General features: G+C 46.7%; 7 protein-coding genes and 1 long non-coding RNA gene across 13 annotated transcripts in view; 2 read left to right on the plus strand and 6 right to left on the minus strand.

Moving 5' to 3' along the window:
- Positions 1-12,270: 12,270 nt before the first annotated feature.
- On the minus strand, positions 12,271-26,775 carry LOC127237346 (olfactory receptor 10AC1-like). The gene is made up of 2 exons (XM_051205578.1): positions 26,667-26,775; positions 12,271-13,256 (listed from the first exon to the last, which is right to left on the minus strand). The coding sequence occupies exons 1-2, from the start codon at positions 26,773-26,775 to the stop codon at positions 12,271-12,273; spliced, it is 1,095 nt and encodes a 364-aa protein (XP_051061535.1).
- A 3,544-nt stretch (positions 26,776-30,319) lies between these two features.
- LOC127237142 (uncharacterized) lies at positions 30,320-31,300 on the minus strand. Its single transcript, XR_007835823.1, has 3 exons — positions 31,187-31,300; positions 30,983-31,102; positions 30,320-30,631 (listed from the first exon to the last, which is right to left on the minus strand). It is a non-coding gene; the product is annotated as an uncharacterized LOC127237142 (long non-coding RNA).
- Positions 31,301-36,189: 4,889 nt separating this feature from the next.
- On the minus strand, positions 36,190-50,151 carry Rbak (RB associated KRAB zinc finger). The gene is made up of 5 exons (XM_051205194.1): positions 49,991-50,151; positions 48,602-48,660; positions 40,467-40,593; positions 40,034-40,129; positions 36,190-38,882 (listed from the first exon to the last, which is right to left on the minus strand). The coding sequence occupies exons 2-5, from the start codon at positions 48,614-48,616 to the stop codon at positions 36,985-36,987; spliced, it is 2,136 nt and encodes a 711-aa protein (XP_051061151.1). The 5' UTR covers positions 48,617-48,660; positions 49,991-50,151; the 3' UTR covers positions 36,190-36,984.
- A 7,575-nt stretch (positions 50,152-57,726) lies between these two features.
- LOC127237347 (speedy protein E4A) lies at positions 57,727-62,717 on the plus strand. Its single transcript, XM_051205580.1, has 6 exons — positions 57,727-57,853; positions 58,297-58,515; positions 59,136-59,194; positions 59,719-59,804; positions 62,257-62,425; positions 62,615-62,717. The coding sequence occupies exons 1-6, from the start codon at positions 57,727-57,729 to the stop codon at positions 62,672-62,674; spliced, it is 720 nt and encodes a 239-aa protein (XP_051061537.1). The 3' UTR covers positions 62,675-62,717.
- An 8,734-nt stretch (positions 62,718-71,451) lies between these two features.
- On the minus strand, positions 71,452-77,201 carry LOC127237146 (speedy protein E4A). Its single transcript, XM_051205221.1, has 7 exons — positions 76,911-77,201; positions 76,247-76,465; positions 74,810-74,868; positions 74,201-74,286; positions 72,248-72,416; positions 71,989-72,091; positions 71,452-71,607 (listed from the first exon to the last, which is right to left on the minus strand). Exons 1-6 carry the CDS (start codon positions 77,110-77,112, stop codon positions 72,032-72,034), a joined length of 795 nt encoding a protein of 264 aa, XP_051061178.1. The 5' UTR covers positions 77,113-77,201; the 3' UTR covers positions 71,452-71,607; positions 71,989-72,031.
- A 10,002-nt stretch (positions 77,202-87,203) lies between these two features.
- On the plus strand, positions 87,204-101,871 carry Znf12 (zinc finger protein 12). Its single transcript, XM_051205154.1, has 4 exons — positions 87,204-87,480; positions 91,635-91,761; positions 92,009-92,104; positions 98,206-101,871. The coding sequence occupies exons 1-4, from the start codon at positions 87,466-87,468 to the stop codon at positions 100,053-100,055; spliced, it is 2,088 nt and encodes a 695-aa protein (XP_051061111.1). The 5' UTR covers positions 87,204-87,465; the 3' UTR covers positions 100,056-101,871.
- A 4,282-nt stretch (positions 101,872-106,153) lies between these two features.
- Positions 106,154-123,284, minus strand: Znf316 (zinc finger protein 316). Its single transcript, XM_051205191.1, has 7 exons — positions 123,121-123,284; positions 118,345-118,518; positions 117,678-118,000; positions 117,430-117,521; positions 116,653-116,779; positions 116,101-116,214; positions 106,154-109,897 (listed from the first exon to the last, which is right to left on the minus strand). Exons 3-7 carry the CDS (start codon positions 117,970-117,972, stop codon positions 107,559-107,561), a joined length of 2,967 nt encoding a protein of 988 aa, XP_051061148.1. The 5' UTR covers positions 117,973-118,000; positions 118,345-118,518; positions 123,121-123,284; the 3' UTR covers positions 106,154-107,558.
- Positions 123,285-137,215: 13,931 nt separating this feature from the next.
- Positions 137,216-141,625, minus strand: part of Znf853 (zinc finger protein 853) — a 5,794-nt gene continuing 1,384 nt past the window's right edge. For 3 of the 6 annotated variants that reach the window (XR_007835829.1, XR_007835828.1, XR_007835827.1), the window contains 3 exons: positions 141,552-141,625; positions 140,553-140,674; positions 138,999-139,143 (listed from right to left, as the gene is read on the minus strand). The exon at positions 141,552-141,625 is cut by the window's right edge. Coding sequence is in view for 1 of the 6 variants with exons in the window: in XM_051205331.1 (XP_051061288.1) it covers positions 137,240-139,143; positions 141,552-141,625 (1,978 nt within the window). In the remaining 5 variants the exon portion in view is untranslated. Of the gene's footprint in view, positions 139,144-140,552; positions 140,675-141,551 lie in introns of all 6 variants that reach the window. The other 3 variants (XR_007835831.1, XR_007835830.1, XM_051205331.1) reach the window with 2 other exon arrangements.

Below are 141,625 nucleotides of genomic sequence, written 5' to 3' on the forward strand. Positions count from 1 at the left end.
CTAGGGGATGGGATCTTTCCCCAACAGCCCCAACTTTTCCATTGGTGACACTAATGATGGAGTAAAACATTACCGAGGATGTGACAGCCAGCCCTAACGTGATGGCACCATGCTTTTGCCTGCTCAGAAATGAACCACTCTTTCCCAGTCATTAGAGTGCTCAGACCTGAGTAATAATTTACACAGGTCTCCTGTGATTACTAAGGAAAGTTAATATGGAGCCAGGCATCTCTTAAGGGCCATTGACCTTTTGCTGGGAATGTCTGGGAGATCCCAGTGGCTTGCAGGTGAGATAATAACACGATAATGGGTGGTGAGGTGTTAACAGCTGTCTTCTGTAAAACTTGCTATTGCTATGGGAAAGGGACGACATACTTTTATTACTATATATCGGGAAAGTAAACAACCGAGGGAAGTAAAACAGCGAAGGCTTCAGTGTGTATCTTCCATAAAAAGGACATTCCATTGTATACCACCCCACTGTCACCCCAGTCACATTTCACTAATTTCCCTGATAACATATTTTCCAGAGTTACAGACTTTGAACTGCCTCGTTGGTGCTGGGAGTCAAACCTGAGATCTCTGCAAGAGAGCCAGTGCTCTTAACTACTGAGCTATCTCTCTGGCCCTTAGCTTTTTGAGTTTAATAAGTAAGTCATTTAATACAACACGTTCAAATTTAAATGGGACATTTTCTCAGAAAAAATGTAAACTATTAAGAACCAACAAACAACCTGAATAAGCTCTACATACACTCTGATAAAGATTTATAACATTCCTTAAAAAGTGTGGAACTAGGGCTGGCAAGATGGTTCAGTGGGTAAAGGTGCTTACAGCCAAGCCTGACTACATGAATTTGAGCCCCAGGTCCCACACAATAGAAGAGAATCAACTCCTGCAGTTGTCTCCTGACTGGCAGGGAACCTGCGAGCATCACATTTGGCTGGGAAATGATTCAAATGAGGTGAAGAATGGAACTCCAGTCATCACCACTTTGGCAGGCTCTGGATCAAAACTCCTGGAGTCTGACTTCTCGGTTTATTTCTCTTACAGTAAAACTTTGGAAAGAGATTTCCATGTGACAATAATCACAACAAAGCTGGGATGGGCTACATCTAACCTCCCTTGCAAAGCAGCAAAGCACCTGTGGCCTTTGCAGTAGGAATGAGTTCTATTGGCTGAGAAACAGTGCTTAGGGCTAGGGCCTAAGGAGGAAGGATTTGTATAAGCACAAGGATGGATTCTGCTGATGGAGGATGCAGAGTACCTGGGACCTCTTTTGTGAGAAAGGGTTCTCTTCACTGAGAGACAAAGGTCAGGATAAGGACCTAAACAATGCCTAGGATACTGGGGGATTCACAAAGCCTGGCTTATAGAATATCAGAAGCCCACCAGGTTGTTAAGCAACATTTACCCTGGTGAAAAGGTATCAATCATTTTCTTCCCTTGAAGGAAAAAAGCCTTCATGTTCAACAAATCTGTTTCTTTCAGTGCCTTCTTCAAGGTGCACCTTCTACGTCTGACCTCCACACACATGCTCACATGCACAAGTGTGCACATACACATTAAGAGGTAAATTATGAATGTGAAGTAACTTTATATAAATGTGCACCTGGTGTTTCATGAGTTTATTTTTGAGAATGGGGATGTTTGATATCTAATACTTCACATTTATTTTACATTCTTTTGTTTGTTTGTTTGTTTCTAATTGTATGAACAAGGAAGTTGGAAAACGTTGTTTCTTGTTATTTGTAGGGATTTTTTTTCTTTTCTTTTATAGTGTATTGAAGCCAGGGCATCACATATGCTCTGCAAGTTTTCTTCAACCAGGTCAAATTCTGAGGCATAGATGAATTAAAATTAATTAAATTAATTAGATTATTTATTTATATTGTGTGTGTATGAGAGAGAGAGAGAGAGAGAGAGAGAGAGAATATGCACATACCACAGTGTGAGTATGGAGGTCAGAGGGCACCTTCATGGACCCTGTTCTCTCCTTCCACTTTACATGGATTGTGGGGAATTGAACTCAGCCAGTCAGGTTTATGTGGCGAATGTTTTTACCCACTGAGCCATCTCCCAAGCCCCGAGCCAAAGATTTTTGTAACTATTTCTAATTTGTTTCATTTGGTTGAAATGAGATCTTACTGTATAGCCAGGGCTTCCCTAAAACTACTTGTAGACCAGGCTGGCCTTGAACTCACAGAGATCCTGTTTTATGCTGCTGGGATTAACACCATGCATTACTGTGCAAGTCAAGATGAGGACTTGAGGCTAATTTCCCAGCAGGGTGCAGTGTGTATCTGTACTCCAAATGCAGGGGAGGTCTAGAGGAGGGCCCCTGAAGCTCACTGACCCGCCAGTCCAGACAAAGTGATGAACTCCCGGTCCAGTGAAACCCATCTCAAAAACTAAGGTGCAAAGTGATTGAGGAAGAACCTCTGATCACACATATGCCCAAATACAAGTCTTTTTACCCTCATGGACACGTATGCACACATGGATATGTACCCCTATTGCGGTAAATAAGGATCAGGATAAACAAATAGGCTGAATAGATGTTTATTCAGGGAGAAATAACTTACAACCTAGACAGATGAACACCAGGAAATTCAACCCGATCCTCTCCTGTCCGAGTCACGCCAGAAAGAGAGCGCCTTCCTGGCCCCCTCCGACCTCCTTCCTCAGGTCACCTCCGCCCATAGCTCCACCCCCCAATGGGCGTGGTCAGTGCTACAGAAGGACTACCTCACTACATACCCCTTCCCATACCCACCCATACAAAAAGAATTGAAAGTCTATTAAAGGCAGTGCAACTCTGAAGACAAAGGATGATCCAAATGGGATACAGTTCAAGAGCTGCAGAAGTCACCAATGCCCTGTTGATGTGTATCTGTCACATCTGGCTTTTAGAAGGCAGGCTGAGGGGTGTGGAGAAAGTGGCTCAGTAGATAAAAGCACTTGCTTTGCAAACATGAGTTTGCAATCCCCAGCACACATATGGAAAGCTGTGCATGGCTGCACATGCCTAGAATTTCAGCAGTGGGTGATAGGTGGATTCTGACAGATCATTGCCCATACAGTCCTGCCAAAGTTAAAAAAAAAATTAGAGAGAGCTGGGGGTTGTTGCCACTTAGTGGTAGAGATTGCAGGGTAGCACAAATAATAAAAACCCAGAGATAGATATTAGGGTTCAAGCTGAAGATCAGAGAAGCAAAGCAACCAGGCCACTAGAGAGTTCCTACCTCTACCAAGCCTGAGGCAATCCTGTCCTCAACATGGCTGGAGACTAAGTGCCAAGTCTGAGACCCTGCTCCTATCTTATATTCCTCTCTAGTGCTGGAATTAAAGGAGTGAAACATCACTGCCGAGCTTCTGTGGCTAATTAGTGTGGCTGCTGGAATTAAAAGTGTGTACCACCACTGCCTGGCCTCTCTGGCTGCAGCTAGCTTTGCATTCTGATCTCCAGGTAAGCTTTATTAGATAATAAACAATGTATCTCCACATTGCAGGGCCCTAGGATCAACCTTCAGCTCTGCAACAAGTGAAACCAAACCTCCATTGTGTGTTTTAGATTTGAGGAAACAGCTCACCACAGGTACAATTCACTTGCTCTGTTTCTGGGGGCCAGGAAGACAATCTCTAACCACACTTCCTGCCCGTTGGTTTATCTTATCACTTTGTGGTCCTCGTGCAGCTGCTTGGGGGATTTCCCGTTACTTAATGAAAAGCCAGCACAGGTTTATCATTGGCTGTGCACACTGACAATGGGCGAGGATGTTTCTAGATGGAAAAACCCTCCTCTCCTGATTCCCTGACTCCCTGCCTTCCCCAACACGCCATGCTTAACCTTAAGAAAATCATTTTACTTATATAATTTGAAGCAGATGGATTAATTTACATGTGTGTTTGCATGTGGGCTTGTGCATGCACACATGTTTGTAGACCTGGTATATGCTAGATAAATGTTTACACCCCCCCTACTCCTCACTGGGATTCTAGGCAGGTACTCTACCACTGAGCCATACCTCAGCCCCTCACTGGGGGATTCTAGGCAGGTGCTCTAGCTAACTGAGCTATATTCATCCACTCAACATGGTCAGTGTTTTCTCCTTTTTCAGTATCTCATTTTGTTGTTGTTGTAAAACCTGAAGGAATGTAAGGAGTTTGCACCACAAGAACTACTACTTTAGAAGGGAGGATTGGGATAGTGTGGTGGTTTGAAAGAAAACTCCATAAGGAGTGGCACTAGTAGAAGGTGGGGCCTTGTTGGAGGAAGTGTGTCACTGTGGGGGTGGAGTTTGAGGTCTTCTTTTTCAGGCTAAGCTAAGTGTAACAGTTGCTTCTGCTGCCTGTGGATCAAGATGTAGAACTCTCAGCTCCTTCTCTAGAACCAAGTCTGCCTGAATGCCATTTGCCATGAAAATAATGGATTAACCCTTTGAAACTGTAAGCCAGCCCCAGTGAAATCTTTTCCTTTATAAGAGTGGCCATGGTCATGGTGTCTCTTCACAGCAATAGAAACCCTAACTAAGACAGGTAGATATGATCAATATATATTAGTATATATGTACAAATTGTAAGCATTATGGAATTACCTCACTCACTTTTTTCTTGTTTTATTTTTTGAGACAGGGTTCCTCTATCTGTAGCCCTAGCTGTCCTGAAACTCACTCTATAGACCAGGCTGGCCTGGAACTCAGAGATCCATCTGCTTCTGCCTCCCAAGTGCTGAGATTAAAGGTGTGTATTGCGGTAAATAAGGATCAGGATAAACAAATAGACCGAATAGATGTTTATTCAGGGAGAAATAACTTACAACCTAGACAGATGAACACCAGGAAATTCAACCCGATCCTCTCCTGTCCGAGCGCCTTCCTGGCCCCCTCCGACCTCCTTCCTCAGGTCACCTCCGCCCATCGCTCCACCCCCCAATGGGCGTGGTCAGTGCTACAGAAGGACTATCTCACTACAATTCCCCTTTTAGTCTAAAGAAAAGATTTAGGCTTAATACAAAACTATATACAAAACAGTGAATAACAAGTGTGCTCTAAGAAAAGGAAAATCGAGAACAAAATGACCTACATATCTAGTCCTAGGGTGAGGGCATAATGGAGTTTACAATAGAGTTGTCCTAAGCTGGAAAATGTAAGTCTAGTACCTAATATATCTAACTAGGAAGAGAGAATAATAGTTGTGATAGTTTAATCTTCAACCTCATCAAGACCTGAGAAGGAAATTAACAATACTAGAGTAGACAGGAAATGCGGATGGACAACTTCCAAAAGGTGCAGCAAAGACAGAAACAGCAAGACACCTGAACAGTCACCCTAGGTCTCACAGCCACGTTGGTACACCCAGATTTGGCTAAGGCCAAGAGAACTTGACAGACCACAACAACAGCAGGGAAATAGAATGGCTGTCTTACCCTGACTTGGCAAGGTCAAGCAGTCTTCTATATTTGTCTCCTGCAAGCACATAGGACTGCATGTCCAAATCAGTGGTCAAGGTGGGGGCAATTCTATGCCCAACAGGCCATTAGCTGAGGCGAGATTGAACTCCAGCAGGAGCAACAACAGTGTCCAACATATTTTCGGGAAAGTGCACGGTGCTGTCAGGAGCAACAGTGTCTCATGTCAATGGAGTACTAATATTAAAACATTTAAATGCCATGTTCTGCATGTCTATGAAGTGATTGAAGATTAAGCATCTATATCTGACTAATCTCATAGGTACAGGAAATGTGAGTGAAGATAATCTGTAATACTCGGGAACTTAGCTAAAAAGACTGATTAAAACTTTCCTGAGTAAAGCAGGAACAAATACTTAAACAATATAACTATTTACATATACCTACATGTAAATCCCTAAAATAGAGGTAGAGTATAAGTGTCAAGACAAGAGGTAGAACTATAAAGGGCAGCAAGATAAATATCCCAAATTGTATCAATATACAAAATGTCTTGAATACAGGAAAAGTATACATACATAGAATATGGTAAAAAATAATGTGCATAAAATATTATAAGTGGAAACATTTAACACAATATAACAAAATATAAACTTAATTTTACATAGCTTACCACATAGGAATACATAACAATGTAAGCTGTAAAATACTATCTCATTCATACTCAAATTCTCAAGAAAATAGGCTAATCTACCTATATCCCATCTAAACCATATCTTTACCAACCATTCCCTATTCCTGTCTAAAAGATAAACCCGAGTGTAAGCATCACCCAATCCCAAATAACTAAAACCAACCCAAAGACGATGACTATTATCCCAAAATTCCAAGGGTAGGGAAAGGGGGCATAGTCATATTAAGATTACTTCCTGTTGAAATGGGACGATGATTGCTCCAATGGATCCTGTAGGAAGAAAATTTTTAGCAACCAAATTTCTGAACAGAACTGGCTGTGACATATGTAGTTAGTCACTGTGTGGCAGAAAATTCTTGACTGTAGTTCTATTTGAAACTGGCCAGGGTGTAATAAAAAGGTGCACCATTACAGCTAGCTAGTCATGAGTTGTCTCGAGCAAAACAGTCTCAAACCGGTTTTAGGGTGATGTTTGTAGTTCCGATGCATCAGGTTGAATCAAGTGGAAATGATGATGTGGGGCCCCATCTTCTTTCCGGAAAGTTCAAAGACTGCTGTTAGGAATCGTTATTATTCCTTGTGGAAAAGTTACACATCAATATTAAAGTAAAATTTTCAAGTTTTAAGGTATGCATTAGGGAAAGACAACAATAAGCATTAAAAGTATGTGAGAAAATTAGGATTTCAGAGAGAAAATTGCATAAGATATGAGTCCCCAGATTTTGTTTTCTTCTGCCTTACACCAATTGGCTTTTTGATTTAAGGCAGAAACCATGAATCTAATCTTAACAACATGTTTGAATTTAGAGAAGGAAAGCCAAATCCAACTCCAAAGCCAGCATTGGTTTACAAAATTTGGGACTTCAGGAATACTAGATAGTAGAGAGAAATAGATTTTTATATAGAAATAGTTTACTACAATTAAATATTTTTTTTTTTTTAAGGTGGCTTCTGCCGCCTGGGGGCAAAACCCAGGTAAATCCCACTTCTGACACCAGATATTGCGGTAAATAAGGATCAGGATAAACAAATAGGCCGAATAGATGTTTATTCAGGGAGAAATAACTTACAACCTAGACAGATGAACACCAGGAAATTCAACCCGATCCTCTCCTGTCCGAGCGCCTTCCTGGCCCCCTCCGACCTCCTTCCTCAGGTCACCTCCGCCCATCGCTCCACCCCCCCAATGGGCGTGGTCAGTGCTACAGAAGGACTACTTCACTACAGGTGTGAGCTACTACCACCAGGCCCAAAATTCTCAAAAATTAACAAAAATACTACATTAAAAAAGAACTATTATTTTGCAGTCAGAACAGTTAGCTTTGAACAGCAAAACTCATCTTCCTTTTGAACATTTTTTGAAGTGACTCTGTGACATGATCCTGGAAAAATGAATTTTTTTGTGTTTGTTTTTTTTTTTTCATTTTGTTTTGTTTTTCCCTAGAAGTCTGGCGAGTTGATACCCAAATGTATAGGACAACAGAGACATGAAGACATACAGCTGAGACAGGTCATTCAAGAAGCAAAAATGAAGAAAAACCCTAATCAGCAAAGTGTGACAAAATAAAAAAATAATCTGTGCAACTGCAGACCTCCCTTCAGCCACACAGCAGCCCACTTGTGTGACCCACATGGCAAGGTTTACAACAGAGAATGAGGTTTATGCACAGTGCCTACCTGGCCCAGATGAAACTGGAGTGCCATGGACATGGGGACTTGTTTCTCTAGTCCAAGTTTGAGACCCTGCCTTATTGGCTGACACAGTGGGAATGTCCCCAGTGTAGGCTTTAAGCCAGGACACAACCCTGAATATACAACAGGGATCCAAAGGCAGGTAAACATGACCTATGCACCCTCAGCAACAACTCCAGGGCCACTACCATCCACAATGCCCAGGAGCACCCTGTCCCTTTGAGGTTAGACAGAACACATTCTAGTCAATATAATGAAGGAAGACTAATAACGTGACCTATAGCTCTATGACTATGAGCATGTGAGTGCCGGTACCCAAGAGGCCAGAAGAGGGTGTCAGATTCCCTAGAGCTGCAGTTACAGGCAGCCAGTTGCCCTTTGAGTTCAGGCAACCTAACTGGCAGGGGCAAATGGATCTTTGAAATGTAGGCCAGCCTGGTCTACATAGCAAGTTCTAGAACAGCCAAGACTCTCAAACAAACAAATCATACCCAGGCTGGTGGGGCAGGCCTTTCACCCCAGAGGTTCTTAGGAGTTAAGGCAGACAGATTGTAAATGCAAGGCCAATCTGGTAAACAGAGTGAATTTAAGGCTAGCCTAACCAACCTGATGAGACACTGTCAAAATAAAAAATACATTCCCCCCCCTCAAAATCCAAGAACTGAGGATGTAGCCCAGTGATAGGGCAGTTGCCTGGCACTCAGAAAACCCTTGGTTTGATTTCCAATACCTTTATCAATCATTCAATCAATTATCTATCTGTCAGATGTGGTATTGCATGCCTGTAATCCCAGGAGGTTGAGGAGGAATGCAAATTCAAGGCTAGCCTGGGCTCCAAAGAAAGGTCCTGTCTCAAAAAACAAACCATACAATAAAAGCAATCACTTTCCAGTCAGATGGAGGTGGCGCTCACCTTTAATCCCAGCACTTGAGAGGCAGAGGTAGGTGAATCTCTGTGAGTTCAAGGCCAACCTGGTCTACAGAGCTAGTTCCAGGATAGGCTCCAAAGCTACAGGGAAACCCTGTGTGGAAAAGAAAAAGCAACCATCTTTCAAGCCCATTTTACATTTGATGATTATTTTGCTTTATTTGTGTGTGTGCAGAGATGCTCACCTGTGCATGCATGTGTGGAGACCAGAGGTTGATGTAGGATATCTTCTTCAGTAGCTTGCCTCCTTAAAAAAAAAAAAAGAAAGAAAGAAAGAAAGAACGGAAAAAGAATTAGGGTGAAGCGATGTCTCAGTCCTTAAGAGCACTGGCTGCTCTTCCAGAGGACTCAGGTTCGATTCCTAGGACCCACCTGGCAACTCAAAACTGTCTGTAACTTCAGTTCCAGGAGATCTGCTGCCCTCTTCTGGACTCCACAGGCACTGCAGGCAAGTGCTACACAGACACGTACGCAGGCAAAACACCAACGACCATAAAATATAAATAAATAAATAAATAAATAAATAAATAAATAAATAAATAAATAAGAGTGCCTACTGCTCTTTCAGAGGGCTGAAGTTCAATTCCCAGCACTCAAACCAGGTGGTTCATGATGACCTATCACTCCAGCTCCAGGGACTCCAACACAGCACCCTGTTCCAGGTTCTGTGGGCACTTGCATGTACAAGCACATACCTACACAGGCAGCTAAATACTTTACTACATTTAAATTTTATTATTATCTGCATGCATGTGTGTCCATACCACTTGTTGTAATTTAAGAAAAGCAGTGCATGAGAAAAAGATGCCACAAAACAGTGTTCAAGCAGAGGGATTTTTTTTGTTTTGTTTTGTTTTGTTTTTAATTAGGGAAAGGGATCCTAAAAAGGGGGAAGACCTGGGACAGGAGCAGCCGGAAAGAGGGGCAGAGAGAAAGAGACAGAGATACAGAGACAGAAGGAGAGGAAGAGAGAGGGATGGAAGGTGGGCAGGGCCCTTTTAAAAGAGGGAACATAGTGAATATGCACGGGTGATGCTCTTAGTGGCTGCAGCTGAGGGTGTATCCTGTCAGAACCCCAAGGACAGATCCCTGAATACCAACACCACTACATGCATCTGGAAGTCAGAGGACAGCTTTGTAGAGTTCCAGCTTTACCTTTTACAGCTTTTACAGTTCTGGGGAATCAAACTCAGTTGTGTGGCAAGTGCCTTTCCTCCCTTAGCCATCGCACTAGCCTATAGCCTTAGTGTTTGAGACAGGCTCTCTCTCACTGAGCATGGAGCCTGCTGACCATTGAGTTCTTGGGAATGCTTGCATGGCGAGCATTTTACTGACTGAGCCATCTCCCCAACAGAGTTTGGATGACAGTGGTTATGACAGAAGGGAAGTGAGGCTTCCCTGAGAGGGAGATAATGGGGCTGACCTTGACTGATAGAAGGCTCTGCACAGACAGGATGGAGCAAAGAGTGTACGGGGGACCCAAGGCAGTGTGAGCAGCGGGTGGTGTGTGAAGAATAGCTCTAATCAAATCATCAGAATCAACTTAGCTTATTTGCCATGATGTCATACGTGAGTCTTCAGTGTGCCTAAATCTTGAAGAGCTTTTAAATTTTTATTTATTTATTTATTTATTTATTTATTTATTTATTTATTTATTGAGGGGTGGGTGCCAATGTAGAGATCAGAGAACAACTTTTAGAAACTGTCTCCACCATGGGGGATACAATCATTGAACTCGGGTCACCAGGCTTGACAGCAGTCACCTTCAGCTGCTGAGCCATCTCGCTGGCCCACACCAAGAAAAATAGTAGTTCTAGCACCCAGGCAACATTCCTGATATGTCCCTTACCAACCCAAGTGTCCCACCAGTCTCTGGACACCAGCCATTTTCAATGGATCATCCTTGTCTGTCATCTGCATGGGAATCCATGGCATGCACTCTTGCTTAACAGACTACATTTATGTTGCCATTTTTGTTTGTTTCTGACAATAACAGTTCATCCCTTTTCATTGCTGTGTGGTGGGCCACAAATACTACACCTGAATATTCCATAAATACGCCATAGGTTATTTATAGTCTACATTTGCAGATACTTAAACATATTTTATAGCTGGGCAGCAGTGCTGTATACCTTTAATCCCTGCACTCTGGAGGCAGAAGCAGGCAGGTCTCTGTGAGTTCAAGTCCAGCCTGGTCTACAGAGTGAGTTCCAGGTCAGACTCCAAAGCTACACAGAGAAACCATGTCTTGAAAAACCAAAAAAATTTACTATTATCATGCATATGTGAGCATGATGTGGGGTGGGGTGTGTATGCCCTGGTGGGTTTGTGGAGTTTAGACAACATTGTGGGATTAATTATCTTCATGCATCTTTACATGGGTATGGAGGATCGAACTCAGATTGTTAGGCTTGCTCAGTAAGCAGCTCTACCCACTGAGCCCTCTCACTGGCCCACAATTGGGGATATTTATTTCTACTTTTCATAGTGTAAAGGATACTCCTATAAGCTTCTTGTACATCTGTCTCAGAGCTACTGTTTATCTAGGGCTTGGAGTATCAGAACAGCAATTGTTTTTGCCCCTTGGGGGGCCTTTGGTCTAATGACATTTTTAAGATTTAAGATTTAATTTTACTAATTACTAATATCTTTCTTTCACTACTCCTTCATTCTCTTTTTTATTTCTGTATTTTCTCAAACATTTTTTTTCCAGACAGGGTCTTACCATATATCCCTGGCTGGAATTTTCTATGTGGACAAGGCTGGACTGGAACTCATAGATATCCACCTGCTTCTGCCTTCTGAATGCTGGGATTGATGGCATGGGCCTCAACACCTGGCCCTTTCTGTTTTGTTTTGTTTTGCTTTGGTTTGGTTTGGTTTTTTGAAACAGGGTATCTCTGCATTGCTTTGGAGCCTGTCCTGGAACTAGCTCTCTAGGCCAGGCTGGCCTCGAACTCACAGAGATCCACCTACCTGCACCTCCGGAGTGCTGAGATTAAAGGCGTGTGCCACCAACACTGGGCCCTTTCTGTATTTAAGACAGTGATTCATGTAGTCCATGGCCTCCAGCATTCCAGGTAACCATGAGGATGACCTTGAACCCCTGTTTCCATCTTCCAAGTGCTAGGATTACAGGTGTGAGCCACCATCCCCAAATTTGTTGGTTTATCTTCTGTTTTGTTTTTTGTTTTTTTTTTTTTTTTTTTTTTTTCTCAGACAGGGTCTTCCTGTGTTAAGTGCATCCTGGCCTTGGGTTTTTAATCCTCCTGCTTCTGCCTGTTGAGGGCTAGAATGACAGGTATGAGCTCTACACCTGGTTTCTGATAACAGATTTTTGTTGTCACATGGACAGCACATGCCACCAGCATCCAGTGAGTAGAGGCCTGAGGTGCTGCTAAACATGCCCCCACTACAAAGAGCTATGCCATTCTGAAGGTGAGCAGAAGCATTGCTGGTCTGATGTCCAAGTTTACATCCGGCAAGTGATGGGGAGGCTGTGAACGATGGCTCTGGAGCGGCTCTGACAACACCTGGCATCCATAGTTAGACAAGATCAGCTTGCTGGACCACCCCCATAGTTCTCTGGCTGACTACCCGTTGGAGGGCACCCTGCATATCCCTATTGCGAAGTGTGTAGATGGCCGGGTACAGCAGGGGTGTGAGGTTTATGTAGATGAGGGATACCAGCTTGTCTTCCTCCAGGGAGCGGCTGCTCAGGGGTCTGGCATACATGGCTGTGGCACAGCCATAGTGGAGCACGGCCACTGTGAGATGGGATGCCACTGTGTTGAAGGCCTTGCGGCGGCCAGCACCATCCCCCACCCCCAGGATGACCACCAGTACCCTGGTATAGGACAACAAGATAAGGATTAGGGGCAGCACCAGCAGAAGCATGCAGGCTGCCAGTAACACGTGTTCCTGAAGGTCCCGGTTCCCACAGGCCAGAATCAACACAGCTGGGAGGTCACAGAAGACGTGATTGACAAGGCCACCATGGCAGAAAGGCAGCTGGAATATAGCAGTGGTGAGGCCTAAGGCTAGGACAGAGCCACCCAAACAGCAGGAAGCTAGAAGGGCCCAGCAGAGCCCAGTGGTCATGAGCTGAGGGTAGTAGAGAGGGCGGCAGATAGCCAGGTAGCGGTCCAAGGCCATGGCTGCCAGCAGCAGGCACTCAGAGCCACCTAGAGCCACGAATAGACCCATTTGGGCGGCACAGGTAGAGGGTGCTACTGCCTGACCACCGGGAGGCAGGAGGAATCCAGCTAGCATTCGTGGAGTGAGTACCAGTGTGTAGGCCACCTCTACTGCAGACAGTGAGCCCAAGAAGAAGTACATGGGTGTGTGCAAAGTGGGTTCTGCCAGGGCCAGGCCCAGAATGAGCAGGTTCCCAGCCAGGGTGGCCAAGTAGAGTGGCAAGAGGAGAGAGAACAGCAGCACGCGGAGGCCCTGAGGCCACCCCGAGAAACCTAGGATAACAAATTCCTGTGGTGCCGTCCAGTTGAGCTCAGACCAGTGGCTCAAGTTAGGGCCTGGTGAACGACAAACCAGAGAGAAGCATCACAGTGGACGTCTTCCTCCCAAGATCCATTTGCCTTTATCTTCTCCTGGACCCAAGAACTCTGTGTCAGCTCTCTATAGCCTGCCCTGTGATGGTTCGTTTTATTTTATTATTTTTTTATTACATGTATCTGCATATGAATATGCCTGTGGGGGTCAGAAGAGGACCCTGTATCCCCTGGAGATGGAATTACAAGCTATTGAGAGCCGCCCAGTGTTGATGCCAGCAAGAGAACTTGAGTCCTCCTGGTAACAACCAAGGATCTTTATGAGCAATAGCCCTGCATATATGGATTAAGCCATAGTGACTACTAACCCTGTCTCAGGACTGAGCCCTCCTCTTTGCTTCACCCTGTGTTCAAAGCCCCCCTCACCAAGCATTTCCACTCACACACCAAATTCCATCTGGCCCTGTTTTGATTTGACTCTTGGTTTTCAAGTCAAACCTTAATTTCTTGTGGACACGGAGCTGACCAGAATTGGAAATAGGTAGTTCTGGATCAATTCTCTCTCCAGCACCTTCAAGTAAAATGAGGGGCCACACCCTGCTGAAGGAACCTCATTGTCTCTCTCCTGGGCAGTCACAACTGTCTCTAATGGGCCCATTTACTCCCAGAAAGAATCTTTTAAATCACACTTTAAAGTCTACATATATGTGCTTGTGTGTGTACACATATGCATGCATATACATACATACATACATACATACATACATACATACATACGGGTGTGTGGAGGCTGCATGTCAACATCTGGTAGCTTCCTTAATCCCTCTTTATCTTATTTTTTGATACGGACCCCGCACTGAACCTGGGGTTTGGAAATTCCACTAAGCTGCCTGGCTAGTAAACCCCAGGGATCTTTCTGTCTGTCTCCTCCATCCTGGACATTATAGGCATGTGCCTTTATTTGAGGTTCTTTAATGTGGGTTCTGGGACTTGAACTCAGGTCCTCATGCTTGCAAACAAGCACTCTGTACACTGAGTTATTTCTCCAGTTTCACATTTTATTTTTATTTTATTTTGAGACAAGGTCTCTGTATGTGGCTCAGGCAGACTTCAGGTTCATGATCCTCCTGCCTCAACCTCCTACGTGCTAGGTGTGTGCCATCACACTTGGCTGTTTTTCTAATGATTTCACCACCAACTATAGTGAGTATTTTACAATCAAGAACAGAAGTCAGGGGTCTGGAGAGATGGCTCAGAGGTTAGGAACACTGGCTACTCTTCCAGAGGTCCTGAGTTCAATTCCCAGCACCCACATGGTGGCTCACAACCATCTGTAATGAGATCTGACGTCCTCTTCTGGCCTGCAGGGATACATGCAGGGGGAAAAATGTATGTATAATAAATAAATAAATCTTTAAAAAAATCCCTGACCCAGGAGATAATTAACAAACTAAAAAACAAACAAACAAATAAAGTCAGGTCTTTGCTACACGATCTCATCCTTGCTTTCAGGATGAATTTACTTTCCTCCGCTCATCTCTCTCATCATCTTTCATGATGCTGAGGCCAGCTTCACTGCTCTTTTTCAGTTCCCTCTCTGCACTGTGACCCCATTGGATGGTCTCTGTTCCCACATGTTCTCTGTCTTTCCAACTGCTTTTTTCTTTCTGGATTCCACTGGGACCTCATATTGTCTATCTGGAAATTTTAGATTGGATAGAACTCATCTGTTGGATTGGATAGAACTCATCTAAAATCCCCCAGTGAGGGGCTGGGGTGTGGCTCAGTGGTAGAGCACCTGCCTAGCAGGCATGAGGCCATGGATGCCATCCCCAGCACTGCCAAAACAAAACAAACACACACACAGACCCCTCTAGACTGTTTGCAAAAGTTCTATTCAACCTCCAAGGCCGCTGTACTTTTATGCCTGTCCCCAGGCAGGCTGGATGCCACACTCTGAAGCTACAGTTGCCCAGCAACACTACTAACCTCAGCCTTCTGGGATGGGCAGTCTGAAAGTCGAGGGATAAGTTTCTTAATCCTTAATCTTCACACATTTGTGTTGCACACCCACAGGCCCTTAGTTATCTCCCCAGCCTTCGTTTTCAGCCCTGGGACCTCAGAGAGTACCTGGCCTCACTCTTCCCTACAGCAATTGCTCCAGATTCTGCTGGATTCTCCCTAAATGTGTACTTGACACTTTCCATCACTGTGACCATCAGCTTTGTCTGGAATGTGCAACTAATCACTTTCCTATTCCATACCTGCCCAAACTATTAGAATCAATCCATCTCCACACTTGGCTACCAAAGGTCATGTCAACTATGCCATGCATTTTCTCTCCTTTCTCTTCTCATCCTCCATGCCTTCACATTTTCCTTCACCATCACCACCATTACCACCACCATCATCACTATCATCACCACCACCATCATTTTTTATGATGCTTCAGATGGAACCCTGGACCCTTCCTGAATGGCAGATAAATGTTCTACTATTGGATGACATCTTTACTCCTTGATGATTTTGAGACAATGTCTCCTGTAGAGTCCATGCTGGCTTCAGACTCTAAATCAGTCATTCTCAACCAGTGAGTTGTGACCCCTTTAGGGATGAACAACACTTTCACAGGGGTCACATGTCAGATACATTAAGAGTCATAATAGTAGCAAAATTACAGCTATGAAGCAGCAATGAGAATAATTTTATGGTTGGGGTCACCACAACATGAGGAACTGTATTAAAAGGTCACAGCATTGGGAAGGTTGAAAGCCACTGTTCTAAATCCTCCTGCTGCAGCCCCCGAATGTCGGGAGAATAGGTATATGCTACTGCATCCAGATATTTTGAATTTTTTTGAGGATCCTGAAGTATCTTTAGAAGCAAAGAAACCTTCTGCCACTGAGCCATATCTCTTGAAAACTAACTCAAGCTCTGAGGCTGGAGAGATGGGCCCAAGAGATAGGAAAGTATTGTCTTGTGAGCATGAGGGCCTGAGTTCACTCCCCAGGACCCATTTTATCTTATTTATTTTTTTAAAGCCAGGTGTGTGTGGAGGCACAGTCCTATGGCCCCAGAACTGAGGAGGTAGAGATAGAATTCTTAGTGCTCACTGGCCAGCTAATGTGGCCTAGTTGGTGAGATCATGGCAAGCAAAAAGCCCTGTCTCAAACAAAACAAACAAACAAACATAACAAAAGCCAAGGTGGACAGCACCCGAGGAACCACAGCTGAGGCGACATCTGGTGTCCACATGCAAGCACACTGGTCTACGTGGGTATACTCAAGCACACATGTTCAACATACACACACACAAAGCTAACTCAAGCTCAACTCTCCCAAGAAGCTCAGCTGGCTGGGTCCAGTCCTGCTTCTTAGAAGCACTCACCCCCTACCTTCAATGCCATGAGACCGAGAGAGTGGGCCGAGGTGAAGTCCAACCATCACTGGAGCTGTCCTCTGTAGTTACTCAATTGTCCCTCTCCTCACTGGAGGTTCACGGTGTCTCTTTGCCATCTGTTATTTTGGGGCACTATAAAAAGTTGAGTTTGTGTTTTTATTTTCAAAATAAACAGTCTTCTTCTCTCTCTCTTTTTTTTTTTTATTTATTTTTTCAGTCTTTTCAAGACAGGATTTCTCTGTGTGGCCTTGGCTGTCCTGGTACTCGCTCTGTAGACCAGGCTGGTGTTGAACTCAGAGATTCACCTGTCTCTGCCTCCCAAGTTCTGGGATTGAAGGAGTGTGCCACCACTGCCAGCCATAAACCATTTTTAAAAGATTTGTGAATGTGAGCACATATAACTGCCTCTGTGAGTGTGTCACACTGGCTGGAGGTCACCCCAGAGATCTCCCTCAACAACTCTCTTCTTTTGAAAAGTTTTACTTTAGTTTAGTTTAGTTTTAGTTACTTTAGTTTACTTTACTTTAGTTTTGTGTATTTGTGTCTCACTGTGGATATGTACACCTACATGTGGGTGCCCGAGGAGGCCAAAAGAGGCTGTTGGAATCCCCCAGAGCTGGAGTTACATGTGATTGTGTATCACCCAATGTGTGTGCTGGCAACTGAACCTGGCTCCTCTGGAAGCAGCCAGTGTTTTTAATGCCTAAGCCATCTCTCCAACTCCTCCACCTCATTTTTTCGAGACAGGGTCTATTACTGAACCTAGAGCTCACTGATTTGGCCAAGACTGGTTGGCCAGCAAGCCTGTGTCCACCTCCCTAGCACACGCTGCCACACCTGACTTTTACATAGATGCTGGGGATCTGAACTCGGGTCCTCATTCTTGCATAGTACACACTTTACCCACTGCGTCCTTTTCACATCCCCCATCTTACTCTTTTTTTTTTTTTTTTTGAGGGGTTTCATTGTGTTGCTCAGACTGTCCTGGAACTCACTCTGTAGTCCAGGCTGGCCTTGAATTTACATAAATCATCCTGTCTTTGCCTTCCAAGGGCTGGGACTAAAGATGTGCACCACCATGACTGGCTTCACCTTATTCTTTTTAAAGGTAGTTTAGTCTTCTCCAAAAATCCTAAAAATATTAAGACAAGGTGGCAAGTGCCTATAAATCTAGCACTGGGAAGGTTAAAGCAGGAGAATTATGAGTTCAAGACCAGCTTGGGCTCAATAATGAAGCCCTGTCTCAAAAGCATCAGTGACAGCCAGCTGGCTCAGGGGCTGAAGGTGCCTGCTGCCAAGCCTACCAGCCTGAGTTTGATCCCCAGGACCTACACGGAGGGAGGAGAGAACTGATTTCCCCAAGTTGTCCTCTGACCTATATCTGAACTAAAGGAACACATGGATTTTTTTCCTGAAGTTTTGTGATACTCTCTTAATCCAAAGACTTATGAGGCAAGTGCAAGCATATCTCTATGACTTCAAGACAAGAACTTACTCCACCTCTTCCTTGAGTGCTGATATGACAAGAATGTGCTACCACGCCTCGTTTCTGTGCATGCAAGACACACTACCAACTGAGCCAAGTCCTCAGCCCTCTGGTGTTACCCAAGTCACATTTCTCCCCTAGGTGTCGGGTTCTTCATCTGAGGGGTCTGACAGGGCTTCGCAGCTCACCTATGTTTCAGCTGAGATCGTACTTCCTGGCCATCAGAGATCACAGGGAAATTCTTGCCTTCTTAAATGGCAGCAGCATCCTCAGCCCCCGGCGAGGTGTCGGAGACTGTTTTAAGTGATGTGTGTGGTGCACCTGGTGGAAAAGTCCCTATGGTTAGGAAGTACTGATGAGTTAAAAAAAAAAAAAAAAAAAAAAAAAAAAAAAAACAGGGCTTGTAAGATAGCTCAGTGGGTAGAGGTACTTGCTACCAAGTCTGCCAACTTGAGTTCAATCCCTGGGACCTGCTTTTGGGAGGACAGAACTGACTCACAGAAGTTGTTCTTTGATGGCAACATGTACCTATTGCATTTGTGCATGAGAGAGCACGCATGCACGTGTGCGCACACACACACACACACAAATACATGCACACAAAACAAATGTAATAAAAATTAAAAGAAAGTTGGGCATTGGTGGCTCACACCTTTAATCCCAGAACTGGGGAGGAAGGCAGAGAGGCAGGTGGATCTCTGTGAGTTTGAGGTCAGCCTGGTCTACAGAGCGAGTTCCAGGACAGCCTCCAAAGCTACATTCACCTGTTGCCCCTCTCAGGCAAACTAGCCTGGTGTATGCAGTGGTGAGCAATTGAGACCCTACCTCAAAGTTTTCTGATCACCATTTGTGCACTATGGCAATGTGCTCTCTCTCTCTCTTCCTCTCTTTATCTTCCATTCCCATTCCTACAGTTCTGTGGTCCCTGGTCCTGGCATCACTTCCATCTTACTCTTCAGTGGTCATGTTTCCGCATTTCCTCGAACACTGATGGGAAAGAAAAAACAGAATGAGGACAGTGACCACTACCGCAACTGATGTCACTACCACTACAGATACCTCACAATGTACAAATAGTGTTCTAAGCAATGTCCATGCACAGTATCACTTCCTACATAGTCACAGCTTATGATCTGCAAAGTCAGTTATCTAAAGGGCATTATTCCTGATTCATAGATGAGGAAGCTGAGATCAGAGAGGGTGACTTACCAAAGGAGAGTCACCCAGCTTCTCCCTGCATTATTATCTTTTTCCAGATACTGGTATCAAAATCTGCTCTCATGGAGAGGGCTTGCTGCACTTCGTACCTCTCTAATATGTCTGTGTCTCTCCATCCATCTGAGGAGGGGATGAGAAGAGGATGAAAGAAAGCCAAAGACTCGAGGTGCACAGAGAGATGAAGAGATGGACATCTGGAGAGAGTCACAACCAAGGGTGGCATGTGAGGCAGCTGTGTGCCTGCACACAAAGCATGCCAGACAAATGAGGGACAGAGGCAGGTGCCATTGATGGAGCAGCCAAACTCAGGTGGCTCAGAGGGCTCTGGGCAGCAAGGGTGGGGTTGGGAGACAAAGAGAGAGATTTAGAGGAAAAGACCAGAGGAAAGACATGGGGGAGGAAGAGAGGGAGAGGTTGAGAGGCATAGATGATAGATAGATGGGCTGGGAGGAAAAAAGATGCGTGTGTGCGCGCGCGCATGTGCGTGCGTGTGTGTGTGTGTGTGTTAGAGAGAGAGAAACAGAGACAGAGACACACAGAGAAACAGGGGAGAGACTGGGAGACAGGAGAAAGATTGAAAAATAGGAGAGAATTTTGAGAGGAAAAGATGAGATGGAGGAGACAGATTGGAGAGGGAAAGATTAAAGAGATTAAGGAAAGATAAAGAAAAAGAGGAGAAATGGAAAGGAGAAGAGGGGAAGGGCTGGGAAGGAAGGATGAACTAGGGAGGTAGAGAGACATGGAGAAGGAAAATGAAAGAGGTTAGAGAGGGAAAGGTGTGAGAGAAGAGAGGAGAGGGAAGAGGGTGGGAAGGAGGGAGGGAGAAAGAGGGGGAGAGAGGGAGCGAGAATAGATTACCATGGAATTCATGAAACATGGTTTCCATTGGGAAATTCTACTGGAAGCTTTGTGTTTTAATCCCGGACAGTCACGCTCTGCAGAGAGCCATCTTCTATGGCTCCTCCCCTGCCATGCCCGGAGGAAAATGACCACAATATGGAATATTGATGTAATCAAGGCACCCAGGCCCAAAGATGCTGAATTGCAAGGTCTGTGACTCCTAGCCTTCTGCTTGGCCAGCCAACTGCCAACACACTGACTCTGGCAACAGTTAAAAGTTCCACCCAGGACCACGGATTCACATCAGGAAAATGACTTAGGTCCTGCCTAGAACTCTGAGTTCCCCCTATCACAAGACAGATCCACCACAGCTACTTTACAATATCTCCCTTCCCTGTATTCTGCTCCAGTCATCACTTGCAAGTTCCTCACCAGTGTGTATGTCCTGACCATCAGTGTCTTCCTGATCCTGCCCAGGTGCCCCTAACATCAGAATGTCATTTTTCCCACCTGGAAATGTACTCATCCTTCAAAGTCCACATCAAACACAGATATAACTGAAAATAATGCAAACAAAAGTGATGCAATACAGCATCAATCACGGAAGGCTTTTGTAGAAACAGAAGCTGGCCGGGCCCATCTTGGCCCCATCTTCTGACTCCCCCGATAGTCCAACTTCTTTCAAAGCCAGGAGGAGATCCCTGAAAGATATGCTTAATGGGTTTCCCAGGGCCCACTTAAGGGTCTAGCTTGAGCTAAAGCCCCAGAGTCTCGTTAGCACCTTCTCCCCCTCCCACTGTGCTGTCTCTCGGTGTGAGGGTCTCAGAAGGAAGGGGCTTGAGGGACAGGAGGGAGAGGAACGTGGGAAATCAGAACTTCAGTATCTTGGGAGAGCCTGAAACTTCTGGTCCAAGGAGACAGGAAGGCCGTCTCCCTGTAGTGATGACAACATTGGGAGTTGGGAGAGATGACCTCAGAGGAATGAGTAGCCCAGGGCACTTTAAGAGAAGATCCCTGGAGAAAGGAAGGAGAGTTCACTGCAGCTGTGTTCAAATTTTCATATAATTCACCAAAAGTTTGGACCCACAGGTGACCAAAAGTGTCATGGTTTAGAAGATGTTGAGTAAGAGTGAATGTCAATAACATGGCAGTTAGCTCACAGCAAATGGTTCCACATCTGTCCGCAGGCTACATACAATACTCCGGGAAAGCCTGAGTTCAAATGAGAAGCCACGGAGGGTTGGAGGGATGGAGTAGTCCATGCCTGCCATATACACACTAAGGATCTGAGTCCTGCTGCCCTAGAACCCATGTGTAAAGCTGGACTTGGCAGCATACTCATAATCTCAGTACTGGGGTGGCAGAGACAGGGGACCCCTGGGGGTTGCTGGCCAGCCTGCTTAGCCTGAACAGAGAGCCCCAGCTTCAGTGAGGGACACTGTGTGTGTGTGTGTGTGTGTGTGTGTGTTTAAGGTGGAGAATAACTGAAGGCACCTACCCCCAAAGCTGGCACAGCTCAGAGAAGAGTGAATTCCCCCAGCCACAAGTTCCCCCAGTTGCTTTTATCAAGTTGTCCAGTAGCCCTTTGCACTGCCACACACTCACACAGCAATCTTTGCCAAGGACCTTTGCAGTCTTCCCTGATGTGTGCGCTAGCTACAGGAGCTCCCCAGATTCCATGCCATCATTCCTTCTTGGGGCTGGAGCCACCCTACCCTGAACCCCTGGACTGCGCATCACCATGACTTCCAAGTACCAATCCAGTCTGCTGGTAAAAGCTGTCATTTACCAAAGCCAGTCCATATAACCTGGAACAACTGCTCTCTCTCTGCCCCCCTGAAACTGCCCCCCCCCCGTGTATGTGTGTGCGTGTGCGTGTATCCATGGGTGTGGAGGCAGAGATGGATGTTGAGTGTCTTCCTACATTGCTCTCTATCTTATTTTGAAACTGTTCCTCTAGTGGAAACTGGACCTCACTAATCTGGCCAGATTCACTGGGCACCGAGTCCCAGAGGTCCACCTGTCTCCACCTCCCCAGCAATGTGGTTACAGGTATGCACCATAGCACCTTGTTTATACGTGGGTGCTGGGGAACTGAACTCAAGTCCCCAGGCTTGTGAGGCAAATACTTTACCCAATGGACACTGGCAAATAAACAACAGATCTCCAGCAACTGGCCCTAAATGAGAAATTTCTGTATTACTGGAAAAGAAATTTGAAATAAGGAGCTGGATAGATGTTTAAGAGCACTGGCTACTCTTGCACAGGACTTTGGCTCGATTCCCAGCACCCATATGGCAGTTCACAATCTCTAACTCCAGTTTCAGGGGATCTGACGCCCTCTTGTGACCTACAAAACACTGCACACACATGGTGCACACACAGGCAAACAAAACACCCCCACACGTAAAATAATGAAATATTTTTAATGAAAATAATTGTCTTAAAGACACCCAAAAGAATGACTCAACATTGGGAAAGGAATGCATGAAGAAAGTGAGAATTTAATTTTTAAAATAATTTTTAAAAAGACCAGGTGTTTGTTTTAAAAAGCATTTATTTATTAATACATGTATATGTTTTTTGTTTTTGTTTTTAAAACATTTATTTATTATTACATGTACATGAGTGCTTTGTCTGCCTCTGTGTGTGTGTGTGTGTGTGTGTGTGTGTGTGTGTGCACCATGTGTGTGCACCGTGTGTGCAGTGTACATGGAGGAGAAGAGGGCATTGGATCCCCTGGAACTGGTATAACAGATGGTTGTGAGCCACCTTTTGGGTGCTGGAAATTGAACCACCCAAGAAGAGAAGCCAGTGCTTGTAGCTACTGGGCTATCACTCCAGCTCCCCTCCCCATTTTTGTTTTTGAGACAGCTAATAAGAAGCAGGGAGATAAAACTGCAGCAAAGAAAGTCCAGGACCACATGGGTCCTCCAGTATATTCTACTAAATAGTCTAAGAATGGACTGTCTGGGGATAGTGGAACACACCTTTAATCCCAGCACTCAGGAGGCAGAGGCAGGCAGATCTCTGTGACATCAAAGTCAAAGAGTTCCAGGTCAGAGAGGGCTACATAGTGAGATCCTGTCTCCCTACAAGAAGTATAGAATGTGTCTCCTTTTGCAGAGAACTCAAATTTGGTTCCCAGTACTCACATATGTCAACTCACAACCACTTGTAACTTCAGTTTTTTTTTTTTTTTGTTACAGTATAGTATAAGACAACTAAATGGGATTTATTGCAAGGATGGCTCAGCATATGTAAGTATATAAATATAAAACATGATATTAGCCAGGTGTTGGTGGAACACACCTTTAATCCCAGTATTCAGGAGGCAGAGGCAGATGGATCTCTGTGAGTTTGAGGCCAGCCTGTCCTACAGATCGAGTTCCAGGACAGGCTCCAAAGCAGTACAGAGAAACCCTGTCTCGAAAAAAACCAAATAAATAATAAAAAAATCCCCAAAACAAAACATGGTATTAACATATCTAACATGATCATTTCAAGAATTTCAGAAAAACACTTGTTAAAATTTGATTTCCATTTCTGATGTTCACAATACTCTCAATGAAGTAGGTGTAAATGGAACTCAAGGTTAGGAAGGTAGCTCTGTGGGCAAAATGGTTGTCATGCAATCATAAGTACCTGAGTTCAGATCTTCAGAGCCCATGTGAAGCCTGCAGATTCTACAATCCAGTCTAAGTCCCTTTAAACATGCTACTATTCCCATGGAATCACGATGCTTTCAATGTACTATGAGCAATCTTGGTCAATAACAGTGGTTGACAAAACATATCACAACATAATAAAGACTATGAAAAACCTATAGCCAAAGTTGTGTTAAGTGTAGGAAAAACCTAAAGGATTCCCACTAAAATCAGAAACAAGACAAGGGTATCCACTCTCCCTATTCTCATTCTATATGATACTTGAAATCCTTGCTGGAGTGGTAAGACAAGAAAAGAAAATAAAAAGAATCAAATAGGAAAGGGAGAAATTATAGTATGTCTGTTTACACATAACGTGGATTTATATGTAACTGGCCTTAATGACTCCATCAAAAAACTAGAATCAGTAAACACTTGGAACAAAATGGCAGAATACAAAATCTACATGCAAAAATCTGTGGTCTTCCTATGTACCAAATGGCAAATATCCTGAGGAAGAAATCAGAGAAACATTCCCATCCACAATAGCTTCAAGGAAAAAAAAAATTGAAGAACCTGAGTTGTGGTGGTGGTGGTGGTTAATCCCAGCACTCAGGAGGTGGAGGCAGGAGGATCTCTGTGAGCCTGAGTCTAGCCTGGTCTACAGGGAAAGTTCTAGGAAAGCCAGGGTAACACAAACAAACTGTGTCTCAAAAAAACTTGAAAACCAAAAACCAGCCAACCAACCAAAACAAAACAAAATTCTGAGGGAAAAATTATGAGAAGACTCTAGAAGACTGAAAGATCTTCCATGGCCCGTGGTTGGAAGAGTTAATATTGCCTGTAGTGCCCACGCTACAATCTGTTTCACGAATCGGGCGAAGGCCTAGAGATTGAAATAAAGACAAGACATCGGGTCATTCGTTCAATGGCAAAGTCGGAACACCAAATGCCGAATGCCGTTTATTGAGGGGCAAGAACGGGCTTAAATACCGACTTATAGCACAGTGGAAAATTACAGGAATTTTTTGGCTTAGCTCCTCCCTGTGTTGTCACGAGGTGTGTGTCACAAGATGTGTTGTCACGAGGTGTGTGTCACAAGATGTGTTGTCACGGGAAGAGTACCAACAAAAGCCTTGGGGCAAGGAGTTCCCGCCAACAGCTTCAGGCTAGCTCAAGGTGCCTTGGGGTCCTACAATTGCCCATCCTACCAAAAAAAGCAATCTATAGATTCAATGTAATCATAAACAAAATCCTCTTGGCACTCAGCATATAAATGAAAGTAACCAAATAGAATATATCAGCACAAAAGACCCATGAAAGCAATCATCAACAAAAAGAATATTGTGGAGGTACACCATACCCAATTTCAAGTTATACTATAGATCATAGCAATAAACACAGTATGGTACTACCACAAAAGAGATGTCAGTCAATGGAACAGAATAGAAGACCCAGGTATAACTTCACTCAACTAAAGCTACCTGATTTTTTTCAAAGATGTCAAAAATACACAATGGAGAAAATACAGCAAATGGTGTTGGGAAAACTGAATGGGTACATGTCAAAGGCACTAGATTCTTCTCTCTTATGCTGCACAAAACCCAACTCCAAATGGATCAAGGACCTCACATAAAACTGAGAACTCTGAAACTACTAATAGAAAAGTCAGGGCATATGGGACTGGATATAGGCATAGGGGAAGTAAGGCGACTATTGACAAATGGGTTCTGTACAACCAAGGAGATGCACTTATAGAATGATGAAGAATCTGTTAGTGACTGGCATGACTTTACTGCCTTCTGCTTAGAGCTTGGTTTTGTCTCCCCTCAATAAGCGTCAGGGCAATGCCTGTCGAGAGCAGCCTATGTGGGGCTGCAAACAGAGCCAGCAGAGTGGCCCCAAGTCTGTACCTGATTGGGGGAGTGTGGATGAGGGAAAGGCTAGCTATAGACAATAAAGAAAAGACAGAGAGACAGAATAAAGGTCAGGAGGGCAGATCAGTCAATATTGAAATGCTAGGAGTTTATTTTTCACCACTCTTACATACCTTCTCCAAAAAGGGCAACACAGTATCATATATGGAACAAACAGGCTTTTCTTCCTTACTTATTCTAAGGGTTCAGTAACCGCACCTTAGCTCCAACTTCTTGTTCCCTAGCCCTGAGAGCCAGGAGTAGCCACACCTCCTATTCAGGTCTGTTGTTATTTAGACGAAGACAGCCAAACATCCTTCTGTAGCCACACCTTTGACCTTTAGGTCTTATAATTTGCTGAGGACAGCTTTGAACTCTCTGTCCTTGTGCCAAGATAGAGTGCAGCCGTATTTATGGGCACCCATAAATGACTAGACAGAATTCCTTAAATATTTAAGGCCATGTGTTTTTCGGTCTTTTCCAAGATCCCTCAAAAGTTGATGACTCCGCCTTAGCCTTCACCTGTTATATTTTAGCATATCTGCTCCAGTGGCCGATGAGGAAAGGCAGCACCAGAGATAATGAAGTGTCACTCTGAGTAGCCACTAGAGGGCAGCACTCTATCCCAGTCCCCTGGAAACAGGAGAGTTTTGCTCCAGGTGTTTCCTTCAGGACCCTTTCTTTCACAGAAGCCTCAGGGAGTGAGAGAGCTGGAATGTTCTTTCTTTTTACAAGCTTAGGCTCTACAAGTCTGAGCCAAACATGATTGCTCAAGGCGTCGGGATTTCTCCTGGGGAAATCGGGGAAATCACTCTTTGTCTTTCCAATGACAGAGGGGGAAATGCAGTCTCATATGTTGGTAAAAGTGTGCCAATGGTGCTTTTGCCTCCAATGTGACAGAGGAACACATCCAGTGTTGACCCTCACCTTCCTCCTCATTTGAGTCCACCTCTGTTGAAGTAGAGGCTCTCTTGTTTTCTGCTGCAAACACCAGGCTAGCTAGACAGTAAACGACTGGGGAGTCTCCCGACCCCATCTCACATCCCCTCCCCTGCCAGCCATCAATGCTAAGATTACAGACGTACAATATGTGCTCTGGGAATTTGAACTCAGCTCCTCACATTACTGTGGCAAGCACTTAACCCACTGAGACATTTCCCAGCTCCTAGGTGGCAGAGTGGATAGTCTAGTTCCAGGGGTCGGAGTTCTGGCTCAGTGGTTGAGTGCTTGCTACTTGTCCTAAGTAGGACCTAAGTTCAGTTCCTAGCATCCACATCGGGTTGCTTACAACCACCTGTAATTCCAGCTCCAGGCAATCCGATGCCTGCTTCTGCTTCATCAGGCATATACCTGCACACAAGTGCTCACACTCACACACATATGACACATGAGTAAAAATTTATGTTTGAAAAGTAGTTCCCAGAGGCTCCTGTATCTGCATTCTGCACCGTGGAAGCTCTCACCAGAACCTGGCTGTGCTATACTCTGACCACCTCACACTCCCAGCCCCAGAGCTGTGAGCAAGAAATGTTTATGTGCTGCTGGATGGAAGCTGTGCACTTCACGACAGCATCTCATAGTGAAAGAGCCTCCTCGAGACGGTCCATCCAAACCTATGCACTATTGTTTTAAATGTTTTTCTCTTTTTACTCTTTTGTCTTTTTGAGGGGCCCACCACAAAGCTCCCAAATAACAATCACACAGAGAGGCTGATTCTTAGTTATGAATGTCCAGCCGTAGGTTGGCTTATTTCTAGCCAGCTTTTCTTATCTTAAATTATCCCATCTATTTTTTGCCTCTGGCCTTTTCCTGTTCTCTTCTGTAAATCTTACTCAGTGGATTGCTGTGTAGCTGGATAGCTGGGTTGGCCCACTGATGTCCTCTCCTCCTGGTTCTCTTTCTCCTCTCCTCTTCCTCGTTTCTCCTTCTATTTATATTTGCCTGCTGGCTCCACCTATCCTTGCTCCTGGCTTGCTATTGGCCTTTCAGCTCTTTTTTAGGGCCACCAGGTGTTTTAGACAGGAACGGTAACAGTTTCACAGAGTTAAACAAATATAGCATAAACAAAAGGCACACACCTGAAAATAATATTCCCCAACAATGCACTTAACCACAGTATCCCATAGCGACAGAGCCTCCTCTAGAGGACCCGCCCATACTTCCAGGGAGGAACAGGTCCCTCTTTGGGTCACTTCTGATCTGTGTTCTCTGGCATCTGTGCACTCCAGTCAATCTTCTGGCATATGGAGTAAAGTGCCCCAACCACTCCACTGGGCACCTAGCCCTATCTACCCCTCCAGGGGATCTGGGCTTCTCTCCAGGACAGCTCAGCCTAGGAGAAAGAGGAGAGGAAAGATACTTGTCTCCTCACATTGCAAAATTAAGGTGAGGGGGCTTTCCTACAGCTGTTATTTTAAATATTTAAATTTTATTTTAAAATGTATTGCTTTATTTTGTGTGCACATGTGTATGTTATTTATGTGTTTCTGTACATGTGCATGCATATGCATGACTGTGGAGGTCAGAGGACAACTTTCATGAGTTAGTTGTCTTTCTACCATGTATATTTCAGGGTTTGATCTCATGTTTGGCTGCAAGCCCCTTAACCTGCTCAGCCATTTCACCAGCCCTGAGGTTCTTATAAAGGCACTACTATCATTTCTGATGGTTCCACCCTCATGACCTAATCACATCTCAAAATTTCCACCTCTTGACTTTACTGTTTGGGAGTAGGTTTCAACACAGGAAACTATGGGGACAGCGTCCATCTCAAAAGCACTAGGATAATGGCCAGTGTGGAATGGGGTTTGCAGTATGTACTTAAACAATGGCCTCATCTCTGAAAATACCTGAATGATGGTTAGTTTTAACTGTCAACTTAGCATCCACCTAGAATCATACCCGAAGAGAAGAGTCTCAGGGTCTGGAGAGATGGCTCACAAGCTAAGAGTGCTTGTTGCTCTTGTAGAGGCTCTAGGTTCAGTTCCCAGTAATCATATGATGACTCACAACCATCCATAACCCCAGTCCCTGGGGATCCAGCACCTGCTTTTGGCCTCTGCAGGTACTATACACATGGTGCCCACACATATATGCAAGTAAAACACTCATACACGTAATCTTTACAGTCTCAATGAGGCATGTACATGGGGGGTTGTCTTATGTTAACTGAGGTGAGAAGACAGACCCACTGTAGGTGGCGCCATTCCCTATGCAGAGCTAAGGCTGTGACATGACTAGCTCGTGCCACAGTGGTTTTCCTTCTACGATGAACTGTAAGCTGGAACTATGAAATAAACCAAAACCTTTCTCCTCTGAGTTGCTTTTGTCAAGGTGCTTTATCATAGCAAGTGGAAATGACAATAAGAAATCTGCCTATAGCTTGTTTAGAGGTTGGCTCCTGGCATCTCTCTTTGTGTGTCCTCTTCTTGGAGACAGGTCCCAAAGATGAAGAACTCTGATGGAAACCTCTTATGTGGCTTTAAAGACTCCCCATTCCACCAAGTGCAGACTTCACTTGGGAAACTATTGGGGATGTCATATGTATGGACTTGTTTCCCCATAAATAGCCCATACCAAGGCTGTTGATGAACTTTACCCAGGATTTTCTATGGGTTTTTCCTGATACCATCACCACCTCATCCCCCTGTCTGTCTAAGACCTCTCAGCTCCAGACGGAATCTGGTCCCAGGAGCTCGCAGAGAGGTGACCTCAGGCCACAGACAGTGGTGGGTCCAGTACCCCTAAAACCACATGGCTTATTTGCTGCTGGAACAAGGAGCCCAATCTACAGCTTCGATGACATCAGTGACAGGATTTGTCCCATGGAGTGCAGTCCACTCTTCATACCCCCTATCAAATATCTCATAAGATCTGGGCTTGGTGGTACAAGTCTGTAATCTCAGCTATTTGGGAGGCTTGAGGCAGGAGGATGACACATTCATGGCAAGATCGAACAACTCAGTGAGACTGTCTCGAAATAAAACTTAGAGGGCTGGAGGTGTGGGTCAATGGTAGAGCACTTGCCTAGAATCCCCCAGTGAGGGGCAGGGGTGTGGCACCTGCCTAGCATCCAGGAGATCCTGGGTTCAAAGTTTTACACACATATATATATACACACATACACAAACACACACATTGTTTTGTTTTGTTTTAAAAAGAGGATTGTTAGAGACTCAGCTGTTACATCATTTTATGAGGCCACCTGTGAATTTGTCATGATGGTGCACAACTGCTATCTCAACACTCATGAGGCTGAGGCAGGAGGACAGCGCTGCAGGCCAACCTGCAACAAGATCCTGCCTCAAATCCCAAAATACAAGAAATCCCTACCTTAGCTAACTCAGCACCCTCTTCCTAGATCCTGGGAAAAGCCGAGCCTCCAACTGTGGGGAAGGGAGGGCTAATCACTAGCTGCAGTGGTCAGAGATAGCAGAATCAAAGACCAAATTCATAATTCATAGGTGGGCCTGATGACGTCACTGTTTGGGGGGGTGGAGGGAATGTCAGGTCCAAGGTTGGGAGGAACTGGTTGACCATGAGCTGGGGGGCTGGTCTCAAAAAGAAAGAGCACTACTAGCTTGAAGAAATAACTTTTATTTTTAAATGGTGCTGCAGATGAGTCTGGTGAGGTCCACATCTGCCCCTGCTAGGATACTGGTGTCCACCCCCAGCCCATTCAGCAGCTCAAGGGCCCGGAGGGGGACAAGTGGGTCTTGGGAGCAGGAGTGGGGAGCCCCCAATCCTGTGCCTGGTAGCTCTCATGAGGCCATAGGTCCTCGCCCCCAGCTTCTGGACCACACAGCAGTCACCTCATGAGCCAGGAGGACAGCGGGGGCCAGCAAACGGGTTGTCTTCCCTCCACAGGCCTCTGTCTCCTTCAGTTTGGATTTCTGATGAAGAGTGACAAGTTTAGCTTTGTGATGCTGTCAACGAATCGGGGCAGTTCCCCAGCTAGTGCTCCTGTGCTGTAGTCATGCCCAGGGTGGTACTAAAGTCCGTGGAGATTAACTGTCCTCATTGCATAGTGGGTTTCCTGGGAGTTCAAAGGGTGCAGCTGGGCATCCTGTACTAGACCATGCCTATCGAACTGGCTTCCTTTCTACCGCCCACTCAGTTCTCTGATCCTTGTCATTATTCTGTCCCTGTATCGGTCTCTGCCTATGCCTGCTTAGTTCCCTTTATGTAGGTCCCCACCCACATTCCTCTTTTCCCATACCTACCCATTACAGGGCGGTGAAAACCTTCGAGTACGCTTGGAAAGCTTTCCTGGAGGTCAGCAGCCGGGTGAGGAGCGCCATGGGCAGTAGGAAGCAGCAAAAGCAGCAACACCAGTGATGGCCACATGACGCCTGGACAGGACTCTGCGAAGGCATGGGCTATCGATCAGAGGCCCTCCCTTCCTGCCCAGCCATCCATTCCCTCCCTTCTCTGCACGTCAAGCCCACCCATCTCTGGTCCTGAAAGGCCCGCCTTCTCACTTCTGAGGTGTCCTGTGTCAGCCCTCAGCCTGGTCAACGGTCTCCAGCTCTCCAAGAACTGTCAGGTGCAGACAGTTGTGGCCCAGCGTGGCTCTGGAACTACTGGTCTCCTCGAGCCTGATCTAAGTGCTGGCCACACCCCTCACCCAGAGCCACGCCCCTTAAGCCTGAACTGAGCCGCCCACTCTGACCAGACCCTTCAGCCCAAACCATGCACACCCACTCAGAACTGCTCCCTTGTACAATGGCCATGCCCTTAAGACTTAGCCACACCCTCCCGCTGAGGAATACTTCATGGCAGAGCTGCTCAGCGTTTTGCTGAGCGCTATCCTGGATATGGGCTTAACTTCACTCGTTGGTCCTTTGCAGATCAGGCCCCACCAGCACCATTGCCAGAACTCTAGTGGCCCATGGTCCCTTGTTCCTTTCCATTCTCCATCTCTTTTGCATATATGAGTCCGTCCTTCGTTCGTCCATCCTGTATGTGTTCATGAAGTGGCCAGAGGACGGATTCAGATATAGTTCTCTATTAAACTCCACCTACTCTTTTGGAGCTCATGCTTTTCAGCTGAACTGGCAGCCAGCAAGCCCCAGCCATCCTCCTGTCTCCATCTAGTTCAATGCTGGGATCACAGACAGCTGTGGGACCACACTGGTTGGGTGAGAACTGTTTAAATACATTTGAATGTATTTTGCATACATCTTACGAGGGCAGGCATGTGTCGTGGCATGAGTGTGGAGGTCAGAAGACAGCTTGCAGGGGTTTGGTTCTCTTCTTCCACCATGTGAGAAGTCCCAGGATTGAGTTCAGGTTGTTAGGTTGGGCAACTGGAGCCTTTACTGGCTGAACCAGCTTGCAGACCTCCTGGACATTTCTTAAATGTGATTCTTCATCAAATCAAGTACATTTTATATTTAACCCAATGGAATATAAATCTTAAATTTTAGGAATACGAAGTTTTCAAAGTTTGTAAACATGAAAAGTGATTCACACAGACACAAAAACATACATGTCATATATGCACTGAATAAATGTAATAATAAATATGAGCTGGTATGGTGGCACACACTTTTAATCCCAGAACTTGGGGGGAAAAGGCATGAGTTTGAGGTCAGCCTGGTCTTCATAGTGGATTCCAGGACAGCCAGGGCTACATAGTGAGACAATTTCTCAAAAAAAAAAATTACTAAATACATACATATCTGTAAAAATGTGGGGTGAAAAAAGATAGATGTACTGGCTTTTTGATCTTTTCAAACATTTTTGCTCAAAATATACCATAGTGGTAAGCTTCAAAGGCATGATGCAAGAAATCATAGGAGATGCCACCAAAACTAAAGTGACTATGAAGGAGCGCTGTACAGAGTTATAAAAACCAGACACTCTGACACACAGCATATGCTACACATCGGAAAAGTTGGGTGAAATCCTCTATCAAAGGATTCATGCATGCACAGAAATACACAGTGCAGAACACACCGAGGTATTCAGCATCAGACAATGGCAGGAACCAGACACATAACCTCTGCAAGCCTCAGCTAAAGCTAAATGGTGTGCGGATCGACAGCACGGATGTTTTGCCTGTGTTTATCCTTCACATACAATCACACCGTGTGCCTACCAGTGTCTGGGCTTCTTTACTTGGTCATGTGATGCCTCCGACTTCAACATCATCCCCTCCCACCGTCCAACCAGTTTCCACAGTGGAAGCACACCCCTTCCACTACATATGTGAGCCTTGAGGGTTCTGGGATTTTTTTTTTTTTGTAAGTTTTTTTGTATGTGTATATCTAGTGCATTAGTTTGTGCCTCTGTGTATGCTTTGTGTGTGTGTTGTGTGTATGTGCACCCATGAGTTTCTGCCTGGTTTGAGTAAAAGGGCATACACATGCTTAAAGTGTCAGTTTTCCAAAGTGTGTTATTAGTTTCCCACCAATGCACAAGTTCCTGCCCCGGGGCTAGGTGATTGATAACATTTGGGAAGGAATGGAGTTTGGTTCAGCACTCATGTATGGAGCTTCACACCTGCTCATAATTCTAATTCCAGGGATTCAATACCCTTTCTGGCCTCCAAAGGCACCTACACACACACACACACACACACACACACACACACACACACACACACATCTTCTTTAAATGTTCCCGTTGTGTACATTCTAACAAGTACCTGATTTTTTTTTGTGCTTTCCATTTTAACTATTTCAGTGAACAAGCTTTACAAATCACCATGCATGATGTATGAGTGTGGGCATGCATGTGCCATACAGTGTGTGTGGTTCAGAAAGGACTTTTCAGGAGTTGGTTTTCTTCCTTACACTATAGGTTTGGGTCATAGGACTTATGCAGCCATCTCACAGGTTTTTGTTTTGTTTTTGCTTTGTTTGTTTTGGCTTTTGTTTTTCAAGACAGGGTTTCTCTGTATTGCTTTGGAACCTGTCCTGAAACTAGCTCTGTAGACCAGACTGACCTTGAACTCACAGAGATCCACCTGCCTCTGTCTCCCGAGTGCTGGGACTAAAGGCATGCATGCCACCGCCTGCCTGATGGTTGAGTTTTTAACCTATATTCCTTTGATCATTAATAAACCCAAACGACTTTTCATATATGTATTGCTTATAGTCATTTTTTTCCTTTAGCGATGTGGATGACCATGTCTTTTGCTCATGTTTTCTGCTTACTGATTAGGAGGTATTCCTTATATATTCCAGATAAAGCACCAGAAAACCAGAAGCTCCAAGCCCCATTGCTTGTAAATGAAGGCTCAATAGGTAATAATAGCCATGTACAGTTGTCTGGGTACTGTACGGTGATGGGAAATGTCATTATGTATATATGTTTCTCATACTGGGTAATGAATAAAGCACTGTTGGCCAATAGGAAAGGAAGATAGGAGGGACTAGGAGACAAGGAGGAAAGAGGAAGTAGTAAGGAGGGGTCAAGATGGAGAGCCTGGGGAGGCCAGATGCAGGCCCCATTCCCCGGTAAGATGAAAGCACGTGGAAATATTAGATTAACAGAAATAGGTTAATACTTAAGACAGAGCTAGCTGATAAGAAACTAGTACCTGGCCAACAGCATTATATCAAATACAGAGTCTCTGTGCATTATTTGGGGCTCATGCGGCGGCGGGACAAAACCAGTGGCCGGCAGAAAAACCAAGTATGGGGTTTCCTGTCTATTACAAGAGGAAAGCTAGGCATCTGTGAAGGGACAAAAGCTACAGGGTTTATTCACTGGCTCTTTACTAAATATGCTTACCAATACCTTTTCCTTACTGTATGAACTGCAAGAACAGTCAACCTTTCTGTTTTCCTAGTCACTTAAAAAAAGGTTGGGTCTTAACTTTTTGTGTATTCTGCACAGGTGTTCACGGGGGCCAGAAGAGGGCATGAGAGCCCTAGGAGATGAGTTTAAAATGGTTGTGAGCTGCCCATTATGAGTACTGGGAACTTAACTCAGGTCCTCTGAAAGAGCAACAAGTGTTCTTAACTGCTGAGCCATCCCTCCAGCCCCTCCTACTCACTTTAAACTCATTTAAAATTGTTATCTATGTGTGTGTGCAAGTGAATGCAGAGACCACAGGTGTTGGGTCTGGAACTGGAGCTACAGGTGGTTGAGGATGCATAAATCAGCCCCGCTTCAAGAGAACTAAGTTTGCTAAGATGATAAATACTTTTTCACTTGAATTTTCTTCATGTGACTGTTAACTTTGGGAATATTCAGCCACCTCTAGTCTTGGCCCAGGCCAGGTCTGATCACCGTTTATAAAACAAATATCTCCACTTGGTTTGTCTGGGTTTAGGTCATATAATCATGCTACAGTGGCATTCCGTCTTAACCGTAAGTCTGATTTTCTGTAGTCTTAGGTATCTGTGGGGTGGGCTGTCAACTGCACTAAGTAGAAGCAAATTACAATATCTGGGGGTGGGCAGTTTTGGGAATCAAATGCAGGGCCCTATACATGCTAGGCAAGTGCCTTTCTACCAATCTATATCCTCAGTCTTCAATCCCTAGAGTTTAAATTGCACATCATTTTATGCAGTGTTGAAGAAATCTCACTGGGTGTCAATCATCCTCTTGTCCAGTGATTTCACACTTAGTGATATTCATCACTAAGCAGATATAGCAGAACCATAGTACTCACATTTTGGGACTATCTTGTTTCAGAACTGAGTAGAGGTCTTGGTGGAGATCTACTGTGGGCAATGAGAGGCTGGCTGTCCTGGAAATCAGAAGAGTATCGTGATGATTGATTCAAACTGCTTGCTCCGGATTCTTACATGGAGAAATGATAGGTGGCCAAATATTCTTTTGGCAAGGAACAATGCCAAAAAGTATTAACCAGACATTGTCTGCTAAAGCATACTTTGTTCTAAAGCACTGGGAATAGGGGACAATAAACAAAAATGACACCGTATTTATACTACGCAACAGTCTTCTAGTGAAATGGACCTAAGCAACCCTAAATAATGTTTGCATACGTGGTGGTTTGAATAGGAATGGCTCCCATAGGTTCATTTATTTGAATCTTGGTTGAGGTAGGTATGGCCTTTCTTGCAGGAGGAAGTGTATCACTGGGTTGGGGGTTAGGGATTTGGGGTTTGAAATGCTCGAGCCAGGCCCAGTGTCTCTCTTTCTGCTGCCTGCAGATGCAGATGTAGAACTCTCAGCTACTTCTCCAGCACACGTGTGCCTGCATGCCAACATGCTTTTCACCATGACAATAATGGACCAAACCTCCGAACTGTAAGCAGCCCCAATTAAATGTTTTTCTTTAAAAGAATTGCCATGGTCCTGGATTGGGGAGAGGTGAAGAGAATGTGGGGGAAGAGTGGAAGGAGAGGAGGGGATAAACTGTGGTTGGGATGCAAAATAAATGAATACATTTAATTAATAAAAAAATTAAAAGATTTTCCTTGTCATGGTGTCTCTTCACAGAAATATAACACTGATTAAGACAGTAAAGTTTATCAAAATAGTATTTTTAAGAAATTTTGCTCAATTTCAGTTGAAAAATTTTTACAAAACCACTCTACTGGTAAGCATTCACAGAAAAAAATTATGTACTTTCCTATTATATAACATATTTCACCATTGTAACACTTTGTCATTCTGATACTCAATATCATGTTTTCACAAATTATTCAAAGCCATGGTAGCCAAAAATTGCATAGAATTACTAATAAATTGCATTTCTAAAACATCAGAGTGTTTTAGAGTACTTAGTCACCCTTATGATCAACTCCGACTTTATAACTTCCTTTTGTAAGTTTATTCAGAACACATAACTTCCTGCATATTTTCTATAAACACCTGTTTTTACATCAGGATTATGGCTTTTAGCACAAGTTTTCAAAGTGTGTTACATAGTGCCTTATTGACAATTCTTAGCAAGACTCCCTGATAGGTAAATACAATTTAAATCAAAAATAAATATTAAATACTTTGAAAGTTTCATTCCTGTAAAAATTATCTAATGTCCCATGAGTTACATGATCATGGTTCGCTTCTTGCTGTACTTTTACAGATTCTTCTCTGAAAACTCAGTTTAAAATGGATTTTAGGACTTCTTGTTCAGAGCATGGATGCTCTACTTGTGAGTCATTGGGGTGAAGCTCTGTGTAGAGCATCGATAGCATGCAAAAGGCCCTGCATTCAATTCCCAGCACCACAAATGTAAAAATCGGGGGTGGGGGGGACCCACCCTTGTCTCCCTAATAGACTTCCAATGTTCATTATAACCAAATGTTTAATTGAGATGTCAGAGATTTTCTACACTTAGTACATTTATATTCCCTCTCTTATGAATTCTCTGGTGGCTATTAAAGGCTGATCTGTGGTGGAACTTTTTCCCACACTCATTACATTCATAAGGTTTCTCTCCTGAATGAGTCCGGTAATGTACAGTGAGGTATGACTTCTGAGAAAAGACTTTCCCACACTCATTACATTCATAGGGTTTCTCTCCTGAATGGCTTCTATAGTGTACAGTGAGGTTTGACATCCGAGAGAAGACTTTCCCACACTTGCTACATTCATAGGGTTTCTCTCCTGAATGAATCCGGTGATGAATAGTGAGATATGACTTCTGAGAGAAAAATTTCCCACATTCATAACATTCATATGGCTTCTCGCCTGTGTGTACTCTCTGATGTCTAAAGAGGGATGAATTATGAGAGAAGGTTTTCCCACACTCATTACACCCAAAGGGTTTATCTTCTGAATGACCTCTGTAATGTACAGTGTAGCATGACAAATCTGAGAATGACTTTCCACAAATATTACAGTCATAAGTTTTTTCCCCTTCTGGAATGGACTGGTGCCCGCTGAAGGCTGAATTTTCAAGGAAGGTTTTCCCACACTCATTACATTCATATTGTTTCTCTCCTAAGTCATTTGTGTGATCAGGAAGATACTGCAGCTGGGAGAACTTCCCACATTCACTACACTCATGGACTCGCTCTTCTGTATGTACCTTTCGGTGCCTAATGAAAGCTGAGTTTAGATTGAAGGTTTTCCCACATTCTGTACACTCATATGGTTTCTCTTCTAAATGGCTCCTATAGTGTATGGTGAGGTATGACACCCGAGAGAAGAATTTCCCACACTCACTACACTGATAGGGCTTCTCCCCTGTGTGTGTTCTCTGGTGTGTAATGAGAGTGGACTTTCGGTAGTAGGATTTACCACACTCATTACACTTATAAAGCTTTTCTCCTGTGTGTGTTCTCTGATGGTCGTTGAGGGCAGACTTCCGGGAGAAGGATTTCCCACATTCATTACATGGGTAGGGCCTCTCCCCGGAATGATTTCTCTGGTGTAGAGTGAGGTGTGTCTTTTGGCAGAAAGTTTTCCCACACTCAATACATTCATAGGGCTTTTCTCCTGAATGAGTTCTCAGATGTTGTGTGAGATGTAACTTCTGACAGAAGGTTTTCCCGCATTCATTACACTTATAGGGTTTCTCCTCTAAGTGTGATCTCCGATGGACAGTGAGGGTTCCCTTTTGACTAAAAGACTTTCCACACACATTGCATGCATATGGTTTCTCTCCTGTGTGAGCTCTCTGATGTATGATGAATTTAGACTTTTTACAGAAGGACTTCCCACACTGTATACATTCGAAGGGCTTCATTTCCAGCTGTGATCTCTGATATGCACTGAAATCTGACATCTGGATGAAGTCTGGTCCAGAGTCATCCCATTCATAGGGCTTCTCCGTCATATAAGCTCTCTCATGAGCCATGAAAACAGTTTCACTGTCTAAGGCTTCTATGCACTCATAATCAAAGGGTTTCTCCAAAATGGTAATTTTCTGCAGAATACTTTCATCATGTCGAGAAGAAGTATCCCCATTTTCATTAAAGTCATCCAGTTTCTCTCTGTATGTTTTCCCACAATCAATACACTTGTTGGGCTTCTCTACTGCATACCTTCCATCACTACTAATTAATGCTGAAATAGATTCCAAAGTCTTCCCACAGGAGACACATCTGTGAGATACTGTGCTTGAAGAAATGAGGTGTGATTCTAGGTCATACATTTCACCAGATGCATCCCCCTTCTCTGCTCTTCGGCTGTTGAGATCATCAGCTTGCCTCATATGTTTGCCTTCATTTTCCTGGATTTTCTCTGTGGTATCATCAACTTTACTGATTCCTGAAAAGGAGTTAAGATTGAACAAATACTGTCAACATGAATATACAAGCTACAGAAGAGGTGGCACCTAAATGTCTTCTTTGTGGATAATCCATACGTAAAAATTATTATGAGTGTATAGGTTTCCTTTTCCTTTGATTTATAATATGTAATATATATGTGGGGGGGATAAGTAGGAAGAGAGTAAATTTTACACTGAAAACAAGCACCTTAGTTACTTTACAAATCAATTTTGAAAGACAAATGAAAATGACCTAAGAAATTATGAGCAGAAAGTGTAGTTACTGAAAGGGTGTTAGACTTAGAAGTGGGAGGACTCACAGCAAAGGGAAGCAGAGGAAATTAATTATTGGGCAAATATGAAAAAGAACTGTTTTAATATGGCCTATGTTTGGGAGAAACAGACTCTCATTTATATCAAATGGCAATGCATCGCCACACAGGAAGACCGCCACCCCGGACTGTTCTGCATTTACACCAATGGCAATGCGTCACCACACAGAAAATTGTGCCTTAGACACTTCTGAAAACTTTCTTTTGATTTTGTTTGAAATAGTGTCTTTTCACTTAGCCCAGGCTGGCCTTAAACTTTCAGCAATTTGCCTGCCTTCCCTGGAGTTCTGAGACTGCAGACCTGAACCACTAAGCCCACTGAAATCTTTGCCTCTTTGCCTTTCTATCTGGCACATGAGTATAAACATTTTTTTATTTGTTTGTTTTTGTTTTTATTTTTTCAAGACAGGGTTTCTCTGTATTGCTTTGGAGGCTGTCCTGGAATTCACTCTGTAGTCCAGGCTGGCCTCAAACTCACAGAGATCCACCTGCCTCTGCCACCAATGCCCGGTGAGTATAAACATTCTAAAAGTTTCATTTTCCTCCCATTTAAAGAGAGCCCCACAACCAGGGCTTAAACAGCTTGTGACCAAAGTAAATGCTCATTACATCAGCCTTTAATTTCCTTTCAATGTCATAACTTAAATCTCCCCACACCAGGTATGGCCGCCATCATAATATATTTTCTTAATTTTGAATATAAACAAACCCCCATATTTCTGGATCTCACCTGATATAAAGTATCAAACTTCAAAAGTTTCCACTACAGTATTAATTGATGTGACCACCTTTTAAAATTTCACACTCTATTCACTTACCCAAACGACTCTGAGCAGGGCAGTCGACTTCCATCATCCATGGTTCTTCTCCCTGCTCCAACTTAATAATCACATTTGGCTTGGTAACGTCATACCCTGTTAACAGGAAAAGGAGAAGGGTTGGGACTAATTGTTTGGCTGCAGAATCACTGTGGTACAGAAAGCCATGCCACAAGTTACATATCACTACTCCCGTTTTTTTACCAATTAAGAGCAGAACCTTTTGTGTAGCTAAGAAGCAGAGCACTTGCCTAACATATAGGAGCTCTGGGTTCAATGTCCAGTACCACTAAGGGAAAAAAAAGTAGGCTCTTCCAATGGACCAGAAAAGACAGACCTCATGTCTACCCCAAAGGACTAAGGAGCATTTGTTCCTTTACACTAAAGATAGACAAATCAATGAACTCAATGCTGGAAAGCAACTGGTCCTCACCCACGGAGATGAGGTTGCTATAGTTCTCCAGCATCACATCCCTGTATGTCGTCTTCTCCTCAGAGCCCAGCTGCCGCCACTCCTCCTGGGTAAAGGCCACAGCCACATCCTTGAATGACAGTGGACCCTGCAATGGCATTGTGATCAGAATCAGGAGATACAGAAAAGGTACAGGGAAGACAAGCTTTTCCAAAGCAACTGGTACAGTTAACCACGAACATTCTATACCTTAATGTTACAGAGCCTGGAAGGAAAAAAACATATTGCAACCATGTTGTCTTGGGAAACAAGAGCAAAAACAAAACTCGAATGTAACAGTTAACTGTCAACTTGACATAATCTAGAACCATCTGAGAAAGGACGGAGCAGTAAGGGATTGTCTTCATTGTGTTAACTCAAGTGGGAAGACCTGTCCACAGTGGGCGATATCATTCCTTGGGACAGAGATCCTGCATTATATAGGAGTAGAGAAAGCAAGCTGAGCACTAGCAAGTATGAATTGATTCAGTGCTCTTTGCTCTTGACTGTAGATGTAATACAACTAGTTGCTTAATGCTTCTGCTGCCTTATGAACTGAAACCTGGAATCTTGAGCCAAATAAACCTTTCTCCCTCAGGTTGTCTCTCTCAGGGTATTTTTATTACAGCTAATGAAACGAAACTGAGCCACATACCACAGTTCAGTTCCCATTTTTCAAATGGATTGTGTAAATGGGAGAGGCTACAAAACATGTAAAATAGCTAGGAGGTGGGGGCATACACCTTTAATCCCAGTACTGTGGAGGCAGAGGCAGGTGGATCTCTGTGAGTTTGAGGCCAGCCTGGTCTACAGAGTGAGTTACAGGACAGTCAAGGCTGTGCAATGAAATCCCGTCTCAAAAAACAAATAAATAAACTTATTTTAGCATGTGCATGGCAGCAAGTGTGTCAAGGCCAGAGGGATATTGGCAGGCTGTTCTCTCCTTCCACTATGTGAGTTCTGGGGATGAAACTCAAGTTGTCAGGTTTGGTGGCATGGGCCTTTACTAACTGAGTCACTTTGCCAGCCCCGGGTTTTAGCTCTTTGATTTTTGCACATTTCATTTGTATAGCCAACTCTATTGAATATTCATACACATGAGTTTATTTCAAGTTCCACTGCAAACATTTCCTTTTTGCAGCAATACATAACATTAAAAAAAAAAAATCAATACCCAAAGGTGTTACTAGAGTAAGATATACAAGGAAAAAGGTTAAAAAAGGGACAGATGGAAACAGCACCAGTATGTGCAGGCCAGGAGGAAGGTACTTTCCTAAGGACAGCTTTAGACAGTGAGGATCAGTTTTAAATTAGAAGTAAACCAACCAAACATGATTATCTTCCTGATTCAAAACCAAAGTCCAGGGGCTAGAGTGATGGCTCAGTGGTTAAGAATGCTTATTGCTCTTGCACAGGACCCAAGTTCAGTTCCCAGCAGCACTTGATGGCTCACGACTGCCTGTAATTGCAGTTCTAGAGAGCTGGCACCTTCTGGCCTCTGTGAGTTCCTACATGCACATGGTACTAATAAACTCACATAGACATATAGTAACACAAAATAATAAATACATATTAAAAAAAGAAACAGAAAAATGCATTCTATTCTTTTAAGAGCATGGGAATCCAGGTTCTAGCCACAGGAATGTCTCCATGATACCTTTCAGATACAGAGATTTCTGGACAAGACAAGCCAGAGTCATGGGTCATGCAAATTTAGATAGGAGCCACTATTCTACAGCCAAAACAAAGGGCAGACTCTCCAGCAGAGCCCTTGCAGGTTGCCTGAGAAGTAAACTACATAACTCCCTGGAGAACTGTGATATGGCTTCAGGGACAGGACAGACAGCACAGTCAGGTGACTGCTGAATCTGATGAGAAGCCAGTGGCTTTGGCAGCGCTGCCAGAGACAGGAGACAACACAAGATTTCAGACCTCCATCATTCTATGTGAGATAAATGATAATCTATCTGAATGGGATTATTAGGACTATAGATCCAATCCAAGACTGTATCAGACAAAACAGGACATCCATTCAACTCTATTCACAGAACAGGCTTTTTGTTTCCCTAAATGAAAACTTTTAGAATCACTGGGGAGACAGACCTTTAGCCATTCTTATGGGGGCGGTAATCTTTATTAGGTTAAATGAGGCTGGAAGGCCTGCCCGCCAAGTGTGGCTTCATTCCCTTGGCTTAGATCTTGGATTGTACAAATAGAAGAAGGTGGGCTGAGCACAAGCATTCATGGTTTCCTGCTTTTTGATGATGGATACAATGTGATTAGCTGCCTCATGTTCCTACAACTGACCTCCCTGCTGGAATGGATTGTGAACCAAAATAAGCCCTATCTCTCTTCATCTATTTTCATCAGAGTAATTTTTAAGGATATTATTTCACATCTACAAATGATTTCTATGTATACATATATGTATATATGTATGTATGTGCACATGTGCACAGTGCCTGTGGCCAGAAGAGGATGTTGGATTGCCTGAATCTGGGGTTACAGGTGGTTGTGAGCCACCGTCGGGTACTGGGATCAACCCTGAAACCTCTGGAAGAGCAGTCAGTGTTAACTGCTGAGGCATCTCTGCAGCTGTGTCACAGCAGCAGGGAAGGTAACTAAGTTGTCAGGTACCCTCTCTTGATGGGAGATGTCATTATGTATATATGTTTCTCATACTGGTTAATAATAAAGCACTGTTGGCCAATAGGAAAGGAAGATAGGAGGGACTAGGAGACAAGGAGAAAATAGGAAGTAGTAAGGAAGAGTCAGCATGGAGAGACCGGGGAGACCAGATGCCTGCCTCACTCCCCGGTAAGGAGACCACATGGAAATACATAGAAATGGGTTAATACTTAAGACAGGGCTAGCCTATAAGAAACAAATAATGGGCCAACAGCATTATATCAAATACAGAGTCTATGTGTGTTATTTGGGGCTGGCGCGGCAGCAGGACAAGACCAGGCGGCAGGCGGAAAAACCCGTACACCTTACACTCTCTATTTACTTCCAGACGCTGCAGCCATTACCCCTGTAAAGAGGAGGTGAGGCAGGCAGGTAGTACTGGAGTCGGTTTGCATTAGCTGTTAATAATTCCTCTTTCCTTGTCTAGAACGGAGAATCTAGACTCAATTTCCAGTACCTCAAAGAAGAAAAATTCCCCCACAAATTTACAGAGAATATTAAGAATCATCAGCTAGCCGGGCAGTGTTGGTGTCCATCTTTAATCCTAGCATTTGGGAGGTAGAGGCTGGAGGAATCTTGTTGAGTTCAAGGCTAGGCTGGTCTATAGAACTAGTTCTAGGAAAGCTGAGGCTACATAAAGAAACCCTGTCTGGGAAAAAAACCCAAACCAAAGAATCATCAGCTAAGGAAAACAGTATAAACAAAAAGGCATCAAGAGGAACAATTCAACAGAACTGAATTTATACATGAAAAGTAATTTAGTTTCTGTCATATGTATGGGTGTTTTGCTGGCATGTATGTCTGTACACCACATGCATGTCTAGTGCCTACAGATGCCAGACAAAAGTAACGAATCCCCTGGGACTAGAGTCACATAAAGGTGTAAACTGCCATGCCATGTGGGTGCTGGGACTTGAACCTGGGTCCACTGGAATAGCAGTAAATGCTCTTAACTACTGAGCCTCCTCTCCAGCTCAGAGAAATTAAGTTTATCTATTGATTTATTTTTAAAAAGTTTGTCAGCTGGGTGTTAGTGGCATAAGCCTTTAGTCCCAGCACTCGGGAGTCAGAGGCAGGCGGATCTCTGTGAGTTTGAGGTCAGCCTGGCCTACAGAGTTGAGTTCCAGGACAGGTTCCAAAGCAATACAGAGGAACCCTGTCTCGGAAAGAAAAAAAATTATAAAAAGTATTGTGTATGTGTGCACACTTAAGCTATGGCACACATGTGGAGGACAGTGGGCAACTTTGTGGAATATGTTGTCTTCTTCCACCTTAACATAGGTTCTGAAGATCAAACTCATGTCCTCATGCATTTGTGGCAAGCACTTTTATCTGCTGGGCCATCTTGCTGACCTGATTCCTATTTTGTTTTCTAATAAATTAGGACACTGCTTCCATAAAATAAGAGTGCATTGCTAAGGAGTGGGCGTTGGAAACTACTCAGAACTAGAGAGACTAAACTGTCGGATTGGTTTCTAAGTCTTCAAGTGAAGCACAAGTGTAGCACATTATTGTAGCTCAGCTAAGAAAACTCTCCCCTCCCCAGATCGTCAATAGTTAAGAACAAAGCAACCTATAGAGGAAAGGGTTTATTTGGCTCAGTTGTCACAAGCCAGCATCAAGAGAAACCAAGGTGGTAACTCAAGGCAGGAATCCGAAGGTGGGCACTGATGCAGAGGCCATGGACCAACGCTGCTTACTGGCTTGCTCCCCATGGCTTATACAACCTGCTTTCTTATACAGGGCAGTCCTGTCCACAGTTTCCTGGACCTTCCCACATCAATTAACCTAGAAAATGACCCCACATGCCAATTTGGTGGAGGGAATTCCCCGGTTTGTATTAACAAAAATGAGCCAGCACAGAAAACAAAGTTTGGAAGTGGGAAGTGGAGTTTCATTATTACATAAGGAGGATGTCATCTCTAGCCATAGATTTTGATTTGCAGAATGGGGATTAAAGCCAGGGCCTTGTACACACCAGGTAAATGCACTACCACCAAACTACACCTCATGTATAAATGACTTGTAATAAAGAGTGCCATAGCTTTCTTTGGGGTGTTCTAAGTGGTCTACAAAGGCCATTATGATTAAAGTCTTGGTCCCTAGGGGGATGAGACCTTCAATAGGTAGAACATAGACAGCTACTCAGACTGTTGCGGGGTTGTGACCTAAGTAACAACTGTGGAGACCAGTCTCTCTCTCCTTTTCCCTATCTGGCCACAGACACTCTTCTGACATGGTCCATGATGTAACACAACTTAGAAATGACCAGTCAGTGCTGGGCTCAGACCTCCAAAACCATGAACAAAATGACAGTTTCCTCTATGAGTGAGCTGGCTCTGGTATGTCACTGTGGCGACCCAAGGCTGTAAGAGCAGGAGACAGCTGAACAAGGATAAAAACAGCCCCAAGCCTTTTGCCAGCACAGAATAAACACCCACTAAGTCATGATTCTAAATGCAAAAACAAGGGAGGCAGAATAGGAAAAATTAAAGGGGGCTTTCTTTGTAACCTTCCAAAAATGCCTCAAAATGTAGAAACAAGGACTTCCACGCTCAGCAGTGGCAGGTGGCAGGAGCAGAATGTGCCCTCCAATGTGCAAGTGTCCATCTACATGCAGTTTTCTGTGTTCTGCTGACTATGGGGGAAGTGGATGCTGCCCTTTGTCTCCCTCTCTCCGCAGTTCTGTCGGGTACTGATGCCTGTGTTTTATTAGGCATGTACATGCTTAGGATTGTTAGGTCCGTCTAACCTAACCCAACAATTGTGAAATGTTTAGCTATGTAAAGATGTGTTACATTTGTTTATGCTGTGGAGTATTACTTCAGCTGTGTAAAGGTGTGTTATATTTGTTTTGGCTGCATTTGTTAAAGATGTAAAAATGTGTTACTGTTTCACCTTATCTGCCTCAGGAACCTGAATGGCCTAATAAAGAGCTGAATAGCCAATAGCTAGGCAGGAGCAAGCTAGGAGAGCAGAGAAAATGAGTAGGAGAATCTAGGCTTGAGGAGAGAGGAGGAGGAGAGAATGGTTGAGAAAGAGAAGGAGACACCAGATCCAGGCAGGCAGTTGCCAGCCAGCAGACACAGAGTAGGCTGTACATAAAGGAAGGTACAAAGACCCAAGGCAGAACACAGACAAAAAGAACACAACTAGGCTAAGGCCAAGTACTCATTATGAATATTAAGTCTCTGTGTCAAGACTTGGGAGCTGGTTGGTGATCCAAAAGAAAAAGTCTGGTACAACTCTATGATTCTTCATACGAGACTATGATTCTATGTTTGAGAGTCTATGTATAAGACTCTGATTCTATGGATGACTCTATAATTCCATGGATAAGACTCTGATTTTATGGATGACTCCGTAATTCTACAGATAAGATTCTGTGATTCTATATAAGACTCTTCCCCGTTGGATCCTCTAAAAAAAGACCAGACAAAATCCCAAAGCACTTATAATATTCTTTAGATTAAGCAATCACTTGGTTTGATTATGAAGGGTTTTTTTTTTTTTTTTTTAAATTACATCTGGTGCTGTAGAGTGTATATTATTTCAGAAGCCATTCTGGCTCTCTCTTGAGTAACTCTGGTATGGTAGCCTAGTGAGATGGCTCACTGGGTAAGAAGGACTTGCTACACAGCCTGACTATCTGGAGTCCATGCCCAAAATCCGTATGGAGGGAGAAAACTGACTTCTGCAAGTTGTCCTCCGACCTCTACATGCATGTGGTACACATTGCCCCCCAACACACACACACATGTAGGCACATACAAAATAAAATTTTAAAACATTGTCTTAAAAAGAAAAGAATCTGTAGCTTGGAGCAAAAGGAATGCAAGATTCCTTTGTCATTTTTTTTCTCTTTGTGAAAATTCAAAATAAAATGTTGAATAAAAACAAATGCTATCAAACAGTTTAAGAAGTGTTTGCATAGAACACAAAAAACAACTTAAAGAGATTATGTGGTCTCCAAACTGAAAGAACTGTTGAGGTCAATCACACATCAATGCCCTGAGACACTCGAAACATTTTTAAACCCGCAGGCTCAGGATAACAAAAACATGAAACGTGCTGGTCAGATACCCCCGAATACTTCTAATCTGTCTTCTTACAGAAGCTATGGGGAGTTTACTTTCACAACAGTATTCTAGCTCATACATGAGGAAGAAATGTTACAAAGAGTGGGTGAACATTCTGCCTTCCCTAAGAACTTTGTAGACTGTGACAACATCTATCATTTCATAGCTGCTAATCAATCAACGGAGACAGGAACATAACAGACGTTTCTAGAAGGAAACACACAGATGTCACGTAAAACAGTTTTGACGGCAGTGTTGTCAATTTTACAGAATCTCGAGTCACCTGGGAGATGGGCCTACTGGGATTGTCTTGATTACATCAGGTGGTAAGAGCCTATTGCTGTGTATGTCACCGGGCTCCAGGTGATCCTGGACTACTGAAACACACAAAGGGGGCTATGTGGCAGCATGCTTTCCTCTTTCCTTCTGACTTCAGACAAGAATTATCAGCTCCCTTAAATTAAGCCCTTGCTTCCCCACCATGACAGGCTGAACTCCAGAACAGTGAGCTCAAACAAAACATGTAATTTGCTTTTGTCATGAATCAAGATCATTCTTGGGCTACAATAGCATTCTGAAGGCCAGCCTGAGCTACATGAGGCCCTGTCTCAAAACAACAACAACAAAAATGAATGGACATACTCTGATTAATCTTTTCGAGCAAACTATCAGTCTCACAAGGCATGCAATGAATTTTTTAAGCTACTTTAAAGGTAAAACAATAATGGCAAGATTTCAAACTGTGAAACAACAATCCAGTTTTGGTGGTAGGGGAGGCGACAGAAAAAAATTAAAACCTATGAAGCTTTCTAAAGAACCATTATTAAAAGATTTTTGGTCAAACTGCCACAATGTATAGTCTGGATTTTACTCCTAGGATTGAAAAAGTAAAAAATGGAAATATCCCATTGGTTTATGACATTCTGGAAAAATGTTAAGGAACAGGCTCTTGGGCAGCTGGGCCTCTGCTTTCAGACCAGAAAAGGAGAACACAGGACTGAAAAGTTATTAGGAATGTGGCCCATAACCATACCAACTTGAATAAAGAAAAGGTCCTAAGTTCTAGGCAATCTTTACTTTCCATAAGCAACAAAAATGGCATCTCCCAATAGTACATGCAGGTGATGTAATGGATACTATTTTTCTTTCTCTAATACTGTCAAGTAACTTTAGCCTAAAATGATCACACTGCCTACACAACAGACCATCATAATCTGCCACTCAGGCTATGTTTTATATGACAATCTCCATTATTTATTCCTCCACTACTATTTTAAAGAACAGTCCTTTGTCAGTCTCCCAAAATACATTTCAATGGAGAAAAGAATATTTACAAATGGGAAAACTCACCTTTGATCTACTCATTTTCTGCTGTTCTTGGGAAAGTGCAGGCACTGCTGATGGTGGACCTATGGGAGGAAAAGGTCACTATAATCAGCATTAACTGGTCGACACAGGGTCTCTTCTCTTGCCTGGGCACCACCGAATGAAATCATAGCCTACAAACATTTTGAAGGGGTAACATGGATGACAAAAAGGAATCACACATGTAACTCCAATAAGCAGCGGCTGGATGGGTATATTTTCTTTCTTTCTTCAAGGCAGAGTCTCTCTCTATAGCCTTGACTGTCCTGGAACTCACTCTGTAGACCAGGCTGGCCTCGAACTCGGAGATCTGCCTGCCACTGTCTCCCAAGTCCTGGGATTAAAGATGTGCACCACCACAGGAAGGTTGGGAAAAACTTTTAATTTTTACTGTGTGTGCATCGGTGTTTTGCCTGCCTGTTTGTCTGATCTTGGCGTTACTGACAGTTGTTAGGTGCCATGTGGGTGCTGGGAATTGAACCCGGGTCCTCTGGAAGTCAGTGCTATTAACCATTGAGCTATCTCTCCAGCCCCTGGGCTACACTTTCAATGATGAACTCAACACTGCTTTTTTTTTTTTTTTTCAGTCCCTGGGCATTAGATGTAAAGGTGTCAAAAGGTTACTTATTTTATTATTTCCTACTCAAACTGTTGAAAATGTCATGTTGATGAAGAATCTGAGCTCTATATGTTTGGGATTAATGTCCCATAAGATGACTTAAATAAAATCCCCGCTCTCTGGAGGCTGAGACAGGAGGATCGCCGAGTATCAGAACAACCACGGAATCCACGTCTCAAAAACTAAAAATGGAAAAAAAGGAAAATGGTCCAGATGGGCAGACGTCGTACTAACATTAATAAGGCGTGTTTTTTTTTTTTCAAACTATCCAACTAAACTTGGTTACTGCTGCACATTCCAAAAAGGAATACGAGAAAAACTGGAAAACAATGGCACCCTTATCCACAAACCGCTGCACGCCTTTGGTTAAGTCCCACACCATCGCACTCAGTCTTCCTCCACTAGCAGAGATAAAAGCATACTTCTGCACTACACCGTTATGATGCTACAAGAGTAGTCAAAGTGCTACAGGTAGAAACCAGCAGACAGCACTGGTACTGGTGAGCGCTGACTGACACTGTGGGAATCTAGAGCAGCTGACCCTTCCAGTGCCTGCACATCTCCTCCTCGGACCGTCCATGCATCTCAAAGCGGTGCGGCTGCCCTTCTGTCAGCCCGACCATAGCGATCCTTCCCCGCTCCGCACGCTGGAGACAGCGGGGATCCCAGGTTGACACATATCGTAGGTCCTCGGCGAACGACCCGCCAGGCCCAGCCTCCCTCTCCCAGCCCCGATCTGTGCCCACGGGCCTCACCAAGCGGGCAGACCCGCCGCCGCCCCTGTTCTCCCAGCCCTCGGCCTCTGCGCAGCGATCTCGCTAGGTCTTTCCGGACCGCACAGCCGCGCTTGCCGGCTGCAGACCGGGCAACTCTGGCCTCGGCCAGCCGCAGGCTCAGCAAATCTAACTTAGCCAATGCAAAATCTGCTGCAGCAAAGATAGCCTCAAGCCTGGACCTTCAGGAAGTCAGGGCGGCGCAGATGCTGTGCGCAAGCACAAGCACGCGCAAAGGCTCAGACGCGCAAGTGCAGCATCATACCGGAAGTCAGTGTTCCAAGGATCCTTTCTCCCCAGGAGATGCGCAGAAACTCTATCTCCCAGAAGGCTTCGCTCCTCTGCATCTAGGGACCATCTCGCAAGAATGTACCTGCTCCCAGCAGCTTGGAGGCGATGCTCTGAGAGCAATGGCCGCCCCCAGGCATGCTCTCATCTTCGCGTTTGTCCCCACTCCCTTTGAGCTTGGAGAAACGGCCTGAGGGTTTAAGTCCCAAATCCTTCTAGGCCAGGGACTCATAAAAATAGAAAGAAGATTCTGGAAGAAAGAAAGGCAGTTGTGTGTCATTCTCAATTAACCAAACTTCCTTGAAATAATAGACGGGAGAAATATCCAGCAATGATTTACAAAGAAGAAAGAGAAAATACAAATGGTGGGTTTTCTAGATCACACGACTAATGCATAAAAACTCCAAAAACAGAACCAGAAAGAGCACACAGGGGTCAGGCAACGATGGCAAACTTTAAAAAATGATACAATATGATGAACAATTAATTTCTTGAAGAAATAATGCAACAGTGTTCTTGGTCTAATCTTTCATTAAGATGTTGGCGTCAAAATTAATACCCAAATTTGCCAACCCAGAAAGTTGTCTGTGCTGATGCAGAAAGTAAGAGAGTTTCATCATAGAAGAAGCACCAAGCCACCCTGAAGTGCCAGTCTTAGGTACACTACCTAAGACAGAGCATCACTGAATAGCCCCTCGTGGTTTCTCAGGAGAAAGGGTGACTCCTCCTCCTCCTTGGAAGGCCTGCTCTGCAAGGTTGACTGCCTCTTCTTCCAGGTCTGTCCTGATGTCACTTGGTAATGAGGTGTCCATCTAAGCTGGTCCTTGTGTCATGAAGTAAAAGCTCTCACATCCCTGTGACAAGCAGGTAGTTAGTTACCTCTCTGAAGGAGGAGCCTGGACTAAACTCTGCAGGTTACAGGGAGATAGCAATACTCTCTTTGCTGAGGTTTACACTGCACAGAAGGGACTCGGGTCTTTCAGAAAAGGAATTCCTTGCTTGCAACAGGACATTTCAAGTTCATATAATTTTTGTACTAAGAAAAGATTTCAATGTGTACAGACAGAATGAGGGTCAGCAGGCTGAGATCCTTCTCCTCTGCTCAGATTGGATCTGAGCAGTTAAGAAGAAGCTCAACTCGTGCAGGCATACCAGGCTCTTGTGTGCCCATGGTCTACTGGGCCCAGGCCTAGAGGCTTTTGGCTACAAGTCCTGAACTTTTAATGTTGGGGTGTTTACCACTTGGCAACTGTTGTAACATTATGGCCTCCAGCAGCAACAGGAGCAACCGTGCCTGTTAACGTGCTAATGCTGACTCTAAATAGACTCAGGCTTGTGACTCTCAGTAGCTTGTTACAGTTATTGAGTCCAAGATACATTCATAGCTTGATTAAATTCCCCAAGTGACAGGGAGATGGGGATGTCTTTTCATTAAGGTTTACATTGCAAAGAAGGGACTCAGATCTTTCAGAAAAGGAAGTTCTTGCTTGAAACAAGGGCAGAAAACTTATATATTTTAAAAATATGTATAAAGAGACAATATGTATATCTATTATGAATTTTCTCAAGGAAACACTCTTTTTAAGATAAGTAGAAACTCTTTACCATATGTCAACAAGCAAATTTTAATCTTTTATTTATACCTCATTGCTGGGGATAGAACACAGGCCTTTCTGTATGTTAGGCAGGTGCTCTAGTGCTGACTCACACACCCCAGCCCCTCACTGGGGGAGTCTAGGCAGGTGCTCTACCACTGAGCCACACCCCAGCCCCTCACTGGGGGATTCTAGGCAGGTGCTCTACCACTGAGCCACACACACCCCAGCCCCTCACTGGGGAGTCTAGGCATGTGCTCTACCACTGAGCCACACACACTCCAGCCCCTCACTGGGGGAGTCTAGGCAGGTGCTCTACTACTGAGCTGCATTTCTCAGCCCAACTGTTTTTTTCAAACCATGTAATGCAAATCACAATATCAAAAACAATGATAAAAATTTGGAACTAAAAGTAATAATGCTGGAGACTAATGGTCATCATATACCTTGATGAAAATATGTACTATTGGGGCTGGAGAGATGGCTCAGCAGTTAAGAGCTTATCTCTTAGAGGACCGAGATTGGATTACCAACACGCACATAGTGGTTCACAACTGGCCATAACTCTTCTGGCTTCTATGGGCGTGGCATGCTCATGTAGCACAGACAAACATGACGGCCAAATAGCCATACACATAATAGTCTTTAGAAGGAAAAAAAGTAATGCACTGTTGCGAGAGTACATGGATTATAAATCCACTTACACAAACATTTTATACCAATACAAAATATTTTAAAGGAAAAATGTGAAGTAAAATAAGATACTAACAAACTCGTGCTCTAAAAGATAAGGCCAATATCAAGCCCACATAGGCTAACAACAGTATATTTTCCATGGGGATAGATGTAAAATTGAGTGGGCATATTCTGGGAGCATGTGTGATGTGGGACAGAGCATCCTATAGCTCTCCCATCTCAGAAATTGAGTACAGGGAGACGTTCATATTGCCTGCTGTGGGAATGTAGGATGTTGTTCAGAAACTGGAGTAAGTGAGCTGTGAATCACAGTCCAGAGGGAAGAAGGGAAAAGAAACTGCACATTGTAATGAAGGATTCCAGTGTGTGCCCCCTTACCTTGGAGTGAGTGGAGGGAGTAGGCCACTTAGGAAGGGTGCGTCATAATGGGTGACACAGTGGCCCATCAGGAGATCCAGGCTTCCACTCCAGCTGTCAGTCATCACTGTGTGACTGGGGCAGTCTTGTGACTTTCAGTTGCCTTAATTAAAAGAAGGACTCAGAGAATAATTAGTTGTCTTATCTCATAACGTCTCCCATTCACCAGAACGGGAGATTTACAAGGACCAACTCTGTGACCATGAAGCAAGCAAAGAGGATGCACTCTGGGCAGAAAGGCAGTAAGGGGAGATGTGTGTTAAGAATGTGTGCTCCTGATGTGTATATATAACATATACATCAACATTTCATTCATTTTTAATCTGTTCCATTTGTGTATGAGTGTGCATGCATGTATGGTCAAGAAAATAACTTTGGGGAGTGGGTTCTTTCTCCACTCACTGCACTTGTTTTTGAAGCAGGTCTTGTGTTGTTCCTGTGCTGGGCACTCTGGGCTAGCTGGCCAGCAAGCTTCCTGAAGGCAGATCCCAGGCCCATGAGCTTCTAGCAGCCTCTGCCCTCCTCCCATCTTGCAATTGGAGAGCTGAGATTCCAGATGAGCAACCGCATATGTCTGTCTGCTTGTTTGTTTTGCTTTTGACCTCAGCTCTATGGGTGTGACCCAGGTCACCCAGCTTTCACTGCAAGTGCCTTTACCTATTGAGCCATCTCCCCAGCCCTTCATGTCACCTTAAGGTTCCACAATTGTATGGATAGATCACATTTTGTCTATGCACTAATCTGCTGATGGACACTTGCTGATCTGCTGATAGATGCTTGGAGGGTTTCCAATTTTTGCCTATGATGAACAAAGTTACTATGAACATCCCTGTTCAAGCTCCATCATCTGGTAATCCTGTGTTTGATTTCTAAAGGTGCCACCAAATCCATTTTTCACATTGGCTGCAGCAGTTCACAATCCTTCCAGCAATACAGTGTTCACCATATTCTTGCTAACGCTTGTTACTCTGCAGCTTATTTATTACCACCATCCTCATGGGTGTGAAGTAGTATCTCATGGTGATTTTTCATTGGCGCCTTGCTTTTAAAGAACTTGTTCAGTGGGGACAGGAGAGATGACTCAGTGGTTAAGAGACTAGCTGCTCTTCCAGAGGTCCTGGTTTCAGTTCCCAGAACTTACATGGTGGCTCACAACCACCTATAACGGTAGTCCCATGGAATCTGATGATCTCCTCCAGTGTGCAGACAAAACACACATACGCATAAAAAACAAACAAACAAACAAAAAAAAAACATGTCCAATCCAACCAAGATTGTTCGTCAATTCATCACTGATGTCCCCCCACCTCGTGTATGTGTGTAGAGCAAGGGTCAGGCGTCTTCCTCAACTACTCTTTGTCTGTTCTTTTCTTTCTCTTCTCTTCTCTTCCAGAGCTAAGGTCTGAGCCCAATGCTAGGCAAGTGCTCTACCATGCAGCTAAATTCCCAAGCCTCCACCTTAATTTTTGAATTTGAAGCTTGCTGATTCTGCTAGAGGGGACAGCCAGTGAGCCCTAGGGTTCTTCCTGCCTCTGCCTCCCCAGCACAGAACTACTGGCAAATGCTATGTACTTGGATTTTTTTGTTTTTTAACGTGGGTGCTGAAGATTGAACTCAGGTCCCTATATTTATTCATCAAACACTTTGCCAACTAAGAAACCTGTCTGCCGCTGCCATGCCCTTCCCCCCTCCGCCCCACCCCGCCCTATAAGGCTTAGTTTGTTTTAGTTGAAACAGGTTTCACTCTGTAGCCCAGGCTGGCCTGGAACTTACAGCAAAATCCCCCTGCCTCCGCCCTCTAAGTGTTGGGATTGCAGGTGTGTGTCATCATGGTCAGTTGGATTCTGAATCTTGTTTGGGTGGCTTGCTTAGATTAGGCATGTGGGGACTTGCTCCCACATTCACAGGCCTGTGTGGAATGTCATCCTATCAGTCCCTGACCTCCACTCCACCAGCTTCCCTCATGCTCAACCTCTAGAACAGGGACAATGCCCTGAACTCAATTGTTGTCCTGTTGCAGGTAACCACATGGATGGTCAGGTCCTGGAGCTTGCCTCTGTGTGCCATGCCATCTAAATTCACTTTCTTCAATGGTAAGTACTGGGCCCTCTCACCTGTGACAGCACAACCTCACTCCTCTTGGCCCCCCAGTCTGTCCACTGTGGGGACCCATCCTGCACATAACTGAAACTTCTCCATGTGACTTCCAGGAGGTGGCAGCTCCTGTATTCTCCCAGTGGAGGAAAAATGGTAACCAGGGGCTAGGAAGATGGCTCAGTGAATAAAGTGCTTGTCATGCAAGCATGTGGATCTGATATGAGTTCAAATCCCCAGAATCCATGTTTTTTTTTTTTTTTTTTTTTTTTTTTTTTTAGGCTGCGAGGTGGTGGTGCAAGCCTTTAGTCCAGCACTCAGGAGGCAGAGGCAGGTGGATCTCTGTGAGTTCAAGGCCAGCCTTGTCTACAGAGTGAGGCTACACAGAGAAATCTTGTTCACCCAAAATAAAAAAGGAAGCAAGGTAGGGTAGCTTGGGCCTGTAATGTGAGCTGGGGAGACAGAGACAGAAGATTTTCCTGTACTTGCTGGCAAGTAAGTCTAGATAAGTCTAGATGAAGCTGCAGGTTCAGTATGAAACTCTGTCTCAAAAACACAAGGTCGAGTGTTGTCGAGATGGCTCAGTGGGTAGTAACAGCACCTGTTGCCAAACCTGAGCCTGTGACCCACAAGGTAGAATGAGAGTGATGCATCCAGAAGATTGCCTCTGACTTCTGCACCTGCCCAAACCTGCTCCAAATAAAATAAACTTTAAATGTATAATAAGGTGGAGAGCAATTGATGTCTATCTCTATATCCACACACATGTGTCTCCACACATAGGCATGTGCAAAACATAAATTAAAAAGAAGCTATTTTATTTTGTATGTGTGTTTTGCCTGCGTGTATGACTGCACACCACATGTGTGCAGTATCCTTGGAGACCAGAGGAGAGCTTCCCTATTCTCCTGGTAGTGGAGTTACAGATGGTTGTGAGCCACCGTGTACGTGCTGGTAATTAAACCGGGTCCTCTGGAAGAGCAATCAGTGCTCTTAACCGCTGAGCCATCTCTCCAGCCCCATACGTTTAAGTGACAAGGAGATGAAACATGACCATGGCTTCAGTGGCAGCTTGTGCATGGATGTCTTGAAGATCAACGTGAAGATGCAAGTGGTGTTTGCCTTGATCCCCAGCCCTATGCTTCTCGTAGTAGTCAGAGGCAACCACTCACCAAGATCAAGGGCAAAGGCAAAGCTACAGACCCAACAAGGTGTGGAGAAACCAGGGGTGGACATTCTGCCTAAGCCTCTCTCCCAGGTTTCCATGCTTACACAGGCATCAAAGGTTGCAGGAGGAGTTGGCTAGATGGTTTCTCAGAGGACTCCGGCCTGCTTCCACCCAGCAAAGAACGCCTTCCTTCACAGTATCTTCACTCAAAAGCACTCTCCCTTTGCTATTCCCTCAATAGACACTTCAGTTTTCTTAGTGAAAAGTTGGCATTTGTTTATGTAATGTTTGTGCCTGTGTACTTGCATGGCACATATGGAGGTCTGAGGACAGTTTGTGGAAGTCAGTTATCTCCTCCCGCCATGTGGGTCAAACTCAGAGCAACATGCTTAGTGGAAAATGCCCTGACCTACATAGCCACCTCAGCACCAGTTCATTTCCCTTTTGAAGTCCCTGTTGCATTCTGTGAGTCTGTGTGTGTATCAGTCGATGGTTAAGCAGGCCCCTTTCTTCTGCTATTAGAATCAGTGAAGCTTAACCCAAGTATCTGCATTTCTGGGGAAGCCACAAGTCAGCACTATATGTCTTCTTCTATCTCTCTCTGAGAGAGAGAGAACACCAATGTAGACCTGAGAGCGTGCAAGAGGCCAGGGGAGGGCATCAGATATACTCTATCATTCTGTGCCTTATTTCTCATTTCTCAGATGGGCTAGCAGCAAATAAACCCTCGGGATCCTTCTGTACTCTGTACAGAGTGTGTACTTCTGTACACACACACACACACACACACACACACACACACACACACACACACCCCTGGAATATAGGTACTGGAAAGACTGTGCCTGGTTTGTGTGGTTGCTGAGATTTGAACTCAGATCCTCATGGTTGCACAACAAACATTTTAATGACTGAGGCATCTCCCCAGCCTCACCCCTCACCTAGTACACAAAGGGAAAAGAAGGAACCAGACATGGAAGATGGTTTAGTTCATGGAATGAGTCTAGGTCAGTGGCAAAGACATGCCAACCCTGGGTCATGAGAGAAAGTGGACACGTTAATTCATAAGTTACACAAGCTTTCTTTCGAGCTGGTTTTCAGGTTGAAAAGCTGATGACATCACAGGTTTCTGCCCACCTCATATGAAGGGCCACACTCTGTGGGTCGAGGCAGCCCAATGGAAAACAGTGTCTTCTCAGAACTACACTCTTTTTGTTTCTGTTTGTTTTTTTTTTTCAGACAGTGTCTCTCTGTGTAGCTTTGGAGCCTGTCCTGGAACTCCCTCTATAGACCAGGCTGGACCCCAACTCACAGAGATCCGCCTGCCTCTGCCTCCCGAGTGCTGGAACTAAAGGCGTGTGCCACCGACACTTGGCACAGCTACACTCTTAAGATCTCCTCAGAAAAAGGAAGGGGCATCATGCGTGGAGGAGGGTGGGACAGATCAGAGGCTGGGATTCATGGAAGGGAGGAAACAGCTTGGGAGAATCGTGACCGCTGGCCAACTGTCACTGTGTTCTGAGGAACAGAGTCCTCAGCCTGGCATCACCAGGCCCTCACCTGGCGGGGTGATCTCAGGACCAACAGGTGAGGGGACCGGGTGAGAAGAGATGTGAGAGGTGGATGGCAAGGAGGAAGGACACAGAAGGAAGGAAGGAGGGTCCAGGAGGCAGGCCTGGAGGCAGGGAGGACAGGGGGTCAGACACAGATGTCACATGCCTGGAAACCCGCAGAACAAGGAAGGGGTCAGGCACCGAGAGGCAAAGACAGGGCAGAGAAGAGGGGACACAAGAAGAGACTTCCTTTTTATGGGGACAATTGTCTCTAATGAGAAAGAACCTGGAGGAACAGGGAGAGAGGGGATGGGCACATGATGAGGGGCAGGTGGCTATCAGCACAGAGGGAAATGGCATGATGGTTTGGGGAAAATCAGAAGCTGATGGAGCTTGGGGTGTTTGAGGTGTTTGGGGGTACCGTGGGGCAGTGCTGAGATCAGCAAAGCCTGAGTTCACACTGGTTTCTTCACTTAGAACCAAGTGAGGAGGCCCATCCCCAGCCTCCATCCACCAGCCCAAAGAGGAAGAGAGACTTGTCATCAGATTCTGAGGATGACCTGGCAGAGCTGCTAGAACCTGATCCTGAGCCGGTGTGGTCAGTGGAGACATTGTGTGGGCTCCGGATGACGCTGAAGAGGCGGCACGTGTCTACAGTGAGACCTGAACACCACGAGGTCTTCACCAGGCTGCTGGGTAGGTGACACCTGCATGGCTCCCTCCCTAGGCAAAAGAAAGAACTCCTAGTCAACCTCCTTCCTTCCCCAGGGGAAAGCTGCCATCACAGCTCAGTTAATTCTCAGGGACCATGGGTGGCAGGGGCTAGCATTGACATAGATCTGCATGGAGATGAGAGAGTCTGGAGTTCACTACCCCAGCTATAACTTAGCTCTGACTTTGCTGAGCTAGGGTCTTCACCCACACAAAGGCAGCTTGTCCATATTCATAACCTCACATGACATCAGCTGTTGGGTATCTTGGTCCTTGGCTGTGGATGGAGCTCAGCGGTGGATTCTTGTCTAGCATATGCAAGGCCTTGCATCAATCCCAGAGTGACATACACATAAAAGGCATTTAGTAAGTGTGTATACAAGTCACTGTATTCGAAGCCTCTCTCAGAGCCTTGTCCCAGGAGGTTCAGGTGGGACCTCTGCCACTGTGCCCGCTCTATGCTTCAGTCCTGTGCCCACTCCATCCTTCGTTCCTGTGCCTAACTACAGGTTCCGACCTGACCCTCCCCCAGGAGGCCATTGCCTGGCTCTCTCTCTCTCCCATCTGTTCCCCTTCACACCATGACACATGTGCTTTGTTCACAGAGGATCCTGTCGTGAAAAAATTCCTGGCCTGGGACAAGACGCTCAGAGTGTCTGATAAGGTGTGCTGAGCTGGGCTCCAGATCTGTCCTGCCTGACCCACGGTGCTCCGTCCCTCCACAGTGCCCCCTGAAGCCACACACACAGTCCTGAACCTCGGTGTCCTGCCAGTGTCTCTCTTCAGGGCCTGGCAGTGTCTTACAGAGTGGACAGGAAGCCCCTGACTCACTGGGGTCCTTGGAATCTGAGCCCATGGTCACCATCTTACCCTGGGAATTGCCTCTTCTCTCCCCACAGCTCCCTGGGACCCTTTGTTCCTGCAGGGCAAAGACCTCCTTGTCCCTGTTGTCCCAAGCCCTCCCTCAGAACTGACTCAGAGCCAGCCATGCTGGATCAACAAGGGCCTCCTCCCCGGGCCTGGCCTGCCTGAAAGCCCCCTTCACCCATCCTCCCTCACTCCAGCAGGCACCCAAAGCTCAGGGATCCTCTGTGAGCCTAATGCCAGCTCAGCCTCCCCCTTCCCCTGTCCCTAGACTCTTCCTCTCCAGGGTGTGACATCTCCTTTCCTGTCTCCTCTCTCCATCAGTACCTCCTGTCTATGGTCATAGCTTATTTCAGCCGCGCTGGGCTTTTCTCCTGGCAGTATAGGCCAATCCACTTCTTCCTGGCTCTGTGAGTATTTTGTCTCCTCCTGTTGGTCACTGTCCCCTGCCCTAGATGTTGGGTCATGAGAAGAGGGCCTCTTACCTTTCATCTCTCATATACCTGGTTGTGTAGTTTTATGAGGGAAAGCAAGCGAATATCCATTTAAAAACCGGGCAAGTGACCAGAGAGATGACTCAGTAGGTAACACATTTGCCATATGTGCATAAGGACTTGAGTTCAGATCCCTAGAGCCCAAATGAAAAGCCAGGGACAGTAGCACATGGTTGGTATCCAGTGCTGGGGGAGTCATCAGTATCCCTGGGACTTGCTTACAAGCCAGTCTAGACTCATTGGCAAGACTTTTGTCCCAGGGAGAGGGTCTATATAAAAAAACAAGGTATGTGGTTTCTGAGGATCAATACCTGATGCTCACTTCTGGCCCCCACACAGACACACATGCACCTACACACCTATATGTATACGTGCAGCACGCATGCACACAACACACACACACACACACACACACACAGAGAGAGAGAGAGAGAGAGAGAGAGAGAGAGAGAGAGAGAGAGAGAGAGAGAGAGAGAGACTAAACAAGAGACTGGAGAGGTGGCGAGTTAAAGCACTGCCTGCTTTTCCAGAGGACTTGGACTTAATTCCCAGCATTCACAAGGTGACTCACAGCCATCTGTAACTGTAGCTCCAAGGGCTCTGAAACACTTTTCTGCCCCATTGAACACTAGGCATGCACATGATACACAGGCATGCCTGCAGGGAAAACACCAGCAGAGATAAAGTAAGAAAATAAAATAACAATGGAAGATCTGGGATTAGGGTGATCTGGAAATGGTTGCTGCTGTTTCTTCTCCTTCTGCTCCTCCTCTCCTTCCTCCTGCTGCTCCTCTTCCTTCTTCTTTTTTCTTCTCTTCCTCCTCCTCTTCTATTTCTGTTTGTTTTGGTTTTTGAGACCGTGTTTCTCTGTGTAGCCCTGGAGAGGCAGGGCAGATGGAGGAAGAGATACATGTCCAACAGTAGACAGCCTGTAAACTCACTTGGAGAACTGAGAAAAATCTGGGTACTCAAAAGCTAGAGATTCAAGGCAGACTCTTGGCGGGTCTGTGTGAGTGGGAAGAGAGGGTGTGATTTTATGTGGCTACATTATAACACACAGAGCTAGTTAGTGTCCCCAAGAACCGAGGTGCAATGTTTCCTTTATTGCCTCTCTCTGTGCTGAGCACATCGGACACCACCCCTTCTTTCCCCCAGCCCCCATGACAGCTGTCCATCTCAGGCCCCCTGGTGCTTTTCCTTTCCAGCCTGTCCCTCTCTGGTGGGTGTGCTTTGTGTGAAAACACAGGCAACACCTTCTCAGGCATCCAGAGGACTGCACCAGGAACCACGTTCCACCTTGAGGCTGGAGTGCCCAGTGTGAACTCTGCCCTCTGTCCAGGTGCTCTCCAACCTGCCTCCCAGCCCCCTCATGCTCCCTCCCTGGCTGCCTCCTTCCCAATGCCCTGTCCTTGATCTGATCCTGTGTTTCTGTGTGTCTCACAGTTGTCTGCCCAGAGACAGTTCACTCCCTGTAAAGTCAGTCCAAACTCTGAAACCGATCTGCATGACAAGGAGCCTCCTGTAGCTCAGAAGGCTGGGGTGGAAGGATCTCTTGAGCTCAGGTATTTGGGGACAACTTGGGCAATATAGTAGGACATTTCAAATCACACGAAAAAAAATGGACAAAACCCCCTTGGTGCCTTCCTTGATCTGGCTTTTGCCTCTAGCAGTATCGGAATGGACTCCATCAAGGTAGGATATTTAGAATTACAGTCTCTGGTGCTGCCCCTCACTTTCCTGGGTCCTATTGCAGTGCACCTGTTGATGGCAGGGGCTTGTCAAATATCCTGCCATTCTTGGAACACCTTAATTCTGTTTATGTTGGGAGAGGCTATGTTATACTCAGTCAATGTCGTTATCAGTGTTAACTCTCACTTTCATTTGTTCTCTCACTCATTCATTTGTTCATGCATTCCCTTGTTCACGGATTCATTCAACAAACCCTACAAAGGGCATTGTCTATTCCATGAGGCAACTGGAGAAGAGGACCCAGAAATGTTGATTGTGTCAGCCACTGAAAGGAGAGGAAGAGAAGGGAAGGAAGCCAGGGTCATGCCCAACCCTTAGCTGCCGAGCCTGAGCTGACATGGGAGTGTGCACACAGTGCAAGCCGGGGAAGAGGGGAATGATGGGGAAGGTAACCCTGAGGTCACCTCATGCCGAGAACAGCAGGGGCCGCATCAGGCTCTGTAGAAGTTTGTCACCTTCCGCTCCATGTGACTGGTGCTCCCACATGGCTTCCCTCCACAGTGGGCTGGTTCACCCATCACGCTGGGCAGGACTGATGCCATCCAGTGATGACATGCCCCCCCCCACTCCTGGATCCCCCTTGGTAAAGAACCACATAACACCCTGACTTCTTTCCCAGGTACCTGGCCAATGACATGGAGGAGGACAACCAGGCCCCTAAACAAGACATTTTTTACTTCCTCTATGGAAAGAGCTATGCCCAGCGCCCCATGTTCCACAAACTGCGGTTCCAGTTCATTCGATCCATGGACTGGAGGATCTGGGTGTCTCGGGAGGAGTGTGAAGAGGTGGGTGGGTGTGGGGCATGTGGGGTGCAGAAGGACAGGCTGGACAGACAGAGATAGGAATGCGGTTGAATGCGGGAGTTGGGATTGGGGAATGGAAGAGCTGGCAGGTGGGTCCAAGGATGTGGAGTCTTCCAGGAGAGTCAGTAACTATTCATGGAACAGTTTTTTTCTTTTCTTTTTTCCTTCCAGATCCAGGCTTACAACCCGGAGCTGTGGGTGTGGGCACGAGATCGAACCAACCTGACCTAGAACCCTAGGGCCATGGAGGCATGAGGTCATTGGCCTGAAATAGGTATGTCCTTGGTATCTTTTAAAGTGAGTCTGTGTTCTTCCTTGATGGCTGTCCCTTATTTATGGTGGTATAGTGAGTGTGTTATTGAACCCAGAGCTCATCAATGGCCACTAGTCTAGTTAGCCCATGTTCTCCAAAGACCTTTGTCTGTGCCTACTGTGTATCCGGCTTGCAAGTGGCTGCCAGGCCTGCCTGGCTTCTAGGTGGGGTTTAGGGATCCAAACTCTAGTCCCCATACTTGTGTATCTGGTTTATCCACTGAGCCATTGTCTCAGCCACCAACTGCACTCAAGTTCGTGCTCCAGTGTTCAGGACCACCTTCCTTAGTTACTTTGGGGAAACTCTGGTCATACTTCATGGAAGAAACTGAAGAGGAGGCTTATTTTGTCCCACAGTTTCTGGCCACCATGATGGTTGAGGTTCGGCCAAGTGGCTCTGTCTGTGGTGTCGGGATCTTCCAAGGGTTAACCAGGATGCAGCAAGGGACTGGAACCACAAGTGTGTATAAGCTCCAGAGGCCCAGGAGTAGAAAGAGATGAGTCAGAACCCATGTCAAAAACAGCCCGGCACTGGGGAGGAGGAGACAGGCAGATCCCTGGGCCTGGCTGGATAACCAGCCTAATGAATTGGTGAGGGCTAGGGCAGTGAGAGACTGTGTCCAAAAACCAGTTGGGGGCCAGAGAGATGGCTCAGTAGTTAAGAATAGTGGCTGCTCTTCCAGAGGTCTCAGGTTTGATTCTCAGCGTCCATGAGGTAGCTCACAACCATTAACTCGAGTTCTAGAGGATCTGGCGCCCTCTTATGGTCTCTATGAGTACTACATGCACATGGTACAAAGACACCCATAGAATAAAAAATGAGTAAATCTTAAAAAAAAAAAAAAAAGTGAATGGCACCAGAAGACTTCACACACACACACACACACACACACACACACACACACACACACACACCCCACACACACAGAGTAACCCAAGAGCTAGCAGGATAGCTCAGCAGGTAAAGGGTAAAGGTACTTGCTGCCATGTAAATTCAACTCCTGGAATCCACATGGTAGATGGAAAGAACCAACTCCTGCAAATTGTCCTCTCACGTCCAAAGTCATTGCTGTTGCACACACCTGCCCCATAAATAAATGGCAATAAAAATTTAAAACAAGGGGCTGGAGAGGTGGCTCAGAGATTAAGAATACTAGTTGTTCTTCCAGGGGTTCTGAGTTCAAGTCTCAGCAACCACATTAATAATGAGATCTGGCATTCTCTTTTGGAATACAGGTATATGTGTAGACAGAACACTTTTACATATAAATAAATAAATAAAATGTGTTAGAACAATTTTCCCACCAGCCTTGTCCCATAGCTGCATCAGCCCCAAATAATACACTGAGATGCTGCATTAGATATAAAGCTGTTGGCTAGTTACTAGTATTTCTTATCAGCTAGCTCTGCCTTAAATAAGTATTTCTACGTGGTCTTATCTTACCAGAGAGAGAGTCCAGACTTCTCTCAAGTCCCTATATCTTGATTCTCCTTCACTACATCTCCCAGAATCCTCTTTGTCTCTTAGTCCCGCCTATTTTGCCTTCCTATTTGCCAATAATGCTTTATTCATTAACCAATAAGAGAAACATATTTACAGAATGACATCTCCCATCGAAATGTTTATTTTTTTTTAAACAAGTGATCAAAGAGGAGTAAAGTGAGAATTAGTCCAAAACCATATTCTGAGACTCTGGTCCACATCACAAGCAGAGCCTCCTCTGGTCCTTGCTGTCAGGCAGGGTGCTGGGCCAACATTAGACAGCTTCTGGGAATCTAGGTCAACTAGTATGAAAATCACACTTGAAAATGATGCTTCAGGGTTAGGGGTTAAGAATCAAGGATCAGCCAGGCCCGGTCATGAAAACCATAACCTCAGCACCCAGGAGGCAGAGGTGGGAGGCTGGCAATAGTGCATTCCAGGCCAGCCATAGGAGTGCTTGTCTCAAAACAAGGCACAGGTTAGAGACAGCTCATCTGGGAAGAGCACTTGCTGTTTTTGCAGAGGACCCAATGGCTAGCTCACAATGAGTTGTAACCCAAGCTCCAGGAATCTGATGCCCTCTTTTTACCTTCCCTGGTATGGCACCTACATAGACTCCCTCCCCCAAACAATGACAACTACCAAGAATGAAGTGTCAAGAGTCAGGGTAGGTCTGTGACAGGGCACTTGCCCACCACACAGAAGCCTCAGGATCTGACCCTGAGCACACAGAACAAACATACAAAAGAAACAAAGGTCAAGGTAAGTTCCCATTTGTCAAATGTTCTAACCTCTAGTTAGGATTGACTTCAGACATAACTCTTGTGCATACAGAATTGCATGTATGAAGTCTGACACAGTCTCTCTCTTCCCTCCAGATCCCTGCCTGAAGGAGACACTCTATGCCAACATTAAGGACTGCTGAGGGAGAGGAGAGAGGACTGCCTTCCACAGGAAACTAGAAGAACCCAGACTCTTCTAGAAGGAGTGGAATGGAATCCCCACACTGTGTTCCTGGGAGCAGGAACACATGTAGGGAGCTCTGGAGGAGAAAGAAGAAATCAGAATTCCTCCAGGGGCGGCTCTACTCAGCGGCACCATCCAAATGTCATCCCAAATGTCCTCAGTCCCATCTCCCCCAAGGTAGCAGCCCTGTGGATCCCTATAATTGGTCTCCACAGTCTGGGGCCGTTTGAAGGAGGCACCTCAGGGCTCAGATGAGGAGGGAACTACCTTCAAAATACAGTACTTGAGCCATATTTTTATAATAGAAACTTTAATATATTTCATTTTTATTGGAGTCTACAAATGTTTATCACAGAATTATTTATTTTGAATATTTTTGAGATATTGTGGATTGAAAACAGAGTTCTCAGTTTTGCGATGGGAGTTACAATTTTCATATGTGTAAATATTCTCACTCTAATAGTAGTTTCAGGTTTTTTATCTATTTGTTTTGTTTTGTTTTAGACAGAGCCTCACTATGTAGCCCTACCTGGCCTTGAACTTGCTTCATGGAACAGGCTGGCCTCAAATTCACAGAGATCCATCTGCCTCTGCCTCCTCAATGCTGGGATTAAAGGTGTGTGCCACCATGCCTTGTGGGTTTTTAGATTTAAATTCTAGAGTAGGACATAGATTTTATTTATAGATACTTGTTTCATGTAAATATAAATTCTTGTTTGAAATTTACTCTTTATTACTGAGTTGTGAACAAATGATACTTATTTAACTTCCTTTGATCTAAAGATAATATATATATATTTTGAAGGATCACATAATTTTAATAAATATTCGTTTGTCAATAGCCTATTCTCTCATCTTTCTATAGTATGAGTTTATTTATTTCTTCCTTTCTTCTTTTTCTTTTATGTGTATGACTGTTTTGCCTGCACTCAAATGCATACAGTGCCCACATAGTTCAGGAGAGGACATCAGATTCCCTGGAACCAGAGTTACAGACAGTTGTGAGCCACCAAATAGATGCTGGGAATAGAATCAAGATTTTTCTGAAAGAGCAGCCAGTGGTCTTAAATGCTGAGCAACCTCTCCAGCTCCTTGTTTATTTTAGCTGTTCCTTCATTTCTTCATTTCTTTTTTATTACATATATATGTATATATACATATATATAGTGTGTGTGTGTATGTGTGTGTTTATGATACATGCAGATGCCTCTTCACTCATGTGAAGGTCAGAGGACAGTGTTCAGGGGTCTCTGGAGTTGGTTTCATCTTCCCATCACGTGAGTCCTGTGGACCAAACTCAGGTTGTCAGGCTTGGTGGCAAGTGCCATAAGTGCCCTTACCCACTAAGCCTTCTCAGGTCATGTTTTATTTTATTTTTTAAAAAAACCACACAGCATTTCCTGTAGGGGAGTAAAGATGAAACATCTCCTGTTCTTGAGGCTTCTAATCCTGTCAGTCCCAAATATTTGCTACTTAGTGTTGTTTAACAGAATTCTACTCATCTGACCATTTTTTTAACTAATAAAAGAATACTGAGGTTACCTATTTTTTTAAGTTTTGTTTTTTGTTTGATATTTTTGGTGTTTTGTTTTGTTTATTTGTTTGTGTTTTGTTTTGTTTTTTGAGACGGGGTTTGTCTGTGAAGCTCACTCTGCATACCAGGCCAGCCTCTGTTTTAATTTAAAAAGTGTTGCAAGAGAGAAAGACCTTTAATGCCAGCACCTGGGAGGCAGAGGCAGATGAATCTCTGTGAGTTCAAGTCCAGCCTGGCCTACAGAGCAAGTTCCAGGATAGGCTTCAAAGCTACAGAGAAACCCTGTCTTGAAAAACCACACACACACACACACACACACACACACACACACACACACACACACACACACACACACACACCCCGAGGCAACAGAGCTCATATGGAGGGACTTTTTATTAGGGGAAAGGGAATGGGAAAGGGAGGAAGGGGAGTGGGGGAGACCAACCTCTGGGGACAGGAGCAGCAGAAGAGAAAAGAGGGGTTGCAGGGGGGATGCAGGGGAGACAGAGAGATAGGCAGAGAAGCAGAGAGACAGGGAAAGGAACAGACAGAAAGAGAAAGATGTGAGGTGGGCAGGGTCCTTTTAAAAGAGAACACAGTGAGTGTGCACAGGAGGTACTTAGCAGTTGCAGCTGAGAGTGTAACTTGTCAGAACTCCAAGGGCAGGCCAGTGCAGGTGCCTGAATATAGCATTGAACTCATAAGCATCCATCTGCATCTGTCTCCTGAGTGCTGGGATTGTGGCGTGCACCACTACTGCCTGGCTGAGGTTACCTCTTTATATACCTCACTCTCTTTTATTTTATGAGATAGGGCCTCATATATTCTAAGCTGTCCTCAAAGGGGACATGATCCTTCTGCCTCTAACCCTGTGTATCAACTTTGCAGGCATGCATCATTATTCTTGGTCTCTGCTGTGTTGGGGGTAAAACCCAGGGCTTCATGCATGCTAGGAAAACATTTACTCTACCAAAAAAGCCACATCCCCAGATCTTGAATTAGAATCGTTTCATGCAGAAAAAGCATTGAAGAAGGCTGGGGCAATGACTCTGTAAGTAAAGTTCTTGTTACGGCGGAGCACAAAGACCTGAGTACAACTACTAACAGCCCATAGAAAGATGGGAGTGGGGCTGGAGAAATGGTTCAGAGGTTAAGAGCACTGGCGGCTCATCCAGAGGACACAGGTTCAACTCCCAGCACCCACGTGATGGCTCACAGCCATCTATAATAATGAGACCTGGTGCCCTCTCCTGGAATGCAGGCAGAACACTGTATACATACATAATAAATCTTAAAAAAAGAAAGATAAGTGTGGTTGCACATGTCCCATAACCCCAGTGCATTAGGGATAGAACTTAAACTGCAGGTTCATTGGGAAACCTGTCTCATGGGAATAAGGCAGTTACATTCACATAGGTGCAAAAACCATATATATATATATGTACATCCATGCAAATGCAGTACACAGGCAAGTGTCACATACACAAAGTGCACACACACACACACACAGACACACTACTTTTTAAAAAGAAGAAAAATAGCAGAGGCTCCACAAGAGACTGTAACTTGAACCCAGACATAGGGAGGAAACCCAGGAATGCAAAAACAAAAAACCCAGAGTAGGTTTTTAATATTTAAAAAAGTAAAACACAAACAAGCAAGCAAGCAAAAAAAAAAAAAAACCCAAAACAACGGACCCAACAACAACAAAACATGGGTTCCTGGAAAACAACCCTACCTTCTATATAAAGGAAAAGTGCAGGCTGGAGAGCTGGCACAGTGGTTAAGAGCACTGGCTGCTCTTGCAGAGGGCTTACATTCAGTCACCAGCACTGATATGGCAGCTCACAACTGTCTATAATTCTAGGTCAGGGGCTATGTAACGCCTCCTTCTGGACACCATGGATACCTGCACTCACGGGCATGTATCCCACACAGATACACATAATTTAATCAATAAAATAAAAAAATTTAAAAAGGAAGTCAAAGAAATAGGAACTTCAAATGGCGAGTCACATCACATCCACAGCCAACAGCAGGAGTTAATGCAAGCATGCCCTGTTGCATGCTTCCTTATGCTCAGCTGTATTTTCATATAGTGTAGAACTAGTTTTCCTTCAGGACCACATGCAAGTTTTGTTCTATCAGCCAGTTCTCAAATAACCACAAAGAGACCTGACATTAATTATAAATGCTCATCCAATAGCTTAGGCTTTTTGCTCACCATCTTGTTCAACTTTAATTAACCCGTATTTCTATTTTCTAACAAGCAGCTGGATACCTTATTTTTGTACAGCGTGTTCATCTCCTGCTTCTTCAGCATCTCCTCACCACTTCTGAGACTCTCATGACTCTGCCCTTCCTCCTCCCAGCATCCTCTCTCTCTCTCTCTGAAAATCCTGCCTAGCTATAGTTCATCATCTTTTTATTAGCCAATGAGAGTAAAACATATTCGTAATGTACAAAAAGATTGTTCCATAGCAATATATAGTTCAGAAGCCCTGTCCAGGGAATGCTGCTGCTCAAAATGAGCTGGGTTTTCCCACAGCAATTAATGTAATTAAGACAATCCCCCACAGACATGCTCACGGGCCAACCCGATGTAAACAGTCCCTCATGGAGGTTCTCTTCCCATGAGATTCCAGGTTGTGTTGATTTGACATTTAATTACAATGATCATACAAATTTCCCAAATATCATTAAATAAACTGAATGCTCTTTGGTACAGGTAATTCATGTTCTTTAATCGCTGATTTTTAAATATCTGTGCATGTGATGTACATGTATGTGTGTGTGCACAGGCTAAAGTGTACAAGGTCAGGTGCGTGCATGCCTCCACAAATGTGGTCGTCAGAGGATAGCCTCCAGCATCTGTCCTTTCCTCCTGCCTTGTGGGGTTTTGTTTTTTAAAGATTATTTATTATGTATACGGTGTTCGTTTGAACGTATTCCTGCAGGCCAGAAGAGGGCACCAGATTATAGATGGTTGTGAGCCACCATTTGGTTGCCAGGAATTACCTCAGGACCTCTGCAAGAGCCCTTAACTGCTGAGCCATCTCTCCAGCCTGCCTCCTGACTTGTTAAAGACAAGCTTTGTCGCTCAACACTGATGATTTCTGGCCTGTGAGTGTCTGAGAGTTCTCTGGTCTTACAATTGGAGCAAGGAGCAATGGGGTTCCCATCCCTTTTTTTTTTTTTTTTTTTTTTTTTTTTTTTGAGACAGGGTTTCTCTGTATTGCTTTGGAGCCTGTTCTGAAATTAGCTCTGTAGATCAAGCTGGCATGTGCAGGCAAAACATTCACATACATAAAATAAAGATAAATAAATCTTTAAAAAATAACGTGTAGAAAGATTGAGGAAAAGACCTGACACAACTTCTGCCCTCCACATGAATGTGTGTGCACATGCACCCACAGGCATGTGTACACATCTACATAAAGATAAACAACACACACAGTTGTACTCACAACATCTTTCCTCATTTGCTGAAATGTCTGTGTCATTCCTGCCTTGTAAGGAATTTCAGTCTTTTTTCTTTTTCTTCATTGATTTCAGCGATGTGACACATGATCACTCAGTGGTTAAAGCCCTTGTGGTGTGTGCAAGCAGCAAGCTTGAAGACCATGGAAATGCCAAGTGGGCATGGCAGCTCTCCTGGAATTCTGGTGCTTGGGAAACAAGAGACTGGTGCCAGTGTGTGTCCTCAGAGCAAGTTGGAGAGACTCAGGATATTGGGGGAGCTCTGGGTTCAGTGGAGAAACTGCCTTAATGGATAAGATAGTGAGCCATCAAGGAAGACATCAGAAATCAACCTCAAACTTCCACCCCCCCCACCAACACACCCTCACATAAACATGGATTTACACACAGGTGAACATGAAGACATCCATGAATGTATAACATACACAAACACACACACACACACACATACACACACAGAAAAAACAAAGAGGCCATACTGACACACAATTATGGAACATGAAATACGTATATAATCTTTATTATCTGTCCCCAAGGGAAGGACCATGTAACATGGATGCTCTTTTACACACATACCCTTTTAAAAATAATATACAAACATCTCCAAGCATGTTTAAGTATCACAGCCAAATATTCACATTCAACAACGGAGACTAAATATAAATAAAAACTTACATCCACAAGAATCTATCTAGGGTTCTGCTACCAGATAGAAGACAAATAGACATGTACGTATAATAGATTTTAAAGGTTAAAAATTCTCCATTGAGTTAAAAGTTATGTATATATAAACATTTTAAGAGCTATGATAAAATATAGGAGCAGAATATTTTCAAAATTGGTACTATCATAAAACTAAAATGCTAATTATTCTATAGTCAACATATAATAATACAATAAAATTTATTAATATTACAACAAAACTTGTTATGTATACTAATAATGTAATAAAATTTGTGACATGTGAAAGTTATTACAATTTTGTAGATCAAATGCTATATTTTAATTTTTTAGATCAAGTGCTGTATTTTGAAGGTAGTTCCCTCCTCATCTGAGCCCTGAGGTGCCTCCTTCAAACGGCCCCAGACTGTGGAGACCAATTATAGGGATCCACAGGGCTGCTACCTTGGGGGAGATGGGACTGAGGACATTTGGGATGACATTTGGATGGTGCCGCTGAGTAGAGCCGCCCCTGGAGGAATTCTGATTTCTTCTTTCTCCTCCAGAGCTCCCTACATGTGTTCCTGCTCCCAGGAACACAGTGTGGGATTCCATTCCACTCCTTCTAGAAGAGTCTGGGTTCTTCTAGTTTCCTGTGGAAGGCAGTCCTCTCTCCTCTCCCTCAGCAGTCCTTAATGTTGGCATAGAGTGTCTCCTTCAGGCAGGGATCTGGAGGGAAGAGAGAGACTGTGTCAGACTTCATACATGCAATTCTGTATGCACAAGAGTTATGTCTGAAGTCAATCCTAACTAGAGGTTAGAACATTTGACAAATGGGAACTTACCTTGACCTTTGTTTTGTCGGTTCTGTGGTGCTCAGGGTCAGGCACTGGGGCTGACACATGGAGCAATTCTGACTTTTAACACTCGATTCTTTTAAAAAGTGTGTGTATGTGTATGTATGTTGATAGGACTGGTAATGCTATACTGGGATGGGCTGTTTGAAAGGATGGAGGCAAGTGTGGGATGAGGGTGGGTTAAGTAGGCACTTAGTGGTTTTCTTAATTAGACCATAGACAGGACTCCACAACTCAGAGAATATCAACATACCTTCCTTGGGCCGATGACCTCAGGCCTCTAGGGTTCCAGGGTTCTAGGTCAGGCTGGTTCGATCTCGTGCCCATACCCACAGCTCTGGGTTATAAGCCTGGATCTGGAGAGTCAGATTCCTGAGCAATGCCATGCCCTCCCCAATACCCTTATACTTCCTGTTTAGCTTCAAGGTTCCCCATTCCCCAAATCCCACCTCCCACATTGAATTCCCCCTCTGTCCAGCCTTCTGCACCCCACATGCCCCACACCCACCCACCTCTTCACACTCCTCCCGAGACACCCAGATCCTCCAGCCCATGGATCGAATGAACTGGAACCGCAGTTTGTGGAACATGGGGCGCTGGGCATAGTTCTTTCCATAGAGGAAGTAAAAAATGTCTTGTTTAGGGGCCTGGTTGTCCTCCTCCATGTCATTGGCCAGGTACCTGGGAAAGAAGTCAGGGTGTTGTGTAAGGCTCAGGAGGACTCAGCATGGGATCACAGCACAGCAGACAGGATAAGCCATAGGCAGAGCCCTATGCTATCTCTGCAGTTCTCTCTGAGATAATGACTCCACACTCTCCCTTCTCTGGATGAGTGCTATGTGCACACAGCTGCGTCCTGCCTCAGGGTTAGCATCCCAGAATCAGGCTTCATGCTGCTTGTCTTCCCTCCTTAGTGCTCAACTAAGGGTTCTGAGATCTCTCTCTCTATCTGTGTTACCTCATACTTTGTGATGCTAAGGGTGCGCTTTCTAGAATGTGTTGAATGAATCGTTGAATAAGTGGACAAATGAACGGAAGTGATTGATAAGGCATATGCAATGCTATTTACTTCAGTGACCGAGTATATGACAGAAATGCATCCAGAATAAAACAGAACTAAGGTGTCCCAAGAATGGCTGTGTTTGACAAGATCCTGCTTTCAACAAGTGTCCACTGTGATGGGATCAGGGAAAAGGAGAGACCAGAGGCTACAAACCATCCCATAATATACTTTTTATTTTTAGTTATGTGTATATGTGGGTATGTGCAGGAGTGCAGGTGTTCATGGAGAGTACTGGACCCCTGCAGTGCTGTGAATGGCCTGATACGGATGTTGTGAACTAAAATTCAGTCCTTTGTAAGAGCACTATGAGCTCTGAGCCACGGAGCTCTTGCTCCAATACCTCCCAAATCCCATCTTGACAGAATTTCAGTATAGTTCTGCTGGAGGCAAAAGCTGGTGGATCAAACAGGGCAGACAAAATGCTTTGTTCCTTTTCAGGTTGATTTGAGGTGCCCTGCTATGTGACTGTGATGTCCTTAAGATCTTTGGCGCAAGGGATCCTCCTGTCTCAGCTTCCTGAAGTATTTCTGCTATAGGGAGGCTCCACCTTATCCTGTTAGATTTCAGAGTAGGAATTGATTTTAAGAAGAGGTGATTATCTCCAGGCACACGTGTGTGAAACATGTAGACAGGGTTAAAAGAGAGGGCACAGCACTGGAAGGGGACTGGAGGGAGGGAGGATTGTTTGTAGTTGAGTTTGGTTGGGGAGTTCCTAGAAAGATGGCTGAGTTCATGCTTGTGAACACTTGCCTCCAGGTATGTGCTGGGTCAGTTTAACTGTCAACTTGCCATGACCTAGAATTACTGTGGGAAAAAAAAACTCAGAGGGAGGAAGTCAAGGAGGGGATACAGCCACACGTTAGTGCTTGGGGACAGGATTGAATCTCTACAAGGGGCTTTGCATTTCTTGGTTTTATTCTGTGTGTCCTTAAGTGAGAGAGGGTGTGTGTCTGGAGGTGCACAACTAAGTACTTAAATTTAGCCTGAAGTCAACCCCGGGTTTTTCCTAGGAGCTGCCTACCTTGTTTTATGGGATAGGGTCTCTCACTGAGACCTCAGTCTCACCAGTTAGGTTAGGGGGCTTCTCTGAACCCCAAGTGATCTTCCTTTCCTTGACCTGCTAGTACTGGAATTGCAACCACCTGGCCCACCATTTCATCCTAAAAAATCTGAAAAAGTCTTCATGCTTGTATGGCAAGTACTTTACCACTGAGCCATCTCCCAGCCCTTGCTAAATTATTAGGTGGTATTAGCTTTTTTTGTTTGTTTGTTTTTGTTTTGTTTTGAACAAAAACAGTTTAAGGACATTTATGCTACAAGGACAGGTCAGAGGCCCACTTTTTGTGACCCCCCACATCCAGGGCAGGGGACAGTGACCAACAGGGGGAGACAAAATACTCACAGAGCCAGGAAGAAGTGGATTGGCCTATACTGCCAGGAGAAAAGCCCAGCGCGGCTGAAATAAGCTATGACCATAGACAGGAGGTACTGATGGAGAGAGGAGACAGGAAAGGAGATGTCACACCCTGGAGAGGAAGAGTCTAGGGACAGGGGAAGGGGAGGCTGAGCTGGCATTAGGCTCACAGAGGATCCCTGAGCTTTGGGTGCCTGCTGGAGTGAGGAAGGATGGGTGAAGGGGGCTTTCAGGCAGGCCAGGCCCGGGGAGGAGGCCCTTGTTGATCCAGCATGGCTGGCTCTGAGTCAGTTCTGAGGGAGGGCTTGGGACAACAGGGACAAGGAGGTCTTTGCCCTGCAGGAACAAAGGGTCCCAGGGAGCTGTGGGGAGAGAAGAGGCAATTCCCAGGGTAAGATGGTGACCATGGGCTCAGATTCCAAGGACCCCAGTGAGTCAGGGGCTTCCTGTCCACTCTGTAAGACACTGCCAGGCCCTGAAGAGAGACACTGGCAGGACACCGAGGCTCAGGACTGTGTGTGTGGCTTCAGGGGGCACTGTGGAGGGACGGAGCACCGTGGGTCAGGCAGGACAGATCTGGAGCCCAGCTCAGCACACCTTATCAGACACTCTGAGCGTCTTGTCCCAGGCCAGGAATTTTTTCACGAGAGGATCCTCTGTGAACAAAGCACATGTGTCATGGTGTGAAGGGGAACAGCTGGGAGAGAGAGAGCCAGGCAATGGCCTCCTGGGGGAGGGTCAGGTCAGAAGGAACACTTAGAGGGCCCAGCTGAAGGAGTAGGGATGGCCCAAGCCCCTTACAGCTGTAAGACCATGAGTGACTCTCAGGTGTTAGACATTGAACTACAGGATTCTATCTCTACTGCTGGATTTAGGTCTTTCTTAAGTGTGGTTGTTTTTATGCTCTATTCCTTCCCTTTTGGAGTAAGAAAGTGTTTGACTTGATTTTCATTTCATGAAAGCACAAAGTTAAGAGACTTTCATTATTTTCAAGTAACTTCCCTTTTAAAGAATTAGAATGTTTATTAAACTGTGAGGCTTTTAAAGTTGTACGTTATTTATATTAATACAAGGTCTTGGGGACACTGGGCATGGTAGTGAACACCTTTAATCCCAGCACTCGGTAGGCAGAGACTGGCAGATCTCTGTGAATTTGAGGCCAGCTTGGTCTACAAAGTGAGTTCCAGGACAGCCAAAGCTACACAGAGAAACCCCGTCTCAAAAACCAAAAACAGCAACAACAAAAAAGATCATGGGAACAAACAGAAAAGGAAAGGTTATACCTTAAGGTGATATATTTATGTACCATGTTGACAAGAGGGGAAGTGTAGTTAACTTCTGGTCCTGACTTGACACAGTCCAGGATTACCCGAGGGACTCTCAGTTTAGAGATTGCCTCCTTGCCTCCATCAGATTGACCTGTGGACATGTTCTGGGGTAGTTTTATGATTGCTAATTTACGTGGGAGGCTCCAGCCCACTGCGGGTGGTGCCATCCCTGAGGAGTGTCTGGAGAGGAGTCACTGGTAAAATTTAGAAGGTCAGTGTCACACAAGCCACATGTAAGGGGTGTTTTATATGTCTGGGACCCTGGGATCACTCCAGGAGCTCGAATGTGCAGGAGATGACCCTGTAACTGAGCTGCATCCCCATCCCAGGACCAAGACGTGTCAACACGCCGTGATATCCCCCCATTGCACCAAACACACCACTTGGTGGGCCAGAAGCACTTATGCTGACAGTCCCATTTGATGACCTTGAGGGTGGCAACATGACTGGGTGGTCCTCATGTGAAGGGAGACACCTTAACTCAGTGACTCAGGAAGACGTGAGTTAAACTCCTCTTCTTCACCTCCATGTGAACCTTTGTCCATTCTAGCCTAAGCCCCTGCCATCAATTGCCCTGACAACCAACTGCATGTAAGTCTTCCAGGCTAACAGCCCTGGGAGATGAGGGCAGCTTTTCCCTGGGGAGGGAGGTTGACTAGAAGTTCCCCCTTTTGCCTAAAGAGGAAGCCATTCAGGTGTCACCTACCCAGCAGCCTGGTGAAGACCTTGTGGTGTTCAGGTCTCACTGTAGACACGTGCCGCCTCTTCAGCGTCATCCGGAGCCCACACAATGTCTCCACTGACCACACCGGCTCAGGATCAGGTTCTAGCAGCTCTGCCAGGTCATCCTCAGAATCTGATGACAAGTCTCTCTTCCTCTTTGGGCTGGTGGATGGAGGCTGGGGATGGGCCTCCTCACTTGGTTCTAAGTGAAGAAACCAGTGTGAACTCAGGCTTTGCTGATCTCAGCACTGCCCCCACGGTACCCCCAAACACCTCAAACACCCCAAGCTCCATCAGCTTCTGATTTTCCCCCAAACCATCATGCCATTTCCCTCTGTGCTGATAGCCACCTGCCCCTCATCATGTGCCCATCCCCTCTCTCCCTGTTCCTCCAGGTTCTTTCTCATTAGAGACAATTGTCCCCATAAAAAGGAAGTCTCTTCTTGCGTCCCCTCTTCTCTGCCCTGTCTTTGCCTCTTGGTGCCTGACCCCTTCCTTGTTCTGCGGGTTTCCAGACATGTGACATCTGTGTCTGACCCCCTGTCCTCCCTGCCTCCAGGCCTGCCTCCTGGACCCTCCTTCCTTCCTTCTGTGTCCTTCCTCCTTGCCATCCACCTCTCACATCTCTTCTCACCCGGTCCCCTCACCTGTTGGTCCTGAGATCTCCCCGCCAGGTGAGGGCCTGGTGATGCCAGGCTGAGGACTCTGTTCCTCAGAACACAGTGACAGTTGGCCAGCGGTCACGATTCTCCCAAGCTGTTTCCTCCCTTCCATGAATCCCAGCCTCTGATCTATCCCACCCTCCTCCTGGACTCTGACTGAATCCACACATGATGTCCCTTCCCCCATCTAGGGAGAGGTGAGGTGTGGAGGAAAGCTCCAAAAAGAGGCTGTTGTCCACCGAGCTGCCCACCACCATGGAGTGCTTCTCCTCCAATCAGGAGGGGCAGACGCCTGTGATGTCATCAGCCTTCCAATCTGGCAACCAGTTTGAAATAAAACATGTGTAACTGACAGATTGATGTGTTTTCTTGTTCTGAGGATTCGGGGTCAGTTTGTCTCCCGCCACTGACCTACACTCATTCCATCTCCAAACCCATTCTGCATGCCTGTTCCCTTTGCAGTGTGTGTACTGGGGGGCTGTGTTTTCTTCATGCGGCACTGAAACATTTTAGATTCACCTTTTCTCTGCACCCTCCCATTTGAAACGTCAGTGTCTTCCCCAACATACACCATTTCTCCATTCAGTTAAAGAAAAGGAATTTAAAATTTGAAATTAATTAATTACTAATTAATTTTGATTTTTGAGGAAGGGTTTCTCTCTGTATCTCTCACTGTCCCGGAATTTGCTCTGTAGGCCAGGCTAGCTCAAACTTTGAGTTCTGCCTGCCTCTGAGAAATTTCTTTTTATAATTCTTCATTCCCCTTCTTGCTCTGTGGTTTTCAGTCCATGCGTCATCCATGTCCCATTTCCTGCCCCCCCCCACTTCTCCAGTCTCTGGCATCCAGGCTCCTCCTATCTTCTATGCCCCTTCTCTTTATGGCCACCTGCTCATATTTCTTCTCACCCTGGTAACCTCACCTGGGAGCTCTTCATCCACCACTGGTGAGGATACTGTGGTGCTAAGCTGGGGACACTGTTCCTCAGGTGGCGAGGATGGGTCACCGGCAGCCATAATTCTCTTAGGCACTTTCTTCTCTTCTATAAATCCTAGACTCTTGCCTCTCCCAATCTCTTCATGGGCTCTGGCTGAATCCACTCCTAGTTCTCCCTTCAGTATTCTAGGGAGAGGTCCGATGTGGAGGAGAGCCTTGAGAGGTGAAATTGTCCACCATGCTGCCTAACCCTTCCAATCAGGAGGGGCGGAAGCCTGTGAGGTCATCAGCCTTCTAACCTGGCAACCAGTTTGAAAGAAAACATGTATAACTGATGAATTGATGTGTCTATTTGTTCTGAGGATGGATGTGCATACAGTCTTGAAAATCTATAGCTGAAGAATGCAATGGGTATTCTAAAGAAAGCAAGATAACTATAGTTGAACACAACAAGGTAGATTCTTTGGAGGACTTGTGAAGTGATGGAGATCTGGCATGTGGGCTGGTATCAGGCCAAAGGTTCTCTTAATGACACCTTTGAACCAGTGCTTCTGACTGGTAAGTGCTACCCATAGATGTAGGTAGTGTCCATATGAGCATGAAGACCTCAGTGCAGAGTTGAGGGTGGGCTTCTACCCTTAGCTTCTCTATGCCTTGCTGGGCCTACACCTTTAATCTTTCCATTGTGTTCTCTTGTGAATATGATCTTGAAGAAATTGAAGAAATCTTCCAATGCTGTGACTCCTAAAATCTAGTGAGACCCTTGTGTGCAGAGGATGGCTGCTCAAGATGGATTTTTGCTACCTGTACTCACAATGTAATTTTAATCACAGGATTCAAAACTGAATCTTTCAGCTGATCAAGTTTATAAGAGGGAGAAACATATATGGCAACAGTCTCTGGATTCTGACCCCTGAGGGAGAGGCCAGCCCTGAGGATCATTGAAAATTGGAGCATTTCCAAGCCATGGAGGAGAGGAAGATCCTGGGCAAAACAGTGGCATCTCTTAACAGAAGGGTTGACATTCAGTATCTATTCTATCCTGCTTATATTTCTGTTCCCATAGTTAAATATCCTAATAAAAAAGTAACTAAGTGAAGAAAGGTTAGTTCAGAATACAGCCAACCACTGTGAAGAACAAGGCAGTATCAAACAATTAGTGATATCACATCTGCAGAGAGAAACAATGTATACACGCTCACTTATCTTCTGTGCTCACCTTGATTCCTTTACTCTTAAACAATTCTGAATCCCTGTCTCTGGGAATGGTACCACCCATAGTGGGCTGGTTCTTCTCATAGCACCTTAATTAACTTAAGGTGATCTCCCACGGACATGCCTATAGGACAACCCATTCATTGGAACTCTCCTCCCAAATTATTCCAGATTGTGTCAAGTTGACAACCCTGAAGCTAATTGTCAAAATATCCAAGAAGGAGGCAACCTACTATGGAGCATAGGACAGAGAACCAAAAAGAATCAAGATGCAAGAACAGCCAGCCATGGATTGAGTGCAGTCATTATACAGTGGAAGGTGAAAGTAGATAGTAGCCAGGGATCCAGCTGGTGCTGTCTTATCTGTCTTTACTAGTGTCTTACAAGCTATCCAGTCTTAGTTTCTGTCCTCTGCCTGATACAGAAACACACAAGGATAAATGTCCATTGACATTTGGAGGTGTGAGTACGGGATATGCCGAACAGTGCTGGGAGGATGTCCCCATCCACATTGCTGCCTTTTCAGAGACCCCCTCTGCATTGGCCTCAACTTTATATGCGCTTGCCTGACCAAACCACAAACTTTCTCCTTTTCTTTCTGCTCTATTTTTGATACCAATTTTTACTTTTAAACCTGGCTAAAAGCAGCCTACAATGACTATGCCATATCCTATATGCTATGCTGTCTCAAAAATTCCCTTATCACTATAGTTAGTACATTCCTATCTTAGCTTTTTTATATGTTGCTATGATTAAAAAATGCCTCAAGGAAAGCAACTTAAAAGAGAAAGGACCGATTCCGGCTTACAGTTCAAGGGTATAAACCATTGTGGCAAGGAAGTCCAGCAGCAGGAGGTTGAAGTAATTGGCTATAGTCAGGAAGCAGAGAGTGGATGATATACAAATGTTGTTCAGCTCCCTTTCTCCATCTTATACAGCCCCAGTATGCCCTGTATAGGGTATGGACCTGCCCACAATGAAGATGGGTTTTATGACATCAATTAATATAAAATAATTCTAGATTCAGTCAAGGTAACAACTCTAACCATCACAACTTCAAAGTCTCAGGGCATGGTGATTCATGTCTATAATCCTAGCACTCAAGAGGCAGAGACAGAGGCAGAAGCAGAAGGATAATCTGCAAGCTGGAGACCAGCCTGATCTGTATAGTGAGTTCCAAGCCAGACAAAGACACATAGCGAGACCCCCCCTGAAAAATACAAAAAACCAAACCAAACAAACAAACAAGAAAAACAAAGTCTCAGGACACAGGCAAAATATTTACAAATTCCTTGGCAGAATGTAATACAAATAGCATTTTGTGCAAGTTCTCATACATATATCATTGATGGGGGATGTCCTTCTGTATATGTGTTTCTCTTATTGGTTGATGAATACAACACTGTTTGGCCAATAGAGGCAGGAAGATAGGTGGAACTAGGAGACAAGGAGGATTTTGGGAAAGGTAGGCACAGAGAGAGACCGGATAGAGACACCGTGAAGGAGTAAGAGGTCTGGACCCTCCTTCTCCAGTAAGCCAGGACCATGTAGAAATACTTAGATTAATAGAAATGGATTAAAAATTAAGACAGAGCTAGCCAATAAGAAGCACTAGCCATTGACCAACAGTTTATTATATTATGTCTCTGGATGTTTATTTGGGGCAAATCACCTGTGAGACTAAGCTGGAGAAAAACTCCAGCAACATCTCATTCTCACTTGAAACCCTTGGGTGTGGTCTACACTGTCTGAATATCTACCGGGATTATCTTTTGAACTCACTGTAGGATCTCTCACCAAGTTAGGTTTACAGCATCCTAAAACTTCTGTACTGTGACCCTCCACACTTCTTCAAATTCCTCTTCCGGGTCAGCTCTGAAGACTTAGAAACCACAAGGCCAGTTTTATCACAGAAATGGTCCCACTTCCTGGCATTATATTTCTCTATGAATTGCATTTATATTTTTATGACATAGAAAGAGGAACATTTCATTTGACCTCATTGTTTCAGAATGTCTCTGTAATCATTGTGAGGCAGAACATCGTAGTGTAGGATTGTTGCTCCTTGTATGGTAAACAAGAAATGGAAAAAGGGAGACATGAAGGGACCAGATAGCCCCAATAAATCCCCTCCCCGCTACCACTGAATCTTCTTCCTCAGTCTATGCCCCATGTCTTAAGTTTCCAGGACCTCCCAAGACAGTGCCATTAATTGGGGACCTAGGCTTTGACACTGCTGGGACAAACTATTGGAAGGAAGGAAATGTTTATTTGAGCTCACAGTTGAAGAGGCTACAATCCATCATGGCAGGGAAGGTGTGGTGGCAGGAGTGTGAGGATGTTCATCACATTGCATCCACAGTCAGGAAACAGAGAGAGACAGGGAGGGAGGAGAGGGAGAGAAGAGGGGGAGAGGGTAAGAGAGGGAGAGGAGAAGAAAGAAGAGAAAGAGAGACTGTTGATCAGCTTGCCTTCTCCTTTTCTTCTTTTTTATTCTGTCTAAGACACTAAGTCCATGAGATGGTGATGGGAGATGCCATTATGTATATATGTTTCTCATACTGGTTAATAATAAAGCACTGTTGGCTAATAGGAAAGGAAGATAGGAGGGACTAGGAGACAAGGAGGAAATAAAAAGTAGTAGGGAGGAGTCAAGATGGAGAGTCTAAAGAAAACAGTATGCCGCTGGCTCCCTGGTAAGAGAAATACATAGATCAACAAAAATGGGTTAATAATTAAGGCAGAGCTAGCCGATAAGAAACAAGTAACAGGGCCAACAACATTGTATCAAATACAAAGTCTCTATATGTTATTTGGGGCTGGTGCAGCGACAGGACAAGACCAAGTGACAGACAAAAAAACCGTACTCGTTACAAGATGGTGCTGCCCATTTCAAGGTGGGTCTTCCTTCCTCACAAAACCTCTCAGGAAACTCCCTTAAAGACATGCCAGTGGTGTGTTTCTGGAATGGTTAGTGTTAATTACCCACTTGACAGAATTTAGAATTGCCTAGGAAACAATCCCACAGGCATGCCTGTGAGGTAATATCTAGTTTGGAATGGCCTCTGGGCAAGCCTGTGCAGAGTTATCTTGATTGGGTTCACTGAGGTAGGGAAACCCACTCTGCAGGCACCATTTCCCTGGGGTGAGATTACAAGTGAAGAAAGCAAAGTTTAATTTAGTGATTCCTCATCCCCTTTGCTTTCTGTTTGTAGATTTGATAGGAGCTCCTGTCTGGCTTCCCTACCATGACCGACCACCTTTGCACTGGGAGCCAAATGAAGCCCATTCTCCCTTAAGTAGTTCTAGTTGGGGTATTTCATTGAAGCGACATAAAAAGAAACTAAGACAGTCTTTCAGGTGTCTCTAAATCTAGTCAAGTTGACAATTTAGATTCACTATGAGGAGCATTCTCCACTTGTTAATGATACAAAGTATACTTAATATTTTTAGCTGGGCAATGGTGGAGCAGGCCCTTAATCTGGTACTCAGGAGGCAAAGGCAGATGGATCTCTGAGTCCAGGCTAGCCTGGTCTATAGTCTACAGAGAGTTCCAGGATAGCCAGGGCTACAAAGAGAAACCCTATCCAAAATAAATAAATAAATAAATAAATAAAAAGAAAGAAAAGAAAAAAAAAAAAAAGATTCACCATTGTATCACCCAAGTTGGTAGTGGTGACTGACAGGCAGCGCTGAACTGAAGAGGTTGACAGACAGCAAGCATTCCCTACCCATAGCCTAGAACTATGAGTTTTTAGATGGATAGGAAGTATAATTATAGAATAATTTCTTAAGTGGTCGTCTAACACACAGAGACACTGATTGAAGAAAACCTGCTGGAGTATGTGATATTTGCATTTTCCCTGTCTTTAAGACCATGTGTTTGCTTGTATTGGTTTCCATGGTAGTTTAATTTTAAACTTGATTTATTATTGTTGTTTGTTTCATGTGAGTGTGTACACACATAGGAGGTCAGAGGACAACTTTTGGGAGTTAGTTCTAGTCTTCCACTGTGGGTTCTGGGACTGAAGTCAAGTTTTCAGGCTCACATGGCATCTAGCTGGCCCTCCCTGGTAATTTTTTGAAGATTAAAAAAATTATGTGGCCAGTGTGTGTGTGTGTGTGTGTGTGTGTGTGTGCTGTTAGAGGCCACAGGCATCAGATACCCTGAGCCGGAATCACAGGTGAGGTAATCTGACAGACATTGGCCCTTGCAGCCTGATGCAGGTCCTCTGGAAGAGCCTAAGGAAGAACAGTGGCTGCCCTTAACTGCTGAGCTACCTCTCCAGTTCTGCTCCTTGTCATTTGTTTGTTAAAAAGCTCCTTAAGAAGTTGGATGTGCTAGTGTAGGACTGCCATTGCAGGTTTGAGGCATGCCTGGACTCCAGAGTGGGTCCATGCCAGCTTGGGTCACTTACTTAGTGAGCCACCTCAAAACAGAAAGAAAATAAGAAAGGGCTAGATGTAGCTTAGTGGTCAAGTGCTTGCCTTGCATGTGCAAAACTCTAGGTTCAATCTCCACTACACACACACACACACACACACACACACACACACACACACACACACGTTCATTGGAGTAGCAGATATTGAATATTTATGTAGTCTTGTGAGTACATCTTCAAATTATTTATTAGAAATACTATTTGTGTGTCTGTGAATGTTATGGCATGCACTCGCCATAGTGTGTAGTTGTGGGTCAAAAGACCTATTTGTGGGGTTGGTTTTCTCCATTCACATTTACATAGGTTCTATGGATCTATGTAAGGTTGCCAGGCTTCCTCTGCAAGTATTTCTACCAGCTGAACCACCTCACCAGATCATCTTCCCATTTTATTAGAATATTTCTGTGAGAAAATTCACAATAGAGACACCTGTGAAACAGGGAGCTGGAGAAATGGCTTAGTCTACTGGCAAAGTGATGGCAGAACAAGCTTCAGGATCTGAGTTTGGATCCCCAGCACCCATGTAAGAGTTGGGTGCAGTGAGTGCCTAGTGCTGAGAGGCAGAGGCAGGCAGGTCCCTAGAATTCACTAGCCAACTCTCTTAACCAAATTGGTGAGCTCCAAGTTCAATATGAAGACCTTGGATCATGCACATGCTCACAAAAACACATACTAAAACACTAAAACACACAGACAGACACAAATGCAGACACATAGATACACAGAGAGACACACAGATACACACAAAATACTTTTGGAGCAAACAGAATGATCAACTCTCCCAAGGGTATTTAACTAGGTATAGAACACTATTAAACAGTATTGAATGACTGTTAATGTTAACAATAACCCTTTATTAGAAGCACCCTTCTTAATGTTTATTTCCCTTTAAATAAGCTAAGTATTTGCTTCCCTAATTGATAGCTGCTTGTCTCTTTCTGGGTGTGCCAAGCAGAAGACTACTAGTCAATTATTTTGGTGAACTGCCGGGACACCTTAGAAACTCAGCTTCTCTGAACACTGCACAGCCACCTTAATGAAGCTGCCCAGCATTCACAGATACTCGCTGTTGAAATGCATTTCCATTTCCAACGCTGCTATCCTGGGCACCAGTGTCTCTGACAGCTTCTGTCTCCTTCCCTTTCTCCCTTTCTCCCTCCGTCCTCTCCCTCCTCCCCTCCTTCCAGGATTTCACTATGTTGCCCAAACTGGCCTCAGACTCACATTCCTCTTGTTCATCTGCTCCAAAGGCACTGTCACACACAGGTTTCTAACAATCCTTTTGCAATCACAAGCCTTGGTGAATCAAAGCAGCTGTTTTAACCCATGCTGCAATATCAGGCTCTGGGAAAGGCTTCTCTCCAGGGCTCTTTGCCTACTTTTGACCCTTCTCATCAGCTCAGTGGGCTCAGCTGGTGAGACACTGATGAGACGATCAAAAAAAAAAAAATGGCAATGAAAAACAAGCACCGATTGCAAGGAAGGAGAAGAGTGGAGACAGCAAATGAGAGAGTGTGGGAGAGTTGAGAATGAAGAGGGCAGAGGGCAATGAAGAGCTACAGACAATACACAGTGAGCTCTCAGCAGGGAATACCTGGGACCCAATAACTGTGACGTTTGCGGCTGACATACTGAGAGTCATAACACCTGAGTCTATTTAGGGTCAGCATTAGCTGGCACAGTTGCTTCTGTTGCTGTTCCTGGAGGCCACATGCTACAACAGCTGCCAAGTGCTAGGGCCATCAGTGGGTGAAAGGTCAGGGCATTAAGTCTCTAGTTTCTAAAGCCGGACCTAACAGGCCTCTAGGTCAGGACCTGGAGCCAAAGCTTCTAGGCCTGCTAGTCCAGTCAGTAGAGTATGGTATGCCTGCATGGATTGAGCTTCTCATTGCCTCAATTCCTATCTGAGCAGAATAGAAGGATCTCAGCCTGCTGACTGCTGACCCTTGTTCTGTCTGTACACATTGAAATCTTAATACAAAAATTATATTAGTTCAGCAGTTGTGGTGCATGCCTTTAATCTCAGCAGAGACAGAGGCAGGTAGATCTCTGTGAGTTCAAGGCCAGTTCCATGACAGCCAGGGCTACACAGAGAAACTCTGCCTTGTAAACCAAAAACAAAACAACAACAAAAATTATATAGACTTGAAATGTCCTCGTTGCAAGCAAGGAGTTTCTTTTCTGAAAGACCGGAGTCCCCTCTGAAATGTAAACCTCGGGAAAGAGAGCATTCCTATTTTCCCGGTCACCTGGGGAGCTTAATCCAGGCCCTTCCTCTTTGTCACAGGGATATGAGAGCTTTTGGTTCTTGGGATAAGGACCAGCTCAGATGGACACCTCAGTTACCAGGTGACATCAGGACGGCCCTGGGAGAGCATGGCACAGGTACAGTCTGTCAGAATGCGCCGTTTACCAAAAAGCCCCAGGCCAGAAGAGGGTGTGGTGCCTGGTTGATATAACCCCTCGGGCCAATTCTGGAGGCTCAAAGACGGTGAGAACGAACACGATAGTGATCTCAGGGCCCGAGTTATAGAAGCTCTCGCTCGCTGAGACGAAGAAGAGACTTGTACGACGGCCCCTAGGGACAGGGGGCTCCTAGACTTCTGGCAGTACACCCTATGCCTCACTGGGACCAGGCCCGGGGGGGGGGGGGCGCTGCCGCGCGTGCGCGACTTGGCCTGCGTGCGAGCTCGCGCATGCGCACGACCGCTGGGCCGCCCTGGCTTCCTGCGGTCTGTGTTTCTGCACTCGCTCCCGCAGCTTTGGCTTGCGCGAGCTGCAGTCACGGACCCTGCGGGGCCGAGGTCGGAGCGTCCGGGTCCGCAGCGGACGCACATGGCTGTGCAGGCCGGGGAGGCCTAGGGCCGGGCTCACAGGGGCGACAAGACCCGGGTCCGACGTGGCCTCCAAGGTGAGGCCTGAGAATGCAGATCCCGGACTTGGGAGGAAGGCTGGGTCTGGCTGATTGCTTGCGGGGGTCGGGAGTGGGGGAGGCGGCTGAGTGATCAGCGCCTGCACGAAGCCTGGCTCTCTTCTGTCCTCCGCTTGCGGATCCGGGATGGTCGCAGTGGTCGGGCTGATGGCAGGGTGGCTGCACTACTTTGGGCAGCATTGATTGTCCGAGGACGAGGCGTGAGGGCATAGGAGAGGCTAGCCGCCTGAGCTGCGGAGGTGCTGTCCACACTCCTGCCTTACTCAACACCCCTTCTGTCTTTGCTTTAGGTTCTCACGGTGTCACTCTTGGCGCTCATGGGCACGCATGCTCTGTCTGCTCGGTCCCTGCAGTATCATATAGCCTAGTTCAGGAAAGTTTGTTTTTGCCTCTGTTCTTGAGGGAAGACTGTGGGTCTGCTGTGGTTGGACTTAACCGAGGTTATGCTGAGGATTTTTTTTTTTAGGAGTGATAAGTCCCATGTGAGCGTTCCTTTTGCAGTATTAAAATAGAAGTCACAATATCACTTAATTTAGATAAATACAGCCCCTACCTGTGAGTATTCTTTTTTTTTTGGGGGGGGGAGAAAGGGGATTCAAGACAGGGGTTCTCTGTGTAGCTTTGGAACCTGTCCTGGCACTATAGATCAGGCTGACCTCCAACTCACAGAGATCTGCCTGCTTCAGCCATCCAAATGCTGGGATTAAAGGGATGCACCACTATGCCTGGCTGAGTATTCTTTTGTACCTCTATTAAACAATGAAATTATTTAACTAACGTTTCATGTTAGTTCACCTTACAGTGGCACTCATTCATTCCTCATGCATGGTTACAGTTCTCCAACCCTTTTTGAAAGTCAATGAGACCATCATCCATAATGTTTCCTTCTTGGAATATTCTGGTAGGTTTTTGTATAGGCTATTCCCCCTTGCCATACCCCTCGCAATGGCTTTGTTTTTCCTTCCCTAGACCCGGCTGTAGTACTTCTCCAGACTTTTCCTTCAGCAGCAGAAGATGAATACATCCTCGGTAAGTTTTGTTTTGTTTCTGTTCACATCTCTATTGTCTCATTTGGTCCAGTGCATTCAAAGAGGCAAAAAAGAGTTCAAACTTTAAAAAGGGGGAAATAGATAAAATAGAAATAGGTAAAAGAGTCAGACAGTAGTGAGCAATAGTCAGAGGGGTTTGGAATTTTTTTTGTGTGTGTGTGTGTGCTCATATCTATAGGTAGCATGGTCCTTAAAGTGTTCTTACGAAGGTGTGGCTGTCACCTTGACCTGATTAAGAGGATTTAGAGACCTGAGGTAGATGGGCCTCTGGGAATGCAGGGGGTGGGTACCAGGCTACAGTCATTGACGTACTAAAACTCTTTTTATTGTGGGCAAGAACATTCCCTGGGCATCCTGGGCTGCATAAAATGGAGATGACTTGAATTCTAGCACGTCTTTCTCCATCTCTGTTTCCCGAGTGTGGATTTCATGTAGCTAGCTCCTTCCAGCTCATGTTGCCATGGCTTATTCTCCATGATGGATACAGCCCCAGCTGGTATTCTGTGGTATTCTGTGGTGATTCCCCTAAAGGCTTCACAGCAAGCAGGGAAAAAAACGGTCCATGAAGAGACAAGAATGAAACTCTAAGACTTCTAGAATCTGGCCCAGATCATTTTTCTTTAGCTATATTTAAACTCAGCACAATTTTTGAAAAAAGTATTCAAATAACAGTTAACTCAGTCCCAAGTGCAGAACAGTTTAGGACATGTTTACATTGAGATTCCCTATAAGGTACATTTGGCTTCTTTCACAAGAATGGGTACTATTGCCTCAGAGATAGTGCCCAAGGTTTAGGGTCTAGGGCGCCTGACTGAGGTAAACATAATGCCTGTATGTGTCAGGATTGGCCTGGCTCTAAGATAACATAGAAGTCACTTAGGTTGTTGTACAATACAAATGACATTACTCATAAGAGTGGAGTTTATGGTTTAAAATCAGTGCTCAAGATACAGGGGAAAGCTCTTCCCCTGTAAATTCTGGGAGACACCGGCAGAGCCTGCCTCATCAGACAGTAAAGGGTCACCAGGTGTAAAACTACATCATTTCTAGCATTCCAGGAAGAGTAGCTTTGCACCTCATTCCATTGAATAGGTGAGCTGTGTGCTTAACTTTCCTGTTTTCTCCAGTGCTTATATGTGTGCACAAGGCCTTTTTAGCCTCTATAGTATTCTAACACACACACACACACACACACACACCCTATTGACCCATCCTGTCTCTAGTCTCCTCTGTCAGTTTCTGCCTTGCTGCCCTCTTCCTGAACTTAGAATTTCTTCTACCTTCCCGTTGCTCTTCTTAGCCCTGCTCTAATCTTGCTCTCTTGGCATTAGCCAGTGGTTCACTTGTGGACCAGCCAGCTGCCTGCTGAGCATCTCTGTGGATCATGTCCCTGCAACAACCAACAGGCTATTGCAGCCAAATAAATCAGTCTTTTCAGCCCATCATTGGGCCTTCTCCTTTCTTTTCCTTTCATTGTTCCATTGTCCAACCTACATTTAGTTTTCTCTTGCAGTCTGAGTAATTTTTCTTTGTTTTTGTATCATTGGTTGGTTTGAAAAGGGTCTTGGTGCATAGTTCAGGGTGTCCCTGAGCGCTTGATCTTCCCTCTTCAGCCGAGACCTAAAGGCATAAAGGCATTTGCCACCATCCTTGGCCCTGGTGATAACCTTTCAGTGTCTCAAGAAATGAGGTGACAGACCCACTGGACTTTTTCAGCCATTCTTCCGCTTGGCTAGAGTGACTTACTAATTAGGAGTCATTTACTCACTCGCAAATGCCCATGTACTCTCCTAGATACTGGCATTTTCCAAAGAACAGAGTATTCCTTCCCAGGAGCTCCTTAGGTTCCCAGGAACTCCCTTAGAGGGAGAGTCTCAAATAGAAACACACAGATTGGGAATGTCTGTGGAGGCAAGAATAGAGTAGTGAGTTTATCCTGAATGTGTTCTCAGAGCTGGTCTCTGGGTGCCTTTACTACAAGAAAGGGTCTACTGCTCTAAGACAGATTCCATCAGCTCAGATTTACTGAGCCATAGACCTGTGGTCTTGTTTGGGTTGGTGGTATTTTTGTTGCTGCTTTTTTAAAATTACTTTGTGGGTGTGTACACATCCATGTTGGGTGTGTGGAGGTCAAAGGATGTTTTTATTTATAAGATGATCTGTCATTTCCAATGATTTCACATCTTTCTTCCTCTCCTGAAAACTGGCTTACAGGTCACTGGCTTGAAACATCTTTGTCATATGGTTGGTGTATATCTGTAATAATATACGGTCAGTTAGATGCCACTGGAATCTACTTGACTATGTTGAGAGCTCCCGTAGAGTCCATGCTACCCATTGATGTTCACAGTGCTCCCATAGAGTCCATGGTACCCACTGATGTTCACAGAGCTCACATAGAGTCTGTGGTACCCACTGATGTTCACAGAGCTCCCATAGAGTCTATGGTACCCACTGATGTTCACAGTGTTCCCATAGAGTTCATGGTACCCACTGATGTTCACTGTGCTCCCACAGAGTTCATGGTACCCACTGATGTTCATTGTGCTCCCATAGAGTCCATGGTACCCACTAATGTTCACTGTGTTCCCATAGAGTCCATGGTACCCACTGATGTTCACAGTGTTTCCATAGAGTCCATGGTACCCACTGATGTTCACAGTGTTCCCATTGAGTCCATGGTACCCACTGATGTTCACGGGTAGAGGTGATGCCGTGGCAGGAGGCAGTTGTGGTGCTGATGTGTTTGTGAATGAAACAGTTTAATCAAAAGTTAAACACTGATAGGACGTTTGAGGAGCTGAGGACATGGCTCTGTGGTTAAAGTGCTTGTCCCACAGCTTGTGGACGGGAGTTCAGCTTTCCAGAAACCATACAAATGCCATGTGGGTATGACAGCCTGCCTGTAATAACTAGGGGATCCCAGGAAGACTAGCCATGTCACTAAGTTCTGGGATTGATTGAGAGACTCTGCAGTAGAGAATGCTATGTTAAAGAATCTAGACATCTAGAGTGTAGGTGAGAGACGTGGACTGGTGGTGATAATTTGGGAAATGTTTGTACATGGAGGGCAGTTAAATTATCCATCAATTCAGGCAGGCTCTCCATCAAAGTACTCAGTCCTCTGGGAACCTGGAGGAGAGAAGAACTAGCAGAGGACATATAAAGTGTGGTAAATAAGAATCTGGGAAACAATAGGCTGATGGATGTTTATTCAGGGAGGAATCACACCAGAAACAGATGACTGCTCTAGGTTCCAATCTCAAGGATGCCTCTAGATGCTCTCTGTCTCTGATCTGGAAGTAAGAGAGCGAACTGGGGTCTGGGAACCCAGATCTAGTCCCCCCAGGTCACACTCGCACCTGTCCCCACACCTCAATGGGTGTGGTCAGTGTAACAGGTGCAGGTGTGGCAGATATCTCACTACAGACATGAGGAAGAGTCAGAAGTAAATGGTGGGGAGTGGGGGGGCAATGCTGTTCATGTACTGGAGACAAGATGGAGAGTGTTCCAAAGAGTAGGGTGCACCTAGGATTGCATGAGTGTCCCTCAGGTCTGAGCTCCTTAGTGGTGGGAAATGTTTCTGATGTTATTTGTGTCCCCAACAGCCAGCATTGTTCTTGGCTTTCGGTTCAATGTGAATAAATCTCAAGGCAATTGGCATTTTTTCTGTCTATTTTGCATGCGTGGGTATTATGTGTATCTGTATATGCACAGTTTTGCTTGTGTGTGAGTGAATGTGGAGGCCCAGGGTTGATGCTGGGAACAGGCATTCTCCCTTGTATTTCCATTCATTGAGGAAGGATCTATTAGTCAAATCCAAAGCTCTCTGGTGTGACTAGACTTGCCAGCCAGCTTCCTCTGGAGAGCCTTGTCTTCCAAGATTGGAACTATGGAGAGGCTGCCATGCTCACCTGGCCTTTACATGGGTTTCTAGAAACCCTAACTCTGTTACTAACACATGTACTGCAATTTCTTTAACCACTGAGCCATTTCTCTAGCATACTTTCCTTTCACAGTCTGTAATATAAAAAATATATACAGTGTTTGTGGTTAACAACACCAGCGGGCTTGGCAAGAGCTTGTCTTCAGTTGCCTGTTCCTTGTGAGCATGTTCTGAGCATGTTGTTGCAGGACCCACTGTCATTCAAGGATGTGGCTGTGGCCTTCACCCAGGAGGAGTGGCTGCAGCTGGGCTCTGAGGAGAAGATAACATACAGGGATGTGATGCTGGAGAACTACAGCAACCTCATCTCCGTGGGTGAGGACCAGTTGCCTTCTCAGCTGCTCAGATGTGGGGATGCCTTTAAAGTCATTAAAGCGTAGCTGGCTTTACTTTTGAATTCTGTGGGATGGGTTGTGAGTGGTTTGTTCTGCTTGACCTCTCTGTGAAAATAAAGCACTAGGGCTCTTGTGCTATACAGCTGGTACAGTGGTACCTGCCCCACACGATAGAAACCCTGAAGCCATGCTGCAGGCTCAAGTTGCTTTTCATTTCTCATTAACAGGGTATCATATTATCAAACCGGATGTTATCATCAAGTTGGAACAAGGAGAAGAGCCATGGATAGTAGAAGGAGCATTCTCACCTCAGAGCTATCCAGGTGTGTAGTAGAGGCAGAGAGGCCAAGAGGAGATGGTAACTGGGGAGTTCCTCCTGGGAACATTCTGATCACCCCAAGCTTTAGAAGTTACGAAGGTAGTTTAGTCACTCCTAAAGCTTTCTTCCTTCCCCATGAAAACATGGTTATAATGTCTCCCTGGCGACCACTGTCCAGAATCAAAGTTTCCTAGCTGGCTGTGAGGGGTGCTCGTCTTTAACCCCAACACTTGGAAAGCAGATGCAGGTATATTTTTGTGAGTTCTAGGCCAGCATGGTCAACAGTGAGCTCCAGGACAGCTAGGACTCCACAGATGAAATCAGTTCCTTTTTTTCTCTAAACCTTGTGACTTCCATGTTGAGTCACCCATATCCACTATCCTTTTACTAGGTGTTCATAGTGTATTGTCAGTGAACGACCTTCTTCAGCTCTTAGGTCGTTAAGCCTTGGTTTTGTCTTCATTCTCTCTTACTAAAATGCTTTGGGCTCTGTATTAGTCACTTTCCTGGGGCTGTGACAAAATCCTCACAAAACGAACTTGAGGAAGAAGGGGTTTATTTTGGCTCCCAGCTCCAGGGTATGTACAGCCCATCGCAGCTCAGAAGGCACGGCAACAGGACTTTGAGGCAGCTGCTCACACTGTGTTCACTGCATGGCAGTCAGGAAGCAGGGAGTGATGCTTGCTGGTGCGCAGCTCGCTTTGTCATTTTTATTCAGTCCAGAATCGTAGCCCAGGGACTGGTACTCCAAATAGTGAGTGGTTCTTTCCCGTCAAGGAACCTCATTGGGATGACCCCACCAGGTGCCTGGAGGCCTGACTCCTAGTGATTGACAATATTAGCTATCACAGGCTTTTTAAAAACCTTTATTTTTATCTTAAATGTATGTTTTGCCTATGTGTGTATCTGTGCACTGTATGCATGAAGTATCTGTGGAGGACAAAAGAGGAGTTACAGGTGGCTGTGAGTAGCTATCTGGGTGTTAGAAATCAAATCCAGGTCCTCTGGAAGAGCAACCAATTGTTCTTAACTGATAAGCCATCTGTCCAGGCTCTTTAACTCATGCACCTGAGGTCACTGGGCAACTTTGTATAGTGATCCTTTCTATCTTCATGTGAGATTTAGAGATTTAACTTAGGTTGCTAGGTTTTTTCAGAAAGCTTCTTTCCCCAGGGAGCCACCTGTAGTTGTTTTTTTTTTGTTTTGCTTTGTTTTGTTTTTTATTTGTGTGTGTGTGTGTGTGTGTGTGTGTGTGTGTGTGTGTTTACTCTTTGTTCTTTGGGGGCCCACTATCCAGCTCCCAAATAAATACACTGAGACTGTTCTTACTTATGAATGCCTAGTTGCCTAGTCTTAGCATGGCTTGTTGCTAGCCAGCTTTTCTTTCCTTTCTTTCTGTCTTTCTTTTCTTTTCTTTTTTTTTTTTTTAACAGATCTTGCCTCAAGTTTATTTGTAAAAACAGCATAGGGTCAACTGCAGAGTGTGTAGATGTGTCACACCAGTCCATCTGTCTTCACAGTGGCAGAAAACTTTTCTATGGGGCCTTGGCACCTTTGGGAGCCTGTGCTGGAACTGCAGCCTGGGTCTTAGCTGGAGCCGAGGCCTCTGCCTTGGTTTAAAACCTTGGGCTTTGGTTGACAGAGCCTACGACCCTTGGCCATATAGCTTCTAATTTTCTTTTCAAGCTTGGGGTTAGCGATGAAAGCAAGACGGCTGAGTTTGCAGCCGGGACCCTTTGGCATCTTGGGTTTTACCACCTTGGGCTTCACAAGAGCCTTGATGGCCTCTGCGCATGCACTCATTGCCTTCGCGTTGTTTGCCTGCATCTTCTTCAGGCTTTTCTTGTTGTGTTTCTTGGCAAAGCGCATGTTCCTCAGGAACTTGGGGTCAACCCCCTTAAGAGATTTGTATCTTTGCGATCGGGGTTTCTTGATGCCATTTCCGGGACTGGTTGTGTGTAGTGTCGTTCTTGGACTTGGCCATGTCTGAACAGTATCCGGCGGCTCCCGAAGCGCCTGGGACCGGAAGAGAAAGAGAAAGGCCGGAGTCGCTAGCCAGTTATCTCATCTACCCTTTGCCTCTGGGCTTTTACCTTTTTCTATTCTATATTCCTTTCTTTCCTTCTTACTCCATGGCTGGCTGTGTTGCCGGATGGCTGGCCCCTGTTGTCCTTTGTCCTTCTTTTTTCTCAATCCTCCTCTCTTCGGTTTATTCTCTGCCTGGCAGCCCTGCCTGTTTCTCTCTTCTGCCTACCTATTGGCCATTCAGCTCTTTATATTAGACCAGTCAGGTGTTGTGGGCAGGCAAAGTAGCTCAGCTTCACAGAGTTAAACAAATACAACATATAAAGAATGCAACACATCTTTGCATCATTAGACAAATGTTCCACGAATAAATGAATGTGACACTTCTTAAAATAATAATCCACAACACCTACCTCTTTGTTTTCTTTGAGGTCAGATTACAAAATTCCAGTCTGAAACCATTTGACTCTGGCTTCTCTCTGCCTCTCTGAGCATGTCTTCTTGTTCTCTGGAAATCCAGCGCTATGATGTTTAGCTCTTGCAGACCTGGGTCTCTCTCATTGGAAATACTTGTTTTCCCCTTAGCTTTATTCTGGCTCTTTTGTATACCCAGGCCCTTGAATGGTGTTCCATTGTATTGTATACATAAATGACATTTGATTTGTCTTTCCATCTTCCTAAGTATCTAGGAAGGACTTTGTTCTGCCTGTATCCCCTGGCTTCATGATTCCTCAGAGGGCTTCTCCACACTCAGATCTGAGGTTTTTGTTTGCCTGTTTATTTCTCTGCAGCCACACTGTGTTGTAGCTACATGGTACCTGCCCTTTTTTCTCTGATAACAGTGTGCGTTTCTCTCATTCTTGCTGTATGTGAAAATTGATCATGAATTCTTGCAGCTTATGGTGGCTGAGCACTTTTCTTCTCTCTCCTAATTTCTTAGTTACACTCCTTTCATTTCCCACCTTGGCCCTCATAGAGTCTCTAAGAGTATATACCTGTCAGGTAATACAGATCTCCAGAGTGAGTGGGGCTTTTCCTTTAGGTAGTGTTTCATTTCCCTTCTATATAGCTTTAATGTAAGCAAGAAACGTGTCTGGGCTGCTGTTATTCCTGATTGGCTTGGAAGGACTTTTCATCTGAAGTATCCAGTTGATCCTTTACAACGTAAACCTATTCAAGTTCCTCGTCTCCCGAGGCTTAACACCGTAGAGGCTCTGTACTGCCTGTAAGAGTTTCCTGAATCTTCACTAACCACATTTGGTCCATCATCTTAGCATTTTCTCATCATGTATTGTTCATCTCTGCAGCTTTACATTTTGTTAGGATGGGCTGTGCTTCCCCAGGTAGTAAGCTCAAGTTTCCACCCCTGAGAGTTTTTTCCCTCCCGACTCTTAATTATTACTCCAGTATCACCCGTCTCTCTGCAGTAAAAGTAGGCAAGACATCAAGCCGATGTGCCAAGAGTTTGTTGGATATGCAGAAATCCTAGCATAAGGCCGAGGCACTGTGATCTGTGTATTGCACGTCCATCTTATTCAATTAATAGCTTGTTTTTCCTGGGACAGAATCTTTTCAGTTATGACTCATCCTGGCTTTGAGTCATTATTGAGTCCTGGTGGTCCAGTTGAATTTTGACACTGGTGGATTGTGGGAGGCTGTAAGAAGAGTAATATTTATAATGTATGACTTGATATGCATGACATCAAGTGAAATAGGTCTATCCTATAATTTCTAAGATAAGTGAAAACAAAAATCACCATTGGAAGAGTGTAAGGAGTACGGTTTTTCCGCCCGCCGCCTGGTCTTGTCCCGCCGCCGCGCCAGCCCCAAATAACACACAGAGACTCTGTATTAGATATAATGTTATTGGCCTGGTACTTGTTTCTTATCGGCTAGCTCTGTCTTAATTATTAACCCATTTCTATGTATTTCCACGTGTTCTTACCAGCGAGAGGTGGCTAGTGGTTCTGTTCTCTCCAGATTCTCCATCTTGACCCCTACTTCCTATTTCCTCCTTGTCTCCTAGTTCCTCCTATCTTCCTTTCCTATTGGCCAACAGTGCTTTATTCATTAACCAGTATGAGAAATATATACAGAATGACATCTCCCATCAGAAGAGCATGCTGAAGAACTTGCTCTCAAGGTTTGCACACTAAATGAAACTCACATTCAGAATTAGGGAGCTGCAGCAAGTTGTGTAGGAATGGATGTAGTAGTTCTTTTCTGTTGCTGTGATAAAATACCACTGTAGGTGGAGTTTTCTCTGAGACCACAGGCTCCCCAAGTAACCACATAGAGACATAATTATGAATGCTCAGTCAATAGCTTAGGCTTGTTACTAACTAGCTACTAACCACTTAACAACTACTGCTAACAACTTAAATTAACCTATAATTCTTACCTCCATTCTACCATGGGGTGGTACTACTTTTCAGCCCAGCATTTAATCTCCTGTTTTCTGAATGTGGCTGGCAACTCTGCCCTGCTTCATCCCTGAGTTCTTTTTGTCTACAAGTCCTGCCTAACTTGTACCTGCCTAGCTGTTTGCCATTTACCCTTTTATTAAGCCAATCTGAAGGTTCCTTGACAAAGACACATCTTCATGATGTTCAAAAAGATTATTCTAAAACACATGGCTGAGGAAACTTACAAAAGAAAGTTTATGGTTCCAGAAGGATAATAGTCTGTCACTATTGCAGCAGGAGCATGGAGCAGGCAGGTGGGAGCAGCAACAGAGAGCTCACATCTCAGTCCACAGATAGCAAGCAGAAAGAGAACTCAAAATGGCAAGAGTCTTTCGAAACCTGAAAGCTTCTCCTAGTGACACACTTCCTTCAGGAAGGCCACACCTCCTAATGCTCCCCAAACAGCTACCAACTGGGGACCAAGTGTTTAAATGCTCAAGACTTATGGGGGACATCTCATTCAAGCTAACGCAGGACTAAAGACATTACCATTACTGGTAGATTGAAAGTGGGAAAACTAATTGCTCAGGTAATCTTGAATATGTGTTTTGTGCCACATGCTGTTCTGAGCACTTTGACTCCTATAATCCTTCAACAATCCTGTGAGGTAAAGCCCATCATTTCCTGCTGATATGGGGGGACAATGACTATAGAGGCTGTTAAATAGCTCTCCCTGGATAAGTACATCTGTTCATACAGTGTGGATCCAGCTAGAAACAGTAGTACATTTCATGGTCAGAATGAGTATGGTCTTAAATCTCTGCATTGGTAGGATCCTCTAAAAAAGAAAAAAGAAATCAAAGCTTTTAGGGGAGACATCTTTTTCTGTGCTGTGCTGTTTGATATTTCCTGTTTCACATAGGTATTCCGGAACTTGCCTTCCAAGTGAAGCTTAGAGGGAAGACCTGGGTCCAGGATCTAAGCATAAGGAAAATTTAGGTGTAAAACTTATGTAATGCTCACCTTTAATTCCAGCTCTTGGGAGGCAGAGGGAGGCGGTTCTCTGTGAGTTTGAGGCCAGCTGGGTATAAAAAGCGAGTTTCATGACAGCCAGGGCTATACAGAGAAACTATGTTTCAAAAAACAAACAAACAAACAAACAAAACTTGGGTGAAGCTACTGTGTGGAATGCAAAAACCAAAATAGTATGGAAAGTTACAAAGTGGCACAGGTATGTCAGTGTCCTCAGACATGCCTTAGATCCTAACATCTCTCCAATGTGAAGGGAGGGGAGAAAAGTGCCTGTTGGTCACCAAACCTAGTCCTTGTTTCCGTATATCTTGCTGTCTTTGTTGTGCAATGGTGCTCCTAACTGTCCTGAAGGCTCACCCTCTTTGCTGTAATTCCTTTCATCCAACATCCCTTTTTTACCAGTCATTGCTCTGGATCTGTGAACAAAATATTACAAAGTAACCCAGATCATAGATGCTATTTCATGAGTTTTCTTTCCTTCCCCACCGGGGGAGATCTTCCTATGTTACTCCAAAAGAATAAACAGGGTGAGTTCTAGACAGGACTGTGAAGCTAGACTCAAAATGAGAGGCTGTGTATCAATGTCAGACCATGTCTTATGTAGGAAAATGTACAAACATGGGTTCATTTTGCCTTTCCTTAGATGAAATCTGGCAAGCGAATGACCTGATGGAGAAAGTCCGGGGAGATGAAAAGAAGCAATCGAGGTCAGCTATGTTCAGCTACAAAAGCATGGTTGAAAAGACAGGTGATGTTACTGGTAAAGCCATTACCATAGAAACAACACTTGTTCCTTCAAGAAAAGTCATACCTACATGTGACTCCTGTGAGAAGAGCTTGACTTGCGTCTCTGAATTCATTAGTAGTGATGGAAGCTATGCAAAAATGAAGCCCAATATATGTGCTGGATGTGGGAAATCGCTCCTGCACATTAAGCCTGAGAAAACACAGCCAGGAGATGATTCTTATGAATTTAGTCAGATTGAAGATGATTACACTCTAAGTGAAGAAAATATTTATCAGAAAATTCATATTTTGGAGAAGCCCTTTGAATATATTGAGTGCCAGAAATCCTTCCCGAAAAACACAGTTTTTGTTAATCCCATGGAGGAGAAGCCCTACAATTGGAATGAATCTGAAATAGCTTTTCTCCAGATGTCAGACCTCAGTGGCCACCCGAGTTCTCACATGGAGATGAAACCCTATGAGTGCCGTGAATGTGGGAAGTCCTTCTGTAAAAAGTCAAAATTCATTATACATCAGAGGACTCACACTGGAGAGAAACCTTTCAAGTGTAATCAGTGTGGGAAATCCTTCTGCCAGAAGGGAACCCTCACTGTGCATCAGAGGACCCACACAGGGGAGAAGCCCTATGAATGTAATGAGTGTGGGAAAAACTTCTACCAGAAGTTACACCTCATCCAGCACCAGAGGACTCACTCAGGAGAAAAGCCCTATGAATGTAACTACTGTGGGAAGTCCTTTTGCCAGAAGACACACCTCACTCAGCACCAGAGAACACATTCAGGAGAAAGGCCCTATGTTTGTCACGACTGTGGGAAGACTTTCTCTCAGAAGTCAGCCCTTAATGATCACCAGAAAATCCACACAGGTGTCAAACTCTACAAGTGCAGCGAGTGTGGGAAATGCTTCTGCCGAAAGTCAACGCTCACAACCCACATGAGGACGCACACAGGAGAGAAGCCCTACGAGTGTAACGAGTGTGGGAAGTTCTTCTCTCGGTTGTCATACCTCACTGTGCATTACAGAACCCACTCAGGAGAGAAGCCCTACGAGTGTACAGAATGTGGGAAGACCTTCTATCTGAACTCAGCCCTCATGAGACATCAGCGAGTCCACACGGGAGAGAAACCGTATGAGTGTAGTGAGTGCGGGAAACTATTCTCACAGCTGTCATACCTCACGGTGCATCATAGAACTCATTCAGGGGTGAAGCCCTATGAGTGTAGTGAGTGTGGGAAAACCTTCTACCAGAATTCAGCCCTTTGTAGGCACCGGAGAATTCACAGAGGGGAGAAACCGTATGAATGTTACATATGCGGAAAGTTCTTCTCTCAGATGTCATACCTCACTATACATCATAGAATTCATTCAGGAGAGAAGCCCTATGAATGTAGTGAGTGTGGGAAGACCTTCTGCCAGAATTCAGCCCTTAACAGACACCAGCGAACACATACAGGAGAAAAAGCCTATGAATGTTATGAATGTGGAAAGTGCTTTTCTCAGATGTCCTATCTCACTATACATCATAGGATTCATTCAGGAGAGAAGCCCTTTGAGTGTAACGAGTGTGGGAAAGCCTTCTCTCGGATGTCATACCTCACTGTGCATTATAGAACCCACTCAGGAGAGAAGCCCTATGAATGTACTGAATGTGGGAAGAAATTCTACCACAAGTCAGCATTCAATAGTCATCAGAGAATTCATAGAAGAGGGAATGTGAATGTAGTTGATGTGGGAAGGCTCCTTTAAAGGCAGACTTCAGATGACCACCTCAGTTAACTAGACACCTCTGTCTGGAGTGGAGCCATATTGTACAATTGGCCCTCAGGACCCATAGGTTCCATAGCCAAGGATTCAGTATCTCAGTATCTGTATGGGATATGTACGGACTTTTTTCTTGTTATTCCCTAGTAGTACAATATAACAACTCTTTCTGTTGCATTTATATGATATTAAATATAATCTCGAGATGAGTTAAAGCTGAACACAAATAGACCATTTCACCTAGGGAACTAATGAACTGCAGACTTTGGTGTTCAGGTGGTCCTAGAACCACAGTCCCACATACCAAAGGATACTTCAGCGAGCCCACACAAATGAGCAGGACAAGTCCATGTAATGTAGATCCATCGGAAATTCACAGAGTGGAAGCCACAGTTGTGAAAAGACCACATAGCAGACTATACAGGAGTAAGAATGTATAAGCATGTTTCAGCATGACTTCAAACTGCTTATCAGGGAATTGACTCAAGGAATGTGGGAAGCACACTCCTTTGGAAACTGCTAATACTAAAGGATACTGTGTAAAATTGAAAAGATAATCTGCTAGAAATAAGTACACTCTATAAGTATAAGATATAAAATTATAAGCCTAGTTAGCCAAGTTTGCTGCATTAAACTGGTAAACAGTTCCCTAAGAACATAGGACTTGGGGTTTCTTTGTCTTATTTTAGTAACCATCACAGAAATCATATGTTCAGTTTTAATCAAGCTTGGAAAAATGTTGTATCCTTAGTTTGTAACATATGGTAAGATTATCCATCTAAATTCACCATACTACTTTCTTAATACGCACTGTCACTGAGGTAGTATTTGAAAGTTACGAACTATGCTTTTTCTTGTTTCTTGGATTTTAAAATGGTCATTGTCACAGAATTGTATCATCTGTAAGAAGTCTTTTGTTGTTGCTGTTTTCAACTATAGCACAGAAGACAGAAATGTATTGATAAAATAGGAAACTCTGAATAGACCATTTTTAATTAAGCCAGAAGTCTCCAAGGGCAAGAAATAGCTTTAGCATTTACTGTACTCTGTACAACTAAGAACTATACTTTAGAATATTCTCATTTCTATCTGCTGTTTTTTTTAATGTAGATGCTTAGGTGTGTGTAGAGCACAAGGGCTGTGTAGCACTGTCTATGTGCTAGTATTGTGAACGTTCCTTGTTCTATCATCACTAGGTGAGAACACACAAATAAGGGTTGTTACAGGCATCCTCCATTGCCTTCTAGCGCTCCCTCCTTGCTCTTTGCCTGTAGTCTGAAAGATGGGAGATAACTTCTGATTAAGTTTTATTGGTAGTGATAATCCTTTCTTGTAACCTTGGGCTCATATGTAAAGTGTTAGAGGAGTCATCAGAGGTCATTCCTTGAAAGCCTTTCCTTTAAGAAGCTGAACCTTGGTGAACAATCACCTTGTCTCATGTGGTGCCTGACAATGACTGCCAACAATGGATACAGTGTAATCATGGCCATTGCAGAAAGTAGAATAAACTGGGACCTGATGTCACAGAGCCACTAAGCCAGCATGACCTGTAACTACTCCATGTCTGGACTGTGTTTTTTCCTAAGATACTATTTGTTTCAAAGCCAGTTGACTTAGGAATATTCTGCTAGTAACAACAAGACAGTCTACCTGATGTAACATTACACTTTGTAGGAGTTATGCAATTCAGAAGTGGACTTTCACTAAATCATTTATTTTGATGTGTTAATAGAGAGATTTATTATCTGTAAATTTGTATGTAAATAATCTGAGCATTGAAAATGAACTTGAAACAAATGTGTATACTTCCTTGAGCTGTCTTGTCATTGGCCTGTAAAATTATTTCCCTATGTGTTTGTGTGTGCACGTGAGTGTGGAGGCCTGAGGACAACTTCCGGTGTCTCCCTTGTTTGCTGGGACAGGGTGTCACTAACTGGTGGGGAGATTACAAGTAAGCTAGACTGGCCCAGCATGTGTCAGGAGCCACCTGTCTCCATCTCCCATTTCTGCAATTATAAGTGCCCATGGTTACATTTTATACATGGGTTCTGGGGATGCACTTCACCAATGGTCATCCACCGCCATTGCTGGCTTTTTGCACATGGGTTCTGGGAATCAAACTCAGAGCCTCATGACCGTGAGGATGGCACTTTGCCAACTAAGGCCTTGTTTTCTCTTGTTTTGAGATACCAGTGTTGCACTGTAGCCCTGACAGGCCTTAAACTCGGGGTAATCCTCCTGCTCAATCTCCCAAGTGTGGGAGTACAGATGTGAGCCACCATGAGCAGCTCCACTTCTAAAGTTGACTTGGGAAAACAGATACCAGGTCTACTTCCTTTTTCTAATACATTACATGTTGTTTGGGACAACTGAACTTGCACATGGATCATTGCTTACATTTGGAAATATGTGGTGTGAGGTAAGGATCTCATTTTGTTCATTCAGATTATTATCCTGGTAGCTCATCTTTTGAACAATTTACTATACAAAATGCCACATTACTGTGTATAAGACTCATATAGCTCCTATTTTGTTGCTCAGCACTGCCCACTCCCCATATCCTTGAATAATTCTGAGTAGACTACCTAACCAAAAGCTAAAGTCTGGTAGGTGGTTTAGTTTGGTATTGGAACAAAAAGTTGGTAATATATTTGTTGTATGGTGTCTACAGCAAGGTATGGTGGGGTATGCCTATAATTTTTTAGCACTTAGAAGATGGAGGCAGGACAATTAAGAGGTCCAGGAGTAGACAGCCACATACACACATGAAGCTTTCCCATAACTGTATCATAACTTGATGAGACAATGTATATTTGGGTGTGTGTGTTGTGTGTATGCATGTGGAGGTCCAAGGTGAAAACTGGGTGTCTCTCCATCACTATTATTTTCTGAGACAGGGTCTCACTGGACCTGAGGCTTATACATGCATGTCTAAATTGGTTGGCCAGTGAGCTTCAGGAATCCACCTCTCTACTCCAACCCCCATGACTTGAGTTACAAGCATGTATCACCATGCCCAGCTTTTTACATGGATTTCATAGATCAGAACCCAGGCCCTCCTACTTGTATGAGAGGTACTTTACTGACTGGGCCATCTCCTCAACCCACAATACACGTTTAAAGAAAAAGGCGAAGGTAGACTACCACCAGGACATTTCTTGTGAGCTTTGGATTTGCCCTTTCTTCATTCCTGTCATCTCTTACTGTATGTAGTTGTGATCCAACCAGCCAAGAAACCACATGACTACCCCCCCAAATTATGTCAAGCTTTACAGAATACTGCCTCTACTTAAACTAAGTGACATGTACAAGGAAATTTCTTACCACACAGGTAATTATGAAAAATGAATTTCTCTCATATGTGAAAACAGAAAAAACAACCCATCCATTGGATTTTTAAAAATACATTTATTTTATCTGTGTGCACCTGGATGTATTTATGCACAGCACGTGGACAGAAGCTCATGGGAGTCAGAAGAGTTTCAGGTCCCCTGGAACTGGAGTTACACATGGTTGTTAGCCACCATTGTGAGATTGCTGGGGTTCTCTGCAAGAGCAGTAAGTGCTATGTTAACAGCTGAACATCTCTCCTCTGTTGAATTTAAATTTTATGATGCTTGTGAAAATGATGGGCTGACACAGGCAGCTTGTTGCTACCCACCTGAAGCCGGAGATGGCATAGATGCAGTAACAGTGTGGGCACAGGGATTATAGAGAGAGTGCAGCACTTTAGGAAAGAGTGTATGGTAACAGGCACTGAAGAATACTGGAATTGGAGTCTTACGAAGGCCTTTCCTTTCCTATGCAACCTTTTAGAGAAATGCATTCAAGGTTCGTGGGAGATGGCTCCCAAGATGAAGTGCTTGCCATGCAAACATCAATCTGAGTTTGTTCCCCCAGTACCTGCTAGGGTTGGGGACACAGGAGGATCTCTGGGGTTCACTAGCCTGCCAGCAAACTGGTGAGCTCTAGTGAGAGACCCTGTCTCACAAATAAGGTGGAGAGTAACTGAGGGAGATACCTAATACCAGCCTCAAGCCTGCATACACTGAATGCATGCAAACATTTTCATATGCATACACAGTTTTTAATTTATGCTGAACCATGTAGGCAGGGGCCTTCAGAGGTCAGAGGAGGGGTCAGATCCCTAAAACAAGATTGTGAGCCATGTAGATGCTGGGAACTGAATCTGGTTCCTCTAGAAGAGTAACCAGTGTTCTTAACTCTATATAACTCCTGAGCGGTCCTGCCCCACATATTAAAAGCAACAAAAACCAAGAGACACATATTCTAATTGTAACAAGTGAAATGATGAACATTATGTCCAGAATGGGGAAAGCAGATAGGAATATGGCTGAGGCAAATTCAGAGTAAGTTGTCCTGTTGCTTTTATTTGTGTGTATGAGAGCTTTGTCTGTGTGCCACATACATTCCCTGTGCCTGCAGAGCCAGGAGGAGTGGAAGAGGGTTTTGAGTCCTCTGGAAGAGCAGCCAGTGTTTTTTTTTTTTTTTTTTTAAGATTTATTATATATATATATATATATATATATATATATATATATATATTATATATATATACAGTGTTCTGCCTGCATATATCCCTGAAGGCCAGAAGAGAGCACCAGCTCTCATTACAGATGGTTGTGAGCCATCATGTGGGAACTGGATTTAGGTTCTCTGGGAAAGCAGCCAGTGCTCAACTGCTGAGCCATCTCTCTAGTCTCTTGTAGACTACAACTCACTACATATCCCATTTCCCTCTGGAACTTACATCTTCCTACCACTGCCTCCCAAGTATTAGGATTTAGGCATATGTCAGCATGCACAACTCTACATGGTTTGCTTTGGGGGGGCGGGGTTGCTGAACAGTATATATGCTGAGAAAACAGAGGTGCAAGAAAAATGAAGAGGTAGGTTAGGTAGAGAATGTCCAGGCATAATAACCTCCAAATCAAATGTCACCTTTGATTGGTCACAGTCACATTTCACACGTCACTGGGGCTTCTTCTTCTTCTTCTTTTTTTTTTTTTTTTTTTTTTTTTTTTTCTTCTTCTTCTTCCAATTGTACGGTTGGGGATTCCTACCCCACAACATAACTCTAGCTGAACATTAATCGTGAGCTTTAGCAAGGAACTGTTTGGCCTTTCTCAGTAGGCTAAGATCTGATGTTTATCCATCCATATGTCTTTTGAAGCATCTACTTCCTAAAAGTCTGGGGTATTTTTTTGTTTGTTTGTTTGAGGTACAATCTCTACGTACCTGGCCTCAAACCCTCAAACTCATGGAGCTGAAAGTGATCATGAACTTGTGGTCCTCCTGGGTCCACCTCCCAAATGCTGGGATGACAAGCATGCACCAACCATGCCCGGCTTATGGAGTTGTAGGGATGAAAAATTGAATACTGAGCAAACACTGTACCCACTGAGCTACATCCCTTGCCCAGCCTGCGTGTTGTTCTGATGGAGATACTAGTTTCCTTTATTCTGATGCCTCAAATCATATATGCACATTTTTCAAACCCACTGGGAAAAGATTTTAATACAGAGGCTGAGTAAGGAAAGCTAGCTTAAAGGGAGTTGTTTGGGAATTCTGGGGGTGGCCATGCCTCTGTGGGTTTTGAATTGGTAAACTCCACAGCACTAGAGCCCCTGAGAAAAGGCCAAGGCATGGGTCTTGCACACTGAAAAGGGAGTCCTCTCAATCTGGAAGGTTAGCCAATTACTCCCTTCTGTGTCCCGTGTGTGTGTTGTTCCAAATTCATGGCAGTGTGAGGCATCCCAGCAAGTCGTGGTGGGCACAGGCTAAATTCATGATGTGCCATGCAAGAATCAATTCTGGTTTCCCAGAAAGGGGAAAAAAAAAAAGTCAGAAGGAGAGGGACCTTGTAGAGTGAGCATCCCTGACTGACACCAAGGTGGGGCAAGAAGCAGAGTCCAGTCCCAAAGCTTGTTTCTCCATCTTTATTAAAGCTAGGTCCGTCCTCCTGACCACAGCAGAGGGGCCCAGGAGGGATGAGAATGGTGCCCTCCCAGCCCACCCTGCCCTGGCTTTTTCTGAAATTCATATCCTGTCCCAGAAGACAAGGAAGGAACATTAAAAAAAGAAAATGGGACAGAGAGGCCACTGCTGAGCAATCAAGACCTATGCCTTCCCACCCTACTTCACCTGGCCAGATAAGTTCTGACCTTCACCACCCCAGCTCTCCTCCCACCCATGGACTACCCACCCAGCACCTAGCAGCCTGCCTGTTAGCTCTTGGGCCCCAAGGGTGTGTCTACACTACAATAAAGGATCTAGGTCTAAAAGGGAATGCAGTTGAAAAATCACTTCTTTATCCCCCAGTCAGACTGGCCCAGAATCCTGGAGGGTGGGAGGAGCTTGTGCGAGCCATACCTCAGATGCCAGCAGTCCAGGCTGGAGAGTTAGCTATGCACAGTGCAAGGGCCTTGCATAGTAAGGCGCTGTGAGCTTGGGTCCACGTGATGCCCTTATGTGGACTTCCACTGTGCAAGTCACCAATCCGTCTGTAGTCCACAGACCTACCCGTGGCAGAAACACTACCTGCTTCTAGTGTAGGGTGATTACAGAAGCAGAGTTAGGCTTGCAGAGGATGTAGGGCCCTTATTAGAAGCAGAGGGGTAAGGTTCCTGAACCTACCTACCCCAGTGCTGTGAAAGGCTGAGTATAGGGAGCAGTCACCTGCTCCACTGGGGGGCGCTGCTAGGGAACTAGTCTGCCCACACCAGACTCCGAAGATGTCCATGTGTGCCCCTTGTAGCCACCAGAGAACCAACAAGCTTAGAGAGGATACCAATACCAAAACCCACCTTGTAGCCAGTGCTGACAGACCCGTGTTTAGGGGTTGGAGTAAGGATTTTCAAAGAATAAGGCTTCCAACTCCCCAGGGCCCTACCAACATCTGTAACTTGGTTATCATGCTTTTTCAACTCCTCCCCACAGTCTTCCGGTCTTAAAAAAGATGGAAATAAATACCTACAGTCGACACAACAAAAGCTTTCTCTGTTTGCACCTTCATCCCTCAGAAGCCTAGTGAGGCTCCCGCCTGCCACAAACCATGTTCTTAAAACTTCTGGACACACTTCTGGAAGACGGTCCCTGAATCTCCTAGGAAGAGTGGGAAGAAGCCAAACCCACCAAGAAACTCAAATTCGGAGCAGAGCAGCCGGATGCTCTCTCGCTCTCTCCCGATGACAGGGCTCCCTCTCGCTTGTCAGAAAGCCGGGTGCCAGACTCCTAAGCTGCTGGCTCTGTGGGCCACCTGAATCGGAATCCGTGATGAACAAACTGACCTTGCCCCCCCTCTCCCTGCAGCACAGATCCAGGGATGGGGCGCTCTTGATCAGGATGGTGGCCGGTGCTCGCCCAAGCGAGATCTAAAGCTCGGGGCGGTAGGGGCCAGAGGCACCCAAGATTGGGAATCCTCAGCCCGCCTCGAGGAACGGGAGGCGCCGCGCGCTTCCACCAATCTCACAGGACGCTCTCCTCGTAGGCGCCCGAGGGCCCAGCGAACGCGGCGGGATCGGAGCCGAAACTGGTTCCACCAGCGAACTCGAGCAGCGTTCCGGACCCGGAGCCCGGTGGCGGCGGAGGCGGCGGGACCTTGGTAGGTGCCGGCGCCTTGGCGGCGGCGCCCTGCGCCTGCGCGCCCGCCTGACCGCGGTGCGTCTTCATGTGCGTGAGCAGGTGCGAGCTCTGCGAGAAGCGCCGGCCGCAGTTGGCGCACGCGTACGGCCGCTCCCCCGTGTGCGTGCGCTGGTGCGTCACGAGCACGGATCGCTGAGAGAAACGCTTACCGCACTCGGGGCAGGGGAAGGGCCGCTCGCCGGTGTGGCCGCGCCGGTGCTTGGCGAGGTTAGAGCGCTGCGCGAAGCCGCGGCCGCAGTCGGCGCAGCGGAACGGCTTCTCGCCCGTGTGCGTGCGCCGGTGCCGCTTGAAGTCCGAGCTGTGGCCGAAGCCCTTGCCGCAGTCGGGGCAGCGGTGCGGCTTCTCCTCGGCGTGCGCCCACTGGTGCCGGGTCAGCGCCGCGCTCTGGCCGAAGCGCCGGCCGCACTCGCCGCACGCGTAGGGTCTCTCGCCCGTGTGCGCGCGCCCGTGCGCCGTAAGATGCGCGCGCCGGCTGAAGCCCGCCCCGCACACGCCGCACACGAACGGCTTCTCGCCCGTGTGGCCGCGCACGTGCGCCGCCAGGTGCGAGCCGCGGGCGAAGCGAGCGCCGCACTCCGGGCACGGGAAGGGCCGCTCGCCCGTGTGCGTGCGCCGGTGGCGCGCCAGGTGCGAGCCGTACACGAAGCTCTTGCCGCAGTCGGCGCAGCGGTGCGGCCGTTCGCCCGCGTGGTAGCGCTGGTGCTTGGCCAGCGCCGCGCGCCGCCCGAATGTCTTGCCGCAGTCGGAGCAGATCCACGGGCTCTCCTCCTCCGCCATTGCGGCGGGCGCGGGCTCGGCCAGCAGCGACCCGACGGCGGGTGCGAACGCTCGCAGGCCACCATCGGGCCCCACTCCGGAGCCCGCGCTGCGGAACGGGTCACAAGCCAACCCCGCGCTCTCCAGGGACAGCGGGGCGCCCAGGGGGCCAGAGAGGTGGCGCCTATCGGCCTGCAGCCGTTCAGAGAACTCGGGGAACCCCAGTAGGGGGAAACTGTCCGGATGCAGCCAAGACTTGGGGTGCATGGGAAAATGGAAGCCAAGCGGGTGCGAGGAAGGCCCTTCACCCCCACTCAGGCCATTGCCCATCTCATGGAACCGCCTGCCTGGCTCAGGGTCCTTCTTGCTGTCAGGGACAGTAGTCGCCTCTGCCGCTGCAGCTACCACCTCCTCGTCCTCTCTGGCTTCAGCCTCGGCGGCGTCTCCATCTGCCACACCAGAGCCGGGATCTTCCGTCTCTTTGGGCCTGGCCTCCATTTCCTCGGGCTCCGCTGTGGTTACAGCCGCGACTGCCATCTCCAGCTCGTGGGGAGCCGTGCCCGCGCCATCGCCGCCGCCGGGTTCCGGGCAGCCGCCGCGCCGGTGTCTCTGGAAGTCGGCGCGCAGGCGAAAGGCCTGGCCGCAGTCCGGGCAGCAGTGAGGACGATCGGCGGTGTGCACAGCCTGGTGGCGGGCGAGCGCTGAGCTCTGGCTGAAGCTCCGGCCGCAGTGTAGGCACGGGTAGGGCCGCTCGCCCGTGTGCGTGCGCTGGTGGGTCACCAGGTAGGAGCGCCGCCCGAAGCCCGCGCCGCAGAAGGCGCAGCGGTAGGGCCGCTCGCCCGTGTGGATGCGCCGGTGCGTGACCAGGTGCGACTTGTAGACGAAGCGCTTGCCGCAGTCCGGGCACGGGAAGGGCTTTTCGCCGGTGTGAGTGCGCTGGTGGATGGCCAGGTGCGAACGGTACACAAAGCCCTTGCCACACTCCTCGCAGCCGAAGGGCTTGACGGCCGCGTGGTAACGCTGGTGCTTGGCCAGGCGCGAGCGGTGAGGGAACACTTTGCCGCACACGTCGCAAGTGGTCTCCGGACGTCCGATGGGGACAGACACAGCGGGAAATACCCAGGGCGCCAGGAAGTTCTCCCCAGGCTCCCTGCCGGACAGGAAATGTTTAGCTTCAACCTCCTCGGCCCGGATACCGAGGCCAGTGGCTGGGTTCAGTCCCCAACCGTCTGGAGTCTGCGCCAAATCTGAGTCGTCAGGACCCCAAGTCCCAGGCACATCCCCCACACCATAGGCAGCAGACCACAGTCCTGGGGGCTCGTTCTCCTCCTCTGCCATCTCAGCAAGGAAGTCTTCGTCATCTTCCTCCTCATGGTCCTCTATGTCATCGTTCCAGAACCAAGCTCCTGGGGGTGAAAAGACACGAGGATGGCACAGGAGCTCGGCAAGGATATCGCCCTATAAACTCCTTGGCACAGACCTGCTTCTCAAGTCAGAGGTGGTGCACACCATAGCCAATCTCTTCCAGCCCCAAGGCAGGAAGGCTGCTGGCCTCCCCGCAGTTAGACTTCATAGAGGCCCAATATGCACACATGGCCAGGAAATCGAGGACCCTCTAGGGCTTGCCACTCTGGAGGATGGGAGACTGCAAAGTGGGTAGTTTATCAGCAGGTTCTTGTGCACAGAAAAAGGCACTGGGGTGAAACCTGGGGCCCTGCAATCCCCAAGCACCGAGCATGGCACATCCAGCCATATCCTCTACGTGGAGGACCTGCCTCTGTAAAACCTACCCCTCCCCGTTTCTCCCTCTACCTCTCTTTACCAGTCCTCTCTACCAGTGGTGAGATAGCAGAAAAAGGAATGTCTAGTCAGGGGAGAGCCTATGGGCTCTCACCTTAAAGAGGCCCCAGGAGCTGTGCACATGGGGTCTTGAGTTCCTTCCACACCCAGGCTTCATTTCCCTGAACTTCGAATTTGAGAGACTCCAGGCCAGCTGAGACTGTGGGTACTGTGAACAAACAACTCTAGGACTTTCTGCACTGAACCCCCCCCTCCCTGAGATGCACCCCTGACTCGTTCTTCAGTCCTTCTGGAAATTGTGTGGGCTCCAGAATCGAGTCTGCAGGACTGCCTTGTTGAGGAAATAAGTATGTAGGACACACAGGGACAATGCACCTGTGTGCTGCTCTCTTGTGCACCATGCCCATCAGATGTCAGCAGCTGGAAGGGCTGGGCTCCCACCCACTTGATTCTGAGGGCAAAGGTCTGGTCCATTTACATCACCACTGGCCTGGGTGAGTCTGGTCCACAGGCGCCAGGCCTGGCCCAGGAAGTCTGAAAACCTACACCCCATCAGCCCTGGTTCTGCATACTAGATGTCAATCACAGGAGAAGATAGCATAGTGCCACATACATGAAGCCAGAGAACTGTGAGGGCCTAACTACAGATGTGAATGAACACGCCACCCACATGAAAGGACAAGAAAATGGGTTACTTTCTTTTTGCTTAGTCTGAAATACTATTCTAGTAATATATAATTTAGAAGTTTTAGATGGGAAAATATCTTAAGCTGAATTTACCTCCAGCTGCTAACATGGCCACCAGAGTGACAAGAAGTGTCAGAGAGAGGCCCTATTGCTGGCTGGATTCCCTTCTTTGTTCAGCCACAACTCTACAAACCTGGGAAGGCAGGAGCAGCTGGGGGAACGGGGTCCCCGCCGCCCCGCCCGCCCCCCCACCCCCCCCCCCCCCCCCCCCCCCCCCCCCCCCCCCCCCCCCCTCCCCCTGGGGCAGGGGGAAGATGGCTGAATCTGGTGAGAGGCTTAAGTAGTTTTTAAACTAGATCCCAGTAAGTCAAGGGAAGCTGATCCTGAGGAATGAATACAGTCCTCTGGATCTGCCAGTCTGTGACTCCCCAGGAGCTGAGAGAGTAGGCTGGCACTTTCCTGAAGTCCCAGAACAGCAGGAATGTCTGCGCTCTCAGGATGAACCCCTGCACCTGATTCCACCACACGAAGCTCTGCAGGGAGGCCAATCCTGAGAGAGGCCTGGGGGACCACACCGCTACCTCTGGAGTTCGAATGACCTCTGATCAACAAGCATAGGGCCTGCGTTGAGCTCAATGGAGACCAGCACTGGTGCAGGGTGAAGAGCCAACCCTAGCCCTGAATAAGTCGGCTGGTTCCACCCCAAGGGGAGACCTCAGCAAGCTGCTGGGCTTCTGGGAGACTAGCTTTGGTTCCTCATTCCCTGCTTCAAGGTGTTTGCTCAAAGTTTAGAAGTCATAGCCATGGAGTGTACCATCTCAAGGAATAGCCAGACCACTGGCAGACATGTCACAGCTGAGGTCTGTTAGTCTTAGATGAGGATCATCACGTCTACTGTAAGTGGACACACACCTGGAGGGTGTGGTGTCTTTCTGAACAGCTGGACGGCAGTGGGGAGGGCAGGATTCCAACAGGTGACCCTGAGGGCCAAACCCAGACCCATGGGGGGTAAGGTAGGGATGGGGGCTGCCTTGCACCTAACATTTGCTCCAGAGATCAGACCATGGGTGAAGGGTGATTAGGTAGGCCTCCAGGATGAGTCGGGGGTCAAAGCCAACTGTCTAGCCAAAATACACAGCATTACCACAAGAACATCTTTACAACCCATGTCCTGAGCTGGAGATACCTGGACTCTGGAGAAACAGGTTTCCCGCTCACCATGGGGAAAGATGACAGTTGGGGATGTGGGCACAAACAAAGAAGTACAAGGGCCAAGGTACTAAGTAGAAACCCTCAGAGCTGTGGGCTATCACCAGTTTCCCCATTTCTGCAAATGTCACCTGGTTAGTCTCTCTGTCATAGTGGCTGGTAGTGTGAGTCTTACAGATTTGTCGCTTTGAAGCATAATACTGGGAATTTATAAGCTCAAAACTAGCTTATTCCATTGTGCTCCACCCCAGGGGCTCTCCCATGGCTTATGTCCCCAATCTGCTGGATTCTTCAAGGACTGCCTGGGCAAAGCTGAGCCCTTTACCCAGATCTTTTACTGCAGGGACTCTGAGCAGGCCAGTCCCCTCCAAGGCTACAGTGTGGGGTGCTGGCTGTCTTGGAGGCTGTCAGCAGTTGCAGAGGACCCAGTCAAGGTGCCATTTTGTTTCCATTGACAACAGGTAGTATCTGTACCTGACTTCATGCTCTCCCCATCATCTCCTCCACCTAAGTTACAGAAACTAAGGATGAGCTGGGGCAGAGTTCCTTTCCTTATTGGGGACACCAAAAGGATACCCAAGTCTATGATGTTGGCAGCCCCGCTGAGAGCTGCCAGGGAGGTGTCTGAATGTCAGCCTGGGAAGGTAGCCAGCTTCTACACTGGCATTGATCTGGCCATGCTGACAGGTCTGGAAGCAGGCAGCCCTTCTCTGGGGATGGGCACTGGGCCGGCCCCTATTGCTGGGAAGACCGGCAACTCTATGACTTTGATGTCTTCATGGATGATGCACAGATTTAACACCAAGGCCCAAGAACTAAGAAGAGCCAAGGCTGACCTTTGTCACAGGGATTTGGGAGGGGTATGCATTCCTTTACCCATCAGAGTCTCCAGCACGTGGATACCTATCATCCCTTTGCCCCAGATGCTAAGAAGCCAACCTCTGCCTGATGTTCCCTTACTTCTTCCCGTCTACCTGCACTAAGCCTAAGGACCTAGTGGATGACTGGGCTCAGCCCCCTCGTGGCCTGGCTAGGACTAGAGGGTTCTACTACCCAGGTTTGCTCCAGGGCATGGCTAGGTGCACTCCCAAGAGACCCTCTAAAGTCCTTAGCTGTTAATAGCTATGTGCCAGGCTGCCTGCTGGAAGTATTCATTCACTACCCCTGGCTGAGAGACCTCTGTCCTTGTCACCCTCCCTTTGCCATGCTCTTTTATGCTTAGCTGAACCACTAGGTAACTGACAGCTGCTGTGTGTGCTCAGGTGGAGACCAACTGTCCGCAGGCTGGTAGTATGCACTTTGAGATCAATCTTGCTTAAGAAAGATCACATGCGGGGCTCCAGACCCCGCCACCCCGCATTGTGCTTACTTGCTACTTACTAGATTCTCAGTGCTTCTTAAACTATGTCACCATCTGTTAAACATCTATGTTTAAGCTGGTTCGATCCTGGATGCTGTATTTCCTCTCTAGCTTTCACTTTCAGAAAAGGGTCTGGGAAGATGGTTTGGTTAGCACTTGCCACATAAGTACAAACACCTGAGTTCAGTTCCCAGCACCCACGTGAAAAGCCTGATGTGTGCTTGTAATCCAAGATTAGGGAAAGCAGAATTAGGTGAACTCCCAGGACTCATTGGCCAGCCAGCCTAATCACCAAACCCCAGATTCCAGTGAGAAAACAAGTCTCAACAAGAGGGCAGCTCTTGAGTTGACTTCTGGCCTTCATGCACACCTGTACACACATACCAAGAAAGGAAAAGGGATTGAGGCCTCGGCAGAGGGGGTGGGGATTGTCCCCACAGGGTCAGTTGCTGCTCTGGCCAGCACAGCCTCTGGAGGCTGCTGAAACATCAAGTACTATGGGAGGCAAAAGGCCAGGCGCACACGGACACGGAGTGCCAGGGCAGCAGCCATCAGGGCATGCCTTCTCTAGCTGTTTTCTCTGCTCCAGGATAGATTGGAGGCAGGAGACAGGGTTAAGCCAGGGACAGGGATCTCTCCAGGACCACATGGGGTTCATAAGGACCCCAGAACACTGGGGTGGAAGCTGGGTCAGGAGGGTGAGCTGGTCAGACACTGTTGGAGTGAAGAGTTGAAGGTGGCCAGAGTTGCTAGGATTTCTAGAGCACAGGCTGAAGGGCAAGTGGGACTGAGGATCACACAGAAGATGGCAACACCTAAGTGAAGGAATGGAATGTGGCTGGGAGCCCACACCTCATGTACAGCTGAGCTCACAAGGTGCAGAGGAGAGGAAATTAGAGTCTTGTCTTACAAGGCTAATTTACAAGTCCAGATGGCCAGCCTTGGGACAGTTGGTATCTGTCCTGCCAGATTCAGTTACTCTCAGTGCCCAGCTGGCACTGCTGGACAGAGAGAATGAAAGGCAAGGCAGAGTTAGGAGGCAGACACTAAACCACTGGCTGTTCTCAGAAGGAAGACCCGAGGGCTTCACTGAGCCTGTGGGCTGTCATGTGACACATCAAAGGCATGCCCTGGGGGGCTGGGGAGGTAGCTCAATGTGTACAAGGGTTTGCCGCAGATGGAAAGCCAGGCATGAGTGTAGTAACCCAGTCATCCTATAAGGGACAGGAGAACCCCAGAAAAGCTCACAAGCCACCAGCAAGGCCTATGCAGTGTTTGGAAACAAAGACATGTATCTCAAACAAGGTGAATGTTGAGGACTGATGTCCATCGTTGTCCCCTGACCTTACACTTATAGGTGTTTTTTCCAGTGTGTAGCCCTGGCTGGCATCAATCTCAGATTCACCTGCCTTTGCTTCCCAAGCGCTGGGTTTAAAGGTGTGCACTCACACACCTGGCTTAAGATAAAATATTTTAAAGATGTTCATGCACCCTGTACCAACTGATAGTCTGCAAACAGGGCCAGGCTGAGAGACATTTCAGGCCACCAGCCTCAACACCATGGCTTGTTACAGTGGGCACAGAGCCAGTTCACCCAGCCAAGAGGGACACCTCCAGGCAAGGGCCTCCAATCACGCCAACGTCCTAGTGAGACTCACAGACCCCACAGATATTCAGTGTGACCAGGAGGCCAGCATACTCAGGTTGGAACCCATGGGTAAATCTCAGACCCTCTTCTCCATATGAGGGGGGCTCTGGGAGTTGAATGGGCAGAGCCTGAGCCAGTGTGAGGCATCCAGAGAAGTCCACATTTCAGTGCCTTCCACACACATCACCTCAGAAATTGCCTGGAAGCTTTAAACCGCTCACCTAGGTCAGAATCTGAAGACCTGAGTTATATCCCAAACGTATACATTAAAAAAACAAAACAAAACAAAAAAACCTAAACTGGCAGCACACTCACTGGAGGGGCAGAGATGGGCAGAGCCCACTGGCCAGCCAGCCTACTCAATTGATGAGCCTTGTATAGCAGTAATACCTTGTCTCAAAAAACAAGCTGGATGGCTCTGGAGGAAGCAGAGGGACTAAGGGGTGCCTTATGAAGAAGTGGCCAAGTGGAAAATCAGAAAATTGGTTAGTCTGCATGTAGAGAGCCACACTGACAGGCTGGTAGGTTTCTGTGGCCACTTGATGATTCCCCTTTCCCCTCACAGAAAAAACAAACAAACAAAAAGCAAAACAAAAACCCTCACAGATTCCAAGATGGAAACATCAAAAACCACTGAAAGTTCTCTAAGGACATAGCAGCCCTTAGACCTCTGTGAAGCTGGATCATGAGGACTCAGGAGAAGACAGCAGGGGCCAGCACACTGCAATCTGCCTGTCTCCTCACAGCTACCCCACACCCCTAAACATGAGCATTAACAGCATCATGGCAGACTAGAGGCACCAGGTGCAGGTCTGTGGAGGGCTCGCCTTCGTAATGGCTCAATTCAGACACGGCTCTGAGCAACCATGCTAGCAGAAACACCCCAAGACTCATCTCTCACTCACCCGTGTAGACACCAGTGACAATGTCTCCCTCCTCAGGATGGGGGCTGTCTGGGACCCAAGGGTCTTCTCCTTGTTCCAGGTGGAAGATCAGATCCGGCTTAGGGATTGGGTATCCTACCCAGGAGAGAGAAAGATGATCACTGTATGGGTGTCTGTCCCAATGGGCTCCAGGTTGTCCCTGTCCACACTCAAATCCTCCACTCTCAAACCTCCCAGGACCAGGCCTCCCCCACAACCTCTGCTCTGAAAGATCCTACAATCCACTCCTGGAAGCTTTACCTTCCACACCCAGCTCTCCTCCTTCCATACCCCATCTCATACACCCTTACCAGCAGGAAACCCACAGTTCTCTTCCTACCTAGAGGCTTCTGTGCAGTTAAGAGACCAGAGTGGGCCAACAACTTCAGAGCATGTCTCCACCTGGTTTGGACTCCTGAACCCAGAGGCCAAAATGGGCTGACTGCTCCAAAATCCAGGAGCTCAAGAAGCACTCCCTTTGACAGTGAAGCCCCCACAGCCCTCACAGCACACTGCCCCAGGGTTCTTCCTTACCCAAGGAGACCAGGATCCCATAGTTCTCCTGCATTACTTCCCGATAGAGGTCCCGCTGGTCCACATCCAGTCTCTCCCACTCCTCCAAAGAGAAGTACACAGCCACATCTTCAAAAGTCACTAGCCCCTGAAGAACACAGAGCCCCAGGAGAGAGGCTGAGGGGACACCCTGCCTCCAACACCCATTCAAAAAAACAGTGGGAACACGGCCCAGCACCCCATTATTGATGAGTCTACATGTGCCCATATGGCACTGCAGTCTCTCAGGCCTCTTACCCTGTGACAGGGACCTATCTCCTATCCATCAAACTCAGAGAGGGCAGAAGCCCTTGCTACCATGGCCCCTCCTATGTCACACAATGATGTAGTCAGCAAATACCTTGACTACATCAACAGGTTAGCAATGGACAGATGATACCAACTAAACTGAGTGTGGGTACTGATGTCTGACCTAACAGCAAGAACTAGACCCCAGGAGGGGATAGTCATCCTAGAAGACTCCAACCTGGCCTAGGAGTGGCATGGGGATAGCCATGCCTTGTAGTGATATCCCACTACACCAGTGCTCCCAGGCTGGGGGGAGGAATGTTCCCAACAATGCCCAGTACGGTTGAGTGGGAGGCAGAGCACTCACAACATAAAGGCCTGGGAAAGGACAGGGGCCTGGGACAACAGAACCACATAAACCCTGGGCCTGGAAGCTAAAGCCTTGTCCTCACTCAAGAGCCAGAACACACAGACCACAGCTGACCAGTGCACATGTAGAGGACAGCTCACCTGAGTCAGGAAATTCTCATCATCTTCCTCTTCTTCCTCTTCCTCCAGATCCTCATCCTGAATAGCAGGAGATGCCCGGGAGGCCTGCAGTTCTGAGAGGAAGACCGCTCAGGGCCAGTGGCCCCTGGCTGCCAAGCAGGGTGGGGCTCCAGGCTACTCCCATACATGAAGCCCATGACCCCAGCCTCTTCTCCCCACCCCCACTCCACCCCACTCCCGCTACTGCGGGGGATGGTCCTTGTTCCTACCTTTTCCTTGAAGAACTGGCGACTTGACACCTCCACCACTGCTAAGCTGTGCCTGGGTCCCCACGCTCAGACTCTGTTCCTCTTCCAGCACCTCCTCCACACCGTCACCATCATCACTGTCCTCTGAGTTGGCCTCTGCATCCTGCACCCGTGTGGCCACTTCCACTGACACCTCTGCCTCCTCTCTCCCTCTCCCCTCCTCCTCCTCCTCAGGGTCAGCATCACATTCTGAACCATCTTTTGCAGGCTCCGGCTGGGCAGCTGGGGAGTCTGGAGTAGTGTGAAGGGCGGCCATCGTCCCTAGGAGAGAGCCTCTCTGTGGCCTGAAACACAGAGGCAATTTGCAGAGGAGGCCACAAGGGCTGAGGAAGGACCATGTTCTATCTGTCATCTCAGGCTGTGCAGGTGGCACGTGACATACCCAGAAAGACCACCCAAAGGGCTCACCCCACAATCCTCTGGGGCGTGGCTTCTGTTCTCTCACCAGCAGCCATGTGTCTAGTGTGAGCCGATTCCTGAGTAAGTAACCCATTATCCCAATCGTTAAGGGCCAGGAGAAGCATGGAGTGCAGCCAACACAGCCCCAGGGTTCCATGTTTACTGATGGGGGAGTGTAACCTACAAGGGGCAGCCTGTCCCACACAGGAAGCAAAAATGAGCAGCTTACCCAGCTCCCAGCAGACATGAGCCAGGTCAGGCCCAAGCTCTGTCAGACCACTGGCACCTTTGCAGCTAGGAGGGGTGGGGGTGAGGTAGGGTGATGGGCTGGAGCAGTATCCTGCTTCCTGTCTTCAGGGGAAAGGAGAGAGTACCAACAGTCAGCAAGCTCTCAGGCCCCCTCCTGTGAGTCAAAGGAGAGACAGCGCCATGAGCAGGCATCATTCACTCTGCCTATCTTTATCTGACTCCAGAGGTGTTGTGAAAATCTCAGCCAGCCAGTCCGGGAGGTAGAGTCCAGCTCATCACTAGGCTAGCACAGATGACATACAAGGTGACACTCCTTCAAAAGTTCAAGGATCAAAGAACAAGAAAGGTTGAAATGTCAACACCTCACAGGCTCACAGGGTCCTACTCCCCTGGTGATGCCACACACTCAGTTCGGCTGCACCTGGCTTGGAGCCTAGCACCACCAGCTTAGCAGGCTAGCAGCAGGAGTCCTACAGTCACTAATCTAGCCCATGTCTACAAAGAAGCAGCTCAGTGACTCTCAAGGGCTTGGCAGTTATGTTTTTTATTATATTGATTTGTGGAGTGGGGATGCATGGTATGGCAAATGTGTGGAGGCTGGAGGGCAACTTGCAGGAGTCTTCTCCTTCTACCCCATTGGGTCTCAGGGATCAAACTCAGGTCATCAGGCTTGGCAGCAGGTACTGTCAGCTGTTGAGCTGTCTTACCAGTCCACCGTGGTTTTCACAAATTCATTTCTATGGCTCTTTTACCATCATGCCACCCAGTAATTGCCCTGTAAGTATCTCAGATCTGAATGGGACCATTTTCAAAAGCAGGGCAGGCCACCCCAGCATGCTGAGTTCCAAAAAGATCCTGAAATGCCAGCCCACACCAGACACTGGAGCCATCTCAGTGGACAGTGTTGCCTCAGGATGCCTAAAATCAGACTGGCAGGTAAAGATGCCCAAGGCCATGGGAACAGTCAGACCACTGTGCCTGGTATACCCACATACACACTGAGCAGCCTGCTCAGGTCAGGCTTACCTATATCCTGTCCCCTTTCTGTTCAGACATCTGCTTTCAAACCTATGCTCTGGAGGCTGAACAGACCACTCAGCCATTAGAAGCACTGGCTGCTTTTCCAGTGGACCTAGTTTCAATTCCCAGAATCCACAATGGAAGCTCACAGTCATCTATAACCCCAGTTCCAGGAGATCCCATGCCCTTTCTGTCCTCTGTGGGCATCAGACGTACAAGTAGTACACAAGATACACTAGGAGGAAAACACTAATACTCAACATTTTTTTTAAAAAATTACAACCTACACTTTGGTACGGGAGGTAGCTCAGTCTGTAATGTGCTATCTTTGCATGCATGAAAGCCTGAGTTCGCTCCCCTGAATGTAAAAGTGCAGCATGATGGTGCATGCCTATAGTGCCAGCAATGTGGAGGCAGAGACAAGGTCCCACGAGACTCGCTGGCCCAGCCAATGTGACCAACTCAGTGAGCGCCAGTAACGGGACCTACCTGAGAAAAACCAAACCAAAACAAAGAGCTACGGTGGACTGAAGACCCCTGGCACTGTCCCAAACTACATTCAGAAGCACTGCATCACAGACTAAAGCCACAAAGCTAAGCCTAAGAGAGCCAGGGAGCCCCCCAGGGCCCTTTGGTGTTGGAAGACGCCTGAAGGATTAGAACACACACATGCCTTGTGCTGTCCTTGCCAGCACTGAGAACACTCAGAGATTTCCCAAGCACCACTCCCCTCAGGCCTGCAGCTGAGCCAGACACCCACTAACTCCTGTCTGCTCACCACCTTGGGCAGCAACTTCAGACTTCCTCAGGCAAGATTACTGTCAGGCCCCAAGAAAAGAAGATAGATAGCTGGGAAGGCACTTCAGTTAGTCAAAGTGCTTGGAGGGCCTGAGTTCAATCCTCCAACAGCTGTGGGAAGGAGAGGAAAAGGGGAGGAAAAAAAGAAGAAGAAGAAGAAGAAGAAGAAGAAGAAGAAGAAGAAGAAGAAGAAGAAGAAGCCAAGCACAGCCCTGTAAACCCAGCCCCCGCTGTGCTGGCCAGGCGATAGGAATTAGTAAGAGAGACACTGCCTCAAATAATATGATGGGAAGTGACTAAAGAAGAGTCCTGATGCTGACCGGTCATCTACACACACACACCCGCATGCACAGAAGCACACACTAAACTGTGTACGTACTCTATACACAAGGAGGCGGCAGCCCATCGTGGCTACTTCTCTTCCCAGGCAGCACCCACACTTTGTTTACTGAAAAGTATTCAACAGAGGGAAAATGAAGAGTCCCCACTTTCTTTCCCCTGGGTCCCCATGCCAGACATACAGTAGTCACTGCAGACCTTACTGAAGACGTGGCCTGAAGGTCTATAGTTAATGACATGGACATCGGTTTTTTTTGTTGTTGTTTGTTTGTTTTGTTTTTTGTTTTGCTTTGTTTTAAATCAGTGTCACAGCTCAACTGTCACACTCCACAACAGGCCAGCTACAGAACGAGAGAAGGGTACATCAAACTAAAATCCACCCCAGAAGCAGTGGAAAGTCTCTGCCTCCAAAGAGGACAGTGGGTAAAATCAAATCTGTGCACCAGCCAGTGATGGTTACTGTTGCACACTTGCCAGGATCTGGAATCACAGACACCTCTGGGATGTCTGTGAGAGGTTTCTAGATTAGGTTAATCGAGATAAGAAGATCTTCCTGAATGTGGGCGACACCATCTCCAGAGCTAGGGTCCTAGATTGAATAAAAGGGGGCAAGCAAGTTCAGCAACAGAACCACTGTCTCTGCTTCCTAACTGTGGATACAATGTGACCAGCTGCCTCAAGCTATGGCCACAAGGTGTTTTTTCCCATCAGATGGTCTGTACCTTTAAAATGTGAGCCAAAGTAAAAGAAAGCTTCCTCACTCAAGTTGTCTCTTGTCAGGTCAGAGCAAGAAGAAAGAAATTATTAAAAAGCCTTTAACGTGGGGGCTGGAGAGATGGCTCAGGGGTTAAGGGCACTGACTGTTCTTCCAGAGGTCCTCAGTTCAATTCCCAGCAACCACAAGGAGGCTCACAACCATCTGTAATGAGCTCTGGTAACTTCTGGCCTTCAGACAGAACATTGTATACATAATGAACCCTAAGGTAGCAGGGTGGTGGTGGTGCACAGTTAATGCCAGCACTCAGGAGCAGGCAGATCTCTGGGAGTTTGAGGCCAGCCTGGTCTACAGAGAGAGTTCCAGGACAGCTAGGGCAACACAGAGAAACCCTGTTTCAAAAAACAAACAAAACTCCTCTAAGGTTAGCAGTCCACGGGAAGACAGGGCAGAAGCCAAGAAAAGTCTGATGCTCTAGATGCGTAACCAGGGTTCAGAATAAAAGTTCAAAAAACCAGTCTGACCAGGGATGGTCAGTTCATATTCTTACAACTTGGGTCCTGGGGGCTCCCCCTCCTCAGACATCCTCCTTTCCCCCCAAGCCAATCAGTCACTAAAAAAATCTCACTTCCCCTTGACCTCCCATCCTAGATCAGAATGGACAGAGTCAAGTTCATGGCTTCATCATGCAAAATTTCTGGGTCACTCCACCTTCTTTCCACTAAGGTCCCCGAGGCTTAGAGCATAGTGCTGCAGACACAGAATGGGGTGGGGCCCTGCCCATAAGCAGGGAGTGTGCAAAGACACATGGGAAAGTTTGAAAAGTTAGGAACTCCAGAAAAGTTCAAAATCCAGGGAGCATATTTGTGTGTGTTCGTGCACGTGCATGCACACTTGTATCTGGTTACCTTCATTCCTGTTCGGTGGCACCCCACTGACTTCAAAGTCCTTTAGGACTTTTTGTTCAGGACGTCTGTCCTATTCACTACAATCCTCACCATCTGCCGAGTTTCCGGAGCCCCTATTCTCCAGGGTTGCTCCTGGAGGCCATCCAAGATCCCCAGATCAGGCTCCTCAACCAGGCCAGCTAGCTCCATAAGACCCGCCAGTAGCTACTGAACAAAAACAAAGTGCCAGTGCCACCCACCGAGGTTGAGCAGGTGAGCTAATCCTCGCTGGTACCCATACCTTCTCTTTCCCTCCTTGTGTCCACAGGAGGCACCTAGATTCCAACAACCTGAGGGATGAGTTTCCCCACCCACCTCAGGGGCAATTGATTTAGCAGACAGTAGTAACCCAAGTCGGCCTCCATTTGCAGATGAAGCAGGCTGGACTGCGGGGGGGGGTACGGGGGGCACGGGGGGCAATGTCACAAAGCCGGCTTTAGGAAGCCGACACAGGGTGCTTCCCTCCTCTCCCTCCCTCTAAAGGAGTTACCTAGGATCCATCTCATGCCTGAGCAGTAGTAGTGACAGTCCTTTGGAAGATGTCTCTCCGGGGAATGGGGGCCCCCGCCTAGCTCCCGCCCCTGAGCTGGAGGAGGCGGTGCTGGCACCTTCCAAAGGTGCAGTGCGTGTCGTCTCCGGCCCGACCCCTCCCACACTGTAGTCTATGTACCCTCGGGAGGGGAGGGGTGTCAAGCCATCCGTGACGTGACTCGCAGGCCCAGGCCAGTATGGGAGGACCTAGGGCCTGGAAGATCAAGCTCGTGCAGCTGCAGCTCCAATGCCTGCAAAGACAGGCCCCGGAACCCCGCGATCGCCCCACGACCATCCGAGGCCTCCAGCGCCCGGGCATCCAGGACAGCCAGGCTCGCTGCCGCCACCGCCCCCAGCGCGCGCGTCCCGCCCGCGCGCACCTGCCGCATCCGCGCGCCCCACTCACCGCGCGCGCGCCCGGGGCCCGGCCAAGCCGGAGCGAGACACGGACTCGGGGGCGGGGGCTGTGACCACCGGGGACCCCCCCGCACTACACAAAGTGACGGCCGCGAGCTGCGCGACGGCGGAGGAGGCGGCGGCGCGTGGGCACCGGAAGTGCCGCCCGCCGGCCCCGCCTTGTCCGCGCCCACGGGGGGGCACTTCCGGTCATGGGGCGTCTTGGAGCTCTGGGTTCAGGCAGAGGGGACTACCTCGTCCCACCCCTATATGCGTGGAGGATGCTCCTAGTTACCCAAGATGAGCATCCCGCTCCTCTTCTCTGGAAGAGACCCCTGCCCACCCTTAGAGATGCCCACGACGTCAAGCCCCAGCGAGCATCCCTTCCTTCTAGACGTGTACGGAGCCTAACACCAAGTTCACAAGACCCTCCCTGGATCTCAGGATGGTGGAGGAGGGTGGTGACTTCTTGTGGATATCCAGGCAGCAGCGTGTGTCTGACCCTGACATGGGCAAGGGTGTGGTCAGGAGGTTGATCCCTCTTCGATGATCCACACCTCCACCACACTGCCTTCTGGCGTCACTTGTGCACGAAGGGTCAGTGCTGACACGGGTGTGGTAAGCCGAGGGTCAGCCTACTCAAGGCATTGGGGGGTGGGGAAGCTCCTGTGGTTATAGCAGTCAAATGCACAAAAGGTTGCTAGATTCCTGCTCTTCAACGCCCTGACATGTCATCCCAGGCCTGGCAGAGACACTGGGTAGTGGCCTTGCAGTGGCCTGAGACAAGTTGAACCTTGACAATCCCATGATATATTCATGGCTATTCTGACCAGTGCTCTGCTACCCCACAGGGACCATCTGTATTCTCAAGTTCCTGGCCCCAAGCCTGCTGGCCACCTAAATCTGGAGCTGAGTGCCCCAGGTATCAGGTTCTAGCCTTTGCCCTCCTCCCTCTTCTCCACCCTCCCCTCCTACATTGAGAAGAACTTTGTGAAACTCTTGTGCTTTTCTTGTGAGACCATGTAGCCTGGACCTAGCTGCCTCTCTACCTGTGGGTTCTTTAGGAACCAAAACCTCACCCCTCTTTGCCTACACACATGGAAGGAGGGTCCTTGACTCTCGTTTTCACAGGATGTGTGTTCCCATGTGTGCATGTGAGTTATCTCCATGATAACATTCTTACACACCCTGATTTTTTACAAGGACCGATTATCTAGCAAATCACCTTCTTCCTTGCAGGATACCTGACAGGCTAGAACTCCAAGGTAGGTAAGCGGAGCCAATCTCGCCCTTTGGGACACCAAAAGCAGGTGGTGGGCATGTATATTCCTGCCATGTGCAATGCTTTACTCATTCCTCATGTTCTCGGGTTCTGTTGTCAAGGAGCAAAGAGAAAACAGACCTTCAAATGGGGGCCATGTATTGTAAGAATCATGCAGTCAGGCATGGTTCTGCAAGTCTGAAATCTTAGATACTCTAGAGGATCATGAGTTTGAAGCTGCAAATGGGAGTTCAAGGCCAACCTGAGCAAGACCCCAGATCCACAAACATTAAAAGCTGGGAGGTAGCTTATCAGTGCTGGGCCTGCCTAGAATCCCCCAGTGAGGAGCTGGGTGTGTGTGTGGCTCAGTGGTAGAGCAGCTGCCTAGAAACCACTAGTGAGGTTGTGATAAAGTGCTTACCCAGCTTGCACAAAGCTCAAATTCCATCCCTAGGTCCTTCAAAGCAAAAGAAAACAGGTAAGATATTAGTATTCCCTACAAGGGATGGTTGGAATTGGAATGAAATTTGAGCTCTCTCTCTCCCTCCCTCTCCCTCCCTTTTTCTCTCCCTCTCCTCTCTCTCCCTCTCTCCCTCTCTCTCTGGAGGGGAATGTAGTAAAGAAAACGTGTTTTTAGCTCACAGTTTTGGAGAGTGGAAGTTCAAACAGCATGGCACAAACTCTAGTGGAGGATCACATTGTCAGGGGAGTGTGTGTGTGTGTGTGTGTGTGTACGTACACGCACGAGCGCTGATACCACTTTTTTGGTTTTGTTTGTTTGACTCTGGAGATAGTGTGATGGCGAATCTTGGTGGTTGTCAAGTTGAAGCACTTGGGAAAAGAGCTCTCAGTTGAGGACTTGCTGCCATCAGATTGGCCTGTGGTCATGTCTCTGCATTTTCTTGATTGCCAATTGATGTGGGGGGGGTGGGCCCACTGTGGGTAGTGCCATCCTTAGGCAGATGGGCCTGAACTGTGTAGGAAAGGTAGCTGAGCAAGCCAGTAAGCCGTATTCCTCCACGGTTCCTTCTTCAGTTCCTGTTTTGAGTGTTTTCCCTTGGTGATGGGCCAAAATAAACCTTCTCCTTAGGTCCTTGGTAAGAGCGATTTACCACAGCAACAGAAAAAAGTAGTTAGATCAGATAGTCTCACTAGGTAGCCCAGGCTAGCCTTGACCTCGAGATCCTCCTGCTCCCAATGCTGGGATTCCACCTACCTGTCCAGTGCCACTTTTGACATGAGCTGGAATATAGATATTCCCAAGGCTTGCCGATCACCTGCCTCCCTGCAGGATACCCAACAGGTTAGAACCCAAGGAAGGGGAGACAAGCCAGCCTCGATGGGAAACAAAAGCAGGTGATGGGTTTCTGAGGAAGAAGAAAGGAGATTAAGCCCGCCCATATCATGAACTGATCCAACTGCCACTAGATGCATAGTGAGCTAGAGAAGAGAGGGGATTGGCAGCCTGCCTGGGGACTAGACCTGCCCAGGCCTGTGGAAGGGAACAGAAGCAAAAACACAGATGTGGGGCTGGGGAGATGGCTCAGTTGGTAAAGGACTTGCCATGCAAGCATGAAGGCCTGAGTTTCATCATGAACACCTACATAAAAAGCCGGGCATGGTGGTACACGCTTGTACTCCTTGTGCCAGAGAAGCCGAGAGTGGAGGATCCCTGGGGTGCACTGGCCAGCCAGCCTAGCCTGAGCAGTGATACCTAGGTCCCAGTGAGAGACCCTGCCTGAAAAATCACAGTGGGGGCTGAAGAGACGGGTCAGTGATTAAGGACTGCACTGCTCTTCCAGAAGACCTGAGTTCATTCCCAGCACCTACATCAGGTGGCTCACAACCACCTAGGACTCCAGCTCCAGGGGAACCTACACTGCTGGCCTCTATGGGCACACGTGTGTGTGTGCGCGCGCATGCGCGCACACACACACACTTAAAAGTATTAAAATCTTTTGATTTTTAAAATTAAATGACATGATGGCTCCTGATAAAAGACACCCAAGATTTCCCTCTGACCTTCACAGGAACATGCACACACATAAGCACACACTCACAGAATAAACTATAGTGGAGGGAAAAAAGATGCCTCCACTGGAAAACAGCTGTCCTTTTATCCTGGGCTTAAGCTCCTGCACATTGTCACCAACAGACGTAAGGTGTTGGGGAAGACCGTCACAAAGCAGTGAAGGGCACACAGCCAGTCCTTTCAGGGAATCAAGTGAATCCAAAAGCTGTGTCTACGAGCCCCCTCCCCCACCCAGAACCCCCATGCAAAGAGCTGAGAGAAAGAAGAGTCAAGTGGGCCCCTATTCCTCCCCGACACAGGCAGTACTCACTCTAGCCTGACAGGGGGCAGAGAATGGGACGTAGCAGGCCCTGGGTGAGAGCCTGAAATGGGCAAAGAAGCAAAAAGGAACAGGCAGATGTGGGGCATCCTGCCTGAAGACAGAGGAATGCCCAAGGGGTCCCTGAGAGTCCTCTCAACTGCCTCGACCTCTGCTTGGTGCCATTTTTACACTCTCCGCCTCCCCAAAGTGATTGCTAGCTCATCACCCTGACCTGCTGCACAAGCACCACCATTGGTCTGCTTAACCAGAATCCCCCATTCTTAGTATTTTCCCATCTGTGGACACCGGCCCCACCCCAGCTCCTTGACAGCACAGTCCATGTGTTCCCAATTAAGTTGGTTCTGTCCTCACATCTCTGCCCCCTGAATTAAATGTGATTTTAGCACTTTAACATCTGTGTTTTGGTGTGTGTGTGTGTGTGTGTGTGATAGACACACAGTGTGTGCCCATGCTTAGAGACCACAAGGGGATGTTGGCTGTTCTACTCTGATTGATTCCCTGAGACAGGAGCCATCAGCCACCAGCAATCCTCCTGTCTCGACTCCCTATTGCTCTGGGATTACAGGCACATGCACAGCCACATCTGGCTTTTGATGTGGGTTCTAGTGATTCACACTGAGATCCTAATGCTTGTGTAACAAGTGTTTTTACCCACTGAACCATTTCCCCAGCCCTAATGTATTTATGTGTCTGTTGGGGGGGGGAGGAGGATGGAGACAGAGAGAGGGAGGGAAGGAGAGGGAGGGAGGGAGGAAGGAAAGGAGAGGGAAGGAGGGAGGGAGAGGAGGAGAGGGAGGGAGAATTCACTGTAGCTAAGGCTGGCATAACTGCCTCCACCTCCCTAGTGCTGGGATTCCAGGCATGTCCCACTGTACTCAGTTTATGAGGTGTTGGAGATCAAACCCAGGGCTTCTTACATGTTAGATAAGTCCTCCACCAACTGAGCTACACCCTGGCCACAAGCTCTGTAATGTCTCTTTCTACCTGGCATTACAGCGGCTGGAGAGATGGCTCCATAGTTAGAAGCATTAGCTCCTTTTGCAGAGCTCTCAGGTGTGGTCCCAGCACCCACATGACAGCTCAAATAATTTGTAGCTCCGGTTTGTGGGATCTGATGCTCTCTTCTCCCACAGGTACCAAGCATGCTCCTGGTGGACAGACAGACATGCAGACAACACACTCATACACAAAAAATAAATACATGTTAAAAAAAAAACAAAAACAAAACAAAAAACAGGTCAAACGAACTGGCACTGCAGGTATCTGTCTAACCTGGGGACATGGGTCAGCACTCCGGTGCCAGGCTTCTGGCTTCCCTGTGTAAGTCCTGGGAACTAGGCTGGTGTGGACATTTGTTACCAGCTGCCTGGAAAGTGTAGAAATCAGCCAAGCTGCCTGAAGAGGTTTAGACCAAGTCATTTGAAAAGAAAGGACACTCTCCACTGTTGGGCTCCTGCAGCTGTCTTTGAGTCATTTCTGCTCCTGTAAGTAACCCCTGACCCATACTCCTGTAAGCAACTCCAGCACAACTCATTGGTCCACCAAGTTGGGCTTTGGTGGTATCTGTACTTTGGTCTGAGCAGATGTGTGTGTTGTGTTGCCCCAGGAAAAGTTTTGTCACACAACATAATTGGCGCCTGGACAGGGACACAGAACTAGAGATGAGTTGGTTGAGGAGTGCTATGGGTAGCAAAACATGGAACTGAGACTGTTGCTAAGCAGCCTGAGGGAGCAGCATCTGCAGAGGAAATTCCAATAGAATCATCCTTTCCTGTAATATGTGTAATAGTGTGCCTGTGTTCATAACAGCAGTTGCGTGGTTCTTGCTATGGGTAGTAAGGCATGCAACTAAAGCTGAGCCATCAGGATTAGGACTATGGGAGAAATCTCAGGATGGCAGTCTTAGTCTGTGTGGTATGGGGTGGCATGCTTGCTTGGTGAGTGGGGTCCACCATGTGAATATGGAGGATCCCTGAACAGTTACAAGTTTAGATGAAAGTTTGCAGTCTTTGAGATTAGTGCACGAATTCGAGATTATGGGCAGCAGCGGCAGAGGTGGCCTGGCCACTGAAATGGCTGCCAAGCACGATGTATTTGTGTAAAGGAGCGACTGCAACAAGAGCGGGGGGCATGCCTCTGATCTGGCCAGTCAATTAGGTGAGAGGTGACAGGGAGGTGCTGGCTTGCCTCTTCTTAGGGAGTCTGTTTAGAAAGGGGAGTGAGGGAGAAGGGAAGAGACATGGAGACACCAGGAACAAAAGAGGAGAGACGGGAGGGGGGAGAAGAAGACGGGGTAGCTGGTGGCCAATCGAAAGCAGGAGAGGAGAGAGAGAGAGAGAGAGAGAGAGAGAGAGAGAGAGAGAGAGAGAGAGAGAGAGAGAGAGAGAGCGCATAAGTGGGCAGGGTCTGACTTTTAAAGGAGTCCTTTACACCTGCCTGCAGACTAGTACTCATGGAACCCTGGGCTGACCAGAGTACTGCCTGAATGCATTCTGCCAGGTGACAGGGGCAGGCCAGCGTAATGCCTGAATCCTTACACATGGGGCTGGAGAGAAAAGATAATACACCGTGCTCAAAAGTCCTTCCTGGGATCCAAGAACTTGGAACCCAGGGAAGATCTAGAGAGTGAGGAGGAGGACACCACAAAAACAATAGAAGATACCCTCAGGTTGGAGCTTTAATGGAAAAAGAGGGAAATCTAGAATCCATCATGCAGATGGGGTCATTAATAACGGTCCAGGGTGGGAATCGTGGAATATTCAGCGCCTAAGCTGCTGGAAACAGGGAAGACTTTTAAACAAGCAAAGAAAGAGCCTGTGGCCACCTGGCTTCTGCTGTGGGACGTGGGGGTGAACAGGATCAGTCTGACTTCAGTGGAGGCAGGAAAACTGAGTCATGTGACTACCCATCCCTCCTTAAAGAAAAGGCTGCGTAACCTGAGGCAGTACAGAACTTCTCAGAACCATTAGGAACACCTGATTATCTCCATCTGAGGTCCCAATAAACATCACAGTTGGAGGGGCAGATGCTATTGAGGGAACTAGGAGTAAGATAACCTGTGTTTGAACCCCAGTTCACTGGACCAGATGGAAGTGTATTGACAGGAGTTAAAGAAAAGGCCGACTTAGCAGGGACCTTGAGGCTGGTGTGGGGCCACTGGTGTGGAGCAAGATCTTTATAAAGCAGGAAAGGCTTTGGCAGAACTCAGTGATTCAGACCAGCATACGATGAGAGCTCATAAAGCAAGACAGCAACCTAGAGATGAGTCTACTGTAAAGCGAAGGACACAAGATCTGTCTGGGTTAAAGACAAATGTGGCGAGATTTGTGTCGAGCTGGAGTTCCTAAGGAACAAACTGACAGGAAGCCAAATTGTATGCTGAGGAGCTTCTGGAAGGCCATAAAGCCTGAGGAGCAGTTCACAGAAGACATCCCTGATAAGTACAAGTGGAGACTTGTACCAGATTCAGGAGGGTACATCTTCCTCCAGCAAAAGGTTATGTTAGGGATGGATATTGTTTCCAAGTCAGGAACTCCTCCAAGATCCAGGTATGGTAATGGGGAGGAGATAGCTCTGGTGACCCAAAGCCTCTCTGACCAATGGAGCTGTCAGGTACAGCAGAAGACAAGCAGGGTCACGTTTACCTTTGGCCATGAGTAGGTCCGGGTAGATTAAGTGAGTCCCACTGAGGTTATCAGGGGTGGAAAATGTAGGGAGACTCCATGGAAGACCTGCAGCACATGGTAAGGTACTGGCTCAGAGAGAATAACTACAGATTACAGGGAGCTCTTATCCAGGCATTGTACCCAACCTTGATCTGTGGAGGGAGCAACTGATCTAAATGGATGGAACAGCCATGCTGTATTAGACCTTGCTCATGTCTGACTTCAGTACCTTCTTGGTTGTTAACCCCTGGGATCACCTGACACTTGCTGAGAAGAGATGACAATAAACTTTCAGAGTGTCTCACCAAGGTTATCTTTGTTATGTGACGGTGGTTCAGGATGTGGCCTTGTCCTGCATCCTCTGAAAAAAGGTTTTGTTCTATAGATGACATAATGCTAACCTCTGAGTGTCTCACAGATTTGGCAAACTACCGAGAGACAACCAGATGCAATGGTATTTCTACTTAACTTCCAACCCTACTGGGGCTGGGTTAATTAAAAGGAAAGGTATCCAAAAGATATATTACATGAGTGGAAATGGACACTCCCAGAGGCTATAATGGTATCGAATGACAATCCTACCACCAGGGGTGGGCTGCCTTCCTGCGAGTTGTTGGCCAGGGAAACCCCCAAGGCCCCACAAACCATAAGGGCTGTGGCTACTGTTGCTGGTTGCATTCCAGAACTAGACGGTGAGAGCCTATTGCTGAAAACACTGTATGTGCACACTCTGTAGGATGTGGAGAAATTCAGCTGGGATTAAACTGGAAACTCCCATCCTGTTGGCTGGCTTTCATAATGCCAGAATGGGCCATGCAGGCTACTAGCAGAGAGCTGTCCCCAACACTCCTGCTTGGCTATGGATCCTGCATGCTAAGACACTAACATGTCAGGCAGGGTGTGCTGGCTTGTGCAATAATGGCTGGGCTGTGGTTGGACTTAAGGCCTGAGCTCCACAGTAGAGATTTCATATCTAGTACCGTAAGCTGGGACAAAAACCAGTAGCTCGGGAAGTCATAGACCCCCAATGGGGTAGCAACTTCTGTGATTTTTCTAGATGGATGTGATGTGCCTGTCAAAGAGCCTTCGAAATGTGAATTAAGCCCACAGATCACTGTTGTCATCAGCCTCGACTCAATTACTAGTTATGCTCTTGAGAACATGTGACTGCTACTGTGGCATGTTGGCCTGTCTTAGTCATAGGAAGACATACAATTATACCCTCTACAGCTAAAAAGAGGAACACAGGAGAAATGAAATGAAGGTGCTGTGCAACAGTTTCCTCTGGGATTGAAACATTCCAGCCAGCAGGAAGCTCCTTAAATAGGAAGAAAACCTCACAATAGCTCTAGGAAGTTCCTGGAACTGATCAGATTCACCAGGCCCCTCCCTGCCAGAGTAAGCAATAAAAGCTGAGCGTTCCCTCTGTCATTAGCAGAGTAGACAAGCAAAGAAGACTCCGAGACAAGCCCAGCTGCCTGAAAGATGTAGAAACCAGCTATGCTGCCTCGAAGACCTTTATACCAGAGTCCCTTGGAAAGGACACTCTCCATCCCATTGAGCCCGCAGGCTGTGCAGTGGGTTCCAGGCTCCCAGCTTTGTGAATTGTCACTCATGCTGGGGTGGGCTTTGATGGAAGCTGCCTTTGAGCCATTTTGTTTTCTTCTAAATAACTCCTCACCTATATTCCTGCAAGTAACCCCAATAAAATTCATCAGTTCACCAGGTTGAACTTTGGTGGGATCCTTACTTTGGTCTGTCACCAATAATGCTGCTCAGCCAGCCAGGATGTGTGAGTGAATTCTGGAGGACAGATAGCACATGTCCACAGCTGGGAGATTCCAGCAAACTCAGAGTCTCCCAGAGCTACTGTGTGTGAACTGAGTTATCCGCAGGCTCACAGAATCTAAAATGTCCTGAAATGACAGGCACCATCCTGTGCTGGCTGTGTCCCCTCTCTCCCTATTGGTGAGTGGCAGGAAGGCTGACACAAAAAACAAGGTTCTGGAAAATTTCTGGGTTGGCAGATGGTTCTGACACTGACAGAGGTCACTACAGTGGGCAGAGCAGGAGTTAAGCAGCTGACAGCAATGGTGAGCTGTTTCTCCATAGCCCAGGCTGGCCTTGACTTTGCCACCCTCCTGACTCCACTTTCAAATAGCATGGATGAGAGGCTGTGCTGCCAAGCCAGGCCAGCTGTTACATGAGTGTATTTGGGGGACATCCGTGTTCTCTTTCTTGTGCATACCATTTAGAGACATGTATGAGAGAAATGGGAGTTGCATTAGATTTCATCCATATTATGTTGAGGAAACGTCGTTATAATGATTTGGGGGGTATGGGCTGGAGAGATGGCTCAGAGGTTAAAAGTCCTTGCTGCTCTTCCAGACTGGAGTTTGGTACCCAGCACCCACATGGGGCTGTTCCCAACCATCTCCAGGGGATCTGACACCCTCTTCTGGCCTCTGTGGGCACACCTGCACACATGTGGCATGTACCCACACTGATACATCACACACATATACATAATTAAAAAATAAATAAGAATAAAAGCATTCCCTTCTAGCAAGTTTGCAACAGCCTGTCAGGACTGAGGTGAGCAGTAACAGAACAGTAACAGTCACAGTACAGGCAGAGCCAGGGTGTCACTATCCTCAGAGCAGAAGCATCCTAAAATGGGTTGTAGGGGCTGGCTAGCCCTCCAATTTAAGCTCTACTTTGTTTATCTTCCAGCTGGCCACTCAGAAGTCTGCCAGCCATTTGCTTTAGAGTCAAGCAATTGCTACTGGGGGCTGAGTGTTATGGTACATGCCTGTAACTCTAGCCCTCAGGAGGCTGAGGCAGGTAGGTCAGGAATCCTGAGCCTACCCAACGGACTAGAGAGTAAGATTCAGGCCAACCTGGGGAAAATCATGGCTCAAAATAGGTAAGAGGATTGGGTGCCTGGTTCAGTGGTTGGGTCCTTATTGCACAGAACTCACAAGTGAGGGTGTGGGAGTGTGGCCCAGTGGCAGAGTCTCTGCCTGGAATCTTTCACTGGGGTTTGGGAACATGGCTTTACATCCCATCCCTCCTCAAAACTACTGCACCAAGAGAGTGGGGAGTGGCTGGTCTTCCCAACTCTGGATGCCTTTTAAACAAAGAGCAAGGAGGTCTTGCATCCTCCACTTTCAGCAAGTCCCTGGAATCTTGCTATAAGGTAACAGTGCTTTGGAAACAGCATTGTATTTATTTTACACCTGCCTTCTGCTTCCCTCCTGTGACACTGGTTCTCTAGTTACAGCATTACAGCATTTAAATTGTCTGTTTCTTTTTATATAAAGTGTCACTATGTAGCCCAGGCTAGCCTCCACCTGTATATCCTCCTTCAGCATCCAAAGTGCTGGGATTACAGGCACAAACTACCATGTCTAGCTGACTTCCCCCTTCTTTTCATTTTATGAGACAAAAGCTTGCTATGTAGCCCAGGCTGGCCTTGAACTCACTATCCTCCTGCATCTGCTTCCCAAATGCTGGGGTCACAAGTGTATGCCACTATACCTGGGAAAAATTCCCTGGTCTCTGCCTTTGGTTTTCACTTTCTCCAACGATTGTGTCATGAGCATGCCCCCTTCTGCTGCCAGCATGAAGGGGAAAAAATGGGGATCTGAACACATGTGACAGGTAAAGGCATACGAATGGGACTAGCCTCAATTCACTCAAGTTAAAAAAATCACTCAATTCTAAGACTTGCGGCTAAAACCAAAAGTAGAGGCTGGCAGGCTCAGTGGGTAAAGAAAGCCTAATGACCAATGTGTTACCTCTGGTTCCACTTGATTGATGGAAGCAGAGACCTGACCTCCACACACGGGTCATGACACACACTAACCAACGAACCAACCAACTAACTAACCAAATAAACTAAATAAATAAATAAAACTGCAGGTGGAGGGCATAGGCACAGCCCTTGCTGATGCAAGGAACTGGAGGGGCCTAAAGTCTAGCTCCCCCTCTCCCCATACGCCCTGCCTACTATAGTGGGGCGTCACTGAAAGGAGCCCACTCTTCATATTTGTTCAGAGGGGGCTACAAAGCTAGATTGCTGGTTAAGATCACTTGCTGCTCCTCCAGAGAACCAGAGTTTATTCCTCAGCACCCATGTCAGGCAGTTCACAACCCTCTATAACTCCAGCTCCAGAGGATCGGATGCTTCTGGCCTCTGTGGGCACCACTTGCATCCATGTGTACATACCCATACGCCATACACACACACACACACACCCCTACGCATAATTTAAAAGAATAAAAATAGATCTAAAAATGTGCTTAGAGGCAGTGTGTTCACAATGTTGGCCTAGATCCACACAATTTCATTCTTGGAAAGGTTTGGTCTGAGCTCGGGAGACAACTCATTCTACAAAAGGCTTGGACAAGAATGAGGACCTGGTTCAGATCCCCAGTATCCACACAGAAGACAGGTGTGGTAACACACATCTTTAACCTTAAGAGTTGTGGGGGACTAGGCCCTCCCTCCTGCCTCTAGGCTAAGGAAGTATCCCTCCATGGGGAACGCGTTCCCAAAGTCCTTTTATGCACCAGAGATGATCCCTCCTGGAAGGCTTCACCCTCCCTGTGGGGAGAGAGAGAGAGAGAGAGTGTGTGTGTGTGAATGGGATAGGAGGGGGTCAGGGGGCATGGGAGGGAGGGAGAGGGACCTGGGATCAATATGTCTCTCCCTGGGGGGGGGGAGATCCTGTCTCAAAAAATAAGGTGGTAGGGGCTGGGGATGTGGCTCAGCAGGTAAAGGTGTTTGTCATGCAAACCTGGCTTCCTGAGTTCAATTCCCTGAACCCATACAAAGGTGGAAGGATGGAAATCAACTCCACAAAGTTGTCCTCTGTTCACTGGAGCACATGCATCCTTCTACAAACACATGCACACACACAGGCTTATTCTAACATCAGCATGTGGTGGTACATGCCTGTAATCTCAATACTCAAGAGGCTGAGGCAGGAGGATTACTGCAAAGTCAAGGATGACTTGGGCTACACTAGAAGAGAAATCTCATAAAAAGAGAATCCTGGCACGTGTCTTTAATCCCAGAACTTGAGAGGCAGAGGCAGGTGGATCTCTGTAAGTTCGAGGCCAGCCTGGACTACAAGAGCGAGCTCCAGGACAGCCAGGGATACACAGAAACCCTATCTCAAAAGCCCAAAAAAACAAACAAATGAAAAGAGAATCCATAAAGTGTGGCCATGGATGTATCTCAGTGGGTAGAGTGCTTGCCTAGCATGCCAATACCTTGGGTCCCCAGCACTACATACACTGAGCATAGTGGCACACATCTGTAAGCCCAGCACTTCGGAGGTGGAGGCAGGAGAATCAGAAGTTAGAGAAGTTACAGGCGAGACATAAAAAGCAAAGTTCAGATCACAAACAGGACATGGTGCTCTTCATTTTATTTTCCATGTTCTGTCTCTCACTTGTATAAAATGTGTCAGGCTGTGCTAGTAAAGGAGAAGCAGAAGGGAGGGCAGAGAAAGGGCAGGGCCTCAGCAGCCACAGTGGCTGTCAGGTCAAGTGGGGCAGGAAGTGGCGGGGCGGGCAGGGAGGGCCTCCCCCACCTGCACGCCTTCCCGGTGATGTTCTGCTCAGACAGTCCCTGCCCTACATGATTTAGTAAACATGGTTTACAGCCTTTCTGATACCCCCAGTTCTTGTCCCCAACATTCATCTCACACCCCAGCCGAGAGTAAGGTCTCCTCGGGCCACCCCTCCCCATAGCCTGACCTGGAGACTGTGGTCCCTAGGTCAAAGGTGCTGACCACTTGGGCAGCATCTAAGCAGCTTTGGCTAGGTGGGGACTGCCCAGAAGTTCTTTCCAGGCCCTTTCCTTCTTGGAAACCTCTTCGTTAGCCACAGGCTCTTATACCAGGGGACAGTAAGGAGGTACAGATGGCTCGAGAACATTGCAATGGAGGCCCAGAATCTGCTCTTAATGCCTGTAGTCTGGACTCCTGAAGGTTTGACCTTTCACCCAGAGTAGGACTTCCCAGCTTTTATTGGCATATTGACCCCAATGCCACTGTGACCCTGTGTCTATGAACACAGGCATTTGCACCAGAACTACCTTCAGCCTTTCAGTTCAAAAAATATTTTCAAGGTTTATGTCACTTATATAGTTCATTGTCTTGACCAAGTTCACTGCATTGTGCAGACCAGTTTCCTTTCCTTCCTTCCTTTCTTTTTTTTTTTTTTTTTTTTTTTTTTTTTTTTTTTTTTTTTTTTTTGAGGCAGTTTCTCAGGTAACCCAGGCTATCCAACTCATTATGTGGCAGAAGACGACCTTGAACATCTGATGCTCCTGCCTTTCTCTACCTCCCAAGTGCTGGGATTGCTTGTGCCCGCACACGTACTGATATGTTGATATGACGCTGAAGATGAAACCCAGGGCTTTGTGCTGGGCAAGCACGCTACTGGCTGAGCTGCATCATCTGCCCCCTTTTCGGTTCCTTAAGTATTCAGAATGATCCATTCAATCCCCAGCTCCCACACACACTGCGTATCTCATTGCGTATCTCTTGTGGGGTCATATTAAACCCCACAAGATGTCACCAGTTGAGTTCACAGTCCTATTTTCCGGGGGTAGGGGGCCGGGGGATTGGGTAGTCTCTTTCACCCACATGGAGATGTTCTCTTGTGCATGGTTGTGGGGGAAGAGTGAATCTGTAAACTTGGCCCATTGTAGGAACAGGTCTGAGAAAAGATGGAAGTCTTCCTTTCCTAAAGATAATTCAGATACCCAGAAAGAACTCAAACTGGGGTTAAGACCATGACCTAGGGTCCAGGTGTGGATGACTCTCACACCACTCAGGGCTTCCCGGATGCAGAAGCCTGCTGGACCCTTGTGGAGGCTCCCGAGGGTGCCGACCTGGAGGACCGCAGCAGGCCCAGACCTCGAGAGCGACCTGCCCCGTGGAACTGGCGCTCATGCCTGCGGATCTGCACCTTATTCCGAAAGCGCTCTCCGCAGTCCTCGCACACGTAGGGCTGCTCGACCGAGTGGGTGCGGCGGTGGCGCAGCAGGTTAGAAGAGACACTGAAGCATTTGCCGCAGTCTCCGCAGACGTAGGGCCGTTCGCCCGTATGGGTGCGCTGGTGCTGCACGAGCGCCGAGCTCTCGCTGAAGCACTTGGAGCAGAAGGTGCAGGCGTAGGGCTTCTCGCCTGTGTGGATACGCTGATGTGTCACCAGGTTGGAGTGCTGTGAGAAACCCTTGCCGCACTCGCTGCAGAGATGAGGCCTCTCCCCAGTGTGTGTGGCCTGGTGTCGTACCAGGTCCGTGCTCCGGCTAAAACCCCTACCACACTCCCCGCAGATGGTTGGCCTGTCCCTGCCTCGTCGCTTCCTCCGCTGTTTCATGGTCGCACTCCCGTCGGGGCCCGGCATGGCCACCACGGTGGATGTGGCCACAGTGGGCAGCACCATGAGCTCTTGTAGCACCACATAGCCTGGAGGGGCCACCACGACAGTGGCTGGAACTGGCACTGCGCCACCTCCCGGAGTGGACACCAGCTCCAGCTGCAGCTCGGGAGGCACAGAGGTCAGTTCCAGCTGCAGCCCCTGTTGCTGGAGGCCCAGCTCCACCGGGGTCAGCTCCAGGTGCACCTCCTGTTGCTCCAGCTGCTGCTGCTGCAACTGCTCCAGCAACTGCTGCTGCTCCAAGTGCTGCTCCAGCTGATGCAGCTGCTCCTGCAGTTTTAGCTGCAGCTGCCGCTGTTCCTGCAGCCTCTCTAGCTCCTGCCGATGCTGCTCCAGCGCCTGCTCTGACCCCACGTCCACTGGCATGAGCTCCAGTTCCACCTCTTCCTCCTCTGGCTCCAGTGGAGGAGGTTGCAGCTGTGGCTGCAGCTGTTCCTGCTGCTGTTGCAACAACTGTTGCTGCTGCAACTGTTCTTGCTGCAGCAATAGTTGGTACTGTATCTGGGCCTGCTCCTGCAGCAACAGCTGCTGCTGTAGCTGTCCCTGTGGCTGCAGCAACAGTACTTGGTGCTGCAATTGTCCCTGCTCTTGCAACAGTTGCTGCTGTTGAAGCAGCGGCTGCTGTAACTTCTCCTGTTGATGCTGCTGCAACAGCTGTTGCCCTTGACCTTGCTGTAACAATGCTTGTTCTTGTACATGCTGCAGCAGCATTTGTCCCTGCTCTTGCAGTAGTTGCTGTTGCTGGAGAAGCTGCGGTGAGTGTCTTTGCTCTTGCATTGGCTGCTGCAGCAGCAGAGCCTGTTCTCTTTGCTGCAATAGCTGTTGCTGTTGCACTTGCTGCTGCTGTTGTAACAGCTGTTGCTCTTGGCCCTGGGGTTTCACCATCATCACCCCCTGCTGCTGCAATGATTGTGGCTCCTGTCCAAGTCCCAGCTGCTGCACCAGCTGCAGCTGTGGTTTTGGTTCCTGATGATGCTCAGACTGGAGGTTTTCCTGTAGTTCTTGCTGCAGCTGAGATGGCGGCGGCTGCCCATCTTGTTGCTGCTGCAATTCTGGCTGAGATCCCAACAGTTGATGGGGAGGCCGCTGCTCTTGCAACTGCTTATGCTGCAGCTGTTCCAGGAGCTCTTGCTGCTGCTCTAACTGTTGCAGGTGCAAGTCCTGTTGTCCCGGCTGCACTGCCTCAATGCTGTTACTGGCCCCTACCAGGGCTGCGAGTGCTGGCAGCTGTGGGCTGCTGCTCCCCTCCTGTGCCTCTTCCTCCTCCTGGCTCTCACTTCCACCACTGCCACCTGTAGTGGAAATGGCAGGAAAGCCAGGAGAGAAGGATGGATGGACAGCCACCTGGACCAGACCCACCAAAAGCATGTACTCTGGATCCACTAAAGGGCTCTTAGCAGAGGCCCCCAAAAATGAAGGATTGAATGGCAATAGTGATGGACATTCCCAGAATCCCACGGATCACTTCATTCAATCTCCATCTGAGCCCCTTTACACAAGCCCCATGCTTTGATATCAACACAGAGCTTTGGGCTCCTGACCATTCCCTGGTGTACTTCCTCCCCATGCAGGAGAAACCAGATAATGCAGTGGCTGAATTCTGACCTCATTGTGGTCACACTTTATTTAATTATTTTGGCTTTTTTGTTTTTCGATATAGGGTTTCTCTGTGTAGCTCTGGCTGTCCTGGAACTCTCTTTGTAGAGCAGCTTAGCCATGAACTCACAGAGATCTGCCTGCCTCTGCTTCCCAAGGACTGCCATCAAAGGTATGCACCATCACTGTCCAGTCAGTGAAGGTCACATTTTAAATAAGTGAAATTTGCCTTGTCTATGAAAAGGGAATATTTCTGTAAAGATACAGCAAGCCGTTTCTAGAAATGACTGAAGGAATTCAGGGGTCAGTTAGGGAGTCCATGGTTCTGAATTGGACTGAAAAGCCAGGCACAGCAGCCCGCCTATAACTCCAGCCTCAGAGGGCATCCCTGGAATAAGCCGGCTGGCAAAACTAGCCATGTAGGCAAGCTTTGGGTTTGATTGAAAAGCCCTGCCCCGTTGACTAAAGAGGAAGAACAGTCAAGGATGATTCATGACATCAACCTGGGGCTGCCAAATACAGAGGCACACATATCAACACACACAAACACAGACAAGAAACATAAATACACACATACACATCACACATACCACATACAAAAAAATTTGTGTAGGTAATTATCATTAAAAAAATCTTTCTAAACACCTTTGTTGAGTACATTTTTTAAAAACTGTGTGTCTTGTGTGTATGTACATGTGTGCTCATGTGTGTGCTTGTGGGAACTTATGTGCCGCGGCACACTTGTGGAGGTGGGTGTTGGACCTCACCTTCACACACTGAGGCAGGGTCTCTTGTCTGCCACTGCTCAGGCCAGCCAGGCTTACTGGTCCTGTCTGTAATCAAGGGATTCTCCTGCCTCTGCCCTCCCACTTTACTATAGGAATGTTGGGATTACAGACATGCACCACCATGCATACTTTCTGGGGATACTCAAGCTTGTAGAGTGAGCATTTTCCCCACTGAGCTGCTCCCCAGCCCCTTGGGTGTATTTTTCAGACACACGTCTACAGGACAGCTGGGATGTTGGGTAACAAACGAGGACAGCTATGGGAACCTGTCTCTACAGCAAGTTAAACTCTGCCTCCTCTGCAGGGATAGACCTCACCTCTGTGTGAGTCTCCACATTCCTAGCTTGGTCACGAGGTCACTCTGACTTCCTGGGACAGCAGTTTCCACAGAAGCATTTTATTGCCCGTGTAGTTAGATGTCACCTGAAGTGTATGCCCGCTAGAGTTAAATTTACAATCGGAAAGAGTCTTTGTTCAATTCATATGTTCCCATTTTTATCATTTGTTCTTCCACATTTCCTGATTCATTCTCTCTCTCTCTCTCTCTCTCTCTCTCTCTCTCTCTCTCTCTCTCTCTCTCTCTCTCTCTCTCTCTCTCTCTCTCTCTCAATGTCTCACTGTATAATCATAGCCTGGAACTCACTGCACAGCCCAGGCTGTCAAACTGCAACCCTCTTGCCTGAGCCTCCCAAGTTCTGGGATTCCAGTTATGTGTCACCATGCCCAGCCCTCCTTGGTTCTCCCTTAACTCTCTTCAAGCCTGCCCCACACTGTCACTCAGCCCCTTCCAAACCACATAATGAGAAAACTGACTCTTGCACCACTCTTGAAGGCTACCCCTGCATGGGCTTCAGGGGCAGCACTGGGAAGTTCCACAATGTCATGGGCACCTCTGTGTGGTAGGTGGTGGGAAAGAGATGGGAACAAATATTGATGAACTGGGAGCCAGGGTGGAGGTCACCATAGGCAAGACGCCATGCAGCCAGTGTCTGAGGCATCAGAGACAGAAAACCCTTCCAGCTTCATGGGAGACAGTGGAGGCCACCTGGGAAAAGCAGGTTAGAGCCAGCTCAGGTTTGGGGGGCAGGGCTGTGGCTACTGAATCTGTCACAGTGTCTCTCTCCAGCAAGACCTTGGCCTGACAGACACTTCAACAAGTCCCAAGTCAAGTTCCAAGGTAGCTGAGGTTAGCAGGTGTGAGTGAATATGCTGCTGGCCACATGGGTCCCTCTGTTGTGGCCTGGGCTGTGGCAGCTTGCAACTCAACTAAGGAATCCTTGCTGGGGGCCCCATTGTCTCCATTCCCCAACCCTCACCTGAGAGGGTGTCAGGCCCTGGACCCCCATCCTCAAGACATCGCAGCTCCAACACAAAGGTCTCTGTTGTGGGA

This window comes from Phodopus roborovskii, unplaced genomic scaffold (genome assembly GCF_943737965.1).
Source record: "Phodopus roborovskii unplaced genomic scaffold, PHOROB, whole genome shotgun sequence".
Taxonomy (NCBI): domain Eukaryota; kingdom Metazoa; phylum Chordata; class Mammalia; order Rodentia; family Cricetidae; genus Phodopus; species Phodopus roborovskii.

Bases quoted from the DNA above. Each gene is read 5' to 3' on its own strand.
- LOC127237346 (XM_051205578.1), bottom strand. From the start codon at position 26,775: ATGGGGTCGGGAGACTCCCCAGTCGTTTACTGTCTAGCTAGCCTGGTG. The intron at 13,257-26,666 runs GTGAGGGTCAAC...GTCGTTCACCAG, and splicing joins GGACTCAAATGAGGAGGAAG to GCCCTAACTTGAGCCACTGG.
- Rbak (XM_051205194.1), bottom strand. The intron at 40,130-40,466 runs GTGAGGACCAGT...TCCTGTTAACAG, and splicing joins TAGCAACCTCATCTCCGTGG to GGTATGACGTTACCAAGCCA. The intron at 38,883-40,033 runs GTAAGTGAATAG...ACTCCTTTTCAG, and splicing joins CCCTGCTCAGAGTCGTTTGG to GAATCAGTAAAGTTGATGAT.
- LOC127237347 (XM_051205580.1), top strand. From the start codon at position 57,727: ATGGAAGGGAGGAAACAGCTTGGGAGAATCGTGACCGCTGGCCAACTG. The intron at 57,854-58,296 runs GTGAGGGGACCG...TTCTTCACTTAG, and splicing joins GGTGATCTCAGGACCAACAG to AACCAAGTGAGGAGGCCCAT. The intron at 59,805-62,256 runs GTGAGTATTTTG...CTTCTTTCCCAG, and splicing joins ATCCACTTCTTCCTGGCTCT to GTACCTGGCCAATGACATGG.
- LOC127237146 (XM_051205221.1), bottom strand. From the start codon at position 77,112: ATGGGGGAAGGGACATCATGTGTGGATTCAGTCAGAGTCCAGGAGGAG. The intron at 76,466-76,910 runs GTGAGGGGACCG...TTCTTCACTTAG, and splicing joins GGAGATCTCAGGACCAACAG to AACCAAGTGAGGAGGCCCAT. The intron at 74,287-74,809 runs GTGTGCTGAGCT...TCTCTCCATCAG, and splicing joins CGCTCAGAGTGTCTGATAAG to TACCTCCTGTCTATGGTCAT.
- Znf12 (XM_051205154.1), top strand. The intron at 91,762-92,008 runs GTGAGGACCAGT...TCTCATTAACAG, and splicing joins CAGCAACCTCATCTCCGTGG to GGTATCATATTATCAAACCG. The intron at 92,105-98,205 runs GTGTGTAGTAGA...GCCTTTCCTTAG, and splicing joins CTCACCTCAGAGCTATCCAG to ATGAAATCTGGCAAGCGAAT.
- Znf316 (XM_051205191.1), bottom strand. From the start codon at position 117,972: ATGGCCGCCCTTCACACTACTCCAGACTCCCCAGCTGCCCAGCCGGAG. The intron at 117,522-117,677 runs GTAGGAACAAGG...TCTTCCTCTCAG, and splicing joins GCCAGTTCTTCAAGGAAAAG to AACTGCAGGCCTCCCGGGCA. The intron at 109,898-116,100 runs GTGAGTGAGAGA...TTTCACCCCCAG, and splicing joins TGTCACTGGTGTCTACACGG to GAGCTTGGTTCTGGAACGAT.